Genomic DNA, 114,476 nt, shown 5'->3' with positions numbered 1-114,476 from the left:
AATAATTATGACTCCACAGTGACTATGAGAATCCGGTATACTAATATAGAAGATTTTTGTAATTGTCAAGTCATGTAAATAGTCATCTTTAACAATACATATAAAATTCAATTTTTATTCACTGTTGTATATTTGGAAGGCAGACCTATGGTGTTTTTTAAATTATAATAAATGTAGAAGGGCAGTGTTCAGTTTTGAAGCTTATGTCTTTAAGTGGGAACCATGAAGGCTGTTTTTGGCTTAGAAATCAAATATCAGTTTCATGTTGTGCTCTCGGATGCTGTGTTGAAGTACCATTCAGTAAGGTCTGCATTGTTCATTATGGTAGCCACTAGCTACATGTGGTTATTTAAATTTAATTAAAATTTAAGTTAAAAATTCACACTGTCACACAGGCCATATTTCAATTACTCAGTAGCTACTTGTGATTAGTGGCTGCATTTTGGATAGCACAGGAATAGAACATTTCATCATCACAGAAGATTCTGCTGAATAATGCTGAACTCTAATAAAAATTGTAAAAAGTTAAGCCAAGAAAGTGAAATTATTTTATTAGCAGAAATAATTACTAACAGTTCCTTAAGAAAAATTAAGGAAAGAAAAAGCTTGGAATATCTTTTCATCTGACTGTCAGATGCACTGACTGTCATCTGTTAGCAAAACTGAATGATAAAATTGTATATTCTAGTTAGAAACAATCCTTTAAGATACTCAGATGTTAAAAGAAAATATGCCAATTCAATATAATATATAAATTTAATTTTTCCCACTTTACAGTGCTTTACAGCCAAAGGTTTGGAAATTACTCGAGTGACGGTGGTTGATCTCAGCCTCCAGGTAGCACATTTGTGAAACCAAGAGGAGTCATTAACAATAACACTCAGTGTGCATTTTATAAAGGGGGTGGTTTTTGAGACTAGCACAGTCAACATACAGTTATGTGAAGTTTTTTTTTTTTTTTTTTTAATAGAGGCATGCTTTATTTATTTGTTTGCTGGTTTGTTTGTTTTGTTTATACATGCACTGGGTACAGTCAGAAGAGCGGGAGGGTGAGAGAATTCACCAGAGGCAGAGCGGGGAGCAGAGCAGGCAGAAGGACCGAAGTACACTGCTGAGGGGAGCAGCGGGCAGCAGGAGAGGTCTGCACGCCATGTGGGACCCTCCTCTGGTGGCCGGGGAGCAGCCGGGGATCGAACCGGCGCCGCAGAGGCCGCGGGCAGCTTCGCAACCCAGCGCTCAACCGCTGCGCCACCGGGGAGGCCCATGTGAAGTTTTAACTTAAGTGCTTTCAAATGTAGTTTTGCTTTGCATTTCCCTGATTACAAGTGATGTTGAACATTTTTTCATATGCCTGTTGGCCATTTGCATTTCCTCTTCAGAGAAGTTTCTTTTTAGCTCTTCTGCCCATTGTTTGACTGGAGTATTTTCACCCAAAGCAGTGATAGTGAAGGCAAAGATAAACAGCTGGGACTACATCAAATTAAAGAGCTTCTGCACAGCAAAAGAGACAATAACAAAAACAAAGAGAAACCCCACCAACTGGGAGAAAATTTTTGCACCCAACACTAATGATAAAGGACTGATCACAAAAATCTGCAAAGAGCTGATGAGACTCAACAAAAACAAAATAATCCCGTCAAAAAATGGGCAGAAGAGATATTTTGATGATAAATATTGAGAATAATTATAGAGAATTCTGTTAACAAGCAATTTTTAACCTGGATTTCCTCACAGTTCGTAGAAATGGTTGTATGCATAGAAACTAAAAAAAAAAGTAGCTATCAGAAAGTGTTTTTTTTGTATTTAATCTCTCCTCCAATTCTATTTGGTTTTTATCCTCCTCATTTTGTCATTATTCTCCTAGTCCCCTCTGTTGTATTCTTTTTTTCAGTTTTACTGAGGTATAATTGACAAATGTAATTGTAATGTACTTAAGGTTATTGTACTTGTATTGTTTCTTATTTTTCATGAGTTAAGGATCTTCCCTAACTCATAACTGATCTGGAACAAATCAGAAAGTATTTTGGTAATTCTATAAAATTCATAGTGCCAAAGTAATAACTGAAGAACTTGCATTTAAAATAAAATAAACTTTGACTCTTCAAAAACAAACCTTAAACACGTTCAATTCATTGCATTCTTTTTTTCTTAAAAAAAGATTTTATTTATGCAAGAACCAGCATACAGGCCAGATATGCGGGAGGGTGAGAGGATTCACCACCAGAGACAGAGCGGGGAACAGAACAGGCAGACTGACGAAATACACTGCCGAGGGGAGCAGCGGGTGAGACAGGAGAGGTCTGCTGTGCCATGTGGATTGCTCCCCGGCCGGCCGGGATCAAACACGAGCTGCAGAGGTCATGGACAACCTCACCATGTGGAGCTCAACCACCTGTGCCACCAGTGAGGCCCCTCATTGCATTCTTTTAAAAATATTTTAGAAGGGATCCTAGTACTCCATCTATAATAATTTCCCCCTAATTTGAATATTTACTTAACTGTGCATCACATTTTATAAGCAGGATGATGGAGTCGACTCACTTTCATCCTATGTGGGAGACAATAATATCAACACATAGTGTAAGCTGAAAATATTTTGCAGTATTTTTGTCCATTCCTTTTCTCCTAAATTGCACATCAGTAGCCATGTTTCTGAACATCTGTTTAGTATGTGCTTCATGAAAGCCACAAAGTAGTCTGTTTTCCTGCATGCAGTTTCATTGAATCCTAATAAACCAGTAAGGTTGGTGATTACCCCTACGTTGCAGATGAGAATACTAAGACCAGAAGTTAACTTGCTGAAAATCAAATATAGTAAGTGGGCAGTCATAGTATAATTCAAACCCAGGGCACTTAGAATGCCATATGCGTTTCCATGCCACCCCCATTTCATCGTTAGTCTAATTTTAATAGCAAATAGACTACTTGTCAGTAAAAATAGCCCTCAGATTATATGGAGATCAGAGTTCAAAATGAACTCTACAAACTTGTTATTGATCCAAGTGATAAGTTTTATTAGGGGTAATTGGCAGTCGTGTGAGTAAAATCTGCTTTATTTAGCAAATGTTTGCAACCTTGGCTGAGTAATGTGTCCTAACTATATGTGATGAAATCTACTGAGCTACATTCTTAGCTGCTTTGCATGTCCTTTTGGTGTAGGTTTTCTGGTGCAGCGGGAGATGACAAGGAACACTAAAACGTCAGTCCCTGTTGTACACGCCACCTTGTGAGCCCAGTTCAGCGCCGACACTGTACTAATTGGACATAGCTTACAACTCGGTAAAGAATTTTCACAAAGCTCTGTGTTACAACACTGGTCATCACTGTGTTGTCATTGTTGCTTGATTTGTGCTAACCTAGAAGACATGGGTCTAAGGATGTCGAAGCTGATAGTCCAGCCAGGACACACCAGCAGCAACATCAGGTAGCAGAAATCACTTGGCTAGTTAGGATCAGAATGTTCATCATCAGTTATGATCAAATCAAAATCACTGTTTTCACGTTGTCTTTAATTGATATCTTTAGTATTTAATTGATACCTTTAATATTCAACTAAGTTTGAGATATTTACATGCTTGGAGATATTTTTTCACATTTAATTGGGTAGGCTGTATAAAATCATATCATGTTCCTTTGCTTGGCAAGATAGACATGAATATATACTCTGTGTTGAAATTGTCTGTTTCTTGCTGTGTTGTAAAACAGTTATGTGAACTCTTTGGCCCATGTGATCTCCTATATTTGCAAATACTTTTGTTGGGATGAGGCCACTTGCCTACTCATTTACACATATTCTATAACTGCTCTCATGTAGAGGCCACATGACATGCAAGCCGAATATTTACAGTCCGACACCTCTGATTTGGTGTCAATTTGGGGGGCACCTCTGATCTAGAACAGTGCTCTCCAGTACAACTTTTTGTTCTGTGTTGCCACCGTTCAGTATGGTAGACACCAGCAATGTATGTGTGTGTGTTGAGCCCTTGAAATAGGACTAATGCAAGTGAGAAAATGAATTTTATTTAAATTTAAAAAGCCACATGTGATTCGCATTTACCACATTGCACAGCACAGCTCTAGAATGCTGGCAGCCTTTACTGAGATTAGCTCCAGCCACCTGAGGACTTGTCTTCCCGGAGAGAAGGGCTAGTTGTTCTTCAGTGCAAGAATAAAGTAAGGCCATTGAATTTTCATAGGTGTATGCCAGCCTTTTCTCTATAAAGTTGGTGTCCAAAGTACAGAAGCTTGTTTCACATAGCAGTGTTGCTTGTGCATGTGACACAAGAGACGGGGATGTGCTTTGTCTGCACCCTATTAAAGAGGGAAAGAGAGGCAGGGACCTCAGTGTTCTGTGAAATACTCCTCAGGGAAGAGCTGTGATGTCCCCTCGCAGATATCACCTATCACGCTAACTTTGTCACCATTTTTCCAGCATTTATTTTCTCCCACACCAGACAATTCAGACCACATGCTTCTTCATTCCTTGTATTCGGGTTTCTTCCATCCAGATAAACCATGGATGTTCCCATCTTTCTCTATTTCTACCCCACCTTCTTTGATTTAGTCAATATCTTGAAGCCAGGACCAATGCTTCAGCAGTGGCTGACACATTCAAGTGCTTATTGAACAAGGCATTGAAAACTTTACATCTCAATGGACACCACCCTATCAATCTTTAAATTACTCTTGTCCTGAGGCTAATCATCAATGCTCCTTTCAAAATCCAGCCCTCCTAGTGAGGACTCCAAACTGACTTTCTAGGCTCTAAGTTATCTGACCCTTCTCCCATATCTACGCCATCATATATCCTGTTTTCCCAGCACCTTCGTGTGTAAGCACAGGGGATTTGGAGCTGGGTGGGACTAAGTTCTTACCCATGCTCCCTCCCAGGAGACAGACAAGTAACCCACTGAAATGCAATAGTGCGAAGGGTACTTGAGCTGAATAGAGATGTTCCCCCCTCAACCCAGTCACAAAGTGGGAGACCCACAGCCAGTGGTAGAAACACTCTGACTCATGCTGCCCCCTGGCGGTGCTCTCACAGTAGAATGAGGCAGTCAGACTGCTTAGATTTGATTTCCTTGTACTCGAAGTTTACACAATCTCTCAAAGCCTCAGTCTCCTTGCCTGAAAATGGGGCATCATGTCACTACTCTGCAGTAGGGAGGCCACCCATTCAAAGTGGTAAGTGGCTGATACACGTGACTGTGCTTTGCTACTTGCTATCATACCATAGTCACTGCTTCTAGTTACCTCATTTTATTGCCAAGAGCTTCTGATAGGGTTTTTCTTTCATTTGACAGTTACTCCATATTTTAGTTGTGGACACGACAGTTATGTTTCCTCATCGGCTAGGCTGACTTCAGAAAAGATCCCTTGAGTCCAGTGACTTGGCAGAGAATTATTCAGGATGAAGGTAAGAGCCCGCTTATGATTAATATCAAGTTCTTAAGTCTGAGTTGACTGAATAAATCATGAGGTCCATGGTTAAAAACTGCTGTCGAAAAGGCTTACTATTGGTTCTTTTCTATGGGTTCTGTCCCAGGATTTTGAAAAACCCCAAAGTCCACTGTCCCAAACAGCAATTATACTGAGACTGGTGACCAGATAATTGTTTGGCAAGTTGCCTAATCTTTGAACCCATGCATAAAATTTTTGTAGGTGTGGACATGTAATTCCATTCTAAAACGTGCTGCAATTTTTTTCCTATGTGCTTTTCATTAAGCCAAGTAACGTCCTAGAATTGATTGAATATAGGTTATCTCACTTAGTAAAAGGTGTGTGTGTGTGTGTGTGTGTGTGGTGTGTGTGTGTGTGTGTGTAGCTCAAACTCAATAGATTCATTATGTGGACACTTGGCTTTACAGAAGATGATTGATCTTGCTCTCAATATTTATTTTTTCATTTTGCTTTTCTGATGAAATATAACCAAGGTTAAACTACCCTGCTACAGGCATTGCCATGTACAAATTATTAGTTTCTGGCTTTACATGGAGGTTACTCTGCATATGCTGTTAAGCCCATATAGACCCTCTAAATAGAGAGTTAAATTTGAGTATGTTTAAATTCTGTTACAGTTCTGTATGTTTCTAGAGATACTTAAGATAAGGATCCTCCAATGGCCATGTCATTGGTCTGATCATAAAATACAGATTTTATCCTGTAGTCTTTATTCTCCCATCAGTCTACTAACCACTAACTAATAGTGTCTCGCAGAGGGTTTTTATGTCATCTCAAAAATTCATGTATCAATTCTATAAAATTTTATTACAAAATTCTTAATGTGCTCTATGAAAAACAATCTTGAACCCTGGACATAAAATATTTCACTCAACAATAAAAAGTAGCCTAGAAAGCAAAATCGAAATATTATATACTATCGTGTTCTCAGAGCAAGACAAAAAAAGACACATCATTTTAGAAGTATTGATTGTATGATTTTTCATTGAAATTCAGATGTTTATCCTCACTGGATCTGAAAGCTTTACATCTTGGGTAAATTTCATTTACTTTCTAAAACCATGAAATCTGTCTAATTCTTTAGTTTTGAGAAGTATGCTTTTTCCAGCATTCTGTATTTCTGGTTTCTTGCTTGATCTGTCCTTTAGGGATTCCTGCCACTTTGTTGTAACATCTTCCCAGACATAGGTACGTGGAGACCAACATGCCATTGAGTCACAGCAAATAGTGACAACATAGCTGAGGACCCGCTACATGCAAAAAGGGAGATGTTTGTTAATCTAGATTCATGTAAAGCATTTATGAGCAAACATTAGAGGCCATTTTATATTTGGTAAGTGGTTACTGCAAATCTTGTTATAAACAGAAACTCGGGGCTTTGAGGACATCTGTAACACAGATGTTACCTATATGATTGCCTTACGTCTAATGTGTTATTTTATATTCTGTATTATTTAAGGTCACCATTCAATTGCAAATGCAACTGTCTGCCTGGAACTGGTCTTCAGGAAGGTCGAGCAAGACCTGAGGGGAAGGAAGTAATCACTGTGCCCAGGAACATCTTCACTCTCTGCATTGCCATGTCCACGACTCCTCTAGCCTCCGCTGCGAGCTGCAGAGCTTGGTCTACGATGGCGAACTTTCTTGACACTTTCAAAGTGGGTAAGAGAAGAAAAAATGTGTTGTTGAGGTTTGGTTATTACACTTTAAAGGCTAAATTTCCATGGTGATTTATTAAGTTGTGACTGGAGCAAGAGGGGGGAGAATTAAGTTGGTTTCAATTTTCAACTCATTGTGCTGACTAGAGAACAAAGGAAGATGTTTCAAGGTGAAGTAACAGGTTCAAGGCTTCCCAAAGATCATTTCCCACATCACCTACATTTCTTTTTCTCTCTAAATACCTAAACATCTTTACCTCACAAAACTGACAATTTTCTCTGGATCTCCTATATATAAATAGAAGAGTTTTTCCTCACAAATCATGGAAGTACATGTAAACTTTTAGCAAACTCAGTTAACAAAAAGATTTGGTCATTTAGCTGTTGTGTAGCATGATTCTAACTGCTGCTCTATTACTCAATTTTAATGCATAATAACTTACCAATTTTTTGAAGTAGTATATATACTATGGATCTCCTAAACATATTAAGTTCTACTCTATTTCCAACCTGCTGTCTAAACCCTTTGAAGGGCTAGTTTTTCTTAATTTCTCTTTGATAGTGTGGAAATTGGCTTAGGGGAACTATTTGCCTTTGTTTAATTTGGCTATTAAGCTTTGAGTCAGAGGCCATGCATCTTCAGTATTAATGCTGCTAATAAGCTGCAGAACAGCAAACATTTCTTTGCCAATGGTATGAATGACTCAGAGTAACCAATAATATATCTCTGTCAGAATAAATTAGTTGCCTTCTGACAGTTGGTGATGTTATGTCCGCAAACATACCTCTGGTTGGTAGCCTTGGTATTTTCAATTGACACGTAAATCTTAATTATCATTGAATATCTGTTTCTTGCTGCCACAAATACTTTTAGCCATGTGCTGACTTTGAAGTCATGCATTTGATGTGAAACAATTTCATACTGACATAATTTTTTTAAATTTATGCCACCAAGGTTAGAGGAAATGCAACAACTATTCCAGGAAAACAAACTGCTCTTATGTAGTAAGTTTTTTTCTATAATAGCTATAACTGAATTCAATTTCCTGGTCATAAATTCTGAATACATAAGGTTACTAGACAGCAGGAATAGGCAATGTTATGCAGTATGTCTAACTATTTAACACTGCAATACAACTGGAAGGGATTCTAACTCCAGATCCTCTGTTCACAGTGGAACGCTAGCAGGGGTGTCCTGCCCGGAGCAAGAAAATGACCCAGACATTACACTCCTCGGAGATGTTTCCCATCTTGTGAACTTGAGACACCTTGTGGGGTAAAGTATACTTACTAGTTGTTCTATATATATTATTGACAAGTTAGGAATTGATAATTTGATGAGTTTCTCTTAAAAGGCATTTAGAAATACTTCTGAGACACACCCCTGGAACAAAGGTAGGTATATAAGGCATTTCTTTACTTACTGTATGATCTCAGTGCCACATGTGCTGCAGGATAAATGATAAACTCGCAACGAATCAAAGCGAAAATGTTTTACAGTGTGCAGGCTGTGTATTTGGTGTGATAAATATCATGTCTATAAATAGGACTCTAGGACTTCTGTTTTTATTTCTTAAAATACACACAATGTTACCAGAGAAAAATCCCATAATTTTTTGGATTAAACTTATTTATACTTTAAAGATTCTTAGGCTTTGAAGGAATGAAATTTAAGTTGACTTGTACATTTTAGTATTGTGGATTCTGTAAATACATTGAAACTGGAGTGGCTTTTACAGGTGAGGAGAAAATTTAGAGATAGAAGGCTATTTCTTTACAGAAGTTGGATTCTGCAGTCTCTCCAGGGTAAGCTGCATCCTCTTAGAACTCATACATTTGCTTCACTTTTCTCACCCATAGTGTCTGGATCATTTTATTAACAATATTTTACTTCTACACAGCAAAACATTGTATAACATTCAATATAAAGGTAAATATAAAAATATCTAGAATAATGATACACATTCTAGTAATTGTATTCTCACACCTTCCCGTGAAGTCCACATTTTTAGAAAAAAATATATTATTACATATGAAACCACAAACACATTCTGATTCAGCACATTCTTACTCAAAACAGTATATACAGCCCTATCAGAGTCAGAGGATACTATAGATCCACACCAGGGGGGGGGGGGGTTGTGGTGAAGGTCACAGACACACAGATATGTACACTCCTATGTCACATCTCTTGGCAGAGTCTCTCTGCTTCCTCAGCATCAGCGCGTGAAGGGTCTTTCAGGCCAGTGAAGGGAAAACAGAGTATACAGATGAAGGTGGACTGTTCTAGGCTGCTTCTTCAGCAGAGCAGTCGATTCCTGCATAGGTAAACTTCTCATAAAGGGTGGTATTCACGTAGGTCTAGAAGACAAGAGTGGTTCAGAGAACATGGTGGCTTCAATAACTGCTTTTGCCGGGCGGTTCCAGAAACTCTGGCTTTTTTGGCTTGTTTCAGGTCAAATACTAGGTTCGGGGAGGGGTGGTGGTGGTGCTTTTCTACCCTCAATCCCTCTTGCATTCGATGACTTTCTTGCTGACATGCAGCTGCAAGTAAGAGTTCATGGTCTCCCTTTCCTGGGTCTCTGAGCTGCTTTCTGTTTTTCATGGTCTCTTGTCCCTCTTGACATGTCTGGCTCTCTAAGCCTTCTTTGTCCACTATTTATCTTCCCCACACTTCTGATTTAATGACCACTAGGGTTTTGATGGCTTTCAAAATCTACCTCCCTAACCTAGATTTGTCATTTGAACCCCAGACCCATATAGATAACTACGTTCTAGACATTTGCATAGGATTCCAGACCCTATTTTCTACTTGCTCTGTGTCCTTGGTCACTTTCACCTCTGAGTGTTTCTTCATCTATGAAATTAAAAGGGTCAGGATCTATGACTGAGAAGACTCCTTCTTGCTCAACTTGGCTAACTCTATAGGTTATTCTACCATGTTTAACTGTATCTTGTCTAGAAATCTTATTTCCTCCCAAACTGTAACTTCCTCCAAGTCAGAGGCCACATCTTTTATGTCCCTGTGGTATCTAGGGCTAAACTCAAAAGAACATGTTGAATTACATCAACTACTTTTATTCACTACACCAGGCACCTGAGGAATTCCAATTCCCAAGTCCTCACCTTGCGTTCTTCTAACATCCTATTTAAGGACACCAGGATCTGGGCAAATGAGGGTCTCTCATAAGGCTTTTCCCGCCAGCATTGTCTCATGAGGTCGTACCTTTGGAAACAAAGCATCAAAGAATTAACTCTTATTAAGTACTAGGCACAGCCAGCTCTGTATTGTGCAGAAAAGGAGGAACAAGCATCACCATTCTACACATGATCATCAAGCTTAGCCAGCAGGTGACACAGGTACAGTGCTCAGGAAGTCTCTGTTCAGGTCCCACCTCCCTAGCCAAGGCCCCTTCTCCCAGTAGCTCTAGTGCCTACTGCAGGTACCATTTCTACACAATCTTGGTCTCAGCAATTTTTATAGTGCATGATGTTTCTAGGACATCATTTCCCTTGTAAAACTACATCTCTCAAAATATCAGTGTTTGCTGTTGGTGGGAGTGCAAACTGGTCCAACCACTATGGAAAGCTGTGTGGAGATTTCTTGACCTACTAAGCACAGAGCTTCCATATGATCCAGCAATTCTACTCCTAGGTATTTACCCAAAGGACACAGAAACATCAATTCCAAAGAGCACCTGCACCCCTATGTTTATAGCAGCACTGTTAACAATAGCTAAGCTCTGGAAACAACCCAAATGCCCAAAAATAGATGACTGGATCAAGAAGATGTGGTACATATACACCATGGAATATTACTCAGCATTCAAAAAAGATAAACACATGCAATTTGCAGCAACATGGATGGCGCTGGAAGGGATCATGCTCAGCGAAATAAGCCAGAAAGAAAAAGAAAAATACCGGATGGTCTCACTCATAGCAGGAATCTAGAAAACTTAAATAAGGGACCAGGAAAAAGAATAACTATAAGAAAGAAAATATCAAAATCAACAAACGACTATGAACCAGAGACACCCTATGGGGGGGGGTGGGAGGCGGGGAAAGGAGAGATTGGGGTCAAAATAAGGGGGTTGTAATTGTATGGGGAATATAAAAATAAAATTTAAATAAAAAAGAAAAAACAAAGGGTCAAACAAAGTCAAACTTTAAAACCAACCCTTGAAAACTGACTTTTGACCTTGGATTTTCAGAGGGGGCGGGGGAGAGAAAGGGGTGAAAATAGGGGGATGGGCAGGAGAACACATGGACTAAGGTGCAGGACCACTGGTGCTTCAACAGGGGAAGCGCTACAGTGACTATACCTGGTTGGGGGTGAGGGCGGGGAAACTATACTGTCGAGACACCAGCAAGGATGTAGAATATTGATTCTTCATTAACAATAAATAAATAACGTTCTCATAAATCAAAAAAAAAAATCAGTGATTTGCAAAAATGCCACCTTATAAGCAGCTCCCTTTTAGGGATAAGCATAGTCTCAACAGACGCTTCATGAAGTCCTGCCATTCAAAAACAAAAACCTGTTTAACCAGGTTTTAAATAAATTTTTAAGTTAACTCTGGTTTATAACATTATAGAAGCTTCAGGTATACAACATACACATGACAATGTGACCACCAAAAGTCTAGTTTCCATCCAACGCCATGGAAGTTATCAGTTTCCCCCATTCCCCAGCTTCCTTTCCCTCTGTAACCACCAGTGTGTTCTCTGTATCTAAGTCTGCTTTGTTCATTCTCTCACTTTGCTTTTTTATATTTCCACCAGTGAAAAGACAGTATTTGCCTGATTTTGTTTGATACTTTTGTTTAGCATAATACCCTCAGGGCCCATCCATGTTGTTACAAAGAACAAGGTTTCATTTCTAGAGCTCAGTAGTATTCCCTCGTGTGTGTACGCACAGGCCTTTATTCATCCAGCCACTGATGGAAATTTAGGTTGTTTCCATATCTTGACTATTGTAAATAGTGCTGCAGTGAAGACAGGGCTTGCAGAACGCAAGATTCTACAAAGAAAAATCCAGCTTCCTTAAGTGACAGCTCTGAAATCTCTATCCCCAAGGTTTGTCTCAAGGTTTCATACATTTATTCATGGCCAGGATCACAAATTTCAGTTCTTTTCTGTGTCTGTTGCTTCCATATTTCAACCTTCCCACAACTCATCTAAAATTTCTCCTGGATGTTTATGCCTGGAAAGCTCTTACTCCCTACCTTCCAGCTGTTTGGGCTGTGTGTGTGTGTACGTACAGAGAGGGCTATGGATACATACCACATAACTCCTCTATTAGTGAGTCTCAGAATTGTGAAGGAACCCAGCTAAGATCAAAGGGCCCCATAAAGTAAGGTGTGACTTACACTTCATCATCACAATTTAGGGGCTTCTCCAGCCTGTACCCCTGGGGCAGCTTCTCATAGAGTTCTGCACACGTCATCCCACAGTAGGGGGTGCCACCTAGAAAACAGGGAGCAGTGTTGTAAGCCCCTGCAGTGGGGAAGGTCGTAGTGTCCTGCTCTCCGGCTGTAAAGCTGAGACCGGGTGAAGATGGAGACGGTGGGCAGAGTGAGCACCCAGTCTGCCTCTGGCGAACCCACTGGCCCTCAGAACCGGCCTTATGCTACAGCTTCCGTGGAGAGATCCAGCACAGGGGCCCTAACTTGCAGCGCTGTCCCTCCTCTCTCAGTCTAGAATCGTGCCAGTGAGAGGCATATTTTTCTTAAAAGAAGCCTATAGTGATGGTAATCAATTCCTATTTTATCTGTAACAGTTACTGCCCAATACTAATAACAGAGGTAACACATGGTTATGGTAGAAAACTTGGGAAATACAAAACAAATGAAAAACATAATCACTTTTATTCTCCATCTGTGTCATCCTTCTAGTCTTTAGGATGTGCAATATTTACAAAACTGGGAGCATAGTGTATGTGAAATTTTTCTGGGTTTTGGCATGCACATTTTTACATATGGAATGGCCTTCAAAATATGACTTCTTGTGGCTGAATATGCCATCTGAACGGTGTAGAAGTAACTTTGTATTGATGTTCAATGACATCTCTGCACAGGTAGAAATAACTAACCTCTCACAAACAGCATGGCTACCAGGTCCTTCAGTACTAAGCATGCCACTAGATATGGGGCCTCTGAAAAGAGAAGCATGCAAATAGAACTGCGGGAGTTTCCAGGTATGCTATTTCCAAGTCACGTCTGATAGCACCACATTCAAATGGCACCCATGGAATTACAGTGTGAGGGGCCCATCCCCAAGGCCTAGAGTCTTACCTTGTAGGTAAATATGGATACTCACCTAAGCTAACGATCTCCCACAGTAACACACCATAGGACCATCTGCAGAAGGGCGACAGGAAGCCAATAATCAGCTAACAGATGGATTTTGTACATCAAAAGCTAGGCTGACTGAGCCTTTCTTAGAAATGCATAGTTCCTGCTTCCTGAGATAGGGCCTTGTATGTGGCACGCATTTCTCTCCCTTTAGCCCAGTGGAAGGCTTATAAAAGAAACAGTGTAAGCTTTGCCAGAGTCCCACTCTCTTTAGCTAGAGGATGTGAGATGGTACCCTGGACTGCAGATAAAAATCTAAGCTGGGGCCTCCCTGGTGGAGCAGCGGGTTGAGTGCAGTGCTGTGAAGCTGTCTGCCGCCTCTGTAGAGTGGGTTTGATTCCGCCTGGCCAGGGAGATACCCACATGGTGTGGCAGACCTCTCCTAGCTCGCCCGCTGCTCCCCTCAGCAGTGATTTCAGTCTGTCTGCCTGTTCTTCTCCCTGCTCTGTCTCTGGTGAATCCTCTCACCCTCTGGCCTGTACCCCAGCTAATATATAAAATAAATCTTTAGGAAAAAAAATTCTAAGCTGGACAGGTCGGAGTTAAATCCCATTTCTGACACTGAATACTCCCATGACTGGAACAAGTGACTGAACCTCTTGAGGCCTCTTAGTGTAATCTGCTCAGAGTCCTCACTTTCTACCTCAAAGTTTTGCAGAGGAGATCTGAGGTAACAACAGTGAAGATACAGGCATTGCAGCCCCTCCAGTCCCTGGTGTGAGCAGACCCCTGCCTCACCCCTCTGAGTCTTAGTGTCTCCTCCTCAGAATAGGGGGTGTGAGGCAGGCTGCCTGACTCTCAGTGCTGGCTCTTCCCCGACAGCCAGCCTGAGACTTGTCACTGCAGGCCCCATCTGGCCTTCCCACTGTGCCCACCAGCTCTGAACCCCAGCACCTCTTCTGGGCCCCTCCTTTGATCCAGGTCCTGTGCGCAGAGGCCTGTGGGGCAATGAAGTCACAGGAGGGTCACTGCCAGCGTTTTACATCCTGAAAACCATCCCCTTGGTGACTTCATTTATTCTGTGAGTTTACTGCCTGTGCTTATGGATGTCATAGTCATACTTCTCTTTAAAAACCTCTCAAGTGTGTATTTTTCTGGGGGAGGGGGAGGGAATTCTACTCTAATTGGCTACTCACACATCACTGTTGGTTGTATACACGCTGTAGTTTAGCGACTCGATTGCCATCCAGCGCACGGGGAGCCTGCCCTGGAGAGAAGAAGGTCAATGTCACTTAAGCAGGATGGTGACCCTCACAAGGCTCCCAGCTTGCCACGACACAGGGTACGGCAGACACAGGAATTGTGTATGTCCCGCCCACACGTGAGTGTGCGAATTCAAAGAAAATAGGGTAAGTCCTACTTCCCTCAAGGGATACCTACAGCAGTTTCATATAAAGAAAAATTTGGGTGTGTATGTTTGTATTTAGGGGACCAAGTGTGCCTGGCAGAGTGGGGAAGGTGGCCAGGGGGGCGCTGTGAGATGTGTAGGTGTTACCAGGTGGACGGAGGAGAAGAGCCTTTCAGGCCTGTGCACTGTGTGCGTCTGTATCAACAGAGAAGGAAGTAACTTCTGCCCAGTGAGTTTTCATCAGGTTTGATGATTGGCTAAGGCCACTCAGGCACCCTTTCGGTGCCTGTCTTTGACTGCCTCCAGGTGGTTCCCATTTCTTGGCTTGCTGAGTCCAGGTTGGAGAAAATGAGATAAGGACTAGACACTGGAAATTTTTATTTCTGAGTTTTTCTAGTCTCAAGTTCACTAGGATTTGAGTCTTCCTTCTCATTGGCCCGCCCCAGGAATCATAAGGACCCAAGGTGAAAAAATGGACCCTTCCTCACCGGAGATGCGTTAAAGCTCTATGGTGGCATGACCCGCATTGGCCTGTGGGCAGGCAAAAGCAGGAGTATTGAGAGGATCTTTCTCAGCAGCCCCTGAAACCAGAGCAGGCATTCTCCCACAGCAGCCTGCCATGAGACCAGCCCCGCCCTGAAGCTAAGGATGGTTCTGGAATGCACAATCCTCTCCCAGTGCATTGTGAAGTGGGTGATACTCTGAAACTGGCCATAAATCCCAAATGGCATTTTTGTCCTGTATCCTTTCTCACAGCTACATCTTCAGTGTTCTCCACACAAGCACCGTCCATCCCTTCACATGGGTGGGCCCACCCAGCCCACCTCCCACCTATTAGTCTAGCTCTTCCTCTTCCCAGCTAAGGAATGCAAAAAGTTGTCTAAAAGACATTTTGTGTTGTCTTTGCTGTTGTTTACTCCCTACCTTCCAGCTTCTGGCCTCATACCCCTAACGACTTACTCCCTTCTCCACTTTTTCATTTTTCTCTTGATTATCTTCTATCTGTCCACTTCTGTCTGTCCTGCTAACATCACCTTGGTTTAGGTCATCCTCCTGTCCTGCCTGACGAGAGCCACCTCTCCTCCCGAACTTCCTGCCTAGTTTCACTCTGTAAAGATCCGATCAGGATGATCACTCTACATGGCAACTTCAACCACATGCTTCCTATCCTTAGAATTCTCTAATGCTCCTATTGTCCCAAGATCTCAGATCCTTCGCTAGGAAGCAAAACTCTTCAAGAAGATTTATCCCTGCTTCTTCCTCCAACCTTGAATTTTAATTCTCCCTCTTATCTGCATTATGCTCAAGCCACATTACATTACTTAATCCCCAAAGATTTTCTACTTTCCTTTGCCTCTGAGATTTTACTGGGTGACCCCCTGCAGGTCACCCAATTCATTTCACATTTCTAGTATCAACCATAAAATTCAGGAATTATGCCTCCAGGAAGCCCTCCATGACTGCCCACAGGTTCCATTTAGTGTCCTATAACACCTGTGCTTTCCTAGGCACACATCACCTGTTACAATTGTTCATTACCTGTGCATTAGTTTACAACACTACCAGTATTGATGCCTGCGGCATTTCAAAAAACAAACAACAACAACAAACTGAAGCAGTACACTACCAGAAAAACTAGAGCAGAACCTATAGGAGGTAGAACTCAGCATTTGTATTTTCTGAAAACTTTCCCAGATGATTGATTCTGAGATGAAATGAAACTTGAAAATCTCTGACTTAAAAAATCAGCCGGGGAAGGTAGCCACTCTGCCCTCTGGTGGTGTCTCTCCACACTGCACCATTCTCTCCAGGTCTTTTCCTTTCTCCAGCCTTTCCTCCTGCTGTCCCTTCCCTCCCACAGATCACTGGACCCTGTTATTAGGAGACAGAGTTGAGGCCTCCGCTCTGCTCCTCTAAGCATCCCCCATAAGCTTCCCCACACTGCAGCAATCCCTGTCCTTTATGAAATGCCGAGCAAGCTCTCATTAGCCTCAGGACATTGAGCAGAGCTTCTATCAATATATAATTTGCATAAGTCTTGGGGCTCCACCCTTCATTAAGGGCACCACAACCATTAAATGCTGGAGTGAAGGGAAGGGACTCCATTAAAGACAGGGGAGAATTCCAGGTGACCTATGAGGAGAAGGGAGAGCGAGAGTAGATGGGTGAGTGGTGGGACGTGCTGCTTTAAGACAGGCATGTCTGGGCCTCCCCTGGTGGTGCAGTGGTTGAGCGCTGGGTTGGGAGGCTGCCTGCAGCCTCGGCAGCACCAGTTCGATCCCTGGCCACCGGTGAGGGTCCCACCAAAAAAAAAAAAAAAAAAAAAAAAGAGGCATGTCTGCAGCGAGAGGGGCAGAGTCTGAAGCTCAGGGGACAAGTCAGCCCTCAGGGAAGCTCCTAAGGCTTCCAAAAGTGTTGTCGATGGGTGCCTTGGGCCAGGCTGTGTGGTGGTATTCAGGACTCCCAGGGTCCCACCTCCAGCCCTAATCACAGAAGGGAGTGGAAAGGTCCAGTGATTGGCTCACTGTTAGAACTATGAGAAGTTACATATGCCTGTGGAAGCAAGAAAGTTATAAGTAAAAAAATATTTTAAATACTGTATCAAGGTGTGGAGGTAGTCCTTTTCAAAATATTCTGGAACATTTTTTCCAGGTTATCTTGTCAGTAACTACAATAAGTGTAGTGGAAAGAAAGGGACCCAGAGTTTGAGGGTCAATGCAGAAATCTGAGTCTTGCTGAGAGAATGTGGAATTTGCAGAGGAAAAGAACCCCCGTGTCATGAAACTGGAGTCATCCTGAGAAAGCTGAGCCCAAGTAATGTGGGGCAAAGCCCTACATTGGGGGAGACCCACCGAACACAGGGGAGACCACGGGACTTGTCACCCCCACAGCCCCACATTTGCCTACCCATCAGGGAAGCAGAGGGGATGGCAGGTCAGCACTCGTGCCCGGGGCTGTTGTGTGTCTAGGTTGCGTTATGACTCCAGGGTGAGCAAGAAAAGCAGGACTACAGCTTTTCTCTTCTGAAGCTATGATGTGGTTCCCGCAGGATCTGGGACTTGAAGATAAAATACTCTTTGGGAGAGTGGGCAAAGAGAGCAAAGAGGATTTGCTTTGGGCTTGAAGAGTGAGCAGAGACCTTTCAGTGAAGAGGGAAATCTTGGCGTTTTGAAGATGAACTTGTCTTCTAGGGCCACCCTCCACCATTTTCTTTCCTTGATTTTTGGAAAGTATGTCACACACCTGTTACCTGTTAGATTCGCTGTGTGATAGGGGATGGTGGTTGCTCCCCAGAGGTGTTGGAGTGAGAGGCATAGGGGTGAGCATGAACACAGACCTCTGCCTGGCTAGGCTTGCACGGTCAGTTACTGGCCACCTGAGGCAGAGTTTCTTCATTGGTCTACGTGGGCCCTCTCATCTCATTTCAGAGATCAAAACTGAGGATGTTTGCTGGGCCAGGACAGTATCTACTGGGATCCCCGGTCAGATGCCTCAATCACCAGAGAACAATGGTATTCTCGGAGAAGTGACATCAGGAGATGTTATCAGTGTCTGTGCTGAACTTACCATTGTCTTTTTCACATATACTTCTTGACCTCGGGACAATCCAAAATCTGCTATTTTGGCTACATAGTTTTCACCAACTAAAATGTTCCTGGCAGCCAGATCCCTATGGATAAACTGAAATTAAAACAAAAATTATGTATTTTCAGCATATTTACTTTCTCACATGATTTCATTAGCATACACTCTAAGGAGAATTTTGGAAAATAGAGAAGATAGGGGTTTTAAAGAAGAGAGAGGGGTCTTAAGCCACCCAAATCCATTCCCTTTCAAGTTCCTCTCCAAAATCCTGAGCAAATCCTGCCACCTGATCCACGTTGCCTTAGGAGAGTCACTTCAGGGGAAAACAGCTTGTTAAACCTTTCAGTGACAGGGACCTCCCCTGGTGGTACAGCAGTTGAGCACTGGGCTACGAAGCTGCCCTCAGGCTCTGCAGTGCCGGTTCCATCCACACGGCCCGAGAGGGCCCCACATGGTGTGCAGACCTCTCCTGTCTCACCTGCTGCTCCCCTCAGTGGTGTATTTCGTCAGTCTGCCTGTTCTTTTCCCCGCTCTGGTGAATTTTCTCTCCCTCCCTAGCTTCTGACTGTACCCAGTGCTTGTATAAATAAATAAATAAATCTTAAAAAAAAACCAAAACCTTTCACTGACAATTTAAGGCCTTGGCTATTGTGCATTACTTGGAACCAAATAAAACTAAGGATGTTAAGGTACTTCAAATATATATGATATTCACTAAAGAAATGTATTCTCAATATTAGGCATTAACTTCTATGTAAGATGGAATATATACCAGAGATTCAAGTTAGGGAGTCAGTTAAAGGGAATTCGAGAGTGACTGAAAAAATGAAGAAAAAGAAAAAAGTGCAAACTGAGTGAATAAAGCATGTGCACAGAGGTGTGAAGCTGTACTCCCCAAATTACAGTTAACTATTGGCCAGGTAACAGAATTTGAGAAAAGGGTGCACATTTGAACTCTCATTCACAATAGAGCATTTCAGTGGCTAGATCTCCAGAGCAAGGTCCTCAGAACAAACCTGTTTTTGACTCAAGTAGTCCATGCCCCGGGCCACATCTGCCGCAAAATGCAGCAGCTGCTGGGAGGAGAGTGTGGACGCTGTGCTGTTGGCAATGGCAAAGGCCGGGTCGGTCTCCAGCACGCGGCTCTTGCGTAGGAAGTCCAGGAGGTTTCCATGGGGGGCATACTCAATGGCGAGGTACAAGTAGCCTGTGGGGAAAGGGAAGGAGCACCCCTTTAACAGTGGCTGTGAAATTTCTGAGATCGGCTGATGGTCAGCCATGCTAGTGTGGGATGTCCTTTTGCTCACAGAAACTAGAAAATAAACTTTTATGGAAAAAATAACAGTTCCTTGAAAAAATTCTGGTCATTGTCTTATTTTTATTCCAAATTCTTTTTTATAAAATATAAAAGCTGTCTTGATAAAAATATTGATGTCTAGAAAAATAAAGTGGTCTTTCTTCTAATGTAGAATTTTTTAATTAAAAATTTTTTAATTTTTAAAATAAATTAATTTTTTAAATTTTAAATTAATTTTTAAATTAAAATGTCAGGTGAATTTGAACTCTAAAGCTATTCTAAGAAATAGAAAATCTGGCAACAAAATTTCTTCTGGCACTCACTTTTGTACCTATTCTGGAATGAATGTGCTTTCTTGCCCCTTTCTTTACAATTATAAATTTTAAGAGCCATCCAACTACGTGCTAATGTCATGCTAGAGCAAAATTTTAAAATATATTTTTCCACTATCAGTGCTTTTTCCCCCCAACATTCATTTACTGCTGTCCCACACTGATTACTTTTTTCAGAAATCACTCAAAAACAAATGTCATTACATCATTATTTAACCTAAGGGACATGATCTGACTTTCAGAATTATACCCTTATTAGACCTCAGAATGATATATTGTCTGAAGCACCAGTATTTTTAGTTTAATAAATTGAGGAAAAGGAAGTAGTCTCTTTTCTATTGTTGGTGTTTGTGCTGCAAAGTCAACAAGAGGTTGTCAAGTTTGTAAATAATTACCGCGTGGAGCTTTTTTGTGGGAGCAAACTTTTCCATGAGTAAGTTTAAACACAGATTCAAACTACAAGCCCGGGGAGCATGCAAAGGTAAACCTATGAAAGAGTTTTTGTTACCTGCTCATTCACAGCTAATTACACATTGTGATGTGTAATAGGAAGCATTCAAAAATATTTGCATTAATAATGTCAGTTGAACTTTAAGAGCACATACAACATAAGATAATTGGAAAACACCAACTTGACAGTACAGTAATTTTGTTTCAGAGAAAAACAAGGCACTGTCAGAGACACTTATTATTGTTACTTATTATTTCAAACAAAGCACTTATTATTTCAACCAAAGTGCTTTCACATAACAGTGGATTGTTGGTATTAGTGCATTTAAACATGCATATATGGGTTTTGGGGCAATGCAAGAAAAATTAACAGGTAGGCAATAGCAAACCAATGCATTTCACTCTGATGCTGAGGGTGCCCCCAACCCACCTGGGACAGGGAGCTGAGAAAACCTCTGGAGGAGCTAGGGTGAGGGTAGGCAGGAACTGTGGATACTGTTGGGCAGTCATGGCTGAACCACATCAGAGGCCAAATGATCCAGCCTTGGCACTTACATCCAAAAAGATGCCAAACCTCAATCATCTACAAATGAAGACTAGACATTCAGGTTGAAACTGCACCTTAAAAACCAGCTAACCTTTTAAAGATTATTATCTTTCCTAATTTCAATGTGGAATGTGCCTCTTTCAATAGGGCAAAAAATCTGGCAGCAAAAACAGGAAAGAGCATCTTACCACGATGTTCACATGCTCCCAGGAGATTGATGATGTTTGGGTGGTGTCCAAGTTTGCAAAGAACCTCGAGTTCTCCTGCGAAGTCCCTGTGATCATCTTTGGAGGCATATTCTGGGAAGAAAGTCAAGAGTCATCAACCCTTCCCATTATACCTATTAAGAAACAATTGCCCTCTCCCAATTCCCAGGGCCTCAGTGCTCTCAGTCACCATCAGGTCTGGAAAAGAGCAGAGATGAGGAGGAATATTGTAATTGCACGGAGTGCTCGGCGCTGTGCATGCTTTGAACCGACACTTCTTTGTCGCTGGGGGCTGTCCGGTGGATAGTAGGATATTTAATACCTTCTCTAGCTCTGCAAGTAAATAAGAGTAGCCCAACCAAAAATGCATCCACACATTTCCAGAGGTCCCCTGAAGGCAAAATCACCCCCAGTTAAGAAGCCCTGCTATGAAGTTTTCTTCTTTAAACTCCCAAATACCAGGGAAGAGATTTGGGAGAGAGTGTGCAGCTGCCACTTTCAGACCCCAGCTCTCTCTCCCAAAACCTACCACTCAGAGACAGAATGCCCAGGGACAGACCAGTTTCAGAGAAACATCACCAACAATGCACACACCTTCCCTTAATAATTTTAACCTGCCTTTTCATAACCAGACCTGCTAAAAACTTCAAATTCCAATGACATTTTTATAGCAGCTGCTTTGTAGTCAGAAAACTGAGTTGCATTTGTTTCTATTCTTTTCAACCTCTCCACTTAGCACTTTGATCAGAGGGAGAACCCTCAGGCACTAACGAGGATGAAAAGGTTATTTGGTTCATACCACAAACTTATCAGCCCTGAATTGGTGACAGTGTGTGCTCATATGCAAGGAATGTTATGGGAGGGATTAGGAAGCTTGCTGGTGGCTGTGGGAAGGCCTGAACATGCTTGGAATCATGGGAATGTTTTGTGTGGGCCAAGGTTCCCACGAGACTAACAGGCAATTCTAAGTCAAGTACCCTGTCCACGTCAATACCTTGAGAGCATTTTAAAAATGAAGCTCTTTATAATGAGGTTGTTCCCTTCCTTCAGTAACTTCCCTCCTTTAGATGCATCACTCACATCAGACATTTTCTGCCCTGGTTAGGCTATGTTACCTCTTTACATGGGCATGAAAATGACAACCAGACTCAAGTTAGCTCCCAAGAAAAAATGGCTTTATAAGTTTCTGCACCCTCTTTCCTCCTGATAGCCTCAATGCTCCCAACTCCCTGTGACTAAGGTAGCAAAACAAAAGGATTGTGTTACTATCTCTAAGTGTAATGTTTTGTTCTGTTTGTGTTCTCACACTGATGCCTTTTTTTTTTTTTTTTGCTTTTTGTTTTTTCTTATTTTTTTAAAGGAATTTTTTTTAAAGATTTATTTATTTATTTATATAAGTACTGGGTACAGTCAGAAGCACGGGAGGGTGAGAGAATTCACCAGAGCCAGAGCAGAGAGCAGAACAGGCAGACTGACGAAGTACACTGCTGAGGGGAGCAGCGGGTGGCAGGAGAAGTCTGTGCGCCATGTGGGACCCTCGCTGGCGGCCAGGGATCGAACTGGTGCTGCACCACGAGGGGAGGCCCCTGACACCTCTTCTTAACAATGCAGAAAGCAGTGATGATTATGTAAGATTTAGGGTTAATTCTCATCTTTGGCTCAATATTAGACACAAAGGAAGCCCCATCTGCAACCTACAAGGGCCCTTATTACAAAGCACCAGACAATAGCAATTAATTATATTCGTGACCTGACACACCACTCACCAAGTCTGTGTGCTGAAAGAGCAACAGGGCAGCTCTACAGTCAAGTTATGACTAAGTTGAGTGTCACATAGACAAGAAGCCAGCTAGTATGGTCAGGGAACTAGGTGTTTTGCTTTCTCAGATGTTTCTTATGCAGTGTCGTTAAATGGGCAGGTACCAAACAGTCTTGAGATGAACACAACTGGAAAAGATTTCATTCTTGTGGCCTTAGATCAGTGGTTTTCTCAGGAGAATCAATGAGACCACTTGTTAAGAACAGAGATTCTCAGGTGTCACCCCAGAAAAGTGAATACAGTAAAACTAGGGGTGGGAGAAATCCAAGGAGATGCATTTTAAACAATGTCTCCAGGAATTTTAATGCAAATAATCTGTGAAGGCAGGACTCACCAACTGTGATCTCTAAATCCTCAGCATCAGTGTCACTTGGGAACTAATTAGAAATGCAAAATCTCTGACCCTGCCCGAAACATAATTAGAATCTGCAGCTCAGCAGTTGATTTTTCAACGAGTTTTCCATGTGATTTTGATACACATTCAATTTGAAGTCCACTGCATTACAAGAAAAGTGCCCCCAAAAGTCAGCAACGTATGTCTGAGCTCTGTACTCTTACCTCCCAGGAATTAAGCCCATGGTGTTTAAACAGCTCACACCTTCATGTGTGCATTCTGACCCTATCGCAGGCTCAACCTCAAAGGAAACATCACCTTCAGTTGCACATAACAGCTCTTTCTAGCATCATGCCAGTTTTTTGTTTAAAGAATGTAAGACCACATGGGCCTCCCTGGTGGTGCAGTGTTGAGAGCTGGGCTGAAAAGCTGCCTGCAGCCTCTGCAGCGCCGGTTTGATCCCCGGCCGCCAGCGAGGGTCCCACATGGCGCGCAGACCTCTCCTGCCGCCTGCTGCTCCCCTCAGCAGTGTACTTTGGTCCTTCTGCCTGCTCTGCTCCCCGCTCTGGCTCGGGTGAATTCTCTCACCCTCCGTGCTTCTGACTGTACTCAGTGCTTTTATAAATAATAAAATAATTCTTTAAAAAAATTAAAAAAAAAAAAGAATTTAAGACCACAGAGGAAAGATTCAACAGGAAATCAAGTTTTCTCCCAACCCTGGTGAAATGCTGACTCCATCTGGCCAGGCAACTGACCTTTCATCCTCTTAATGGCAGCGTCCATCCGTAACCCATCCTTCTTGATGCGGGCCTTGAGAACCTGGCCAAAATTACCCTCCCCAATCACATCTTGAAATTTGATGTCGTTCCAGTCAAGCACTGGATAAATTGTAGGATCTGGGTTGTTTTTGGCCTTCCTGTTCAAGGCCAGAGTTCCTGAGTTGAACTGCACAGCTGGTTCTTCCCTCTGGAGAAAAAAAAAATATTTCATGGTTCTGTGTCAGGATTTTTCATAATTCTAAGGTGTATACCTCCCCTTGTTTGTATCCACACCAGCTGAGAAGAGAAATGGTGTATCTGATTTTAGAAGAGAGATAAAAATAGGTTTCTTCTAACAGACTCACTCCAATGAACTGGTTGCCTATAGAGGCACAGGGTCATAGTGCCAGGTCTCAGTGGGAAAGCAGTTACAATCAATTAGCAATGTCTGCCGAGACCATGGGAAGGGGGAATCAGCACGTGTGCCACAGCACGACACATCTCTCAGTCACAGTTGAGTTTCTGCTCTGCTGTGGATGAGCAGGTGTTTATTTCTGGTTTGGAAAGAACTGAGATCCTCTCTGGGGCAGTCACAGCACACACCTGAGCAGGAACTTTCCTAGCATCGTCTATTCTTGGCTCACACTCACTCTCTCCTGCTTGTCCTAAAGCTTCTAATCTCTCAAACCCACTCTGGAACAGACTCTGATCCCAGGATGACTAAGACTTAGAGCATAGCCCCACAGAGTGTCTCCCTTTGTCCTGAGTTTAAGTGACTGCTGACACTTAATGACAAAGCACCGGTGTCAAGATGAGCTCTAGCACTCCCAACCGCCTCTCCACTGATAGCCTGAACCAAGTCAGTCCAATAATGAAGTTCCCCTTGTCCTATACAGAGGGGAACTTTGGGGCTCATGTACATGAACATATAGTTTATTTGAAACATGTAATGCACTTAAATTTTATGTCAGAATTGATAAATTTGGATACAAATCAACTTTACAAATTAGTTGTATCATAAATTAGAGCAATGTGGCCTGTAGGACACCTGCAGAATGACTCCAGTGGGATAGTATGATTTTATACATTTTTGCTGCTGGCCAAAATTTGTAGATGAAGGAATGAGACAGTGCTAAGTATATGAACTATGACTACAGACAGAAAGGTATATAGGAATGGGAGATACACGTGCATGCAGAATATGGACGGGAACACACACACAAACACACACACACGGGATTGATAGGAAAACTGGAAATAGGAAACTGGGGGGAAATGTGCTTAATGCATACATCATTATCCATTTCACCAATGTCTGATTACCCTCATTTCTTCCTTTACCAAAAATGTCCAATTCTTTATATTGTAAGATTACTCTTGGTGACTTACGACTAGGATGACCATAGGTCTTGTCTTGGTGGGGCAATAGTTCCATTTTAGACTCAGCTGCCTGATATTTATTAAGAACCTTTTTACTCTCAACATTATTCTTGCTCACACAAGAAATTATATAGTCACGATGGGAAAAATAAAGGTGAGACTTGCCTAAGGAAAACATTTGCTTTACAAGTAAGAAGATGAGACACTACCCACGTTTTGGAAGGCCTGGGCCATTCTCCTTTGGATGTTGGCCCTCTTCAATTGCAACATGATCAGAAAGGCCAGCAACACCGTCAGGCAGGTCATTCCCGCCGAGCCGAGGATGGCTATAAGCAGCATCTTCCCGCCTCCAAGGTCCCCAGGCGCTGTGCAGGACACAGGAGAAGCAGCAGGGTTAGGGTAGGTAGAGATACGCCAACCCCATTTGTGGGAGAGGTCACAGTATAATGGGAATGCACTGGCAGCCCCGGCTCTGCGACCTAATTGTGAAGTGACCTTGGGCTACTCATTTATTTTCTGAAACTCAGTGTAGAGGAGTCTGACTCAGGGACTTGCTGTAAGATCTATTTTTTTTTTTTTTGGCAATATGCAAAAGTGCTTTTTAAATGGCAGCATGCTAACCTCCGTTGTCACTTGTTCATCTGTTACTTCTCAGTGGATGCCCAAGCACAGGAACATTATCAAATCACAGTGAGAATGTGGGGTCTGCTAACCAGACCCTACAAGGCTCCTTTCAAGTTAAACAAGAGCAGGATGCTGGATCATCCCTGGATCATCCTGGGACAACAAGTATACATCACCAGGTATGACCGGAAACACCTGAGGAGGGGTGTTGACTGATGTTCTTTGCTTCCCAGAGACTGATCAGTGGAACGCCTTGCTAGTAAGAGTGGAACCATGGGCAGGGGTCAGGATTATGATTTACCTGATCAGTGAACTCACCCTCCCTAAAGCCCTAAATAACATAATCCTATTTCCAATTTGACCTACCTTTATCTTTTTGTTCTCCTATCAATAAAAAGGCCAGGATCTTGCTCTTTGAGAGCATCCAGCATCCTGCATCCTCCAGCCTGCTCCACGACTCCTGCTTCTGGATCAGTGCGGTGTTGCTGACGCAACAAGAATGACTGACTAGACATAGGGCTTTGGGAAAGTGACTGAACCTCCCTGTACAATTTCTCCATCTAGAGAAGCTTTAAAGTTCTGTGATGCTCAGCGCTAAGAATACATAAGGTGTTTTTATTTTCAGCTTTAAGAACCGATGGGGGGAACCTGACAATGCCTACGAAAAAGGGAAAGAAAGGTGGGAGGGAGAGAAGAACCATTAAATTTAGAGTTCTAGTCAAAATAACCTTTTTTTTTTTTTTTAAAGATTTATTTATTTATTTATTTATACAAGCACTGGGTACAGTCAGAAGCGCGGGCGGGTGAGAGAATTCACCAGAGCCAGAGCAGGGAACAGAACAGGCAGACTGACGAAATACACTGCTGAGGGGAGCAGCGGGCGGCAGGAGAGGTCTGCGCGCCATGCAGGACCCTCCTTCGGTGGCCAGGGAGCAGCCGGGGATGGAACCAGCACTGCAGAGGCTGCGGGCAGCTTTGCAACCCAGCGCTCAACCGCTGCACCAGAGGGGAGGCCCTCAAAATAACCTATTAACGACTATGGTATATCCCTCCCATTTTTCCCCTTATTTAAATTCAAATAAAACAAATTTCAATTTCTTTTTATGGCAAACAATATAGAGAGCAAGATGCTATCTTGTTATTAGTATTCTTTTTATGATGACTTATCTTTCCCTCTCTGCAAATGTTACAAAGCTGTCTGGAATAGAATGATATGGGTTATTGTTCTGGTACATATTAGCTTTTTAGTTTTTTTTTTGTATACTATTACTATACCTTGGATTTAAAATGTATACATTTTACCAAAACACAAGTAATTATAAAAATAAGCATTTATTAAACTATATAATTGGCAAACTCATCACTCCTTGGACATTTCAAAAATATTCCAAAGAATCAGCACTGATAACATAGCTTATGTGATTTTATTTCTTTAGCCCTAGGTAACCCTCACAAGTACCAAAAAGTTTTTCATCCTATAAGATGTTTTTGTAAAAATGGACTCTACTAGAAATTATAAATTTGCAAAAATCACTCTATCCTATTAATATCCTTCTTTCAAAATAACCTTGAAAGTGACTGCTGCACAGTATGCAGGACTAGCAAGTGCCATTTCAGACAGGCTTCAAAGGGAGGGCTGCCCCACTCACCCCAGGCCCTTGTTCACTAACACTCAACAGGGGTTATCCATCACAAACACTGGGCTTGTTGTGTGGCCCTCTGACAGGTCTCTATCTGTGTCAAAGAGCTGACTGTCTCTGGGGGTGAGTGGCAGATGTGGAAACATAATAATCTGGGGGTGAGTGGCAGATGTGGAGACATAATAATCTGAATCTAAAAAGTAGAAGAAAATTAGAATAGCAGAGTGTCATACAAGCTCAAAGAGAAGCTAGTCTGGACAAAGGCTACAGTGCAGTTCTTGGAACCTCCCACCGAAGCACCCACACTACTCCACCTCCACTAAGTTGATTCCACATTTTTCTTTTCCCACAGACTCAAATTTATATTCCTCAGAGCTCTGATAGCTGGATGGGGAGTGCTATTAGAGTAATTTAGTCTAAGGTTTAAAAATAGAGCATGGATGAGGGGCCTCCCTGGTGGCGCAAGGGGTTAAGATGCAACCTATGAAGCTATCTGCAGCCTCTGCAGCATGAGTTTGATACCGTGGCCGGCCAGGGAGCTACCCACATGGCGAGGCAGACCTCTCCTGACTCGCCCGCTGCTCCCCTCAGCAGTGTGCTTTGGTCAATCTGCCTGTTCTGTTCCCCACCCTGTCTCTGGTGAATCCTCTCACCCCCTCCCCACACCTCTGGCCTGTACCCCAGCTCTTGTATGCATAAGTAAATCTTTAAAAATAAATAAATAATAATTAATTTATAAAAACAGAACATGGATCAATAGGGGAGGCTTCGCAGGGGCATTTCATTTTAAGGACTTATCTGGAGATAGTGAATCCCATTAGGACAAATGAATGATATCACTAGACACAAAGATGTGGAAAAATCTTAAGACAGTGAGGTTTTTCTAATGCTCTCCAGAAATAATTCTACTTAGGGCCTCCCTGATGGTACAAAGGTTAAGACACAACCTATGAAGCTATCCGCAGCCACTGCAGCACAAGTTTGATTCCAGCCAGGGAGATACCCACATGGCACAACAGACCTTTCCTGACTCGCCCGCTGCTCCACTCAGCAGTGTACTTTGGTCAATCTGTCTGTTCTGTTCCCCACTCTGTCTCTGGTGAATCCTTTCACCCCCCCCCCACACCTTTGGCCTGTACCCTAGCTCTTGTATGCCTAAATAAATAAATCTTTAAAATTAAAAAAAAATCTTTAAAATTAAAAAAAAGAAATAAACTCCTGTCACTCTACCAACCTTGAGATTTGGAAAGAGTTGTCAGTTCATGAGAAAAGGTTGGGTTGCTCGACCCTATGTTGTTCTCTGCAAAAATGTCCACCTGATAAGCTGTTTCGGGCTCAAGACCCTTAAGCTGATACTGGGTGATGGTGGCATTCTTGATCTTCACATCGATGTGCTGGTCTTCACTCTTGCCCTGAACCTTGTAACGGATGATAACAGAAGAAATAGAATAGCCATCCAAGATTGTCCATGAGATTACGGCTGAGGAGTCTGTGATGTTGGAAATCTTGATGTTTTCTGGTTGAGGGGGGAGAACTAGAAATTAAAAAAAAAACATATTTCATGTAACATACTATCATGTCTTACACTGTTATGCTTTTGAGAGAGAGATAATGTCAACCTGTAAACTGAATAGTTAATTCAGTTGACGTAGATATTTCCAATCAACTGGTAGCGGGCTCCATGTATACTTACAGCATAAAATGGGAAAATAGCAGTACCTATATCACATATTTGCCATCCTTATACTAAATTAAGGAGTCAAATTGTTATTCCAATAATGGCCTATATTACACACTTCTTGATGCTGGAAACTACAGAAAAAGATTAGAGTTGACATTTACATAGGCCCTTCCAGACTATAACTCATTTCCTCTTGATAACAATCTTACTATAAAACAGTCTTACCACTGAGGCCCAGAAATGGTTAGTATAGAAATATTACCTATACGATTGAGTATAGGAGATAGTCAGATCCATAGCCCATAGTCTTACCCTATGTGGTTCATCCTTACCCTGAATGCTTTATGGAGTAGCAGCAAGTGAGTGTATACATAAGAAAATATGTTAAGCACTAGTAGACAAAGTGCTATAAGAGCCTAGGGAAAAGAAAGACCACATTACTCTCAGGGGTATAGACAGGGTGAGAGAAAATGCTTTGAGGTTTGCCAAAGCAGAGGAGATTTGTGCAATTCTCCTTTACTCTTACTCAAGCTCCCTTCTGATAAAGCATACAGGCTGAAAGAGAAGTTATTGTCTCCATAAAGCCTAAAACTAATTGACCCAAGGAAAAGAAAAATTCCAGGTCTTGCTTTTAATATCAACTGTATCCTACATTTTTGAGGTTGTTTACAAGGTGCTTCCATATGTAGGCTCTCTTGAGTCTCATCATCACACAGGCAGGTATAGAGTTCAATTTTATACAAATTTTAGAGATGAGAAAACATATCAAAAATGAAGGTTTGTACTAGTCCCAGTAAGCAAGCAGTAGCCCCAAGCCTTTCCATTCCACATACCACTGTCTTTCCACAGGAAAGTTACTGCTTTACTTCTAGAATCTTGCCATTTGTGAAAACCTGGGTGGAACTGGAGGGGACTGTGCTAAGTGAATAAGTTGAAAGGAAAAAAAACAAATACCGAATGATTTCACTCAAATGCAGAATATAAAAGAACATAGTAAAGAAACAGAAAAAAAACAAACAAGCAAACCTTTGGATTCTGACAACAGACCGGAGGTTATCAGTAGGGGAGGGAGACTGGCAGGAAAGGGTGGGGGCTTCCGATGAATTGTGGTCAAGGGTTGTTGGTGTTTTGGTAGTGGGTAACACACATTTGAAGTGTGAGCCTGTATGTCTAAAACAAATAGTGTTGTAAACCAGAATTACCTTAATAATAAAAAAAGTGCTATAAGTTAAAATATGTTTGTGTATTACACTTAATTTTTTTTCAGCGGGTTCTCTGTATATTTGAGTACAAGCTCTTTGGGTTGAAAACAAACATGGTTACTACTTAAATGCAAATTGGAACCATAGAAAACCTTAGAAAAGTGTCTTTTTTGTGTGGGGCCTCCCCTGGTGGTGCAGGCGGTTGAGCGCAGTGCTGTGAAGCTGTCCGCAGCCTCTGCGGCACAGGTTAGATCCTGGCCGACTGGCAAGTGTCTCACATGGCACGGCAGACCTCTCCTGTTGCGCCCACTGCTCCCCTCAGCAGTGTATTTCGTCAGTGTGCCTGTTCTGTTCCCCCTCCCCAAGTCTCTGGTGAGTCCTCTCACCCTCCCGCAAATCTGGCCTGTACCCCGGTTCTTGTATGTATGGATAAAATAAATAAATCTTCAGGAAAAAAAAAGTGTCTTTTTTTGAGAAATGTCTTAAAGTGCCTTCTTTCTAATTTAAGTTCAAAGATGCAGTTTTATTCTAATTTTTTCTTTCATGATGTTGACACCCCACATCATTCTCTTTAGGTAACTGGCAGTTTATCAGAATTAAATATTAGATTTTGAATCTTACCTATCTGATTTTGATTTTCTGTGTCTAAGAAGTGGTTAATAATCGAGAATCATAATTAATGTCATGCCTTAACTTCCTCTGCATTAAATACTAGACTTTTTTGGTATATCTTTATGAAAATATAAAATCATGTGGTATCCTAGGAATGTCACAAAAGGAAGCAGTGCCTCATAAAACACTTGCTAGAATAATGAACACAATTTTGGTGCCAACTAAACATCTTGAATTTACATATACAAATTTATTGATTTATGGCCGAAAGGTCACCCTTTGGGCTAGTTTGATGGATCACTGATTTAGATTTTGTGAGTCCAAGACTAATAATCTACATGTTAGCAGATTCCCCAGGTGACTGCAAAGTAGATTCTAAGACACTTTAGGAAATGCTCTTCTGATAAGCAATTTAGGAGTGGGCTGTGACTGCAGAAGGAATTTATTCAAGAACTACTTTGAGCATTTTGCTGTCCATCCGAAGAGAAAGCGGATGGCATTGTCTGGCAAAAATAAATGCAACAGAATCTAAAGGTAAATTATAGCCCTCACCCCACAATTTACTAGCTTCATAATTTTGGTTAAGTTGCTTATCCTTCCTTGCATCTGAAATTTTTCATCTGTTAAATATGATAATTACTACTCTACTTTCCTCGTAAAAATCATCCTAAGTGTCACAAGGAGCTACTCTACAAATACACATGCAGAACAAATTGTACACATATATATATATATATATTTTACATATGCTTGGAGCCAAATATAATTCATTGTAGTCTTTACACTTACCAGGTATAATTATTAGATTGGGCATCAACATAAAATTTCTAACTAGGAGCATTAATTCTACTTCAGAACAACCTATATCATGATCAGCCAGTGACAATATAATATAGCAACAAACATATCACTTAAGACTGAAATTTCTCATTCTCATCCTCCTTGACCCACTTCCTCACTCTGTGGAGACCAGCTCCTACCCTGCCAGTCTCAGCATCTCTATCATCACCTCCAACATCACCTCCACCCCCACTATGTTTCATACAACCTCCCAAGATGAGTCTACTCTACAGTGACTACTACCTGCTTTTCATTTGCTTCTGTAAGTCTGATACTCATGTGATTTTGAGAGTATTAATTCTGAGGATAAATGTTAAACAGAACAGTGAGTGAACATTTGGACAACTTTGGAAAAGAAAAATATTCATCCTGAAGTTATCAAGACATTTAATAAACTTATAGCCATTTTAACAAGTTAGAACTGGTATGGGAACAAACACAGAGATCAGTGGAAGAGGACAGAGTGCCCGGAAATTATGTAAACCCAATTATGAGAACTTGGTATATGCCACAGAAAGCATGACGAGTCACTAGATGGCATTGGGACTATTGGTTTGCTGTATATGAATAAGATTAAAGTTAAAAAGAATAAAATGTGTATATCAGAACCCCAAATAACATCCCTATGTCTTGAAGACCTACGCATTCAGAACAAAATACTATAACTACTGGAAAAAATACAGAGAATGTATTTATGACCTTGGTTGCAGGGAGTAATTCCAAAACACAAAAAGTACAAATCACAAAGGTCTGATTACACTGAAATGTAAACTGTCTGGAGGGTGAAAAAAAATGATGTACTATAAACAAAATAAATAGGAGAATGCATTTGCCATGTATATAACAACAATAGTATCCAAATTATACAATTTTTCCAAATCAGTAAGAAAAGACTACCCAGCACTAAGCCAGTGTCTACAACTCTGACTGAGAAAATTGAAGCCAGCTGCAAAGGGCAGCACACATTTTGGAGGCTCATACCCCATGATCCTGACAAAAGTGTTAACTGGTGTGACCAAGAAATAGCTAGTGTTCCTAAGGGCCCTAAACACAGGGAATCAGCATGAAACCTACTCTGTGATGAAAATCGCTTTCAAAACTGAAGAAATCCAAGAAGTTTTGAACAATTTTAAACGATCAATCTGAAGTAAAGAAAGTCTGAACTTCAGAATAGTTTGAAGAAGTGATTTTACTTCTTTCCAATATATATTGTAACTCTAAGAATTGTCTGTTATGAGGATTTTTTTCCAAGCAAAATTACATGCTTTTAAGATTAGAAAAGGCCATTTGTAATTTATCACCATCTGTGGGTATAGATATCCAACAGTACTGATAATGCACAAGCCCTAGAAAAACTAATTCATATTATTAATTTACTTAATAAATCTTGTTCATGTTATTTATTTACTCTTTAAATATCTCCATCTCTAGGAAAGGGGTCTGAATTGTTGCAAATTCCAATACAGGGAGCTTTCTTCTATATTGCAGGTTATTAAAACAATTTGGTGTGTGCGTCTGACACTATCAACTTCTACTCACAACCAGATGCCTTTTATCATTTCTTAAATAACAGTCTTGAAGTGATGGCAGCTAAGGCCAAATGGCAGAGTCCAAATGTCATTCAAGCAAGGCTGGGGCAGCCCACGTTACTTATACTTACTGTCACTAAGGGTCCAGGCTGTGACATCTTCACTCCATTCCCCTTGGGCGTTGGTGTTGACTCTGGCTCGGACTACATACTGCTCCCGGGGGTGTAAATTGTTAAGTAGCACTGAAGTCAAGTTGCCTGGCACTTTAATATTCTGCTGATCACTATTCATTTGCACAGACCTCCTCTCTACTTCAACATAAAAGTCCTCTTTAGAAGAGTTTGGAGGTATTGGTTGCCAGGTCAAATTTAGAGTGGTCTGACTTTTTGGTAAGAGACTGAGACCTCTTGGAGGAGGAAGACCTAGGAGAAACCAGAAAAGATCATCCTTTTACAGAAGATGAAAGTAACAACATCGCCAGAAGGCAGCTTTAGAGAATAAGCTTGGCTTCTAGAGTAATATACAACTTCACTAGCTATCAAAGAAATACACGTGAGCTGCCATGTAACATATTTCCGTATCAGAATAACATTTAAGGTAATTTTAATTTGCAGTTTGAGTGACTGTGATAGAGGAAATCAACCCCTTTAGATAACAACTTGGGAAAATTTTTCAAGAAACCTAGAAATGACCATATACTTTGACCTTTTTAATATGGCTACCAGGCATTTATCCTGCAGAAGCAAACCCAGGGAAGAGGAAAAACTATGTGCATGAACAAGCTCATTACACTGTTGACAACAGCAACAACTAGAAGGAAACCTGCATGCTCAAAATAAAGAATGTTTGAATAATTCTGATATGGATTAAAATAGATAATTGGAAAAAATCTGGAAACCCATTCAAAATATTTACAATACAGCAGAAGAAACTCTGACCGCCATCTGGTAAAAGTAATGTCTACAGTTGGCGAGAGAGAGGAAGGAAACAGATAAAAATGAAAACAGTGAATTTGCCAAAGTTGTGAGATTGTGAGTTATTGTTCAGTGTTTCTGTTATGATTTGAGCAGTCCATTGGAAAGAAATTTCAGGGTTTATTTCTCTGTAGCAAGGAGAATTTCAGATATCATAACAGCTGTGGAGGGAGGGCCAGGCCCAGTCCTGCTCCGATCACATAACGGTATGGACTATGGCTACATACTAGCTGCAGAATTTTAGCCACAAGAATCTATGCTATGGGGCCTCCCCAGTGGCGCAGTGGTTGAGCGCTGGGTTGCGAAGCTGCCCACGGCCTCTGCAGCACCAGTTCGACCCCCGGCTGCTCCCCGGCCACCAGAGGAGGGTCCCACATGGCGCGCAGACCTCTCCTGCCGCCCGCTGCTCCCCTCAGCAGTGTTCTTTGGTCCTTCTGCCTGCTCTGCTCCCCGCTCTGGCTCTGGTGAATTCTCTCACCCTCCCGCGCTTCTGACTGTACCCAGTGCTTGTATAAACAAAACAAACAAACAAACAAATAAATAAATAAAAACATGCCTCTATAAAAAAAAATAAATTAAAAAAAATGTAAAAAAAAAAAGAATCTATGCTATGGGAGTAACTGAATGTAGAAGAGAGAGGGTATACACATACACACACACACACACACACAATCACAAATCATGGTATTAAAACTTCATGGCAGAGAAAACATTAGAACAATAGTTTTTTAGGATCCCTAAGAAAACTCCACAGGGGGAGATAACCTTTTTAAGTTGAGAACCACTGATAAAAGGTCTGTATCCATCTACAGGAAGAGTGACTCGCCTGCCAGCTGCTCTTCAACTAACAAGCAGGTCTTTCCATTTGCTTAGTCTTATTTGTTCTTTCACTAGGACCTTTGCAAATTGAGGGGATAGTAACTCCTTTCACTCATTTCTAACTTTTAAGTCCCAAAATCAGCCAGTAGAGTGGTTAGGCAGATTTACAATGAGAAAGCAGAACAGGGTGGTGGTGAGCAGCTCACCTGTTAATCTTCCAAGACCGTGCCTGGTACAGAGGAGGAAGGCCATCAAAGGTCATTTCGCCTCTTCCTCCCTTTCTCTCCTCCCTATAACCTTCTCTCTGTCATGAGCTCAGAATGTGTTCCTTTCCTTCCCCTCCTGGCCTCCACTACTCAATCAACACACGTTTAAATAGTGCAATTTCCAGATGAATTAAAAACAAACATCAGCAAATTTCCAATGATGGGAAAAGAAGAACCTTCAAGAATTCCCTTCCCACTGCCCCTGAGAACTACTTTGAAATATTCCAAAAGACCTCCAAATACATCCTGGCTGGAACATATTCTGAGGACTCAAGACAGTACAGTGTGGGTCTCAGAAGTGTTTCATGTTCTGTTCCATAAATACTTTCCATCCTGAGTCAGATTATGACCTTCCCCTTTTGCTTCATCAGCACTGAGCTGAGAGAAGATTAACTACCATTTGCCTTTTAGCAGCAACCTGATGAAATATCAGGGCCCCTGTGATCATAATCACGGTGATGCCTTTATCCTGTAACTTACATACACCTTCTGGCATTATTTTCTGTATTCGCAAGCTGCTGGGTTCCTAAGAAGCCGTTTCTTACTTGTGCAATGCTTCTGCAAATGCCAGAGTAGCTCTTGAGTCCTACTTGGTTCTTTCAAGATGCTGGTGGTCAGAGGAAAAGTAGGAGGGTGGCATGGAAGGGGCACCTCTGTTAGGAGAGCTAGATGTGCTTCCTTCTTTCTCAATAATTCCATAGCCTCTGGCTTTCAGTAAATGGACTTAACTGGAAATGTTACCAGTTAGGATAAGGAAATGGGACCTTTGGGCTCTCACATTAATAACAACAACAACAACGATGATAATAGGAGAAACAAAAGAATATTAAGCCTAAAAATTAAAGATGGTGATGCATAAGACATATGACAAAGGCAAATTATTAATTCTCTGACACTCTATTGTTCAATCAATACAATGGGGAAGATGATCATTCTTGCCCTCCAAGGTAACATGAATTAAACATAGGTGCACTGGTAACTATGAAGCTGTGAGCAGGACAGAGGCCAGAGTAGATATACACAATGAACAGTGGAAAAGAGAACTTTGTCAATGGACTGCTCCTATGCTGCGCAATGGCTGGCTGGGCAGCAAAAAGGTGCAACCCACATAAGCATCAGAGAAACTTCTCCAATGCAAGGACTTCGAAGTTCACACCTTAGCAGGCCGATAAACAAGTGTTCCCAGTGACCTATCAAGAAACACCGCTGACATATTATCAGAAATGTGCATCCAGGACTAGCAGCATCAAACATCACTTGGAAATTTTTAGAAATGCAAATTTTTGAGCCCCTCACCCCCCAAAACCTATTGAATCAGAAACTCAGAGTGGGCCCTGGAAATCTGTCTTAACAAGCTCTCCAGGTGACACTAATATTTGAGAACCAGTGACTTAGAGACACGGAGGTTATGAGAAACAGTGTAAGGAACTAAGTGCCTATAGGCAGCAAGCCGGAGGTGAAGCGGTGGACCACGGGACCACTATTCTTTAGATAAAAGCGTTTCATTCCATTTGATGTTTTAACTATGTGCATGAATGACTTTGAAAAATTAGAAATTATTTTTAAGAATAAATAAACTGGAATTTCTGAAGGAGATAGGCAGCAAGAACCTGGCCCAGGTCCTTTCGATGGAAACAGGAAGCTGGTGGTGAAACACCAGAGCCAAAGCTCAGCACAGTTGCTACTAAGTAAATCCCAACTCCTCAGGGATGTCCCTGCCTTCCTGAAGGTTCATCTGCTTCCTTCTCTGTCCCCATGGATGGCTGCAGACACCCTCCCCCAGGGAGATAGACCAGGAGTGCAGCCCAAATAAAGGCATGGTTTGGCTCAAAGTTGTTAGCCTTCCTGTCACTTTCCCACCCATTGAAAAGCAAACTCCTTCCACCTCTATCCCCACCCACCCACCCACACTCACCCACCACCACCCTTCCTGGTCTTCCTTCCTCTCTCCCTTCCTCTCCACCCCCACCCAGCTCGTGAATAAACGCTGTTTGCTTCCACTGACCGACAGAAGCTGTTGTGAACTGTCTCACAGGTCCAGGATGTCCTTCCCCGCCCTGTCCACGCCGCACCAGCTGCACGCAGAGCTCGTACTCTGTTCGAGGTTCCAAGTAGTTGAGCGTAACGATCTCATTTGTCACTGAGGAGAAAGTCCAGGAAACTTCAGTTGGCATTCTTTTACATTCTTTACACTGGAATGTTGTTATTGTGATGTGAACTAACTAATGTTTGGTTTTTAAAAGTACAATGTCTAAGTGAAACAGAGAAGCAATTCATCTTCAGGGCCTTGCTGTTCCTAATATAAGGAAAATATGGCTTTTTAGAGGAAGTGTGTAGGTCATGATGTGGACATTCATAGAAGTGTCCGAGTCACACATTTCGGCTCTAGAAGAGCTCGTGGCTTTTCATTTTAGAGTGAGACTGCACCCATCCTCCATGATGTGGAATAGCAATCCGATGTATGGGGGAGGGGCTCAATCAGAATATTAAATAATTGAGAGCAATCAAACTTTGATAAAACAGCTCTTTGGAGGTTTGCTGATAATGACAAGAAGAATGGTTGTATCACAAAAGAAGGGTCCTGAAGTATTTGAAAATAGATTCCATAAACAAATGGTGTATTTTTTTTTTTTTTAATCTTAGCTATTTGCTTTAGCCAGCCTCTGTTTCTCCATGGATATTGTGAAGGCAGATTTTTTTTCCCCCTGCCTTAGGGTAAGTTTCCAGTCGGTACCGAAAAAATCTGGACTGTTTTAAGTGTTCTTAGAAGACCACTTTGTGGGTGTTCGCTTGTAGAAAAAGACATTAGGTTTTTACCACTCTATGGAAAAAGAAAAGCAGCTGCTTTCTCCACAAGGCCTAGCTATTAATGTTGAAGCAGCAATCTAGTAAATCAGTCTTACATTTCTGGGACGCTGAATTTTGGTTGCATCTACAACAGAATGTGAAAAGCTCAGTACTAATATCATGACTTTACTCTGTGTACCCAGGTCAGCTAGTTTTATTAGCCCAAACCTCACAGTTCTTTTTTTTTCATAACCTCCTCAATTATCAACGTGAGGTGAGTAGAGGACCCTTTTCAGGACATCACAGGCATTGTGAGGCTAAGTAGTGGTGTAGGGATGCAGATCACTTACAGCCTCCTTAGTGGCAGTTCTCTGGACTAGATGGCATATTCCAAGCAGTAGGGTCAATTGACAACACCATGCAACAAACAGAAATGTAATTTGTGTTTTTAAATAAGTGAGACTGTTTTCATAGAGTTTTGATACTTTATCACATTTTGTTATATTGTTTGTTTTTCAGGAAGTTGGGAGAAGGGGCTCGCAGCTCTTTTTGGCTAGATTCCCTCAGCCCCCACTACCCTGCCTGTCTGCTACAGTCAGTTACTCCAAATTCCTCTCAAAATCTCTGTGGTTTAGGAGCCTGCAGAGCAGGGTAAGACCCAACGTAAAAAGGAAAAAAAAAAAAAAAACACAATCATTAGAACGGCAACAATCATCCTTAGGAGCTAAACAGAGTCCCTGTCTTTCCAGAAACCCTGGTTTTTCCAATGACCATATTTATACTTAAGTATTTTTCACCATGACTAAGTAAGATAGAGTAACTAAAAAAAAAAATTGGCAATCCAGAGAAGCCTGGAAAGGAAATACAGATATCGATAGTAACTCTTGATGGTGGCCTGTTCCACATCCCATAATACACCACCACTTGCAGAAAGTTAGCCCTAGAACTCAGAGGGCCACACTCTCTCCTGGATTCTTTGCAACGTAATATTCTCCTACTACCTTGGGGCAGAGGGTTATGACAGGGAAGGGATTTCTGGTTTTGGGGAATATTTACTTCCTAGTGCCACATCTTCAGCTGGAGCCTTTCCTATTCAAACCTTACCTTGAATATGCCGCCAAGCCTCGTGATGTTTAACAGGTTTGTATAGAAGCTTCTTGGATTTGATTGGTCCATCCCCAAAGTAAGGCTCAGAGCTGATGTTGATGACAGCAAAGTTATGTCCGGTGTTGATCACATTTGGGGCATTCAGGGGCTTTGGAAGAACTAAATAAAACATCAGCAATAAGATTAGTCTTAGACTTTGGGATTTATCATTGTTGTCAGTTGGGGTAGGGGTGGGTGCCTTTACATTTCCAATAAAGCCCTCCTGGAAAGCTCTCAGCTCAGATTCAATGTAATCAATCACCTGCACTGTGATCACCTTACTTTGCTCCAGTCCCTCCAACCCATTATTTATAGTCAAATGCTTTCTTAAAATAGGAGCACTCCTCTGCTCGACCTTACAATGGAATGCTATCCCACTTATAAATCTAATAAAAGCTAAGATTTAAATCATGAACTGCCAAGTCTTGGACAATCCTCAGTCCCACTGACCTCATCTCAGTTCATCCAACTAAAGATGCACCAAGCAGCTTTGTCGTGGCATCTGTATAGATGTTCTCCTGTGAGAAATGATTAATTCCCACTATTCTGTTTCATTCTACCCATCATTCATTCAGCTGATGTGACTTCCGCACAGAGGCTACATCAGAAACTCGATTAGGCTTGTGTCACAAACACTTTCACTGGACTTACATTTTTTTCCCTGTTGTATTTTCAGAGTTTATTATGCTTTATGATACTATGTGATTATTTGATATGTTTTCCTACTAAACTATATATTTATTATCTCTCTGTACCCCCTCAGCTCCCCTTAGTCTCTCTCAGTTTCAAACAATGCACTTTTATTATCATATAGTTCTAAAAGTCAAAAGTCAGACATGGTCTCTCTGGGTTTAGATCAAGGTGTCAGCAGGGCTGTGTCCTTTCTGAAGGCTCTAGGGGAGAATCTGTTTCCTTGTTCTTTCCATTTGCTAGAAACCACCTGCATTCCTTGGCTCATGACCCCTTCCTCTCTGACCTTGTTCCGTTGTGTTATCACTTTCTGACTACAGCCAGGAAAGATTCCCTGTCGTTAAGCAGATGTGATGAGAGTGAAATCACCTGGATAATTCCAAAAAATCTCCCCATCTCAAAGACCATGTGTTCTCAATAAGAGGAAATATACTGTAAAAGTGTGAGAATTGGTTCTTTGGGGATAAAAAAAATTCTTAGCAAGTACAATGGTTTATGACTTTCCAAAGAGCCACAGTACCTAAACAGGCATATATTACATCTGTGACACTGACATTTTATGGTGATGGGAGGAGATTCCTGGAGTAAAATTTCTAAGTGTTCATTAATTGGATAATAACGATAAAGAAAAGGTTGTAAAACATTGTACTATATTCTAAGATCTACTAGGGTAAAGGCCATGTAGGTTTGTCAGGTTCTGAAAAATGTTTGTCAACCGAATGAATGTCCAGTGATTACCAAAGCTCCATTGGCCTGACCTTCTTAGAAATGCATAACTGTTGTGGTTTTCTTTTTTCCCTCCCAAAGAGTATATATTATAAAATGCAGGATGTTTCAGATTTGGGGGAATATTACAGTGCTCAGTAGCCACTTTTTCTCTGTCTCATTCTGACTCACCATCTTTAGAAATTACCTTCAAACCTTTGCCTAAATATTATCTTCTCAGGGATTCCTCACTACCCCCATTTAAAATGGGGCCTCACTTGGGCCTCCCCAATGGTACAGTGGGTTCAGCACAACACTATGAAGCTGTCTGCAGCCTCTGCAGCACAGGTTCAATTCCTGGCCAGCCAGGGAGATACCCACATGGCATGGCAGACCTCTCCTCTCTCGCCCATTGCTCCTCTCAGCAGTGTTTTTGGTCCATCTTCCTATTCTGCTCCCCGTTCTGTCTCTGGTGAATTCTCTCACCCTCCCGCACCTTTGGCCTGTACCCCATTTCTTGTACAAATAAATAAATCTTTAAAAAATTAAAGTCACTCCTCCAGCCTACACCAGCATTCCCAGTGCCTAAACAAGGGTCTGAACAAAACAGGGCTTCAGTAAATCTTATTGACTGACTGAACATTTAGGAGTAGCCATCCAAGGTCAGGATAATAAAGTTGGTCATCAAGCAGTATTCTCTGACTGGAGACAATTCCAGGATCGAACTGGGTAAGTTAACTGGATACACATTTTACTTTGGTCATTTTCTGAAGAGGGCACTGCTATGAACGAATTTATTCACCAAGCCATGATCAAATAAGACCACCTGTTTGTTTAAATCATCAAATAACATATTTTAGTATAGTCATTAAAGCCAGTATCCTATAAAAATGTTCCAAAATCTTCCTCTTAGTAATTTATCATTCTTTTTATCGCACATTCTTTTATATATATACACACATATACATACACATACTATAAAGTATAAATTCTTAAGTATATTTAACTCAAGGAACTTCACCTATACACATACCCATGTAACCACCATCCACACTGAGAGAACATCTCTCCAGTGCCCAGAAGGTACCTCTGTATACCTTCTCAGTCAAAAGGGAGTTACTATCCTGACTTTTGTCACTATAGATTAGCTTTACCTATTCTTTATAGAAATAGATTCATAAAGTATGTGCTTTCTTTTGCTTATTATTATCTGTGTGATTCATTCATATTGTTGTAGGAACCAATTCCCTTTTTCAAGATGGTGCTTAGTATTCTATTGTGTGAGGTTTGGGCTGAATTGTGTCTATCCTTCACCAGTTCACATGTTGAAGTCTTTACTTCCAGTACACTTCACAATGCAATTGAATTTGGAGATAGGATCTTGAAAGAGGTGTTTAAGAGAAAATGAGGTCATGAGGATGGTTCATAGTCCAACATGACTGATGTCCTTATAAGAAGATTAAGTTAGGACATACAGACAGTGGGCAGGCCACGTGAAGACAGGAGAACACCATCCACTCGCTAGGGAGCAAGGGTCAGAAGAAACCAACCCTGCCAACACCTTCATCTGGGACATCCAACCTCCAGAACTGCAGAGTAAGTTTCTGTTGTTGAAGGCACCCAGTCTGTGGTACTTCACTACAGCAACCCAACAAGCTACTGAATAGAAATGTATCATAATTGTATCATAAATGTATCATAACTTATCACATGAAAGGTTGATGGATATTTGGGTTTATTTCAGTTTGGGGCTACAAATGCTGTAAACATTCTTGGAAATATCTTTTTGAACATATGCACTCATTTCTCTCATTTCTTTTGAGCATATACCTAGGAATAGAATTGATAGGTCACAGGGAGATATACGTTTAGCTTTAGTCTATATGGCCAGTTTTCCATAGTGGTTGCACCAGTTTATATTCTGGTAGTAGAATTTAGTATCTGATTTTTTTTAATACTATGATTAAAGACTCGTTACTTTACCTGATGGTTAGTTCCACTTCATGGATATTAGTCAACATAACAATGAGGAGGCATCAATAGCTAAGAACTAGAGATGCTACTATGCATTGAGGCTGTGTGCTGTGTATTTCATTAAAACATAAAATTAGAGGGCCTCCTCGGTGGCGCAGCGGTAGAGCACTGGGCTGCGAAGCTGCCTGCAGCCTCTGCAGCGCCAGTTCAATCCCTGGCCTCCGGCAAGGGTCCCACATGGTGCACAGACCTCTCCCTGCTCTCCTCAGCAGTATATTTCAGTCAGTTTGCCTGTTCTGTTCCCCACTCTGACTCTGATGAATCCGCTTACCCTCCCACGCTTCTGACTGTACCCAGTGCTTGTATAAATAAATAAATCTTAAAAAAAAAATTAGAAACCATGACTCTCCTCAATCTTACCAACATGGTTTGTTTTTTTACTTATTATTTCTTTTCCATGGGTAGCAAAAATTCCAAGGAGCCTAAAAAGATATTTTGTCTTTGCTGCATATTATTTCCTTTCTTCCCCAAACATGCAAAATTAAATTGTTTTGATCATGTGCATGTGAATTTTCTCAGAATAAAAGAGTTGGCCATTTTTCCAGGAAAATAAAAAATATTAAAGATTCTGTGATGGATTTACATGGATTCTCAGGGCAGAAAATCCAAAGTTATGAGAGTATGCTACTGGTGTTTAAAAAATTACGTTCTGAGTGTCTACATCAATTTCATTTCTAGAAATTACATCTGGGATCACCAAAACATTCCCAATTAAGTAATGAGGTGGGTAAAATACAAATCAACTTCAGATAGCTTGCTTCCTCATCTGCAACACAAGAGACTCAGAAAGCTCAGTAGTCTACAAGAGATGGTACAGGGTGTGGACTCACCAATCTTGGGTTCAAAGCTAAGATTTCTGCTTACCAGCTATGCTGCCTTACACAAGTTAGCTCAGCCTGCTGAAGCTGTGTCCTGACTGGTAAAGTGGGGATAACAATATCTATAACACATGATTCATACAATATTAAATTAGATGATGTGTGTGAACCACTTAGCTCACTATCTTTCCTGGAATATATGCCAGAGACCTGTTTGGTGTTTTCTCTAAATGAGCTTCTAAGTACCTTTCAAATTTAAAATTCCTTGTTGTATTTATGTACATCAGCCAAGCTAACTTGGATTTACTTCTACTTTCTTTCATGCCATATCCACTTAAATTTTGAAATACTACTTCAGAGCTGGAAAATTATTCACAACCCTGAATATGTGAAAACCCATTCATATTAATTATACAGTATAGCCTGGGCTTCATGCTTAGCAATATTCAAAGGAAAATTTCTCCAAATTATTTTCTCTGATAATAGGAAGTCAAATTATGATGAGGCTAAACAACCTGTGGAATATACATACTAATAGTCATGTTGTGCCAGACACAATTCCAAATGTATTATAATTTCATAAATGTTAACAATAATCTTGAAAGGTAGTAAGTAGAGCTCATTTACAAATAAAGGCCCAGAGAATTTAAATTAATTTGCTCAGTGCCACGAGAAACGTTTCTAGCCGTTAGGCACAAAAATCAAACCCAGGACTGTATGAATTCAAAAGTCATAGCCTTAATTTCTCCGTTCCATTTTCATGCATTTGTTTATTTTAGCATTCTGGAAAACAGCCAAAAGGTATTTCAGTGATCAGATAGTATTTCTGTATAGGAGCAACATCCAGCAATACAAAAACATAGCCATCAAAGATATAAGCTTTTTTCCTTTGGAAAATGGATCTTACCTTTTACTGAAATGTTGAAAGGCTTTTCCACCATTCCAGCCACTGTGTTCACACTGCAGACCCAGATTCCTGAGTCAGGGGGCAGTATCCGGTGGATGGTGAATATGGCCACTGAGAGTTGACCTGTGTGGTTAAAGTCTTTCGGCTGGAAAGGGCAAGTGCACACACAAAAAATAACTTCTAGAGGCATAAACACAAAGGTCTATAACACTGACCCCATCTCATTGTTTAATGAGAAGTTTTCTAGGAGAGATTAAGAAGCTAAATGCAATACTAGCATAATCATTGGCTTATTTCCAAAGCTATTGTAGTAGCCCTGAAAGTTTATATTGGATTGACGCCCTCACAGATCCTGCTGTTGTGTTTGTGTGTTTTGGAGTGTGGAATAAACACTTACAAGCAAGGAGTCTAATTCCTTTTTAATGGCATCTGATAACATTTGTTCCTCTTCAGTCTCATGGCTGAATGGGAAGACAAAATGGCTTCCAAAAGTGTTTGAGGGGCTGTCAAGTGTGGTGCTGTGGAAAAAACCAGAGCTCTGAAGACTCTTGCACCTCTGTTCACAAACTGGTGCTGCCACTTTTGACCAATTTCTTAGTTACTTAACTTCAGTCAGCCAGTTTCCACTTTTGCAAAAAGAGGACAGGTACTATTAAGTAAGATATTGTATATAGTCCAGTCAGCCCTCACTGTGTGGTAGCTGTTACTTCCATTAACTCATGAAAAGGCTAACAAGATTTTGGAAACTGTTCATTGACTTCTAGGACCTAATGGGTTGTTTTAGTGGCATCAAGAACATCTGATGTGTGGGTGTCCATAATGGCATATTCTACATATCCTTCCCCCAAGAGGTCACTTGGATCAGCCTTCTGGTCAAGTTGATTTTGGCCATCTTTGAGAGAAAAGTAAGATAACTATTTCGAATATTTTAGATAAGAAAATACATCAACTTCCTGAGAATCACTTGTGACAGAGTACTTTTGGGGGGCTGTCATTGCTGCATTTGGGATTGTTGGGAGAGAGAAGGGAAACATACTTCAAAGATAGTTTAGTTCTAGCAAAGATTCGCTGTGATTGCGCCCCAACCGATGGTGAACACCAGCAATGACTCAAAGTGAAGAGGGATGAGGACCCAAGGAATGTATTCAGACCTCAAGAGTTCATCCTATTAAAAGTGTGGAAACAGTTCTATGTATACTAAAATTAGTTGTGTTAAATTCTCCTCTTCTGCCCTCTGCTAATTGCTGCTGCAAAGAGGTTGATAGCAGTTGACCAGTTTCATGTCCCATATACCTGGGAGCTAGCACAAAAATCTTATGCTGATTTACGGTCACAGCACCCCTTCATGGCCCGCCTCATTCTCCCTAATATAAGGGGGCAGAGCCAGGGGGATATTGTCAGGGCAGAGCTTTGCACAGGCTAACATGTACTTCTTAGCACAGAGAACTGGACAGTTCTGCAGGATGAGTGTCATTCTTGGCACTCAACTTCATTCAGTCTCACTGTGGCAGATTTCCAACCTGGCACTGAAGGGGCTGGTCATGAAGACTGTAGGGGGACCAGTAAGTCTGCAGGAAGTCTGCTTTGCCTCCCCAGGAATATGGCATTTTGTCAAAGCGAGTAATACCCTAGCATAGAAGGATGCAAGCCACGAGTGGAATGCAGTCCTTAGCAGGTTGATTACTATAGTAAAAGCATTAATGCTGTAATGGGGGCAGATTGCAAATAATTCTTACATGGAGCACCGTTCCATCTGGTTTCACCAGGGTCATTTCTTCATTAGCAGGTAGTGGCATGCCAGACGCTTTGCAGATAGGATTAAATTTACCACTGTTGACTTCTATATGATCTGGCAAATCTTCTATCTTTGGAGTCTGCCTTTGCACACCTGAATGAAGGAAACAGCACTATGTATTCTACTCTTTAACACAGTAGGAATAGTCATAACACAGGTAGCTGCAATTTACCCAGTCATGCACTCGGCAAGAACTTTGCAAATACACTGTTTTACCTTTACATTATAAACTTATGAGCTATTATCATCCATTATGTAGACAAGGAGACCAAGGCTCAGAGCCCAGATTCAGCTCAGATCTCTATGAATCCAGAGTTCACACTTCACAGTAATGCTGTACTGCCTCAGTGGACTGGAGCTTTCAGTCTCAATATTGAAAAGATGGTCACTGCCACATCTCCCCTTCATTTATTGTTCAGTTCCTCTCTTACGTTTTAAGAGAATACACACACACACACACACACACACACCTATATATAGACACACTAGTTGTTCTACTCAGCAAAATCCAATACTATTGATGATCAACAATAAGATCCTCAGTTTTGATATGAGATATCTTATCAATGGAGAAGTCTGTAAGTGACAGGTGATTAAAATGTTTACATTTCTATTCAAGAAGTGACAGGAATATAATTTTCCCAAATGAATTTCTATTCAACAGCCAAATAAAAAATTGTTGCTACTAGTATTAAAGAAGAATGTCCTGGTGTCAACAAAGGTATCAGGGATTCCTTGCTTAATATCCACATAGTAGAGATTAAAGAATCTATTCTATTCTGAACTGTAGGGTCTTAGAAAACCTGAGATTATTTGTAATTAAATGTGAGACAGTGTTGAGAACAGTCCAATACTTAGTAAACATGCCAGCACCCAAGAGGAGCTGTACTTACATGTTATTTCTTACCAGTGGAGGGGGCAGGTGGGATTAAGGGAGGCACATCAATATTGATATTTTGGATTGATAGCCTAATTCTTAGGCCTAGAATGAACCAAGCAAAGGGCATAAAGCAGGAGGGAAAGAGGTCTAATTACTACAAAGGGAATTCTTTATCTGTAGACAGATTGTGATTAGAAATTTTACCAAAATGCCGCGCCTTATGTAGCCATTCACACAGAAAGTTTGAAAAATACTTTGACCATTTCAGGGCATGTAATTCTTTCATTGTCCCCTTGCATTTTCTGCAGGTGGATGGAGGTGAAGGTGGACACATGGATGGAGGATGAAATCAGGTAAGGAAAGGGAACTAGGTCTGAGAGTCTCACAACTTTCACAGCATCAGCCTTAGAACAGGGAGAAAGTAGTTAAAGTACAGTGTTCAGGTCCTTAAATATGTGAGTTGCCCATTTTCAATCTCATCCTCTGATCGCCCCAAGGCATTTTTTCCCTTTCCTAGAACTTCTCAGACTCTAATTTTACCCTGTGGCAAAATCCAATTGCTGAGGAAAGAAGAAAAAATACAAAGCTGGTAAGCTCATGCCTTTGAGAAAACAACTGTTGCTATCCTACCCTCCCATATTTTTTCTGATTTCAGAAACAGAAAAAGGCTGTAACTGTCTTACGACTCTGAGTGTACATTTCACTGGATATGTTTCTTACACTAACATTTGTATTTATTTGATTGAGAAAAGTTATATGTTTATTATGTTCAAAATTTTGAAATTATGCTTTTAATTATGAAAAGAGTATTCTAGGACAAGAGTTAGCAAGCTTTTTCTGAGGACTAGATAGTAAATATTTTCAGCTTGCAAGCCATATGTCTTCTGTGGTAACTACTCAGCTTTGTTGCTAGCATGCAAAAGCAACCACAGAGAATCTATTGTAAATGAACAAGGATGGCTATGAGCCAACAAAATTTTCTATATAACTATGATGGACCAACAGAAAGGAATACAGTACTGACATATGCTACAATATTGATAAGCCTCAAAAACACTATGATAATTAAAAGAAATCAGTCACAAAAGACCACATATTGTATTATCCCATTTATAGTTTATGAAAAGACAAGAAAAAGGTAAATCAGAAAGAAAGCAAATCAATGGTTGCAAGGGTAGGAAGGGAAGAATTGGGAGCTACTGCTAATAGGTACAAGATTTCTTTTGGTCTGATGGAAATATTATAAAATTGGATTATGGTGATGGATGCACAACTCTAGTAATAGACTTAAAAACCATTGAGTTATATATTTGAAAAGATTGAACTTCATGCTATAAAAATTACATCCCAATAAAGCTGGTTTTGTTTTCTGTTTTAAATAGGAGAGTGGTTTGGATCAGAGTTTGTTGATCTGCTCTAGGGTAATTTTTGAACTAAAAGTATTTCATTGTGAGAGTAGTCTTTTTTATTTTTAATTCTTTCTATCTTTTAAAAACCATCCTTTGTCCAGGTCCCTCCAATGTAGTTCTCTCCCTGTTGTTCACGGCCAGGGAGAAGGGTAGTCCTGCTGAAGGGAGAAGTGGGCAGAGCTCCTAACTGGCCAGTCATCACTTGATATGTGACAAAGAGCACCTGGTCTATTCCTAGTGAAAGGAAAAATGATTGCCAATGTGAGAGTCCTTAAAAATGCATTAGAACACTATCCTTTAGGACTTGGTATATATTCCTCCTAACTTCTGGATGGAAAGAGAAGTAGCTTGAGGTTCTTGCACTACTGAGATAAGAATGCTACAAAGCTTGCTTCAGTCACGCTGGACATGGTTCTGACTACAGTGTTACCTTGCTTTACCTTCTTTCTCACACTGTAGCCCTTGCCATCCTGAAGAGCAGAGACATCCTTGGAACCGATCACACACCTCCCCATTGGTGCACCTGCACCTAAGCTTACAGTCTGGCCCGTAATAACCAGACTGACATGCTGTAAACAAAAAAAACATCAAAATTGGTGTTAATACAGAGAAAGGAGGAAACTAAGACTACAAATGGCTAATTTTATTTTCATTCCAAGCTGTCAGTCTTGTGGATTCATCTAAGTCAATATGTAATTTGATAGCATTATTTATCTGAATTACATGGAACTTAAAAAGGTTGAAGAATTCTGCTTCCTGGCCTGTTTGATAAGCTTCTACCAACTATCTCATAGAAAACTATATTTAAAAACAAAAACAAAGAAATAAAAACTTCTTGGAAGCACTTAGAATTGAGGGGAACCAACCAGGCAGGTCCTGAAGGGGAACTGAAACTTGGAAGAAAGGAATGGAATGTCATTCATTTTTCAGCTTCTAATCTAATGGTTGGGTACAGCTGACACTATGTGGGGAAGCTAAAATGTAAAGAAAACCTGAAGAACCAGAGGACAGAGTCAAGGAAACCACAGCCACTGGAAAGTGAAAGAAAAAATCTAAAAAGGGAGAGGCAAAGGAAATCCAAATATTTGACCTACCAATCACACTTAATAAATATAGACTCGGGCCTCCCTTGGTGGCACAGGCAGTTGAGTGCCGCGCTGTGAAGCTGTCTGCAGCCTCTGCAACGCCAGTTCAATCCCAGTCGGCTGGCGAGGGTCCCACATGGTGCAGCAGACCTCACCTGTCGTGCCCGCTGCTCCCCTCAGCAGTATATTTCATCAGTCTGCCTGTTCTGCTCCCTGCTCTGTCTCTGGTGAATCCTCTCACCCTCCTGCACATCTGGCCTGTACTGTGGTTCTTGTATAAATAAATAAATCTTAAAAAAATATATAGACTAAAAGCAACCCTACCAAGGATAAAAGAACTGAAGTGGGTTTGAGCTGATGCCCAAGTCAGAGTTTTCAGTATGAGTCCTACCAACTTAATTACCCACTAAAACACAACAACAGAATCAACATTCCTCAAAAGAATATACCATATTGCAGAGACTCCACAATGTAACATTTATAATAGCCAAGATAAAATCCAAAGTATTCAACTTAAGAAGAAATAAAGACTTACATCCCATTCTTAAAAGTCAGCATACACCAATCAAATGTTGAAAATAGTATACAAAAATTTTGAAACAACTACAATTATGCTCAAGAAAATGTGCTCAAAACAAATGAAACAAGGAGAAATATGAGGAGTTTGAACTATAAAAAATAACCAAAAAGTTATTCTTAGAATTGAAAAGTGCAATATCTGAAATAAATTATCACTATGTGGACTTAGCAACAAAATGGAGATGACAGAGATAAATGTCAATGAACTTGAAATTATATCAGTAGATTTCCAATCTGAAGAAGAGGTCAGAAGAAGTTTAGAAAAAGATGATTAGAGCCACAGGGACCTATGGAACAATATCAAGAGATCTAAAACACATATAATTGGTGGTTCAGGGAAGGTGTATAGGGGAATTAGAATATTTGAGCCAGGCTGGACTGAGTTATTGAGATGTGCTCTGTTAAGTGTGGGTCTAGAGACACATCTACCCTGCAGCTGATGAAGCTTCCATTTTAGACTCTTCACGTGCATGCACCCCTTATTCGATCCTAGCTATGTGTTCACATACACACGTGTTTTGTAATTTGCATGTTTTGTTAATATTTTTCCTTTTAAAGAGGGACTGGATCTGCCCCTACCTAGAATCACCTTTTACTTTAAGATGTTTATTTCTGAGACCAGATGGGATTCCTCCACTGCCATAGCTCCCTCAATATTCCATGGAGACAAACACAGCTTTTAGAGGGATTTTACTGGGGTTTTGCAAGTGGCTGCAACTTACATTTGTGTAACATTTCCCTTTAACTTCTTCCTCCAAGACCCTACAACTGTGGTGTCCAGCAAGGTAGAACCTGCCATGTGCAACTCTTGAGCACTTAAAAGATGGCTAGTCCAAATTCAGATATCAAAGCCCTAACATGGAAAAAGGAATGTAAAACATCTCATTAATCCTCTTTTCTATTGATTACATATTGAACTGGTAATATTTTTGACACCCTGGTTTAACTGAAACATTAAAATTACTTTACCAGTGTTCTTTTATGTTCTAAAGGCAGCTAGTAGAAATTCTTTAATTTTGTATGTGGCTTGATTATATGTCTAACTGAACTTCTCTGACCTGTTATCATCAAGTTTTAGGGGGGAATCCCATCATAGCTCCCAATATGTAAGATGTGAAAAAAATGGACACTGCAAAGTCTTTAAGCTCTGGCTAAGTGATCACATTAGCATTCATTAGGTAGGGTCTGACATATTTGGCTGCAGGGTCATCTTCAACTATTGTGTGACAGTAGTTGTAAAAGGCATAATGGCAAATGAATGGGAAGCAAACCACTGAGCCTCAATAAACGGGAAAGTATATTTCAGAAAGGACAGAGGCAATCTGAGTATTTAGTACTACTAAGATCCAGAGAAGATAACATCTTAACTTCCTCAATTTTCAAATCACAAATCCTATCTGGATCTAACCCAAAGGGCTGATGTTTATGACCCACGGAAAACACAAATCTTTGTCCTTTTAACAGAAAACGTGGTTTGAAAAGCAACAGCATCAATACCACCTGGATGCTAATTAGAAAGGCAGAACGAACCTCAAGCCCAAATCCAGATCAACAGAATCACAGTCTATGTTTTTATTAGATCCCAGGCCTTGTGAAGTGCTTTCTAGGAGGTCCAGAGTCTTAAAATGAAAGCATAATTAACTTTGAATGGAAATAGCTGGTATTCAAAACCCCATACTCAGCAATGGGTAGTTGTCTGAGCAGTCAAGGGATAGCTTTCACTGTGATTTTTAGAAAGCTGGATTTCCACCGCTAGAACCTTTTCTGTGTAAGGTATGACCGGGGCTTACCTTCATTGCACTGCAGGCCCTTCCAGCCTGTGGCACAAGAACACCCATAGGGGTCTGGAAGGCAGAACACGTAGGACTTGCATCCTTCTGGTCCACCACACCTTTCTTTGCAAGTTCTGCCGAATCTATGCAGTTCACAAGCTTTAGGTAGAGAAAAAGATGATACAGAGTCAAATATGCAACCCCTTGAAATACATAATTCTTCTTTCAAGGGTGTCTCCTAGGCCAGTGAACATGTAAAATAATTCAGTTTCGGCTCTGGCATGGGCAGAACACACCCTTATAGCCGATGTTATATGTAATGAAACGTCCCCACAGTGAGAACATCAGGGTTACATCCACGGCTGTATAGGCATCTACTGCAAGAATCTAGGGGCTCACATTGTCATCACAGACTTCGCAGATTTATATACTCAACCCTTTGCACTCCGAACCATTTTACGATATTTTGATTTAATTTCTTGTGCCATTTCAAGATAAAACTTCAGGGAAACATGCATGTCTCAAAAAGTTGCGTTGAAATAACCTCAATTCCCCGTAATCACTAATAAATTGCAATGTCCCCTGAGAGGGGACATCCGAGTGATATGCTAGAATTCCGATGTCCCCTGAGAGGGGACAGCGGAGTGCAAAGGGTTAATACAACTTTCCAGGGGTTGATGATAAAAAACCTTTGGGAAAAGGCACCTTTATCTAATTCACACAAAGATACCATATGGCCTGGGAGGCCATTTAGCTTCTATCCCTGCTCTGTCCAGGTCTAAAATTCTAGATCCAGCAATGATAGTTTTTTATATCCACAACTTACTCATCAAGTGCTCTTGACTTACCCTTCTCACATGTTCTTCCCATAAACCCAGGAGGGCAAATGCATTCTCCAGTATCTTCATGACAGACACCATTGTTCATGCAAACAGTGCAGACGCGGGTACATTCAGGTCCCCACTTCTGGGCTTCACATCCTTTTGTTAAGGAAAACAATAGTGTGGTGAGTAGAGCATGTTCACTTAACCAACCTCTACTGAGCACTTGCTACTTGTCAGTTATTTAACTAGCCACTGAAGATAAATAAAATACAACCTCTGCTCTCTGAAAGTTAGTAGGCTAACGTGGGAAACAGACGTAAACAGGAAGTAATGAGAGGAACAAAGACATAAAGTACCTAATCCTGTCTTGGGAATGGAAGAGGGCATAAAGGAAGGCTTCCCAGAGGAGGTGGAATGTGAATCTGCAGGACCAGTCACGTAGCAAAGAAGACCAGGCTGCAGTGTGTGCTCCAGCAAAGGTGAGGCAGTAGAAGGAGGGCACAGCAGGCCCAGGGAGCTGCAGGTATGGTTAGAGACAAGAGCGGTGGTTTTCATGGTGATGCCTGACTGGGAGCATTTTCCTTATGTGGGAATCTGTTAGAATCTGTTAGAAGTGCAAACCTCAGACTCTCCACCCATGACCTATTAAAGGAGGAATTGTGAAAATGCCTTGCAATCTATGCTTAACAAGTGCTCCTAATGACTCTGATGCATGCCAGAATTTGAGAACATGTGATCCACAGTGTAGTGGAGGGATACAATATGGCAAAAAAAGAAAACGGAGAATCAGAAGCTAACAGCATCCATCTTTTTTTCAGGTAGAAAATATGAAACAAGGTACACAAAATCTGAAGTACAAAGGCAGTGAAATGCTTCTAGATGTATAGTTCTTGGCTACTCATCTGTAGTATTTGTAATTTGGATTGTTAATCAGGCCCAAGAATACCTTATAAGGAAAACCCAGGGATGGAGTAGAGGTAAGGGTGGGATGACCCTCTGTAGTCAAAAGTTTGATTTCTTGGGGCTTTTGTGTTTGTTTGTTTGCTTTTAAAGAAATTTCATATCTGAAAGGAATGAGTATCTTTGTCCCTGAATTTTAGACTCCTGCTGGTAAATTTGGACCTGTGCGTACAGTTGATGTAACCTTGTAAGTTCTTTGGCAAGCACTCCTGGTTATCAGTATTTTCTCTGAAATAATCAGGAAGACTGTTAACACAGACCTTTTCTTACAGGCTCCCACTTAATAGATAAAACTGCAAAATGCCTAAAAAGCTAATATTTACATGTCTTAATGTATAAAGGAAAAATGCTTCTGCACAACTAGTGATTTCTTGAGAGTTAGACCACAGGTTATTTGTACGTGTTGAAAATTAATGGCTTATGGAAATGAAGATGGGTTTCTGTTAACATTAAACTGTCTCTAGCCCTGTTCTCTCTAGACCAGTCCCAGTGCTTTGCTCCTATCCCTGGGAAGGAGAAAAAAGTAAAATCTAAGGTAATAATAGCAGTGACTTCTTAGGGATAAAGAAATCAGGAGAAGAGTTTATTGGTAAGAAACAAGTACATAATTAGGTTTCCATTATTTTCTTCAAGTTTTGTGATTTTGTTATTTTAAGAAACCATATATTCATGGCATGAGAAAAAATTCTATACACTTTAACATTTGCTAGAAATCTTTTGTCAGGGAGAGAAGTTATACTGAAAAGAAATCCTAGACATATAACCACTGTCAATTTTTAATACAAAATCTTTAAGCACTGACTATTCCTAGGCTCAATTCATCTTGGAGAGATACCTGCAGATGCAAATGCCTCCAGCTGTAGTTCATTTGTTAGTAAACACCACCAAGCTCATGCCAGGGAAAATACTCTCAACTGGAATGATTGTGGCCCAGCTCAAACTTTCTTAGAATGTTTTTAGATAGTATCAGTGCATCTCAGTTTCATGGAACTATTCCTTGAAGCAAAAGAGAATGAACATGTGCTCCCAGCAGTTTAAAAGGAGACAACTTGGATATCAAAATGTTTGAAGTCTTTGACTGTATCTTAAGAAGCAGATGAATTTTAAATTCTAGTCTGTATTAAGTCATGTTTGTTTTGACATTTAAAAAAAAAAAGCTTGAAGGCCTTTTACCTTAAGCCAGCATTGAATATTTCTGATATTGCTGGAAAAGCTGCCCATTTATTCCATACGGAGCACCGTAGTACACTGTGTTGTTTCAGATTGGAGAGGAACCATTTGTTGAAATGAATGGAAATTTGTGTCCTTTCATTCAAACTCTCCATGAATGTAATGGAATAAAAGGGAAATTCACCTGCCCAAACTAGACACTTTCTGTATTTCTGTTGTCACACTGCAATATTTATGTGTCTTCTCTGATTGGAAATTACCCAGGGGACATTGGTTTATCTTGTTATCCTTGTATTCTCAATCAACAATGCCTGGCACAGTTATGATCAACACATATTTGTTGAATGAGTCAATACATGAATATAATACAAAGCAAAAATAAATACTCTTCGTGAATTAGAGATATGAATCATTAAAGAATGACAGGGCAGCTCAATTACTTAGATATCAAGGCCTGAATATGTAATAGCATGAGTACCAGGCACAGCTGGGGAAAATTCAGGGTAAATTTTTTACTTTCTATAGATCATGTTCATGTAAAAAACTTCTATTGATAGTTCTCCCCACTTCAATAGTTTTCATGCAGAGGGGACTTTACTAGTTCTAAGTATTGCATTTTTCAAATCTGAAAATAGAAATCACATTAAATAATCCAGAAAGTGTGGATTTTATAGGAGATGAATGTTTAGCTGTCAGACTTATCAAAGGGGCCCAACTCATTACCCTGTAGCAGACACTTTCATATGTCTGAAAACTCACAGTGACTCCCTCTTTTTATGGGGATATGCTGCTATTCAAATGTGAGGACCTAGTGCCCTATGGTGGTATATGGCTGTACCTTTGTCTATAGCTCACTGGTTTAATGTAGGTTAGGGAAATCTGATTCTTTATTTAAGATTTGGAAGTAAACATAGTTTACTTAGGATAATGGCAGCATCCTTGAGTGAAAGTTTACCTCACCCCCTCCATCTTGAGCCCCAGATCCTTAAAGCCTCTCTTATGGAACTTACTTGTCAGTTTTTCCATTACTATTCTAAGAGCCCTGACTATCCTTTCAACCAGTCTCTGGTTTTAGTTGAGGAGCCAAAGTTAGTTTCTGTTACCGCAACTAAAAAGCTTAACCATGACACCATCACAGAGGGTAGCCTCTCAATCACTTACGCCGGACTATCAGCCTGGTGAAGGCCGAGGTGAAGAGATTTCCTCCTATGTACCTGGCCGAATACACACCAGCATCCTGGGGCTGAGCGTGAGGCAGATGCACTTCTAAAACTTCAGGGACTTCATGCCGGGGCACTGAATGGATGAAGGAACCTAGTAAGGGAGAAGAGTAGGAAAAAATGGGTCACACTCATTTTCATCTTTGAGTGTTTCCTATCTGGGCCTGCCACTTGATCAGCTCCCCTGACCTGGTAGAGATAATGTGTTCTAGCATATTGAATATGTAAGTATGAAAAGGCTCAGCTATTCGATGCTCTGTTGATAGGGTAGTGGATGGGATCTACCACCAAACATATGAAGATCAGAGTCTTCTTGAAATGTCAGGAAACCCTGCCAACTGATCAACTGAGAGATACCTAGAACCACTACTCTCATCTGGGAATTCTACCCATCCAGAGCTCAGAATGGTCCTCATCAGTATTTCAACTGGTGCAGGCAATTGCCACCAGGTAGCGCCAATCCAGAACTGGACTGGACAGATTTGCACTGCACAGTTTGGACCCCAGAACTGCTGCCATTGACTTACCATGCTCACTCTCTGACTTTGTAATCAAACACGATCAAATTTTATGTGGCTGTATTTGGGACACTACTTATCCCACCACGATGGGGTTTCATTATAAATTCATAATTCATGTTATACATTCATAACAGTGCATTCATTCATTCACTGCCTAACAAAGTTTCAGTTGGACAGCATATATGACAGTGGTCCCAACAGGCTAAGCCATGTGGCCTAGGTGTGTGGTAGACTACGCCCTCTAGACTTGTGCAATGCAGCTCTATACACAATGCCTCTTTGATGTTCACACAACAGAATTACCTAATGAAGCATTTCTCAAAATGTATCCCTATTAAGTGATGTATGACCATTCAAAGTATGTAAATTCATATGTGTACATGAATATCCACTCTAATTTATCTGATTAAGAAACCAAGCACATTGCCTAAGAGCACTTCTACCATGGAGTTTGTTTTGCTTGCTTCAGAACAGCTCTACTTCAAACATTTGCCCCAAGACTACAAGAGAGTAATGACACAATGTACTTTATGCTGTCAGATGTCTCACAGCACAGTGCTTCAGGAAACAAAACATATACTCACCATTTTTGTAAATCACTGCATCTTCTTCTTTAAACAACACCTTTTTGAAAGATATGTTCACATTATCTCCCCTGTCCACAGTCATAGTTAAAGTAGCTGGTAAGAAGGAAGCTTTTGAAAGAGAGAGAGAAAATAAATACCGAAAATGAAGTCAAACATTCTCCAAGAACAACTAATCTTTAAATTTCAGAAGATAAGGACTGAGGCACATGTTGGGAATCTGCTGGATTTATGATATCAAAAATGGTGGTAACTAATGGATTTAAAATTTTCTTTTAATATATACTTTTTAAAAAATCTAGTGAAAGGAATGGTCATCTCAGTAAGAATGTAAACACACACACACTATACACATACACATTTTCTATGCAACTGGTTTAGAGGTGAGGACTTTGTGCTAATTAATACCTATTATCAAGCCAAGGTCTAATATTAACTATAAACTATTAATATATTATCTAAATATCTGCCACACATTTCCTCAAAGTGGAAAAGAATATGAATGCCCAGATATTTGCCAAATGACTTTTTCCTCAATCCTTTTAAGTTGCTCCAAACACTTCTAATTGCTTTAGAATGCCCCAGCATTTCTCAAATGGAATCAGCACAATGCTGGACATATTACAAGTTGTGTGAATACTGAAATATTTAAGTATAAAGCAATGATGGAATCCAATATATTGCCTTCTATCTTTTAAGTTTCTATATGTAAACTCACATAGTCATGGGTCTGGATAGTACTAGTTGGAAAGTGAGAAATTTACTGTATATTCTGCTTATAAAAACCATTTTGGAAACGTCTGTCTTCTGTCTGGTTGGAATACAACGTTGCCCGAGTTCCCTGGTTTACTGCATAACATGTTCCGAAATCCTTTAAATTATACCGTAATATGCTGAAAGCCACAACTATGTGAATAAGGGGGATTGGATTTCAGGCTTTATTAAATTAAGCCAGTTTTCTAAAATATAAAGTGCTATCAGGAAAGGGAAAGAAAAAGATGGAGGGCAAGAAAGAACAGAGGGAAACAGAAGACATAAAAGGAGGGGAAAACCCCAAAGGAAAATCATGGCAGACTGAAAATACAGAATAAAAGAGCAGAAATCATACCAGATATGTATAGGCTAAAAGTCAGAGAATCTCAGAATGAATTTCATGTGCGCACATACACACACACACATGCATGTGTGTGTTCTTTTGCATGAACTACACATTAAACATAACACAAGAAATGGAAAAATATCAGTCTAATACTAGCTAAAAGAAGCTGGTATTGCAATATATCAGAAAAAGAAATTTAAAGATTGTCTTGTATGGTGATAAAAAATGAATCCATCCACCAGGAAGATATAATAGTCCTGAATCTTCACAGGTTCAAAACCCATGAAGTAAAACTGACAGAATTAAAGGAAGAAACTGACAAATCCACAAGTAGAGTGGAAAGTTTTGAAATGTATTAATCAGACTAGAAATTGCTAAAAACACAGATTCAAATAACATAATAAAAGATCTGTTGGATATTCATGAACCCTGGTGCCCAGCTATGTGAACACATGTTATTTTCAAGTCTGTTGCCTTCCTATTAAGCCACAAAGTACATCTCCATAAATATCAAATAATATCTTGCAGGACAGGGCCTCCCCAATGGTGCAGCGGGTTGAGCACAGCGCTGAGAAGCTGTCCGCAGCTTCTGCAGCACCATTTTGATTCCTGGTGGCCAGGGAGATTCCCACATGGCTCAACAGACCTCTCCTCTCTCACCCGCTGCTTCCATCAGCAGTGTTTTTGGTCCACCTGCCTGTTCTGCTCCCCGCTCTGTCTCTGGTGAATTCTCTCACCCTCCTGCGCCTCTGGCCTATACCCCAGTTCTTTTATAAATAAATCTTTAAAAAATATATCTTGTAGGACAAATTCTAAATTAGAAATCAATAGCAAACACTGTTCCCTATAGGGTTGCAGCCTAGGATCAAGCCCTGAGGACAAGAGAGACTCCTGCTGGGGAACTTGGGGTCCCTGTGCTTCCCTTCTCAAGTGGTGGCTTTCAGGTGGGTGGCTTGAGAGAGGCTGACCAAGTGTTATGTGCATCACTGGCTTCGAGATCCACCCTGGTAGGGCTGTAAGTCTGTCTGCCTGTTCTCTGTGCCTACTGACCCAGGAACGGTGCCCGGCCTGAACTCCCATATAAGCATCTCTGGTGCAGATGACGACATGCGGGGAACCCAGAGGAGAATGGTGTCTATCAAAGGGTGTACCCCGAGTGCTGGGATAAGACAGTCCTGGGTTTGAGGCCACTTCCTGGACTACAATGAGTGAGCTACTTCATCTTTGCACAGCCCAGTTTCATCATCTGTAGTTTGGAAATAAATGTAGTTACCTTGAAAGGTTAAGAATATTAAATGACATACATCAACCCCTTAGCTGCTTAAAAGGTCGGTATCTTCCCAAATATAAATAAATGGCAACAGGGTTGCGCTGACATTTGTAATGTGGACACAAGTGGCAGCTTTATTATCACTAGTAGAATGGGCCAGCCATGCGGGGCAGGCAGGCAGGGGACTAGCAAAGGCTAGGGGGAGCTTAGGGGTCCCCCTCTCGCGCTGACAAGGTACTTTCTGTCGCAGGCCTGATGTGTGCAGCCTTGCTCCCTGGCCTCTTCTGAGCTCCTGGGAGAATTTTTTTCTGATCGTTTCATGCTGTTGTTCCTTTCTATGTTTGTTTATATTTTCTGCCCCTTTGTGTGAAGATTGTTTAGCTGACCGTGGGACTTCTCACTCAGCATTGTGTTCTGAAAAGGAACCAAGATTCCCCACTAGGCTCAATTCCAATGTAGCTTTTCTTTTTCTCCACTCTGTGGCTCTTTATTATTTCAGACTTGGTGCTTTTGAAGCTCCCTGTTTTCTTAGGTAGCAACGCAGTCACACCAGATTCCACTGCTGTCCATCCAGCCTGCTACCTCCTGCACTAATGTCTCTACTCTAGATGGATTATTCTCCACCGAGTACCAGGAAGGGGTCCACACCTTTGTGTTGCTGCATTTGGGGTGTTCCTATAACACAGGAGCCTGGCTTGTATACAGTACACACAGATTGATGTCGCGTGACTTAACTGGATCATATAAACAGTAAGTACCTTTAACAGTGCCCACTATGGATCAGGCGTGGTTCTAAGCACTTTACACAAATTTAATTTTTGTAATACCTCTACGAGGCAGGTACTACAATTATCCTAATTTTACAAATGAGGAGATTAAGGAACAGAGAGGTTAAGTAACCTATCCATTTCATGGGGGAGCTAGGATTTGAAGCAGGTAACTATAGAAATTTTCATAGGTTCTGTAATGCTAGCACCAATAAACTTGAAAGTCCTATCTTCTCACTCTTTATAAATAAGATGATTGGCTCAAGGTCATTTGGTTGAGCTAATTAACTGACAGATCTTAAGAACACTAATTCGCTTATTCCTTAAGGGCTAGAGAAGAAAATAGACTGTAGTAAAAGTTACAAAGATGTTTCTCATGGATGAAAAATAATTGAGCTAAATTTTAGCTGTCTACTTTGATTTAATGATAGATGAGTAAAATAATGCACTTTTATGTAATAATGTACTTTTATGACTTTTAATTGTGTAATTTCACAGCAGCACTGCACAGACAGTATATCCAGTCTATCCATGTGGGAGAAGGAGCTAAGGATGACTAAGATCCTTCCACAAGGCCTCATAACAGTGACCATGCGAAAATTAAGACACAAAACTCCAGACCTCCACACTTGTTCTACAACACTCGTCATCCTCCAGGCTGCATCCTTAGCCCTCAATTCCAGTCATTCTGAACTATATTCAGTCCCCCAGACAGATGACACGAACACTCATATTCTAGTCATAAACTTCCTTCCTGCTCTTCTGCTCCTACTTTTCCTTTATGCTTCACCAACTCCTATCCACGCATCAATCTCCACTTAGCTGTCACTTCCTCCAGGGACCTTAATCAGCCCCTGGAATCGCCCATAGCTGCACCCTGTGCTTGGCCATCACAGGCCTACTTCCCATGTATCTCTCCTACCAGGCTGAGTGTTCCAGTAGGCAGTTCACATCTGTTTTGCAAGGCAGCACAGGGTAGTGGTCAGTGCCCAGCCCCTGGGATGAGGCCTGAGTTCATCATCTCACGACCACCTCTGGGAACCAGGTGCCTAAAGGCTTACAGGTTACAAATAGCTTTGCGCCTCATCTGTTAATATAGAGTAATAATAGTCCTCACCAGGTATGCATTTGTTAAAGACTGACTTATATAGTAATAAAACTGCCAGCGAAATGTTAGGGACATAATAAGTAGTCGGAAACTGCTAACCTCATTGCAACTCCAGCATATAGCACAGAGGATTAAGAATATTTGTGGAATGAAAGAATGAATGAATCTGATTTCAAATTTTCCTATCTGCATCATGCTTTCACATGTTATTTACATACAAATGGTTCCTCACTACCAACTTCATAAATCATGGTTGAGAAGTTTGATATTCTTAAGGTAAAGCTATTTTTCAAATGAAAATAGGAAGAAAATAAACTACTTGTCCTCCAGTGGCGCATTCTCAAGCAGATTTTTGGACGTGAAAATGTTTCAAACTTCATGTAGAACTCCCTATCCCCAAACGAAATTGTCAGTTTGGTTTGAATCAAGTGCTGATGAATTTTTTTGGATGATGCCATTGATAAAAACAGTTTGGCTATTTAGAGTCCATGAGCCAACTTAAGCTGGGTTTTGGCACATCTCAAATGGATTTTCCACTTCCTCCACAGATGCACGAGTCAGCAGCAAGCAGGAATATATTGATGTTTATCCTATCCTGCTGTGGCCCTGGGCAGGCACTTCTGAGTTCCCATGATGTTTTACTAGGGAATGAATAACGACATGAAGCCATAGCGTTGGCGATTTTCCTGATTCATCATAAAGAACATTGCTCTCTTCCCATCATATTTCAGTTATTTAATGGTAAGCATAATAAAGACAACCAATTCAACAGCCCAAGTAATTATTATTAAAGTATAGGAGAGAAAGCGATGCCTATTCTATTTTGTATAAACCTCCGCAACTATGTTAGTAGGTGATATTAAAAATTTTCATGACTGAGTAGGAAAATGAATAGTCCCACTGAATTATGACTTACTCCAAGACACCATAATAATAACTACTGAACATTTAATGAGAGCCAGACAATGAAGGTGATCTTTTTAAGTGGCTCATTTGATTCTGAAATGTAGAGAAATCTCTATTCCATTTTTTAATGGAAAAAAACTGCTTTCAGTTAAGTAACTTTCAATGAAGTTACCATTCAGTTGCAGAGTTAGACTTGAACCCAAGTCAGCTGACTTCCACTCCATAACTCTACTCTGCGCCCTGGGTTGATTTTGAGGGTTTTAAGTGCTCAGAAAGTAGGGGATGATTAACACAGTGGTCATAAATAGATGGACTGAATTCAGAGTCTATGGCACCATTCCTACCATTTACAAAATGCTGTTCTCTTATCACATCACTTATTCTGCAATGCCTCACTTTACACAGCAGGAACACATCATTGTATCAATCAATTCTTATTTTAAATGCATTCATGGGAACTGATGTTTTTTGCATGTAGCATGTTATTTAATGCTAAATACAACTGAAAAAAAAACTTTAGACAATTTGAAGGTATTGTTAAGCCTGTTGGACAGATGATGAAAAATGAGACTCATAAAATTAAATAATTTATCTAGGGCCATACAGCTGTTAAGCGAAGCAAGAATTAAAATGCAGTTAACTAAGAGTCTAAAAGTTGTATTCTCTCCACATTCACTATCCAAGCCTAACTTTGCCTTACAGAGCTGAATTTCAGCTATCCTTTATTTGTCCTGACCTGGACTGCCAGTTCGGAGGGATTGTTACGGTTGGGTTTGACTCCCAATGTCCTGGTTGGATATGCGCCACAGATTCTTATTTATTCATCATCAAAGACAATCTCAAAGCCAGAAAGTACATGGCGACACTTCACATTTCATCCCTGAAACCACTGGGGTACAAATCTCAAACCATCTCATTCAGGATGTAGAAGTAGCAGCAGAAGGACGTAACTCTTCAAACAAGTCAAAATCCGAATGACACATGTAAAAAAAATAGAGCTGATTTTCGGCCCTGATAGCTTTGGCACACCTCACATCCCTTCACTCAACCCCTCTTCCCTCACTGGAGAGCTACATTCCTGGGAATTTCTGTTGCGCTCTTTTCCCACTCGCCCTGGTGTCATTTAAAGGTGAACATTACAGTTTTGCTAAGAAAACCCTTTCTTTCATTTGAAAAGAATAGTGATGTTATCATTTTTAACCTTCAAATGAGGTAGCAGCCTTCACATCTTTTTATTACCACCACCAGTAAATTTAAAGAAATGTTTTCAGGTGGATCCCAGCTGGAGACCAACTCTAAACCCTTGCTACTCAAAGTGTGAGCCAAAGTCCAGCTGCACCACATCACCTGGCACCCTGTTAGAAATGTGGACTCTCAGGATTCTCCCTAAGGACTTACTGAATCAGTGTACATTTTTACAAGACCCACATATGATTTATATGTAATTTCAACTTTGAGAAGCACAGATCCTTAAAAAAAAAACCAAAAAAAAAAAACCTCTGCAGAAGCTTACATCAGAGCTTCCAATCAGAGAAGCATACAGAGGGGTGTTATACTCCTCTAGATCAGTTTAATAATTAAAAACCAAACTCTGAAGAGCTCCCAATGTTATTATCCAGTGAAATAACATACTCCTTCACATTTCCCTGTAATTATGGTATCAATTTGGCAAGGACATTTCAGGTAAAAGCAGCCCAGAGAAAGGGGCTAATAGATGAAGGACCAGATTGTTCCAGTCCGAGAAAGAAGTCTTTTCTGCTGGAATTCTGTATCTTCCTCCCAGTGGGTAGCATCAAGAGCACCACAAGTCTACCTGCCTATCCAGGCCTGGGAGACTCAGGGCAGAAGAGAATGGTTAAATAATATTTGCAATGCCATCTCCTCCAAATGCACTAGTTTGCTGGGCTAGACCAAAGTTAGAGTAGCTTCCAGTTCTGTTTTGGGAGAAAGGCCTTATGAGATTATAGCCAAGAATACCACTCCTCCCTTGCAGAAGACAGCATTCTCCTGCATGAGGGGAGTTCTGGAGTTCTGTGAACTGGGCCTGGTTACTCACCTGCTAAAATTAAGTCACAGTCTCTTTCCAAGAATGGTAGCATGCAAAAAGACCCCAAATTTTCATTGTCCCTGTATCACACTCTGCTATTCAAGTTTCTAGCACTTTCCCATGCTGACTTTAGACTCAGCTGTTTGACTTGTTTGGGCAATACAATGAGGCAGAAGTGAGAGGATACAAAACTGAACTAGTGTCAAGAAATCTCATGTGTTTCCCTATGTTCTCTTGCACCTCTGCCAATTCCATGAGAACCTACCTAGGTTAACTCGCTAAATTATGCTAGACACATGAAATGAAGCCAGTTTGTGCCAGGCAAAGCCAGCCTAAAAAGCCACCAGCAGTACATATAAGAAAACCCAAGAACGATCAGCAGAGCCACCTAATCATACCAGCGGACATAGGCCCCGAGCATAAATATGTATTGTTGTAAACCATGTATGTGGTTGTGTGTTCCACAGCATTACTGCAGCAGCAGATAACTGATACAGCAAGTAGCCAATTAAATCCAGTTATTTATTTATTTTTCATTTTTGCCCTAGTTAATTTTTAAATTTTTTTCTATTTAAAAAAAAATTAATGGTTCACTTCTGCCATAGTTTCCCCCGAAAATATTGACTTCTGTTAAGAATGCTCAAGGGCAAGCAGAACAAATAATGTAAAAAATGAATGTGAAAATTCAAAACACTCACAAGTTTGGCGATAGCTAGTCATCTTCATTGCCGTGAACATGTAACATGTTCATATCACCACAAGGACCAAGGAGCCCCGGGTAAAATATTTATTTCATTCCCTCTTATGGACTAGGCACAAGGCCTAGTGAATGGGATTGTGTGGGAGGGAACTGGCTGGCACTGATCTCCACGCACCAGACACAGCAATTCTTGAAAAAGAGAAAGACAGGTCTGCAAGCTCCACACTCAGCAGCTCATGCCCAGCCTGAGTGAGTAATTGTTGAAACAGAAGGTGCATGTATGTATCTCGGGGGACCTCACCTGCCCACAAGTAAGGGCACACTACCTTGTTGGCGCATCTTCATGGTCCTTATCCTTATTGCCTCTCCACGAACCCGCCCTTCACAGAAGTAAGCACCATTGATTTTACTGGCCTTCTCTCTCTTCCAGACAACCTTTTTAGCCCATTCTCTGGTCACATCTTGAGTTACTTCCAGTGGTTCTTGGTGCTGGTTCATTAAGGCTTCGAAGTCCCTTCCTATGGTGATGGGCTCATGGGGGTGCCATCCAGAGGCAATGCAGGTGAGGGATGTCTCAGCATCAGACACAAGAGGTAGGGAATTGATCAAGATCAGGTCCATGGCACCATCCACTGTTCCTAAAAGGAAAGAAGAAACAAAATGTATGATTAAAATTGGCCCAACAGGGTAAATATGCTTAGAAAATCTGGTCTAAAAATAGTTGTGTGGACAGACTTTCTAAAATGCTGCTCTTGGACCTTCCTGGTGGTGCAAGGGGTTAAGTCTCAGCACTATGAAGCTATGGCAGACACTGCAGCACAAGTTCGATCCTAGGTCAGGGAAGTGATCCACATGGCACAGCAGACTTCTCCTGTCTTGCCTGCTGCTCCCCCCAGCAGTGTATTTCAGTGGATCTGCCTGTTCTACTCCCCTGTCTCTGGTGAATCCTCTCACCACCGCCACCCCCCACCCCCAGCATCTTTGGCCTACACCCCAGCTCTTATATTCATAAATAGATAAATTTTTTAAATTAAAAAATAAAATAAAATAAAATACTGCTCATATCATGTGCCTCTCTTTCCAGACCCAAAACTCTTTGCCATGGCATCAACACCCTTTATCACCTAATCCCTACTAACTACTGTGCACCCTTGCTGTGGTCAACTATCATTTTTCTCTGTTCCAGAACAAGTCATACATTATCTCTACCCAGTATAGTGCCTGAGACAGTCATCCAGTGAACAAATTCATGACAATGGCATTGTTATTAATTTTACTGATTAGTAATTACCATTAATTATTATCATTACTTATTCATCAGTTAATGAAAACATGGTAGGTACTACCAGATTATAAGATATTCTAATGAAATGCAGACATTGTATGCTAACTTTAGAGACTAGTCATAATCAAAAAATTGCCAATTCCAAATTATATTATATAAAATGAGAAAAGGACTGAGTGAATCTGCATTTCACTTTGAGCTCATCTTTAAAATGAGTAAGACAATCTAAGGCCTTCCTCGTGGGTTTCTTATGAGGATTAAGTGAGATAAAGTATGTAACTTGCCAAGTACTGTGTCTGCTATATATGGGAGAGTTAATAACCATTGTTTCATCTCCCTTAACTGTTTCCTAAGAATCAAGCCACAAATCTCAATCCTCTTTAATGTAAAAACAAAATTCCACTTGGACTTTAAAATGCATCCATAAATTATAAAGAACATTTTAAAAAAGAAAATCCTCATTTAAATTTCTCAGTATCTCTTTATATTTCTCTCTCTCTCTCTCTCTCTCTCTCTCTCTCTCTGATTTCCATTTTCTAAGATGAGCACATGAAATCTGCCTATTCTCTCTCCTTGCTGAATGTGGATGGAGTATGTTCTTGACTCCAATGATGGTTATAGAATTTGTTGTTAATAGCACTGCCAATGCTTGATGAATACAGGGATATTCTGAGGATGATCCTACCAGAAGCTACATTTTTATCTGATACACTAGAAGAATTTTAAAGGTAAGTTCTAATGTAAGTGGGAGTTACATTTTTTTAAAGATTTATTTATTCATGCATACAAGAACTGGGGTACAGGCCAGAGGTGCAGGAGGATGAGAGGATTCACCAGAGACAGAGCGGGGACCAGAACAGGCAGACTGACTGAAATACACCACTGAGGGGAGCAGTGGGCGAGACAGGAGAGGTCTGACGCGCCATGTGGGTTGCTCCCTGGCCAGCTGGGACCAAACCCGCACTGCAGCGGCTGCGGACATCCTCACAGGGCTGCACTCAACTGCCTGCACCACCAGGGAGGCCCCACATTTTTTTTTTCTTATAATGGCAATTCAGTACATGGCATCAACAGAGGAAATCTTGCCCAGAATGAGTTTCCAAGTCTGACCCTAAATAAAATATCTGACTCTAGCCTCATGGGGAACTTTAAGTCCTGTACAGAGGGTCTTATCCTAGAGCTTAGGATAAGAAAAACATTATCACAGGGGATGAGCGAGGAAATCTAACAGTGAAATTACAGCCTCCAAAAATAACATGGGTGCACAGCGCTCCCACCCCATGCATATGTGGCCCTTCCTCCCACATTCAGTCATTCCAGGCATGTTCCCAGAGAGAGTCATCAGCAGGAAGGAAACACTATAATTCTTTCAGCTCCAGTTCAATCCAATCCCATTTCTAGGGCCAGTTGAGTGACTTGCCAAAACCAAGGGATCTACTCTGAACTCACTGAACTACACCGGCCCTGGCCATTTAATGACTTTAGGAAATAATAAAAAATGCAGTTGATTTGAAAAGACAATCATGCTTCATCTGTGATTGTTCCTAGGTATAGATCTGGTTGCTTTTTCAATTTGTTCCTCTCACTTCTCTCCCTTTCCTCTCCGTGATATAAAAATTGTGTACTCTGAGCATCTGGACATGACTTTACTTTGCAATCCTTAGTCAGCATGCCATTTATAGTTCTCTGTCTTTGGTGATGTCATTTACAGTAAAAATGTCAGATGGACTTTGTATATGAGTCAGGGCTATAAGAAGACATACCTACCAGGTTCCTAGGATAGATCTTAAAAATCATCTGCTTAGTTTTCCAAAACAGGAATTCTTCCTGTATTTCTTTGTATATAAGGAATTTCTGGGGCCTCCCCTGGTGGCACAGCAGTTGAGCACTGGGCTGCGAAGCTGCCCACAGCCTCTGCAGCGCTGGTTCGATCCCTGGCCACAGCAAGGGTCCCACATGGTGCACAGACCTTGCCTGCCATGCCAGCTGCTCCCTCAGCAGTGTATTTCGTCAGTCTGCCTGTTCTGTTCCCTGCTCTGGCTCTGGTGAATTCTCTCACCCTCCCGCACTTCTGACTGTACCTAGTGCTTGTATAAATAAATAAATCTTTAAAATATATATATATATATATATATATATATATATATATATATATATATAAGGAATTTCTGGAAGGTGATAGTTGAAATAAGAGCAAGGATGACCTGGAGGAGAACTTGGTAGTAGGGGCTAATGATGGGAGGAAGACTTTTCACTGTATACTTATGTCTACTGATTTTTGAATCATTTAAATATTACTGCACATAAAAATTAAATGTAAAAAAGTAAATGTCATCGCCCTTCCCTTTGAAAGGTGAATTTGGAAGGGAAACCAAGTGTCATAGAAATATGCATGTCTCTTACCCATATCCCTACACCCACTCCAAATCTCCTTGGATTGCAACCAAATAATGCATTTTCTCTCATTTTTTTTGAAAGTATCATTTTGTATTTTTTAAAAGATTTATTTATGCATACAGGAACTGGGATGTAGGCCAGAGGTGCGGGGAGCGGGGGAAGGGAAAACAGGCAGTTCTACTTAAACACACTGCTGAGAGGAGCAGCGGAAGAAACAGCAGAGGACTCCTGCGCCACATGTGGGCCAGCTCCCTGGCCTGGGATCGAACCCAGGTTGTCAAGGTGATAGTGCCCTGACTTAACACCACCAGGAAGACCCCCATTTTCTCTCATTCTTTTTGGACTAATAAAAGGAAACATGATATCGTTCTACAACACTTAAAAAAAACAACAACCATGGATTAAAATTTAAGAAAATGGTGAGAGTGGGTGGCCAAATTTGGCCTTTTAAGGAGAACAGAAGAAAGGAGGCCATACTGCAGTGGGGCAGCTGTGAAAGGGCCGTGCTGCTGACACCAAAAGGTCTGACTACATCTGCGTGGCTGTGCCACCCAAGCAATCTGCTCTGAGGGTCAGTTTTCTAAGGATAATTGCCAAAAGAAAGATTCTGTTTCACCACTTCTTGCACTACACTCTCTAATCACATTGGTGTTGAGTTGTTTCACCATCTCCATAGTCTGAGGGGGTCTGATCAAATTTGTTCATTAGTTCAACTTACACTTCTATCATCAACGCTGGGAGTTTTCTGTGAATAAGATGCATATTGAATTTCATATGTTTCACATGTTTGAGGGATTGATACTATTTTTCTTTAGCAAATATCTGGCAGAGACTTTTCAATATTTGCAGGAAAGTGTGTATTCTTTGTAAGGAAATACTTGCTGTCATGGCATAGCATTCACTGAGTTAACAAGTGGTTTTTCATCACAAATGAAGCATAACAATATCCTTAAATGCTTTGCTCATTATATTTTTTAATGTGCTGTACTAAACACCTAATCTTCCACAGTAATGTTTCCTCACCAAATACCACTGTGGTGAGCTTAGAGTATTGTTCAAATCTTTTTTTTACATTTAGATTTTTTTTAAATGTATTTATTTTTAACTGAGGTGACATAAGGACATCAGGTCTTGCCACAGTAGTGTGTCCACAACCAAATCACCTATAATATATTGAGTACTGCTTTAAATGACCCATTAACTAAGACACAGAAATATCTTTCTTTAAAAATAGTCAGAAATATGGGGCTTCCCTGGTGGCACAAGGGGTTAAACACAGCACTATGAAGCAATCCACAGCCTCTGCAACACGAGTTCCATCCCCGGCCAGCCAGGGAGCAACCCACATGGCACAGCAGACCTCTCCTATCTCACCCCTCAGCAGTGTGTTTCAGTCTGCCTGTTCTGTTCCCCACTCTGTCTCTGGTGAATCCTCTCACCCCCCTGTACCTCTGGCCTGTACCCCAGCTCTTGTATGCATAAATAAATAAATCTTTAAAAAAAAGTCAGAAATAATTGCAGACCTAAATTAACATATACGTGGCAGAACTAAAGTGAATTAGGAATTAGACAGAACTATGTTTTTCTAACTGTGTCTCATGAAGTTAATTCATTTGTCATTTTGTGGTGGAGATGAAATCAACAGAGTGGATTCTAGATATGCCCACATTCATATCTATTCTCACTAAGCTGCTCTGCTTTCATCTGTTTTTCACAGTTGAATTTCATATCACTTTTCATTTGGGGAAAAAATGATTTTGCTTAAATCAAAACATAAAACTTTCTAAGTCATCACTTTTAACTGATTTTTTTTACAGATGAAGAAAATAAAAGATTAAATATGGATATCAATAAAGATACATTCCATTGCATCACAACATGCTTACTCCAAATTAGCCCATTATTCCACTCACACACCCCCCACCCCGCCACACTCGAGTTCACCACAGCTGCAGACAGTCAAGTTCTAACTAACCCAGCCCCCTGATCTTCCAAGCACTGCAGGCTAAGAAGAAAAAGCAGGGTAATTTATTACGTAACAATTACTGAGGCCCATAGAAAAAAGACTGCCCCTGTACTTCTTATCTCAGACTTGTAGTGATGAGTGGAGTGTCACTAGAATGTGTTTGGAATAAGGTATCATGTCTTCAGAAGAACGGTCTCTATGGTTTCTTGATCTTTGGTATTGATGACATTTAAAATTTTTCCAAGGTATTTTTGGTTATCTCACTTACCTCATCTTTGTAACAGCAGTAGATATCTTATAGCTCTAAATATTTAATGCTGGATTGAGCACTACCTTAGCCAAAAGCAATGTTGAAAGCAGGGCATTGGCAGTGAAATGAAAAGGTCTTAGCTAAAGCATTTCTGGAATCAAGGTCCTGGCACTGAGCTGAAGAAGCAAAGCCAGCCCCAGTATACTTGGTAGAACAGTTTGGATTTTAGTTTAGTTTTTCCTTTTCTGGACAACATAAAGAAATATTTTGAAAAAACACTCACAAATAAAAAGAAAAAGGGGTGGAAAGAGAAAAATACTAAGTCAGTTACAGTTCCACTTGTCCATTCATTGAACAAATTCATTGGGTACCTCCCCTATAGAGCAATTGGCTCTATAGGCCCAACAGAAAAAAGTAACCCAACAGATATGATCAACCCTCATGTAGCTTACAGGCAAAGGTGAAAAACAGGTATGGGGAGAAAAAAAAACTCAACAAAATGTAACACTGGATCCATGATAGGTCCCATGACAGAATTACAAGGTGCTTTGAAAGAGTATAATGGTGAACTTAGACTTGGTTGGGGAAGGGGGAGGGGGTTTGTGGATCAGGTAAGTCTCTCTGAGGAAGTGACACCTAACTCCCTTGAAGGGAAGTTAAAATCATGCAGGATAAGTGAAAAGGATGTGAGAAGATAGACACGCCTTCCCTAAAAGGGTAAAGACTGTGTATGGTTTTGAAGAACAAGTATGTGTTTAATAGGATGCGCTTCTAAAATGTCCTTTCTTAAATCTATGCTAAATTTGGCATTAATCTCTTTTTATTAGAGCCTAGGGACCACTGGTGTCATTTCTACGTGCCAACCCTATGTAAATGTATTTTTAATATCTTCTCTGCCTTTTTTGTCTCTCCTGAAGAAATCCACTTCCAGGCATGCTTCCAATGCTTTCATCTTTGTTGTTGTTGTTCTCCGTGATATTTTTATGCATGTAGTAAGTCTGAGCAATAACTTCATCCTCAAGTTTCCTTCCAAGAAGATATTGTGTAAGTAACAAGAAGATAACAAAATGCACAAGACTGGAAATAATTAAAGGAAGTGGCTAACTTTTTCATTGTAATGTTGGGAGTTTGGAGGTACACAAGGACATCCTTAAAGTGACTAGGCTGTATCTCTCACACAACAAACTGTTCTCACACAAGATTTGTGCCAACTCAGTGTGCCCAAAGAGGTATGCCCATTTCCTATCCCTGCAGTCCAGCCAAATAGAACCCTTGTGTCTCTCTGCGGGCAACCTCGACCCACCTTCAAATACCAGAAATTTTCCATCCAGGATAAATAACACATGTTCTAGTTAGAATTAGCACAGGTCAGTTGTCAGGAAGTTTTTTATTTCTAGGGAATAGGCAGAGCCTCCATAAAGTGAGACTTCATTAAGTATCAGCCACATGTGTCAACTTAGCTGCAGATTCTGTTCTGTATGGTATGGGTGGAGGTAAGCACCAGACCATCAAGTCAAGGATTGTTTGAACTGGAAGGGGCTTCAGACATTGTCTGATACCAGTCTCACCCTTTCTAAAGGGCTAACAGAAGTCCGTAGAAGAGAGACTGCTTGGTGGCCACACAGAAAGGGAAGGCTTTCCACAGAGGCAGCCTTCAAGTGACCATTTCTCTCCAGTGCCCTTTCTACTACCTGTAGTAGCAGAGCAAATAAACAAATCTTTTTTTTTAAGATTTATTTATCTATGCATACAAGAGTTGGGGTACAGGCCAGAGATTAAGGGGGTGAGAGGACTCACCAGAGACAGAGTGGGGAACAGAATAGGCAGACTGACTGAAATACACTGCTGAGGGGAGCAACGGGCAAGACAGGAGAGGTCTGTTGTGCCATGTGGGTAGCTCCCTGGCCAGCCAGGGATCGAATTCATATTGCAGAGGCTGTGGATTGCCTCATAGTGTGGTGCTTAACCCCTTGTGCCACCAGGGAGGCCCATAAACAAATCTTTAATGTGAAGATATTTGGCGTGTTTACAAATGTGTCAGAATGGTACCTAGAGCTTGTGAGAAACAGGGGCAAGAGAGAACAGACATTGAGGAGAGGTGGTCAAAAATCTGGAAAGGGTACAGGATAGAGATTGGGAATACCCAAGAGTGAGGTCTGCCCAGCTCATAAATCTCCCAAAGCTTACAATGCTGCTTTAGAATCTTTCCTAACTACTTGACCCCAAGAGAGGGATGTACCCTAATTGGACCATGTTTATCCAGTGCCAGGAAAGCAATCTGCTGTGAGAGGAACCTGTCTTTGGAACAGGCCATCTTCTCTTTCTAAGCTCGCCACCCACCCTGATCCAGATACCTACTGAGTTCCTATCTGCTCTATGCTGTCCGAACACGTACATGCTCATTCTTACATCCAAATATTTCTATTATCTAAGAGAGAATTAAACAAAATTATTTAACTTCTCAGTCCCTCTTTTTCAGCTCCCAATAGAGAAGGAAATTTTATTGACTTGCTTGCACACACACCAGAAAAAAAACAAACAAACAAAAAAAAAAACAAGTTCTCAGTGACAACCCACTGAGAACTATTTAAAGAGCAAACCAAAGAAATGAAACTATAATGAACACAGTTCAGGATCATAGCTGCTAAGAGGAGATGATGGAAAGAAGCTAACATTCCTAGCAGGCCTCAGATTATATCATGTAGGGAAGAAAGCTAACATTTTTTTTATTATATACAACACACTAGGTGCTATGTTGGATATGTTGCAAACATTGTCCACTGGAATTCTCACAATAATTTTTAAGGAAAGTATTTAGAATCTATTTTTAGGTTTAAAAATGACACTCTGATGTTAAGTTCCATGCCTAAGGTCACACATGTAGAAAAACAGAATCTGAGCCCATTTCTCACTGATAAGCCCCATGATGACCCATTATGCTTCATTCTGAGCACCGTGAGAGACGTCTGTTTTGCCTTTTGGTTACCATCATAGGCCTAACAATTAGAAAAATCCCAGGCAGATAATAGGTGTTCAGCAAGTCCTGACAAGTGAATAAATGGGTCAGTAAATAAAACTGGTATTCTGTGATTGAATTCATTCAATAAGTGATGACTTAATAAGTATTAAGAGTTGGATTTGGTGCTGCATTCTGTGAAGAAAGAATAAAATATGGGGGCCTGCCTGGTGGTGCAAGGGATTGAGACAGCACTATGAAGCTATCCACAGCCTCTGCAGCAGGAGTTTGATGCCCCGCTGGCCAGGGAGCAACCCACATGGTGCAGCAGACTTCTCCTGACTCATCACTAGCCCACTGCTCCCCTCAGCAGTGTATTTCGGTCAGTCTGCCTGTTCTGTTCCCCACTCTGTCTCTGGCGAATCCCCCTATCGACACCCCCCACCCCGCCTCTGGTCTATACCCCAGTTCTTGTGTGCATAAATAAATTTTTTTTTAAAAAGAAATATAATATGGTTTCTGCATTACAGTTTGATCACCTAAAGGCATGAATATACCCAAAGCCATAAAGGAAAATACGAGTAATCTCACCATAGAAAACATCAAAACTACTACACAACAGAAGAACTGGTGTCAAATTGCCAAGTGGGAAAAATATTGTTATATACAAATTTAGACTTAATATGTATAATATATAAGTTATATAAATCATTAACAATCTATAGAAAAAGAAATGCAAATAGACAACTTTGGTAGATTGAAAAACAATGGTCGCAAAGCTTGTCTTTCTTCCCATTGAGAAGGGAGTCTGCTTCTCTACACTTTGCATCCAGGCTCAGCCATGGGACTGTCCTTGATCAATGTAGTATGCAAATGTGACACAGAGGTTTTCAAAGTGCTGTCCCACTGGACTTGCCCTCTCCAGCTGTTCTCTGGAACCCTAAGACCACCATGAGAAGAAACCCAGTCCAACATGCTGGGGAGGAGAGAACACAGAGTAGCCATGTGACACTCCTGCTGAGGTCCAACATACCAACTGCCACACACATATGTGAACCTTCCCCCAGGCCATCCAGTCCTAGGCAAACCATCAGCTGACCAGAGAAAATAGTCAGTCCAGCTTGGACCAAAGAACTTATCCACTGACCTACAGAAATGACAAGATACAATAAGTGTTTGTTGTTTTAACAAATCCCAAAATACATACTAATATATAGGACATATTAGTTGTTTATCAAATTGACACAAAGACCAGAGAGGGTCTATTATAGTATGTAGTGCTGGCAAGTAAACAGGAAGATATATGTAGGTGGAGGGAGATGTCATTAGTAGAATATTTTTGCAAGATACGTTTGTGATGTCTACAATAATTGCAGTTACATAAAAGCTACCCAATTCCTCACTTCTATGCCAGGCACTGTTCTAAGTGTGCGACACATAGTAATTCACTTAATTCACATAGAAATCTTGCATCTAACTTCATTTTATAGAAAAGGAAAGGTAAAGAGAGGTTAACTACTTGGTCATTGCCACATAGGTAACTGGTGATAGAACTAAAATCCTAATTTAGGCAGACTGCTTTCAAAATTCATCCTTTCAACAATGAGACCATACTCACGTTATACCAGTTTATATAAAAACATATTTTTCAAGAATTTAGTGAAGAAATGTTGCTCTTTTCAATAACTGGAACAACTGGACATCCCAATGTTAAAAAAAAAAAAAAGCCCTGAATTAAAACCTCATCCTACATAAAACTTATCAGAAAATATATCATTTAAAACATAAAATTATAAAATTTGTGGGACACGGGAGAAAAATCTTCATAATGTTGGGTTAGGCCTGAGTTTTGGGCTGTTAACACCAAAATTGTGATCCCTAAAGAAAAAAATTGATGAATTGGATTTTATCAGAATTTAAAACTTTGATCTATGGAAGATAATCTTTAAATAAAAAGACAAACTACAGACCAGGAGAAAAATTTGCAAATCACATTTCTGACAACTTGTATCCAGAATACATTTAACAAAAAATACCTCTCAAAACTAAACAATAAGAAAACAATGCAATTTTTTTAAAATGGGCAAAAGATTCAAGACATTTCCCCAAAGCAGCACACAGATGGATGGGAAAGAAGTGCACATAAAGATCTTAAATATCACTATCCTTAGAGAAATACTAATTAAAACCTCAAAGAGATGCTATCCACATATTAGAATAACTAAAACACAAAACAAAAACTGCTAATAGGGGCCTCCCTGGTGGTGCAACAGGTTAAGTCTCAGCGCTATGAGGCTATCAGTAGCCGCTGCAGCACCAGTTCGATCCCCGGCCAGGGAGGTGACCCACATGGCACAGCAGACCTCTCCTGGCTCGCCCGCTGCTCCCCTCAGCAGTGTATTTCAGTCAGTCTGCCTGTTCTGTTCCCCACTCTGTCTCTGGTGAATCCTCTCACTCCCCGCATCTGTGGCCTGTACCCCAGTTCTTGTATGCATAAATAAATATTTAAAAAAATAAAAAAAAAACTGCTAATACAAAGTCTTAGGTAAAACACATAATATGTGTGATTCCGCTTATGGTGATAGTGGAAAATGGATGGCCCACTTTTTTATAAGTTAAATATTTACTAACCCATTTACCCAGCAGTCCCACTCCTAGTTATCTACCCAATATAAAAGAAAATGTGTGTTTGTACAATGAATGGGATAACATCTCTATTCACAATCACCCAAAGCTGAAGCACCCAAATGTCCTTCAATAGGTCTGAATGTATAAACAAACTGGTTATCCAGGCAAGGAATAAATTACTTAAGCTTCCAACAACATGACATCATGCTGAATAAGAAAGACCCAGTCTCAGAAGGCTACATATTTTATGAGTCTATTTAAAGGACATTCTGAAAAAGGCAAGCCCAGAGGGACGAGAATAGAGAAGTGGTTGATAGGGACAAGGAGAGAGTGACTTAACCACAAAGGACAGCACAAAAAGTATTTTGGTGAGTGATGGAATGTTCTGTATTCCACTGTGATAGGTGCATGAGTACATGAATCTGATCATGGCTACGTGAATGCATATATGCTTTAATATTCATAGGGGACCTCCCTGGTGGCGCAGGGGATTAGGACGCAGCCTATGAAGCTATCTGCAGCACGAGTTTGATTCCCGGCCAGGGAGCTGCCCACATGGCACAGCAGACCTCTCCTGTCTCACCCGCTGCTCCCCTCAGCAGTGTATTTCAATCAGTCTGTCTGTTCTGTTCCCCACTCTGTCTCTGGTGAATTCTCTCATCCCCCACCACCACCTCTGGCCCGTACCCCAGCTCTTGTATGCATAATAAATCTTTTAAAAAATAAATAAAATGCATAGAGCTCTACATACACACTAAATATACTGTATTTAATATTAAAATTTTAACATACACAGGGGAGAGAAGAGCATAAGGGACAGGGGAGATGGATCACAGGTGCTTTGGTGGTGGGAGAACTATGGGTCAACACACCTGAGGGGAGAAATCAAATACTGTCCAAAAATTAATGATGTTAAAAAATAAATATTTAAAAATTTAATAAAAACATCTTTCACAAGTACCACTGAACATATACAAGGATGTGGCAACAATAGTCACTGCAGCATATAACCACAAACTGGAAACACGAAGTTTAAGTTCTGGAACATAGCTAGGCAAATGATGGTTTATACATATAATAGAATATTATAAATTGCATGGAATTATGTCTGTGGTATAGTAAGTGGAGAAAACAAGATGCAGAACACTACACATGTCATTTTTTTTTGCCAAAATATAAAGAAAAGCCTAGAAGTCATAAACCAATCTGATAATAGTGGTACCTCTGGCTAACGCAGTTGCCCGGCTTAGGGATAAAAGATGGGGGGTGGCAGGGAGAAGGAGGTATTCACTGATTGCTTTGCATTCTTATTTTTGCTTTTCTCATGTAATTTTAAAATAAAGGGTTTTATTTGTAGAAAAGCAATGCAACTAATTAATCTAATGCAGCGCTCTAATTACTGACATATCTGTCTCCTTCCTTAGACTGTGAGCTCCCTGCAGAATAGGACTGACTCCCCAGCATCAAGCATGATGTGTTGACAGACTCTACATATTTTAAATATATTGAAGTTGAAGAATTCAACAGTAAAGTAGTACATTGTAACTCAGGTAACTATTTGCTGAATTCCTAATTGTCCGGCACCATCAACAGGACAGTCGAGTAGTTAAGATCTATGGTCCTGACATTCCGCCTCATTTTACTCATCTGTGAAATGGGGAATGAATCTTGGACTTCATGTAAAGAGTTATTTGTATTAGCATGGCATGAAGCCAGTTTGATGAAGTGAATCTGTATGTGAGCCCCAGGGGGATTTGTTTAGGTCATCTTGGAATGAAGGTACCCACAGAAGGAAGAACTACTAAAGACTTTGTGTCCTGCTGTGCCCACCCTCCCTCACCTTCCAACCCACATGGGCAGGAAACAGGTGGATCATGAGCTAAGGAAGATTCCCTGTGTTTCCTTCCAAAGTCTTTTGATTCTTGCCCCCTTTCTTACAGGACTGACCTTAACAGGAAATCTCTGCACATGCAAGTGATTCTAGAAAAGTTTCACAACCAACTTGGTGGTGTGGTGGCAGCCTCCGGGCTACTGAGAAATGTACATAAGCTATTGTCCTTCCAAATCTTAAATGGATTATTTCTGCTATTGGGAGTCAGCTATTTGGGAACCAGTTTGTCTGGTTATATTCCCACCCCTCTGTTAAAAAAAAAAATCCTGTATCATTTCAAACTACAGATACATTTGACAGAATTACAACTGAACTTTGTCAATTTTTCCCTTAAGAAACTGCAGGCCTGAACATCTCCAGAGGTGCTAGTCTATGTGTCGTTGTTAATAAATAGGGCTTTTGAAATCCTCTTTCAGAGGCAGAATGAGAAACCCTGGGTGTGACCCTAGATAGTATAATTCCCTGTACCCTTTCCAAGCCCCGCATCTATTCCAGTGCAATCACATCATCCCAAACACTCTGTGGGTCCTTTTTTTTTTTTTTTAATGATTTATTTATTCATGCATAAAAGACCTGGGGTACAGGCCAGAGGTGTGGGGGTGAGAGGATTCACCAGAGACAAAGTGGGGAACAGAACAGGTAGACTGACTGAAACACACTGCTCAGGGGAGCAGCGGGCGAGTGAAGAGAGGTCTGCTGCGCCATGTGGGCTGCTCCCTGGCTGGCCGGGGGATTGAACTGGTGCTGCAGAGGCTGTGGACAGCCCCATAGGTTGGTCTTTAACCCTTTGTGCCACCATGGAGGCCTGGTGTGGGTCCTTCTTAAGGAGTTGTACTTAAGAGTGTCTGCATGAGCTGTGTTCCTCATGTGTTACTCTCCTCCAACTTTCTCTTTCTACATTTGACTGGGAAACCTTGTTTACCAGCTTCAATGCTTGGATCTGGCTCACACATACTCTAGGACTCTTCCACAGATGCCACAGGGAGGAGCTATGTCTCACCTACTACACAAACATGGTACCTAACAGGGAAGGTGGTATGACAGACAGTGATCCTATCTATAGCAGCTGCCTGGCAGCTTGATCATTCTAATGGTTTAGAAGAACAACAATTCCTTTATCATTCTGGGTAGACAATTTAAGATCTACTTAGGGTGTTCTGGCAGCCAAGAGAGTCTGTCTGTGTGATAGGTTAAGGGAAAGTAATCCAAAAACATGAAAACCAGAGAGGTTATTTCATTAAATATTTTAGTCAAAAGTTATGGGCATGTGTTGGGCCTATTTTTAAGTTAAATTTAGTATACAAACAGTGCGGGTTCGATTCCCGGCTGGCAAGGGAGATACCCACATGGCGTGGCAGACCTCTCCTGTCTCGACTGCTGCTCCCCGCAGCAGTGTTTTTGGTCCGTCTGTCTGTTCTGCTCCCCACTCTGTCTCTGGTGAATCCTCTCACCCCCCACACCTCTGGCCTGTACCCTAGCTGTTGTATACAAAATAAATAACTCTTTAAAAAAAAAACTTAAATATAAGAGTATAGGAGTCTCACTTTCTAAGGCCAGGCTATTCCTCTTTTCTTTTTGACAAAGTATGTTTGTCCCTTAGCCCTGAGCTATGGAAGCTGCCTGTTATGTTAGAAGGGCCAATTGGAAGCACAAGAAAGAGAAGGATAGAAGGACAGTGTGATCAGGTGTCCATTCTCCCAGCTCCTCCCTGCTGACCATCTGCAGAAGCCAGCTCTAGTGGATAGTCTTCTCCTGCCACTGCTCTAACTCCATTGGGTTAATTGTTCCCTCCCCTATGCTTTCATGTCTGTACTCTTTTCCAACAACACTCATTTTTTCAGAGGGTCCCTTTATACAAATGCAATTTTGTGCTGATATCTAAAAGATGAAACCATGTTTCCTGATGCTTGGAAGGAAAATAGGAGCCCAGCTTTATACCCACTCCCCAACATTAAATCAGTGCCTGGGCATTCTCCCTAGAGCTGCTATTTCTTCAAGGAGAGCCTGCACATTGTTATTCTCCAATATTTGCTAGTTGTGTCTTTCAGTACCAGTGTGTCAGTTACATGATTAATTACTAAAATTATTAGTAATAATAGTTAAGTACTACTGGCATTCAGATAATTTAACTGCATTATTTAATTCTCACAAGCACCCTATGAATTAGTCATTTATATCTCCATATCACAGATGAGGAAATTGAGACAAAATAAGCAACAGTCAAGACAGATCTTAAACGTAAAATATCAGGAGCGGTGCTAGAATTTATAATTCTTCCTTTTCACTGATGGAGTTTGGCATGTTAGTTCTCCATACGCACTGTTTGACAGAGCAGCCATTTGCCTTAGGACTTTGATCATCCCATTTGACATATACGAACACTCCCCATATAAGACTATGAATCTAAAATAACAGGTTTCTCCATCTATTATGCTCAGTCAAATAAACCAGAAGGAAAAAGAAAAATATCCAATGGTCTCATGTATAGCAGGAATACAGGGGAACCAAATAAGACATCAGTGTAAAAAAATAACAGTACAAAACACAACAAAGCAAAGACAGACAATTATAAATCAGAGACATCCTGCTGGGAAGGAGGAGGGAGAGGGATCAGAGAGAGGGAGGGAGGAGCACAGGGGACTGAGGTGATGGTGCACGGGTGCATGGGTGAAGGAAACTCTATGGGGACTACACCTGAGGGGTGGGGGGAAGTAAATATTGTTTAAAAATGAACAATGAGGTAAAAAATTAATTAATTGAAAAATAACAGATTTCTCCTAGATCTGATTTCCCATTTACCCTCCTTACCAAAACTCAGCTAATGGTCATGACTTTAACCCCAAGCCTATGGCCTGATCAGTACTACAGGACACCCCATTCCCTTTCTCACAGTGATTTCATCAACTCCCAAGACTTCAGTTATCACCTGTCCCAGATCTTAGTCTCTGGTTCTAGCCTTTCCCCATCTATCACCAAGTTCTAAAAATACCTGCTGGACACCTAGCTAGGCAACTCAAAGGCAGGATGTCTAGAACGCATGCAGAAGATTCTCTTTTCTTAATTTCCTCTCTCAGTATCTGTTAATCCTTCACCTTTCCAATCACAGATGCTTCAAAATTGAATTACCACCACCAACTTTCTCTCCCTCACTGCTTACATCCAGCCACATTTTACCCACTCTAACTCCAAACTGTTTCTCACGTTCAACTCCCTTTCATGCCTCATTGTCTCTCACTTGAACTGCAAAAATTTAGTGCTGTTGATCTCTTTGGCCCCAACCTCTTTGCAGGTTTCCTCTCCTAGCCATTGCTGACATCGTCCTTCTGCCAAGAATTCCTTTCAATACATGTATTTATCTGTTCAATTCCTTTCAAGATTCACCTCAAATCTCAATGGTATTAGGAATTTGTGTTCCACTATTTTGCAATTCAAAAATTAAAGTTTAAATTTACACATTGTTGTAACTGAAAATCCAAACCCACCATATCTGGTTTCTTTTTTTTTTTTTTTTAAAGATTTATACTTATTTATGCATACAAGAACGGGGTGTAGGTCAGAGGTGTAGGGAGGTGAGAGAATTCACCAGAGACAGAGTGGGAAGCAGAATAGGCACATCCACTATACCATTTTCTGAATTAAAACAAAGGATTTTTAAGACACACCAATCATGAAGCCATATTTAATTAGCAATAACCTGAAATGGGAACATATTCCCTTTGTATTTAAAATCTGAACCTCAGATTTAAAATGTCATCTGTCTAGCTCTTTTGACAAGCTTTTCCCAACTCCCTATCAAAGAAAAAAATTAAAAATTAAAATAAAAATTTTTAATTAAAAATAAAATTTTAATTAAAAATTAATAAAAAGAAAGGATTGTAACTATAGTACTAAACAAAATTGCCAAATGATAGTCAATATCTTGTAACTACAAAGGCCAGAAAAATGGACACAAAGAAGAGGAAAAAAAAATTTTTATTAGTAAAATATCAAAGGCTCCACTTAAAATTAAAAAAAGGTACTATAAAAATAACTTGGATCTTAAATTTGATACTAAGTTAGGAAAGTAGAAGGTAGAAGTAGTAGGTAGAAGGTAGAAAAGGTGTGCTGAATTCTTTATTCATACACAGATGTTCAAAACAGTTTCACTATTTAGTTTATAAATGGAGTACAGGTTAAAAAGTATTTTGGAAAAACTTAAAGGTAAATACTAATACCATGAAAAACTTAAAGGTAAATCCTAATAACATGAAAAACTTAAAGGTAAATACTAATAACAAGAGGTACACAAATGGCTAGAGAAGATAAATATAAACCAAAAAAGCCAAATAAGCAAAAGAGAGAAAAAATACTAAAAGGAAACAAGAGAGCATTTTTTTAAAAATGTGTAAGGCTAGACGTCAGGAGTTAAGATCAAGCATTATTTATGATTTGAAGACAAATGTTTTAAAATCACTTAGAGAAAGTCAAAATGGAACACAAAAAATAAATCTTCCAACTAATTCTTATGGGAGACTCACTTAAAATCAGAAAATCTTAAAAACAAAGAAATGAACAAAGAATTTACCAAGAAATGAAAAAAGTTAAAAAAAGAAAAAAAAAAGCAAAGGTAATTTTTTATGCCGTACTTAACAAAAATTCAGTATACCCAGTAGAGCAACACATCGAATGAGTGTAAGGGTTCCAAAAATCAGAGGTAAATATTAGGTATAATTAAAAATACTGATGTCATCACTTGTAATCAGGGAAATGCATATCAAAACTACCATGAGATACCATCTTACACCAGTGAGAATGGCACATATTAATTAAAAAAACTAGCAACAACAAATGTTGGCGAGGATGTGGAAAAAAAGGAACTCTTCTGCACTGCTGGTGGGAGTGCAAACTGGTCCAACCACTATGGAGAGCTGTGTGGAGATTTCTGGACCTACTAAACATAGAGCTTCCATATGATCGAGCAATTCCACTCCTAGGTATTTACCCAAAAGACACAGAAACATCAATTCCAAAGAGCACCTGCACCCCTATGTTTATAGCAGCTCTATTTACAATAGCTAAGCTTTGGAAACAACCCAAATGCCCAAAAATAGATGACTGGATCAAGAAGATGTGGTCCATATACACCATGGAATATTACTCAGCATTCAAAAAAGATAAACACATGCAATTTGCAGCAACATGGATGGCGCTGGAAGGGATCATGCTCAGCGAAATAAGCCAGAAAGAAAAAGAAAAATACCGGATGGTCTCACTCATAGAAGGAATCTAGAAAACTTAAATAAGGAACCAGGAAAATGAATAACTATAAGAAAGTGAAAATCAAAATCAACAAAAAACTATGAACCAAAGACGCTCTATGGGAGGTAGGGGGTGGGGAGGGGAGGGATTAGGGTCAAAATAAGGGGGTTGCAATTGTATGGGAAATATAAAAATAAAAATTATTATTAAAAAAAAATACTGATGTCAGCCCTTTGTATCCCTCATACAAGTACTGTGGAAGTATATCACTTACCCCCAAATGTAACAGCAAGGATTCCCTCCAGCACTGAAACAGATCATTATTGCTTTGGGTGAGAACCACATAAAGCAGTAGACTGGAGTACAGCAACCCGGAAGCACAAGAAAAATAATATGCCTTCAAACATGATTGTCAGAACCCTCCCCTGAAGTCACAGACTAGAAACCAAGCTCAGCCTGAGATCTATGTCCATAAAGTGGAAAGGCAAGTGAATTCATTTGCACTATTTTATATTTTTAGATCAAGTACATATAATTGAGTTTGTCTAATTTAAAAAAGTTTGGCATGGCTTTGAGGTGATATTCAAAATATACAACAATTGTGGCCAAATTAAAATGGACACAACCCAGATAAGCCAAACATTAACCCTTTAGTTGCTGAATTATTGGGAGGTCTAGAATTATTGGGAGGTCTAAGCAAGGGATCCAGGCAGCCAAGATTCAAGACAGGGAGAATGTAGGAGACCCAAGTGGCGGTTATTGACCAAATGACACAACTTTATTTCCCTTGTAACAACCAATACAGATGAAACAGTAGTTCATTGTGGAATATCAGTCCTGTTGTAATTCATGCTTTCCTATGCAGACACACCATCAATAAAGCTGATAAAAGAATGTCCACACAATAATCCCAAGCCATAACAAATAATCCCATACAATAAATGAGATTTAACAATATATTATTGAACAAAAAAACCTTTGAAAATCAAAATGCAGCCTCCTAAATAATTTTACTTCTCAGAAAAGATCATAACCAAATATAAGATTTCTAGAAAATAAAAGATAAGGACTCTACTTTCAAAACTGTTACAATGAGCCTGAAACTGCTTTCAGAGACAAAATGATAGTTTTGCTTATTAATGAATATAAATAAGCCAAGAACTCCACTCAGGAAATATTTTTAAAAGAACTAATAAAAGTTCAGAAAGGCGAGGGAAAGAACAATAAGATAAATAAGGATATTAATAAACTTAAAAATAGAAAAATGAGAATTCCAAGAGCTGGGTCTTGGTGTGGACTCCAAAATTATGAGTAAAATAAGAAGTAAATTAGTTTTTGTAGAGAAGAGGCTTTAAATCCTAAGAAAATCCCATGTATAATTCTCAGCTAATAAATATGAAAATACATAAAAATGATTTTATTAGGAAATACAAATTTCTAAAGTTAAAATAAAGAACAAACCCTGAATCATCTCATCAAAAATTCATAGGACTAGCTGGTTTTGGTGATGTGCTTATGTAATATAAGAACCTTTTTAAAGGATAACAACCAACCCATTCTTATAAATTAGCATAAATAATCCTGTTACCTAATCTTAAAAACAGCTAAAGAAAAAAAAAATCTACGCCTTATCTCACTTATGATAAGCACAAATTCTAAATAAAATATTAGTAAATCAGGTCAGCAGTTTGGTAAATGATTCATCTCCTGTAGATAACTATGGGTTTTTTCCCTAGAAGTCAAAAAAGTTTAGTATGTAACAATTGCCTTAACATAGCACATCATCCTTAATAGCCCAACAGAATACATCACACTAAAGCCCAACATAAAATAGATAGAACCTATATGAAAATACCTATGAGGTTTTGCCAAAAGATAAAGAATTTAAGACCTAGAAAGATGACCTTTGGAAAGGTAGAATGTTGAAGAGATAATTTTTCCTGAATTAATTCATAAATTTAACACACAATGGGGAGCATAAGAGGAACGAGAAGGAGAAAAAAAAAGTCTCATGATACGATGAGCAGTGGAGAACTTTTACCAAACACAAGTGTCTAATACTCCAAGTGAAACTGCTTGCTGCTCACAGTATAAACCCCATCTTTGTCTCTACTCATCACTTATACTCATGAATGCATTATTTGTCTGGTTGGCCCTGCATTTATGGTTGTGTATAAGTATCTCTCTGTACCTATGGGTCTATGTAGAGAAATTCTGCCATTCTTATTTTTAATTAAGGTGAAATTCTGAACTGCACCTCTAGCTTGAAAAACTTGAACAGAGACGGAAGGGGCTGGAGTGAGCAAGATCGCGCATGAATTGAATGCAAAAGGAAGCTGCAGCTCAGTGTCAGAGGGAACCGTGAGAATGTAAGGACCCTGGGAGTTCACAGGGGAACCCTGGCAGAGGGCTTTTGAATTCCACAGGGAGGGATATAAAAGTCAATCTTATCTAGAAAATGTTAACAGTGGCTATCTCTGGATGGTGGCATTGTACACACAGAACAAAAAGATAAACATTTTAAAATGAGCAAGTGGAAGGAAAGCAAGAGGGTTGTGCCCTGCACACTAAGCCTTGGATTTACAGCAGCACTTTTCATGGAGGGGATGGTTTAAACCGTCTTCTGGGCCTGGGGGCTCCTTGGGGAACTATGCCTGTCTCAGAAGACAGAGTAACGCAGTAGAGGGCCTGGAAGTTCAGGACTGCCAAGCAGCAGTGCAATGAAGTATGTGGTCACTAGGGACTCCAGCCACCTTGGCTTTGAATCTCATACCTGCCTTGTGTTACTTCTGTGACACAGCACCATGCATGTTATTTAGTCTTCTGTGCCTTGGAACATTCATCCATGAAATGGCAGTGATAAGACTTACCTCTAAACATTTGGCTCAGGGTGGATAAATCTATAGCTCTACATACATGTAATGAAATCTTTTGTAATTTATTGAACAAAACTTATGAAAAATATAATTTGTGTAATTTTTTGTTGTGTGTGTGGCAAATAGTGGCTAGTCAATAAACAGTTTCCCTTGATGATGACCAGACAGTGATAATGATGATGATGATTTATGATTCCCTAAAACTGTGAGTCCAGTGAGGAGAAAATGGGGTTCACCCTCCTGAAAAACAATCACAACTTTACCATCCTGGTGTGATCTTGCCTGCAGAGCTAATAATGAGAAAAGCTGACATTTGTAGTAGCATTATCTTATATCCAGAGAAAATGAGACCAGAGGTGTTAATACTGCCTGCACAATAATGGTGCATTACAATAAGCATCGTTGAAAAAAATTACTTCACATATTGTTTGTCTCATTTTTCCATGTAGTAACAGCCCAGAGAAGGAATATAATCATGGATAAGGAGATCGGCTAGCATATATTTCTGAGAACTGTGATATGCATTCCTCCTAAATCCTGACATTCTGGGCTGCATAGCTAAAACTTCCATTCTGTTTAATTTGTTAGCTCTTCAAGTGGGCTTGACTTCTAGTAGGAGCCACAAAGATTTAATCTGTGGTTTCTTTAATGATGGAATCTGACTCCATCTAAAGATGACATACATTTGTAATTTAGTCACAACGAGAAAGCAAAATTTACTACTTGCCCTGGAAACTAAAGTCCAAAACCCCTTGATTCAGAATTTTAATATATGACCAAACATCTAGAGTCCTAGATTACAACTAGAGTGTTTGATATTCCTGATTTTGACTCCCAATGGAGTTAAGAACTAAAGCAGATTAGTTCTTAGATTGTATAATGCAGAATGTATTCAAAGAATATCACAATTTTGCTTGTGTTTGTGCTTGAAATTAAAACTTGAATGCTGAAGTCTGTGTGGCTAATTTTAAAGTTCAGAAGGGAACACCACTCAAACGCCGATGTGGAAGAAACAACTGCACACATTCAGGATTCCACAAGCTCCTGTACAACTTCATAGCTGCCACAGCTCATCTACTCTAAACTGTTTTCTAGCAAACAAACTACCATCAAACCAACAAAAATCAATGTTATAAAATCCATGATTTAAAATGCACCTTCTTTACTCCTAGAAGAGTCTCTCAAAACCTTCAATCAACACCTTACTAGTCTGTGTATACAGGTGTGATTAACTGGTTAACAGTCTACAGTAATTGGAAGAAACCAATCAGTTTTCCATGTCTCTTATGTCAGCCTCAAAACCTGTACTTCGCTTAGCCACAATGCCTTGTACAGAACACTTGTCCATCACTCCCAGCTCTGGGATATCTTGGCTAGAGCATATCCTACAACTTAGGTCAGTGTTTCCCCAACATGATTTTGTTCAAGCAAAGGCATCCTTTTACCAAATGGAATACTATATAGAATATGTCAACTAAATGAAAGTGTAGCTACTTGGCTTGAAGCTGGATGAAGGAGCGGTATAGAGACTGACAGGCATAGAACTCACCTTCATCACCTCTAGCAGCTATACAGGCACCACCTCCTTGAACCCCCCAGAGCTTTATAAAGCAAGTTTGAAAACCATTGGACTACCTAGTCTAATGAGAGTTGTAAAAATATCCCATGCCCTGATAACTAACTTGGATATAAATACTAAGGGCAGTAAAAAAATTAAAACACTGGCTTTCTTGTTTGGACATTCTCATGGCCACTAAAAGAACTAAAATCATTCCCAGTGGAAGATTATAGAAGGTAGCAGTAGTGGCTGTACCAGCCCTTACTCAGACTCATGGGACTGGCTTATAAGGAAGATGGTACAGTAAAGATTGAAGACACAGAACCCGAAGCACACAACATTTTGAAAGATCCCTTTGACACCAGTAATTCTTGCACATTCCCAGCTATTTCTTAACCCTATAAATGAGCCATGACTCTTTTCTTTAATAACAAATAATGCATCTATGACATTCTAACCATGCTTCTGACATTTTACCCTCATCCCTTCAACTTTACCCAATACTCTCTACATTCCTCAGGGTCAGGTATAAGTTATGAGAGGGGTTCAGGGGTAAGTTGAAAGTGTTTGTTTCAGGCATTACTAAATTATAGTATGGAAGCTTCAGAAGACCTGGATTAACTCTGTGGCTTCCACTTTCCCTGGGGTCCCTAACTGGTTTATAGCCATTGATCCTATGTTTGAGACTTTTATTTTTCTCTCTCAGCTTCCATTATACAAGGGAATGTGAACAACTGGGTTTATATTTAAAGATAAAATTAAGGGCCTCCCCTGGTGGCACAGCAGTTGAGCGCTGGGCTGCAAAGAGGCCTGCAGCCTCTGCAGCACCAGTTCAATCCCTGGCCACAGGCGAGGGTCCCACATGGCGCGCAGACCTCTCCTGCCATGCCCGCTGCTCCCCTCAGCAGTATATTTCCTCAGTCTGCCTGTTCTGCTCCCTGCTCTGGCTCTGATGAATTCTCTCACCCTTCCACGCTTCTGACTGTACCCAGTGCTTGTATAAATAAATAAATCTTTAAAAAAATTTTAAAAAAGATAAAATTAAAAGTTACATAACAAAATCAGAAAATACTTGCAGTAAATGTAGCATATAATAAATGAAAGTATTTTCATGAAAGCTCACTGAGTGATAAAAATTTAAAAAGAGAGGAACAAATAACTCACAAAAGGAAATACAAATGACTAATAGGCATGTGAAAAGTTCACCCTCTAAAATAAAATCACGTAAGATACCACTTTCATAAGTCAAACTAGCAAGAATTAAAAGTGAAAATACTCAGTAATACATGGCTGTGTTTGGTGAAATGTTCATTCTCATATACTTTCGTCTAGGAAAAAACTTCCCAATGTAAAGCAAAATGTTATAAGATTTCAAAATTTATGTAGCTAAGTAAATTATTTTTGTGGTTTCTTCCATTGTTTTTAAACTTAAAGTCCTCTATATGAAAAGTCAGGTCAGTAAGTACTCAATCCCATCATCTTTTGATAGTTTGATTTTTAATATTTACATTTTAATCCATTTTGGAATTTACTTAGGGATGTAGTAACATGAGTTTTTAAACAATTTTTCCAAACAGAAAACTAATTTTCCCAGAATGATTATTCTTTTCCTTATTGTTTTGTATCCTATATGTGATATTAAAATTTTAATTAAACTCAGATTTGGGTCTGGTATTTCTAGTCTATTGATCTGTGTGTCCAAATCCTTGACTGCATGCCTCTATTAAAATATTATACCCTACCTAGAGACCTAATAGAGCTATCCCCAAGACATTGCTCTTTTTCTCATAACTTTCTTAGCTTTTCCCCCCCTGTTTATTCTTCAAGATAAATTCCATGATTGAGTTAAATTTCAAAAACAGTATTTTGAGGGCTTATGATGAGAATTACTTGGAGAAATACTTAGAACTTACATCATGAAAATTATAAAACCTTGCTGTGACATATGTAAGAGGACTACAAAACTTAAAAATGTCTATCAGCTTTGTGGAAGAAAACATCACAAAGATATATTTTTCCAAAATTATCAGTTTAGTGGAAATATATTAATTTATTGACAATTTTGTGTGGCTAGATGTTAAAATTGGATGGATCATGATTTCAAGCTGAGAAAATACTCATGCTGGCAAATCAGTGATAGGGAGTGTCAGCTCATCTGGACTCTTCGTAATTGCTTGTGCCAAAACATGAAGAAAATGTTTTGCTGGGTGATTATCTGGATAAGTCAGTTGGATCAGGAGTGGAGGGTTGAGTAAAAACCTGGAAAATCGAGCCTGAGTAATCACACAAAGCTCTTGCTAAGATTCCTGAGGACAGGGGACTGGATAACTAACTGGCTTTTGTTTGGCAGAGTGGGGTATGCCAAAGAGGGGTTAAAGTGGAACTTCCCAGAATAATAAAGGCAGTAGAGTAACTGAGCTATAGGAACAGAGATGTCTACATGGAGATTTATTTAGTTTTGCACACTGTACAACACAAATCAACTTCTCTGACCTCCTAAAAACTCTTCACGACTTGCCAACACTGTAGAGAAAAATCTGTTTTACATTTGTTTGACAATCTCAGAGTGCTGGGTCTCACTTCCAAATGGATGGGAAACCCAATGGGCTTCAGGGAATCTAGTGAATTTGGGACTCCATAGCACAGTGCTGAAGGCAGAAATCCCTCCAGCCTAATCTGAATAAGCTGCTGCACGCACTTCACCACCTACTTCCATTCCTCCATGTTTCCATCCTTATTGTCCGCTTTTTCAGAAATGCCCTTCTGCCTTTGAAGAATGATTTTTGTCAGTGGAGCCTAATTTTCCTGGACTGAATGCATTTCTTTCTCCTTTGCTTGCCCCATACAACTGTGGGAGCTTTTATAGCAGTCTGTGTTCAATGATTCATATAAATGACTTTTCCTCAGTATTTGTCGACTCTGTATCTGTATTTGCCTATCAATTAGGATTTATTTATAACCTCAAATCAATGCACCCTGTTCTTTCCCAGTTGTTGGAACACAAGTGCAGAGCAGGGAAAACAGGCCTCACATACATGTGTTCCCAAAAGAGCTGAAACAAGTCATTGCTCTGCTCAGCTCTCATACTGTAACTGGTATCCGTTTCGTGCCATATTTAGTGCCAGTTTTTCATATTTGTATGCTTTCACTAGCAATTTCACCATTTAAGATAGTCTTAAGCATAAAGTTGAAATGCTGTCTAGTAGTGTTTCTAAGTGTAAGAATACTGTGCTGTGCCTTCAGTAAGAACACATATGTTAAATAAGCTATGTTCAGGCTCTGGATACCATTTTAATGAAACAGCCATATATATTAAATGACTTGCCTCTAAAAAACACACAAAAAACTGGTTATATATTGCTCATGTTACAGCAATGTTGTAGCTTGTAGGAATCTAACCTCTTGTTCATGGTTTACACAACATAACGAGTATGAATAATGAGAATCAACTCTATGGTCATCTACAACTCACATTCCAGCAGCCACCTTTTTAACAGCAATGACATTATTTTATTCACCTTGGTATTTGCAAAGTGTCTTTCATTCATATTGCTGGGCATAGAGTAAGAGTTCAAAAATATCTATAGAATAAAATAGGTTGGTAAGAAATGAGACAGGTTAAAATGGGATGGAATGAAATAAAATAACATTTATACAGATTTTTGGAGATGGTACTTTTTGAAGCAATAATGATAGCGGCATGGGTAGATATAATTATTGCTAATTTTTTATGACCCTGCACTTAGCTAAAATTTGACCTGCTTCACATCACATAATCCTCACAACACTCTAGTGTTCCACATTCTACAGGAAGGTGAAATGACTTGTTTCAGGTCACACAGTTACCATATTGCTGAATGGGGCTCCAGTCCAGATTTATCTATCCCCAAAGTCTGTTCTCATGATCACCTGGTTAAGGCAAAAGGTGGACATAGTAAAGGTTATAAACCAGGAGTGCCACCAGAAAGTGATCTCAAGGAAAAGAAGAAGTCTAACAGAAGTTAGTCTGAGCCACTGGCTCTCTCAGCCTTAAGGGGATGATAATGCCGATGATAATGGTGATCCCTCACCCCCCACCCCCACTAGCAACAATACCGGTTTTTGTTTGATTACAGAAGCAGCTGCCAGAACTCATGTATTACTCATGTTGGAATCACACTTTGCTGATGGCTTATGCACTTGAGAGTCACTCGGGGAATGGGGCTGTGTCCAGGCCTGTTAGGAGATTACTACAGGCCTCTGGATGTGGCTGAGCTTCTGCAGCTGTTGCACATTGCTGGCTCCAGCTCCACACCTCTTGGCAGATGATTTGTGTGAAAAGTGCTGACTCCAGGCATAAGATACACAGGCTGAAGGGGCCTGGAAAGCCAGGCATCACAGAGTAAACCCAGCTACCAGGGAGCTTGAATCTGAGGCCAGTGAGTACTTATAAGAGAAAGAAAGGAATTTACAAATGAATTACTTGGAGACTTCAGAACTTTACTCCTTTGAGTCCTTCTGTTGGTGGAGAATGGCTGATTCTGGGACAATTTGTGCAGTCAACCCTTACTCTCCCACAGCTATTCTAATAGCAAAAATGTATCCTCCATCATTCATAAGTGGTGATGGTTGGATGGATCCAACTAGTAACATAAACATTTCCTTAGTGTTTTCTTAGTTGCTCTAAATGGTTTACATGAATTAGCTTACTTAATCTCTTACCCCAAAAAACCCATGAGGTAAGTGTTATAATGATGCTATTTTATAGATGAAGCCAAGTAACTTGGACCACAGAATAAATCTAGCAGTGGTTATAGTGAACTGAATAGTTGGCTCCAACTCTCCAATCCTCCTTATATTTACACACTTGCTTTGGCTTTATCGTGGGTAGCATGTACTTCCAAGCCGTTGACTTTGGGCCTATGATTAGCAGTACACTCATTTTGAGCCTAGGCCTTTAGAGATCAAGACTAGATCAGTTGAACCTCGAATCACCTAAAGACAAGTTAGTAACAATTACTGGTTTAGCCACTGAGTTTTAGGACTAGTTTGTTACACAGCAATAGCTGACCAGTACACAGATAAAGGTGGATGCAAGCAAGGTGGTACATGGCACACACATTATGGTCTAGTACACATTGCCTTCCTCGCTCTACTTAGACTCAGTGAGGTGAATGAGCTTGGGCAAAGTGCTAAACTTTATAGGCTGGGTGCTGGTATCTGTAAATTGAACACTGGGATTAAATCAGCTTTTCTTAAGGAAGAGAACACGGTATTAATTAACTCATCTTTTTTAAGGTGACAAATAACTTTCCAAGTACCACATCCTATAATCTTTCAGGCCACCAATAGTTTATATAGTATACTTAGAGGAGTAGGAGATCAGAACATTTAATCTAGAATAATCCACTTATTAAAGCATTCTCTGCCAATCAGTGTACAATGCCTGGTCCTGAGAATATTAAAATGCCAAACATAGCTCATAACCTCCTGACGGAAACTGCAGAGTGAACATAATTTTATGTCTGTAAAATATAATATGTCCTCAGTGAGAGAGGCTAGCAGATCGGTGCTTGTATCCGATATCTCTTGAGTGCCAATGCAAATCCTCCCTATCCCAGTTCTTGCTCCAGCTGTTTCAGAAGGAGCCACTACTGAGCAGGTCTCCACCCTTCTGAACAGATGTAACCACAGAATAGCTCATTTAGAGTCCACAAGACTATCTCACTCCCCTCCCTGAAGTTTCCTCTGGCAGAACAACACAGGCCACCTGCAGTCACTCACCAGTTTCTTACATCTACATAACCCTTGAACAAAAGGGGAAGGAAGCAGTGGATTAATGCCTTTCCATTTTTCCCCCCTCAGGCGAATAGTCTGAGTCTCATTTCTCAGCAGGTCTGGAGCACCAGGCAGACAAAGCAGTGGCCAATGTGGTAACATATCCCAGTACAGTCCCATCCCCCTAGTCCCTCACTTTTGTTCCCTAGGATCACTTCTCAAATAATCTGCCTGCACAATCTCTTTGTATTAGGCCGTATTTTAGGTAAAACCCAGCCTAAGGCAAGGTCCTAACCCATGCAAGTAAGGTAAAAGAGACTTCTTAAAAGAAATGATACCTGAGATAATCCTTCAAGGAAGAACACATCAGTCAGGTGAAAAAGAGAATATAGAGGCCATTCTGGACAGAGGAAACTGCCCACACAAAGGCATGGAGGCTTCAAAGTGTATGTCTGGAAACTGCAAATGCCTGGCCTGACTGGAATACCCCTCCCACATAACCTGAGGCACTAAGTCTCTCATAAGAGCCTGGAAAGGAGGCACACTGGCTCCTTAAACCTTTCTGACCACAACCAACTACTATAGGTTCTTTGGTTCTGTTTTAGTTCTGAAGTGGTAGCGATAAATAGTATAGTCAGTTTTTATTTAGAAAATGCTTTCTAGGGCCTCCCCGGTGGCGCAGCGGTTGAGCGCTGGGTTGCGAAGCTGCCCGCAGCCTCTGCAGCACTGGTTCTATCCCCGGCTGCTCCCCGGCCACCAGAGGAGGGTCCCACATGGCGCGCAGACCTCTCCTGCCGCCCGCTGCTCCCCTCAGCAGTGTACTTCGGTCCTTCTGCCTGCTCTGCTCCCCGCTCTGGCTCTGGTGAATCCTCTCTGGTGAATCCTCGCGCTTCTGACTGTACCCAGTGCTTGTATGTATAAACAAACAAATAAATAAATAAATAAATCTTTTAAAAAAATAACATTAAAAAAGAAAATGCTTTCTAAATTCAAGAGGTTTTACACTCAAAGAGAAATTGAGACCAAGAGGAATTAAAGGAAAATGGTGACAAAGCTGCTGTCTCCCCCTTCTCACACACCCACATGCACTCACACACTCTGAAGGATGAGTCCAAAATCCAATAATGAGTCAGAACACAGCACAATTACACAATAAGTTGTCAACAGTGATAATAATTTTAACGATATTATCAGTAGTTTTAAGATAAATGAGATGAGAACGTACAGATGACAAATGATCCTATTATAGCCTCTTTTGAGCCAAAACCAGAGAAAAAAGGGGGGCTAGGACAGGTAGAGGAGGCCGATTGGTTGGGGGTGTCGAATTGGAGGCCGAATGGTGTCTGGCCACCTAGTTGAGGGCATGGTGTGTTATACACAGCTGCTGATGTGAAAACTGTACACACTGAAACCTATGCAGTGCTGTAAATTGTTACTTCAATAAAAAATAAAATTAAATAATTTTTTTTAATTCCGAAAAAAAGGTCAGAGAAAAGAGGAAATTAGAGGCTGCAGGAGAGAAGCAGCGAGCATATCTCACTAACTGATAAAACCACAGAATAGTCCAGATTTTTAGCAAAAGCAGAAGAATACACAGCTGTAAACTTTTCTCTCCTTGTCCCTGAAACAAGGCCAGATTTAGAGTGCCAATGTTGACTTGAACCAAGGAAACCAGAGAGCTCAGTATGGCATGGAATGCACTGCCTGGTATATACCTATATAAGAATCTCAGTATCATTTATCAGTAAATAATAAGAACATGTGAATTGTACTGAATGTTCATTATGTGCCAATACTGTACTAAGTACTTTTAGGTACTTTCTAAATCCCCCAAATCCACCTCAGTACTGTTATCAGCCTTGTTTTCCAGGAAACAGCCTAAGATGACCTTGAAACACTAGATGAAGATAGAACAGTGAAGTGTATGAAAAAGCCCGGGGTTTGGGCTGAGGTCAATCTCAGTTTATCCCTTGCTCCATCATTTCCTTCTGAGACCACTGGGTCACTCAGGACTATTCACTGTCAAAAGACAAAATCAAAACAAAACAGTACAACTAAATAAAGGTAACTGGCTCCCTTGGCTGGAAGGGGTAGAGATGATCCCTAAATAAAATCACTGGACCCAGGGTGCGAACAGTGCAGCATGCTTGTTGACTCTGTTCTCTATTATTGTCATTATTCCCTCCTACCAAACATCAGCTTCCTTCGAATGGCCAGAGAAGCTGGTAACCCCATTTATACAGTGCCCTCATGAAGGAGAAGATCTTGCTTATCAATTCCCAGAGGAAGAATTTAACTAGGCCCATGCTGGGTCATGCAAGCATCCTGGGTCACGCAAGCATCCTCCACCTGAAATAAATGCTACAGTCAGAGCAGCCCTATCAGAACCATGTAGAAGCAAAGCATGGAAGCTCTAGAAGAGCAGACTTGAGGCAATCCAAAATAATGAATATCTACTATATTTTGACCTCAGACAAGTCACTTAAACTTTGTGACCTCAGACAAGGCACTTAAACTTTGTGAACCTCATTTTTACCATCTACTAAAAAATGAATAGTAGCTGTTGTGCAAGGTTTTAGCAGATACTGAACACCATATAAAAACATCTGACACAGAGAGGCAGCTGATCTACGGTAGTCATTTTTATAATTCCTGGTACTATTATTGTTTTTGTGGTTGTTTTTGATACAGGGATCAGAATTTGAAGCCCATCCCAGATCCCCAGATGTCTAAAGCACTTGTGTCCCCAGGGCGGAGCCCCCTTTGGCTCTGCAGCCAGACGCCTTGCACAACCCGGGCCTATGTGCCAAGGTTAAGCTGGTTCACCATCTGACGGCCGCAGAGAAGCGAGTGCCTATCCAGGCCCAGCAATGTCAATACTGCCTTCCTGACTCCGCCTATTGTATCTGGAGGAAAGTGGCCGAGCATTGTCTTCCAGCACTCCCCCCAGGAAGCATGATATCACCCTCTAACAAAAGCGGGAAAGCTAACAGATCTGCTGAGATGGGTGTGACCCACACACACACCTCACTGGTCAAGTCCCTGGGCAAGAAGCTATGACAGGAGAGAGCAAATAACAGACACCCAGGATGCCCCTCAATTGGCTCCATTGACTCTGCATTTTCTCCCTCTCTTGTAACACCCATACCAAGTTAGACATGCAACCAGCAGGCAGTGGGAATGACCTCACTGTTATCAACAGATATATTAAAAGAGTCAGGATTCTGCCCATCTGGCAGATCCACATCCCACACTGCAGCCTTTAGGAAGGAAAATAGGATGGGACAAGAGGAGGCAGTGGGGGTGGGTCTAGAGGGAAGCAGGCATGGCTCAAGCTAAAAAACATTTTGTATGTGCGATGAGAGTTAAGGAATAGTCTGGCCAGACTGGTGGGAATTGAGTTATCAGCTCAAATTCCAGAAATAAGGGAGGCAACTTTAGACATTCCCTTTCCTGAAGACTGGGACTGATGCCAGTTGATCTTCCTACATCCCTTCTAATCCTGTTGCTAATGCTACCAGTGCAGCAGGCTCTCTGTATAACAACCCACCTGCAGCCTGGTGCCCTCACACCAGACCTAGAGACTGTCCCTTTGATGCCCCCATTGTACTGACCCCTTGTTAAAAACTCTCTCCTAGCCTAGCTACCACAATATCAATTCTCTTAATATCCTAGGAACGGAGTCTGATTGGGTGTGTTCTCGTACGTATCCCTTGGATGCATCGTCATAGAAATTTTGACTGTCTTCCTTCTCTTTTCGTGTCACTCAAATCTTGGTAAATAGCCATGTCCATGGCTTCACTTAACATAAACCAAAGATTCCATGCCTCAATCTTCTGCCCAACACACCCAGAGAGCCAAATTTTGCTAAATGCTCCCCTTTCCATGGAACCTTAAAATCAACATGTCTAATTAAGGATTTATGTCATCCCAGCCTATTTCTAATCTGTTCCTGTCGAGTTTCCAGTACACTGAATGGCACCACCACTATCCAAAACAGAACCTTGGAACAATGATTATCTCCCCACCCCCCAACCTTTCTCTCAACCACCTTTATGCAACTAATCACCAATCCCTGCAGTTTAACTTCTTCAATGTTCTCAATCCCCCTCTTCATCCAGGTCTTTGTCTTGATTGTTGGGAAGTCAAATTGGTCCCAGTTTATATTCTGTGCCATTTTAATCCATCCTCAACACTATTATCGGAAATACATACATGAAATATGATAGAACAAACAGCCTGCCAAATTTCAGCATTTGTAATGAGGTACAAACTAGTTTAAATGGCCTACAAGATCCTTCTTGGTCTGACCCCAACTGTAATTCTCTACCTCCACCCTGCATTCCAGTGTTACTCAGCTTCCTCACACTTAAACCCTATTATTTCATACCCTCTGTTCCCTCTAATGGGTGTTCTTTCTTCCCTTTGCCTTTGTATCATCTTAGTTTGGCTATGAGTAACTCATCAATACAACTGGCCATGAGATTTTTTGGCAATATTCACAACTATTTAGGAGTTTTTATAAAATGAGGAAAATCTAACCTATAAATGGTTTTCAAATGTTATTAATCCTAGTCACACTAAGTTTAACAACGAATGTATTATTTTTGATTACTTACAGTAAAAGTTTTTGTAGCTCTTGAAAAACTCAGATTATAACAAAATCCTTACTATGTCAAATGCCACAAATCTTAAAATTTATCTGCCTACGTTTCCTACTAAAATGTGAGTTTAGTGAGAGGGGAAAAAAATAACTCAATCTTTTTTTTTTTTTTTGCATTCTCGATGCCCATTACAGTACTTAGTACAAAGTAAGTTTTCAGTATGTTTACATTAACTAAAATGTTGGTTGAATAAATGAATGAATGATAGGCAGGCAGGCAATAACTAAATAAGTATCTATTGAACAAAAATTGCATATATTTTGAGTAATATTCAACAATCTTACAATGCCTAATATTAAGTAAAGGCCCATTTAAACCCACTTTCATGAGTATATTCCTTTCCACCATCTATGGGAGGAGAGGATATTCTTTTTAACTTATTTACATCAAATATTTAAACACAAGCCAAACTTTTGAGACATTTATGATCACCATTTACAATGTATATGCAACTGATTTGTTATTGTTTTTATTATTTCAATGTGGCTAAAACCTCTGTACCCTATTCATCCTTTCCAATCTGCTGTGACAAATCAACAGTTGTTTACTATGACATTTCAAGTTGTATGCAATAAAGATCGCTGAACATTACATAAATGCATGAGAGAGGATAAAAAAGAAACATCTGTGTTTGAAGATGGTAGATGCTCATTGAGCTAAATCTATGGGCTCAAAGTTCAAAGACACAGCCTGTGTGGTGAGCAGACCCAGAAACAGAGGCAGAACATCATGAAGAAGAGCTGGCCTACACGAGTTGGTGGAACAGCATTTGTGGAGTGGAGCTGGAGAATGTCATTTCCAAATGGATGGGATATCATGAACAAGAGTCAACAGAAGGGCTTCCCAGGTGGCCTAGGAGTTAAGTCTCAGCACTATCACTGCTAAGGCCTGAGTTTGATCCCCCACCAGGGAGCAACCCACATGGCACAGCAGATCTCACTGTCTTACCTGCTGCTCCCCTGAGCAGTGTATTTCAGTAGATCTGCCTGTTCTGTTCCCCACTCTGTCTCTGGTGAATCCTCTAGCTCCCCACACCTCTGGCCTGTATCCCAGCTCTTGTATGCATAAATACATAAAAATCTTTAAAAAGAAAAAGTCAAAAGGAAAGGATGCATAGACTGGGGAGATGGTCTGACTGAGTGGAGAAGCCATGAGCAGTTCAGGGGAGCCACTGTATAATCGTGCCTGTGTTCTACCTTGTGAAGTCAGCAGTGACCAGCACAGAATTTGGAGAACTGAATGAAGTTGAGGTTGTTTTCAAAGGAAAGCACTTCTACAGTAACTAACTCACTTTCCAAAATACTTACACAGAAAATATTACACAGCCTAGAACTAGAGCAGTGATCCTCACAGCAATACTTCTTTTCTGATTATATAGCTTCATTTATTAAGAGAGTTCTCAGTGACTAAGTACTTTACATGCATTATCACACTTGATACTTGTAACAACTCTGAGAAATAAGTATTCTCATCCACAAGAGATCAGAAAACTGCAGCTTAGAGATATCAAATAACTTGCCAAAACTATCCATTTGAGCTTAACCCTCAGTCTGTGACTGCACAGTCCATAGTCTTTACTCCCCCTGCATTCTCGATTATCTCCAGGGCTGTTCCATAGAGCTGTGGTGTCCACAGGAGTCATCAAAGCACAAGTGCATGTGCTTTTTCCCATAAGCATAGCTGATTAACTTGTGACCCACATATTTGCATACATATTCAGGAAACACTCTGTTTAGTTTAACTGGACAAAGATATTCGTGGCCTTTCCGAATGCTTGTGCTCCTGCTAACAGATCAGTTAGGAGCCACAGAGAGTGAAATGAAAAGGACTTGAAAGGTAGTAACCATCACACATTCTCCTTTCACATCCCTAATAGACCATCATCCAACCTATTACTCATCTCACTCATGCCTGAACATTCTCTGTGTGGGAGTTCAATCTTTGTGTGAATGGTAATCAATTTTTACATGATTTCCTGCAGGGAAGTCAAACTGTCTTCTATGAAACACCCTCCATGCCTAGATCCAAGATTTAGCAAAATACAATGTCAATCTATAAATTCATGTGGAAACTCTCAAAAATAGTGGTTGTGCTTCATTTCTTTTCTATTCACTAAATACTCCCATGAGACAAAGCTTCTAAAGCACTTACTTTCCTGCTTACCTAGTATTCTTGCTGTCAAATTCCTTTGTATTTAGTGTTTAATTGATATCCTCTGAGTATTACAGTGAGATTATTAGCATTTTTAAGTTGAACATTTCATTTCTAATACTGCAAGATATTAAAGAATTAGGCATAGCAAGACAGCAGCCATTTTAAGAAAAACAGGCATTTTAAAGGGCACAGCTATGCCCCTAGTTTTGTTTCAAGGCAAAAACCACCAGACTAGGGTAAAAACCACAAGACAAGGGTAAATGAAACTTAACTAGTGCCAAGGAGAGATACCCAATCAGGCCGGGGTCCCTCTCTTAACCTGATGAGACTGCTGTGTTGTCAGTACACCAGGCAGAGTTGGGCCCTAGCTTAAGCTAGCAATAAAGCCTTTTTGCTTTTGCATCTCTGGCTCTGTGTGGTCTTTGGGAACCCCGGATGGAGTTGAGGCGCCAACTCTTAACAATACTAACTCTTACAGCAATGCATTTTTAGCAAGTAAAGCTTGTGTTGGCTACTAGGAATTTTGTATATCACCAAAACTTGGGTGCCAGTCATAAGAACTTTCAGCAAACCCGGTCTCTCCCAGATTGACTATTCTTAATTTATTTAACCCAATCACATAAGATTTATCTATTTCGAAATGGTCTATTTTCAGTTTGTTCTACCTTTCCAACCTACTTAAATCTTGATTCTGTGCACTAACCAGTAAGCCATGTCCATAATCACATAATATGCTTCCAGGGGGTATTGTGTATTTGACATTAAACAAACTGAGGTTAGAAAAATTCCAGACTCACACATCTAACCACACCCCCTCCCCCAAGAGGACACAACATAAGTCTTCTGACATGGTCTCAAGAGTTTCTCCCTCCTGAAGGAATGTCTTAGAAGAACTCTTGCAGGAAGCTCTGCCAGGGTAGGGCTGTGTAGGGTAAATGGTTTTCAGACTTTTCTGCCCTCCCACCACTAGGATTGCCCTGCCTGATGGGGCACCCTCAGTTGTTACATTGTTGCAAGCTGTGTTGTTTACTTCTGTGGGCCATGGCAGCAGTAGTAGTGAGGTAGTCACCAAGAGAAGCAGAAGCAGAAGAGAGGCAGGAGAGAGAAGAGCAGAAAGAACACCAGAGAAGCCCAGAGTGAAGACTTGCCAGGGGCTTGGAAGTCTCCTGGGCCCCTGCTCTCCTGCCTGCTGTGTACCTAGTTGCTGCACTACATGTAAAAAGCTCAATAAAAGCCTGAGAAAGCCACTGAGGGTTCCAGGACTCTCCTTTACCCATCTAGTCTGCTCGAATCATAGGAAACCTGCATTGTGCCTTCCTGCCACTACAGGCTGAAAGGGAAATGCTGAAATCTCACACAGACAATGCTTACAAGGGAACATCTGTGAAGAAAGCAAAATCCTTTCCTCCAAGAATAATTCCCATGTGTGTCTATGATCTAGATCACTACCCTTGATTACTCAGCCTGGATACTTGCCTCCAAGATAGACCAAATGAAAATGTTGTCTCTGCTACCACCTCCCTAACCTAATGATCAAATTTCCTCTGCTACTCCAGACAAGATGTCCTTGATCTTTGGATCCAGTTACTGAAAATGTCAAATAAGAAAGGAAAGAACGTATGAAGACATAAGACTGGAGACTTTCCATCAGGTTGTGATCATTGTTGATCACATAGGACAAACTATGATAAAGAGTGCTTTCTAAATAAGGGACCAGGAAAAAGACTAATTAATACAAAGTAAAAATCAAAATCAACAAGCAACTATACCAGAGACACGCTGGGGAAGCGGAAGGATTAGGGTCAAAATAAGGGGGTTGCTATTGTTTGGGGACTATAACCAAAATGAAAATGCATACATTGTGCAAAAATGAAAAATGATGTAAGACATATAAAATACAATATTAAAAAAGATTATACTATTTAAAAAAAGAGTGCTTTCATTTCTCTCTATACAACTCTTTATATAAAGCAACCTGGCTTAGAGAGGATGGGGGAGAGAGAAAAAACAAGTATGTTTATTAGAACTTGTTTGCAAGATTAAATTGGCTATGATTCTTAATTGGGAAGGGACTGTATCAGAATCAGGAAGATTTGCGGAAGGTGTCTGAAAACTTCACATCTCCTCCAATCCTCACATGGTCCAGTATCTACCACACAGAACCAAAGCAAATGTGGCATACTTGCAAGTTTTGTTTGTTCAAAAAATAAATAAATAAAAGAGGAGAAAGAAAAGTAATCAATTCAACTAGCAAGATACCCAGAACCCTAAGTCCCTTGCTCCATTATTGTAGTCCACCAGTGGGGCTGAAGAATGGGCTTCTATAGATTAGACATGATCACACTGTATTCTAGCTGTTGCAATCGGCAATTCTTGGATATTTGTATTCATGGAAGCTTAAGCTGACAATGTAAATGAGGATTCAACACAGTGAATCCTCACTAGCGTCCAACCAACCTCACTAGCATCGCCCTTCATTACCAACAAGAACAGGACTCCTCCGTATCTTTGAGCCTCTCTCTGATGAAGTCAGTACTGTATTCTCAGGGAATTAAGGTGTAGACATGGAACAATCATTTGGCCATGTGACTTTCCCGTTTGATTTTATGGTAGCCCTTTTAAGCCTATATTGTAAAGTGCCATAACATATTGTAGTTACTTTGAGGAAAAAAGTAAAAGTGTGTGCATATATGTGGATGTGTGTTTAACCTCAACAGTATCTGAGAGCAATTGTAGATAGATCCTGGGCTTTGCATTACAAGTCCTAGTGTGGAATGAGCTCCAGATTTAATGTCACTGATAAATAGCTCATGCAGGAAAATAAAGGAACCAAAACTGAAATTATAATAATCATTTGCTTTAAAGGTACGTATTATTGAAGAAAACTATATTCTTTCCACAGTAACAAACTATTTCTATACATTATATTAAAACCACCTCAGATAACACTTTCATTTACAGCAAATGTATTACACATTCTTTGTCTTAAAAATATTAAATTCTCAATCCATGTGGTTACTGAAAGCAAACTGAAGACATAAAATTATGTCATAAGCAATTTTGTTATTTTACTGGATTAATTCATTGAATATTTAATAATAGAATATTTTAAACAGAAGGATATAAAAATAACAGAGCAAATACTTGTGTATATTTGGATCAAAGTATATTAATATAGTCTGCATGGTTAAGTCTCATAAATTTCCCCAGATCCACTTCCAATATCAATTCTATTTTCATTCCTGTAACTAGAATGCTTTCGAACTAAAGAGAAGAGATTAGTGGCAATTATAAAGTAGTTGGGATTTGCACTTCAGGTTTTGGTCGCACTTTTAACCAGAGTTCCATAAAGTGAGTTACTGAGGCATGCCACACTATCTAGAGAAGGTCACCACAAACAACTCTAAATCTAAAAGCAATCAGACCCACCATTGCTTATCTCCAACACAGGTTTCAATACTCTCCTCTGCCCAGTCATCTTGGTAAATGCCTTAATTTGGTAAAATGCTTTAATTTCATTGGGTCAATAAAGACTTTATGGACTGTATGCCAAATATTTTTAGAAATATAATGTATGTAACAATAATCCCCCTGAATCCAACTATAAGAAATAACAAAAAGCCTAGCATTTGACTGCAGTGATTAAAATAGAATGCAAATACTGAATCATTATAGATAAGCACTTGTTTATTTTTCGTATTTTAAAGTGAAGCTCTGTACATTGCTTTAAGAGGGTCCCCATAATTCTCAACATGAATTTTATTGTTAAAAATTACTGAAGATTTTCCTTAAAGCAGATAAAAATGGGTTTCTTTTTTTCTTTTTTAATTAAGGAAACACTCCTAAATGAGAAAAACTAAAATAATCCACCCTACTAAGCGAGTCACTTCAAATAAAGTGACCTAATCAGTCCTCACAATCTGTGGTAGAGGCAACTGTCCAGAAATGAAACTAGAAAAATCAGTTCATGCCACTGGGACTTTGCATTTCAATCCATGCATGCGTTAAATGGAGAGTCAGAGAAACAGTGCCTACAGCACTGCTGCCCCTTGTTACCCAGTATGAAGAGTTGGTGAGGGAACCCAAAAGTCATTAACTCTACTTCAAAAAATACTAAATCAAAAAAAATAAGTCAAACCTTACCAGCCAGGAGCAAGCTGACTCCATAGAGAACTAAGCCGGCTAAAGGGTCCATGCTTCCCCAAATCTCTCCATCCAGTTTCTGCAGATGTGCATGAGGTTCCAAGGATCCTTTCAGACACCCAGCGGTTTGTGACTTTCCGTTGGCATGTTCTCCTAGGTCTTGTTTACAAGTCAGGGGCAAGAAGCAACAGCACAGAAGCAAGCTCTAACAGTCTCATTTCTGTCTGAGCACAGGGAGTTTTAAGTTCCTTTTTCCTGTTTCCTTTGTAGATTAGGATGGGAAAGGCTGTATCTTAAAGGCATTTGGTATCAGCAAGACTGGGGGCACCGGCAAGTCTTATTCATCTTGCAATTCATCAAAACACTTATCTCTTGCCGTTGCTTCTGCTGCTGCTTTTGCTGCTGTTGTAGAGGTAGAAGAATTTTTGTTGAAGTGTGGGTCCTGGTCAGCATTTTCAGAAACAATAGGGGTATCCTCTCATAGGCGGGAAACTGAGAATAACAAGCTCTCCACCTATGTATGGTATGTGATGATGACCAGTCCTTCTCAGAGCGCAAACAGCTCTCCCGGGACCACTTGGGAGCCCTGACAAAAGGGGGTTTGAGGCCGGGGGGCGGGGGAGCAGTTTTTGCTTTTGTTTTCTCATTTTAAGGCACATGGTTTGAATTGGAAAAGTTTTTCATGATGAGAAAACACAACGCGAGAGGCAATTAAAGTTGGAGTGATTATCAGGGAGGTCTGTGCTCAATGTAGCCATGGACACCAGAGTCCAAAATTGTTAGCCTGTTTTTTTGTGGGTTTTTTTTTTTAAACACAGATGGCTTTATTTGTTGGTGGAGAGCCCAAAGGTATCTGTGCTATTGGCTATAGCTTTCATTTTAATTAACAATTCACCTGAAGATAATCTAATTTCTTAAAAAACTTGCCATAGAAGAATTTTAGTAATGAGAGGGATTCATGGCTATGAGCCAAAAGTGTTACAGAAGTAAATTTTATCCAAAAATTTAAAAGTAACCTGGTTAAAATCCAAACATAAGTAATTAGACTGTGATAAAAATATTATTCCTAAGAGCAGAGAGAGTACACAGGCCAAAAGGAAAGTAGTCATTAAAGTAACTATAGCTAAGTGATATTAGTGACCCTAAATTTATCCAGATAATTTCTCCATAATACAAATTATGACTTTAAAATCGAGTAATCCATCACCCTGCCTTTGTGCCTGAGGAAACAATTATCTGCTCTCCTTTTTCCCCCGCTTACCACAGAAAAAGGTAAACGTTGTTAGTCTTACCTAATTTCTGTCCCAGGTTTTATCACATCAGCAATGATCTTGAAAGCAAACTGATGTCTCCAATTTGCAGGGGTAGAAAGGCTTTGGCACACCTGGGTTGCAATACCGACTCAGTCTTAAGTGTGGTCTAAGACAAGTCACTTAATCTCTTTGATTCTCAGTTTTAACAGTTCTAAAATGGCAGTATCTCCATGAGGTCTTTAAGAGGATTAAAGGAGTTTTAAAATGATATAAACACATCTGGCACTGTGCCTATTCCACAGAAGGCTCCTCTTAAGTGTTAATACTCATTTTGTTAATACTCATTTCCATTCTGTCCCAGAGTTCAGTTTTAATAGCTTATGCCAGAAAGTTATTCTCAATTCCTGAGAGATGGCTTTCAGTTTGTCATTATAAAGAACCAGTCCAGGAGTTGGAGGTTGTGGCTTCTAGTCCCAGCTTTGCCATGATCTGCCTGTGAGGCCTTGGCCAAGTCATTTCCCATCTCTAGGCCTCAGTTTCCTCAAAGGTAAAATAAGGGATTCAGACTGGATATGACTCAGTTCCTTTCTAATTGTAAAATCTCATGTCTAAGCCACTAAATTGTCCAACTCTGAGCATCCCTAAATTGATCCCCAGGTCCTTTCATCTGGGCATTTCCAAGATGCTAGTTTTATATTTCTGTCTCTAAGAAAACCTGGGAGGGTCACAAATGTACTCTATTTTAAGAATGTGGTGGTTGATACTTTGTGAGGTCCACCAACTCCAGACCATATGGAGCAGCAATGGAGGGTTTGGGGAATAAACAAGCTCCAGAGCACCTGCCTCCCTAAGCACAAGCTTCCTCTGTTTGTGCTTTATGGCCACACAAGGAAGTCGTCATTGCTCACACTCCCTTCAGGTGGTTAGTTTTTATGGGCTGAAGGTGCAACCCTACTTCCTTTTCTGGGCTGCCTCTCTCTGTTATCCAGAAAAGCTACCCAGTTTTCTCTTATCCCTGTTATCCAGAAATATCTATGCTTACCCAAAATTCTTAGCAAGTTCATTCTCCTGCCATTATCCAGAATAAGTGGTTCAGTTTCTTCCTTTTCTCTGTAATTCATTTTTTTTTAAAAATTATTTATTTATATAAGCACTGGGTACAGTCACAAGCACAGGAGGGTGAGAGAATTCACCAGAGCCAGAGTGGAGAGCAGAACAGGCAGACTGATGAAGTACACTGCTGAGGGGAGCAGTGGGTGGCAGGAGAGGTCTGCGCGCCATGTGGGACCCTCACTGGGTGGCTGGGGATCGAACCAGCGCAGCAGAGGTTGTGGGCAGCTTCGGAGCCCAGCGCTCAACCGCTGTGCCATAGTATAACTTATTTGTCTAGCTTCCAAAAGAGTTATGTAGTTTAATATTACTTTCCAGGAACCAGAATGATTATCCCATTTAATCCTTTTTACTGTTAACCTATTTGTGATATTCTCTGAATATTCTTTGACTCCATTTGATAAATATTGCTTGATTTTCTAAGCCTGTGATTGCAGTTAGTCAAAGGCCAACCAACTTTTCTGAGGTGTTTGAATAGCTGATATGTAAATTCCAGGTTGAAAGTGAAGATAACTTGGGGCCTCCCTGGTGGCGCAAGGGGTTAAGACGCAACCTATGAAGCTGTCCACAGCCTCTGAAGCACGAGTTAGATCCCCAGCCAGGGAGCTACCCACATGGCAAGCAAACCTCTCCTGACTCGCCCGCTCAACAATGTATTTCAGTCAATCCACCTGTCCTGTTCCCCATTCTGTCTCTGGTGAATCCTCTCAACCCCCACACCTCTGGCCTATACTCCAGCTCTTGTATGCATAAATAAATAAATCTTAAAAAAAAAAAGTGAAGATAACTTATGAACACTACCACCCAGACATTAAGTCTACTCCAGCTTTCTGCCCTATGGAGAACCAACCAAGAAATAGTACAGGCTTCCCCAAGCACCGAGGAGCCAATAGGTCAACAGAGCTGATTGGCAACGGGTTGAAAAGTTGCAAAACTGGATGGCATGCCAGGATTTCCAAGGGAAGGGAGAGGCTACTTCCATGTCTGGACAGGACTCTCCCCAATACATATCCCCAATAACATATTAAGGAAATACCACATACATGGCCACAGCCCCTCTCTAGAAAGCTGGTGATGTCCATCCTCAGGACATTTCCATTCCCTGAAGAGCCGTGTCGGTAGCCATCTATCAGTAGACAAGCTTTCTATTGGTTTCAGCTGCTCCAACCACTGGACAGGTTGAAATGCTGTTTGCATCCTTGCCTTGCTAACTCCTGGTTGTCTATCTAGGTCTCTGACTCTGAAAAGCTCTTCCCTGACCATGCCATCCAAATTAGGTCTCCCATTATTTTCTCCCAACAGCTCATCCTTTTATTTCATACCAATTGCAATTGATCATCATATATCTATGTCTATCTTTTTACTGTCTCTTCCCTGCCCCATAACCATGTAACTGGAAGTTTTATGCAGCAGGGATCATATCTAGTATATTCACCATTAAATTTCCAGACCTGAGCAGTGGTCTGGCACATACATTTTAAATAAACACTAAACATATCCTTTGGCCCAGAAAATCCACTTCTATGATACTCTCCAAGCCAAAATCACAGATGTGTCCCTAAATTTATAAATAAGAGCATTTATGTATAATAGAAGCCTTGTTGACAGTAATCAGATTTTTGGATTGGCAACAGTTTAAGTCATCAAAATGGATTATGTTATGGAAATCATGGTACACAATGAAATAACAGACAAATGTCAAAATGCTGTGGTGGAAGCATATTGACAATGAAACATGTAAAAATATTTGTGGCATACTGTTTGGAAAATAAAAAGTTTGAACAGCATGAAATTTACACACATACACACTCTACATATATGTGACAAATATATACCAGAAGCTATTATTTCTGGGTTGTTGGTAATTCTTATTTTCTTCTTTATAATTTTGTATAATTTCAACATGTAAGTAAACAAGCATATATGTAGAAATGAAGAAGATTGGGGGAAGTCCTGAGAGAGCTGACCCAGGGCAGCAGGAGGTACCCTAAAACACCCATTTTCAGGCTGTGATGGAAGATCATAGGCGCTTTGGTAGTGGTGGGTGTGATGTGGTAACATACATGAGAGGTGTGAACTTATACCTCTAAAATATATAAAGTGTTGTAAACCAGTTACCCCAATAAAAATAATTTAAAAAAGCACTCATTGACAAATAAGAATTTGAGTAATCTCTGGCCTCCAGGGGGTGAACAAATGGAGTGGGGTGTGGGCTTCCTATAGCTTAGCCAGGCATTCAGCGTTTTGCAGGTTATGGGCACTGAACCTCTAGAGCCATCACATCTGCCTTCTTAAGAAATTCATGAACTTTTTCCATGGCCAGCAGAAAAGGAAGGGTCATCAACAATTAAGTGTTGGCCTTCAGCCAGGATACCACAGTTAAAGAGGCAACACCCACTCTGGTCTGGAGCAAGCTCAAGGCTGTGGAAAATACCTGACCCTCTCCAAACCTCATTTACGCTAAACCTTTATTTTTTTTTTTAAGCATCTAAATGGGCCAGCTATGTGCTTGTCACCGTAAGAAGAGAGACAGTTATGGATGAGGCCTCTGCTTTTGTAGCTCAGAATTACACAGTCCCAGCAATGGAGACCGTGCATCAAAACAGGAAGTTAAATGACAAAATCAGGCATTGTGTGTTAAATGACAAAGGGTGGTACTCATAGTAAAATTTTAGTAGCTTTTGCTTGGGTACCCTGTCAGCCATGAGACACCAATTTCATGCATTTTTTTCCCCTTCTGCTATTTCCTTGGCATGTATGACGCCTTTCCAGTTAGACGGCACACCCCTTAAGGAAGGGGCTGTGCACTTTATTTCAGGTGATCCTGTGCTGTTATCTCAAGGGCTAAGGAAAGGGTAATAACTAGACTATCCTACAACAACCTTGAGACCAATTTGTCTCAGACACAGAGGGTATTGCCATGATCCCCTCAAAAACGAACCAAACAAAAACTTCAAACAAGAAAAAAAATAAACACTCATTCATCTTTCAAAATACAACTCAGATGTCACTTCACCTGTGAAAACTTATTTCAATAGTAGCACCAGCACCTAGTAAGCCACCCCAAAGTTAACGGCTTAATATAATGAATATTTACATAGCTCATGATTCTGGGTCAGTAGTTCAGCTCACCGTACAGTGCTGAGCTTAGCAGGCCTATCTCACCTGCCTCACGTGTCTGCAGTCAAATGCCAATCATTACATAGGTCGGCTTCAGGGGCTGTGTGGCCACAGGATTGAAAGAGCTACACCTTTTGTCCTCTAGCAAGCCAGCTTGGCTAACATGGCAGGCTCAGAAATTCAACAAAGTGAAAATAAGCAAGTTCTCTTAAAGCTTTAAGCTGATTAAACACGGAGCCTACTAGACTGGCATGGCCTCTTAATGCAGCAGCAGCATACCTAAGGAAATCTACATCTGCAAGTGCAAAGATTTTAAAAGTAAAACGCTAAGGCCAACCAATCACAAACTGCCAACTAGATTAGGCCTAGCCAATGACTTTCTACACTTCGCTTCCAGCTTTTCCTTGTAAACGTCTCCCCTCCCCAAGCCCCCAGAGGAATGTTCCACTTCCAGTGTGGCACTGCTGCCCAATTTGAATTAATTTCTGCTCAAATAAAGTCTTACAATTTTTTAATAAGCCTCAGTTTACCTTTTAATAAGGCCTTGGAACATCACTACTTCTGCCAACTTCTAGTCACGAAATCAGGCCATATGGCTAAGGCTAAGACTAGGGAAAAAATAAAGGTCACCTTTTGAGAAGGAAGTTACCATTAATTCAAAGGTCAAGGATTTTTAGAATGAAGATTTTGGATCATTATTTTAAAATCAAGTTTGCTGATTTTATAGACAATAAATTTTCACTCTACTCCCTTTTAAAAATGTATTTTGGTAGAGAAATGACCTCAAATAGCTTCTAAGTGGGAATTTCTTCAGCTGAGCATTGTGTAGAAGATGGAGCAATAACTTCCCCTTAGAAGACAGACCACCTTAGAAGTTGCTCCTCTTTAATTATAAGTTTAGTAACTTCAAACTGTTGCGCCAAAGAGAAAGCTGTTGTTCTCTCTCACTGAGTCTCTACGTACAAGCATATGATCCTTAATAGACAAAGCAATATTTTCCCAGTTTTCTATCTTATGGCCTCGTTTGGATTTTTTTGAGTTTCTTAAGTGTTTGCACTCTTACCTTGAATTCTCTTCCGTCACAGTCTGCAGTTCTGCTGGACTGAGACTCTTCTCAGGGGTGCTGCTTACTCCAGCGTTTGTGGCATGTTCTTCTGTCTCCCATTTTTAATTTTTATGGATTGTAATCGGGGTAGACTTTCAGATTGTTCAGCCTGTTGAAGTAATTGGAAAACTGGTCCTTGCGAGGGGTAATGGATTAAAAGAAAAACAAGGGCTGTAAGGCACCAAAGGAGTCCCTTCAGGAATTCAAGCTTCCTACGGTGCTGGGGTACCAGAGTTGTGAGGTGGGATCCACAGTGGCGCCTCCCTCTAGACCAGTCCTCAGTCTTAAGAGTCTGTAGGATAAACGAAGATGGTCAGGTTTTTGTGTTGCCAGCCTCTAGGGCTATCACCTGTGGCCCTGAATGCAGAAGGCGCTTGGGAGCATGGGCCTGGGGCATGCATGCCTGATGGCTGACACCTGGAACATGGTATGGGCGTGGGACCTAAGCCTGAGGCTGAGGCTATGGGGGTGGTGTCACATACAAGGTACAGTGGAATGGCTGCAAGAAGAAGAGACCATGGGAGTACGCCAGAGAAACCCCCAAGGAAAGTGTAAATAAAGATTCGCAGGGGTTCAAGTTGCTGTCTCCCTGCTGGCTTGTTTTCCCTGCATATTAAAAACCTGTGGGGATGATACCAAAGGGCTCCAAGTTGCTCTTTCAAGCTGCCTGAAGCTAGGCGGCCTGGGATGTTTGCAAAACACGTTTCTCATAGTCTCCTGTCCACTTCTGCTCTAGAGTAATTTTGGGCACTAGATGCAGCATTGGGCATGGTTTGTAGTTGATATGGAGTCACAGGCCTGGAGTTTTCTTGTCCAGCAAGGAACCTTATCCTGGGGCGTTTCTGCTTATTTTTAACAGGTGCTTGAATTCTAGTTTATTCCATCTTCCTTTGTTATTTTGTTTTAGCCCTGGGGTTGGGAGTGGCAGGTGTTTTGACTATCTCAGCTGAATGGTGAGTAGCAACCTCTGTGAGGAGACATAGGTAACCCAACCTGTTCCCCCCAAACCCCTCCACCTCATTCAGGCTCCAGCTGTTCTGTATTGAGCCTGAGTTTCAAGTCAGTAATTTCCACTCTGCACCCTCACCCCTGCAACTTTTCAACATTGCACCCTCCATCCTAGGTGCCAACTCTGCCTGCCCCCTTATCCAGTGCATTTCAGGGTCTCTGGAGTCCCCAGTATTGGCGCCGGTCCCTGAGTCAACAAATGAAGGGGCTGATGTTTTCAGGGCACTTTGCAATATTGTTTTATCATTATGAGTAGTGGACCCCTCCTCCAATGAAGATATAAAAATATACTGGAAGGAGTTGTGTAGCAGGAAAATTTGTTGTGTTGTGTTGTAGATTGTTTTACACAAGGATTATCAAACATTAAAGAGGAAAGTGTGTTGAGAAACAGGACAATTCCATGGTCTCAGTGTTTCTCAAACATTTGCTAATAATCAGAATTTTTCACAGTAATAAGTGATAGGCACTCTGAACAGTTCACCAACATTTATGTCTGGAAACTAATCCAGATGTATTACCTATTTCCAGCAATGCTAAAAAAACCTGAAAATAAATAATAGTGGTATAAACATAACTTAAAACTTGTCACTTAAATATACATTTCAATAGTGCTAACTATATTCACATTGTTTTGCAGAAGCTCTCTAGAAACCTGAAATTCTATATTGATGCAAAACAACTCCCCATTCACCCTTTGCCCCAACTTCTGACAATTCTGCTTCTACTGAGCTTAACTACTTTAGACATTTTGTGTAAGTAGAATCATACAGTATTTGCCCTTTTGTGATCGGCTAGTTTCACTTAGCAAAATGTCCTCAAGTTTCATACAAATTACAGTACCAGGATTTCATTCTTTTGAAAGTTGACGAGCATTCCATTGGATGCACATACCACATTTCCTTTTTCCATTCATCATTTGATGGGCACTTGGGTTACTTCTGTCTCTTGGCTAATGTGAATAACAACCCAATTTACATGTGTACGCAAATATCAGTTCTTTCGGATATTACATATCCAGAAGTGGAGTTGCTGGATAATACGATAATTCTATTTCCAAATTTTTGAGACACCCCACACTGTTTTATAACAACCCCACAATTTTACATTCTTACAAAAAAGGCATATAGGTTTCAATTTCTCTACATCCTCACCCACACTTATTTTCTGGTGGTTTTTTTTTTAAAATAGTAGTTATCCTAATGGGTGTGATGTGAAAATTAAGTGTATTGCCCTATGAATTTTTGACAAATGCATGCCTTCATATAATTACTATTCTAATTATGCCAATTTCCATCACGTCAAAAATTCCCTGTGGCCTCACTGCAGTAAATCCCCTCCCCTAATCTACAACCCTAGGCAATCACTTACATGTTTTCTATCCCTATTGTTTTGACATTTCCAGAGTCTGATATAAAGACATTATAAATGTATAGTTTTTTTTCTATTTGGCTTCTTTCATTTAGCATAATTCATTTGACAAATTCATGTACTAGCATGTATGAATAGTTTGCGCCTTCTTATGCCTATTACTATGCCATTGTACGGACATTCCACAGTTTATTCATTATTTGGAATGTTTCCAGCATGAAAAAATACTCAACATTATTAGTTCTTAGGAAA

At 40.4% G+C, this 114,476-nt stretch overlaps 1 protein-coding gene across 2 annotated transcripts; it reads right to left on the bottom strand.

The window, feature by feature from the left end:
• Nucleotides 1-6,171: 6,171 nt before the first annotated feature.
• On the bottom strand, nt 6,172-112,117 carry TEK (TEK receptor tyrosine kinase). 2 transcript variants are annotated; one of them, XM_054689624.1, is made up of 23 exons: nt 111,807-112,117; nt 65,824-66,135; nt 57,601-57,711; nt 56,437-56,589; nt 53,170-53,301; nt 52,340-52,480; nt 49,326-49,454; nt 46,538-46,689; nt 44,802-44,946; nt 39,606-39,767; nt 37,720-37,854; nt 33,787-34,077; nt 29,026-29,325; nt 25,741-25,892; nt 24,145-24,355; nt 21,219-21,329; nt 19,421-19,611; nt 18,387-18,500; nt 14,608-14,678; nt 13,437-13,477; nt 12,488-12,584; nt 10,245-10,344; nt 6,173-9,479 (listed from the first exon to the last, which is right to left on the bottom strand). In XM_054689624.1, exons 2-23 carry the CDS (start codon nt 66,116-66,118, stop codon nt 9,405-9,407), a joined length of 3,309 nt encoding a protein of 1,102 aa, XP_054545599.1. In that variant the 5' UTR covers nt 66,119-66,135; nt 111,807-112,117; the 3' UTR covers nt 6,173-9,404. The 2 variants fall into 2 exon arrangements, with proteins under 2 accessions (XP_054545600.1, XP_054545599.1); XM_054689625.1 differs by lacking the exons at nt 57,601-57,711; nt 111,807-112,117 and adding an exon at nt 105,261-105,350 and having other exon boundaries at nt 6,172-9,479; nt 56,437-56,571.
• Between the last annotated feature and the right edge of the window lie 2,359 nt (nt 112,118-114,476).

This window comes from Talpa occidentalis, unplaced genomic scaffold (genome assembly GCF_014898055.3).
Source record: "Talpa occidentalis isolate TD23 unplaced genomic scaffold, MPIMG_talOcc4v2.1 talOcc4.7, whole genome shotgun sequence".
NCBI lineage: Eukaryota > Metazoa > Chordata > Mammalia > Eulipotyphla > Talpidae > Talpa > Talpa occidentalis.
This window is presented reverse-complemented; position numbering and strand designations above follow the sequence as displayed.

What these genes read in the sequence shown, in the direction of transcription:
- TEK (XM_054689624.1), bottom strand. Translation starts at nt 66,118, where the DNA reads ATGGACCTGATCTTGATCAATTCCCTACCTCTTGTGTCTGATGCTGAG. An exon ending in CAGATGGAACGGTGCTCCAT is followed by an intron (nt 44,947 to 46,537) that starts GTAAGAATTATT and finishes TGCCCTTTCCAG; the next exon opens with CCGAAAGACTTTAACCACAC. An exon ending in GGCTTGGCGGCATATTCAAG is followed by an intron (nt 37,855 to 39,605) that starts GTAAGGTTTGAA and finishes CTTTCTCCTCAG; the next exon opens with TGACAAATGAGATCGTTACG.